We start from the raw sequence: 144,179 nt of genomic DNA on the forward strand, positions 1-144,179 counted from the left end.
AGAGGTCACCAAAAGTAATCATGGGGTCATGAAGCGCTGACAATTTATTACAATTACTGTAAAGAAAAGCTTACCTTTCCACTCCTAATATATCTTTCAACTTCAAGGCCAAGTGTCAATCTATCAAGAGCCTCTCAAAATGTATGCACAGATAACTCACACAGTCTTGTCACTGTTAGTATGCACTGGCATTTTCCTGGTGATTTACAGGAAATGCAATGGTTTCCTGGCATTCTGCTTGCTTGTCTCTTACTTCACAGAAGCTGCCCTGGTATTCAAATAATCCTGATAAGAGAGGAGAGATGCATCTCTGGGAGTTCAAAGGCACAGACGAGGCAGAATCCCACAAGGGAATAAACATGAAATAGTGTGACATGTGGACAGGCTATGGTGAATAGCATAAGGTTATAAGATAACCTATATAAAACATACAACTTCATGAAGTCCCAGTCAAAGTGAATCAGGAAGCAAAATAAATTGCAGCCAAGAGGGGATGGCAAACTGCCTGCTCTGAGTATGCCTGAGGAAATAAAAATGTGCCTTTCCAAGATCATCAGCAAATCCCAATCTCATCTTTGCAATTCTGTTCCTGTCACTATTGCCAAAGACAGGAGGGAGGACTGGAAAGAGAGAAGGCGGCATTTCCCATCAACAGTAGCTCTTCTGAACCTCTTTTCTGGCTGTCCTCTCTGGCCCAGACCTGAGATTCACACTCTTCCCCTCACTAAAACAGGACTTCTTCAGTTATCTGCCAATTCCTGGTAACTCAAGAAAAGTAGGGACACTTGCATGTGAAACATTGGTGTTAAAGGTGGGAGATTGCACAGAAGAGAACAGGGAATAGGGAACAGGAAACAGGGACTGAGATGGGAAAAGATGAAGGGTTTTCAGGAGTGAGAAGCAGGATAGAAAGAGGACAAATGGACTCAGTTACCTTCCGTGAAGCTTCCTGACTTCTTGGCACCTTTTTCCACTCCTCCCCATGCTTCATATTTCTCCCGTCTGCACTCGGCTGCAACTGCATACATTTTTTTTTGAGTTTATTTGTTCTAGCCATGGGTGGAGGAGGCTATTTCCATGTCCAGGTGATTCAGTTCAAGTTCCCATTGACCTACATGGACAAAATAATAAAAAAATAGTTTTGCTTTCACCTGTTGCACTTTCCTGTGCACTATTTTTGTTATTTCTCTAAAGATGGCAAATGTTGTCCCAGTTTTCAAGAAGGGTAAGAAAGAAGACCCTAGCAATTACAGGCCTGTCAGTCTCACGTCAGTGCCTGGTAAAATTATGGAGAAGATAATTCTTGAAGTTATTGAAGTGCACATGGGGGACAATGTAGTCATTGGTCCCAGCCAACATGGGTTCATGAGAGCTAGGTCCTGCCTAACAAATTTGATTTCCTTTTATGATAAGATCACCCATCTAGTTGACCGAGGGAAACCAGCTGATGTGATCTTTTTGGACTTCAGCAAGGCTTTTGACACGATTTTCCATAGGATCCTACTGGACAAAATGTCCAGCATACAACTTAACAAAACTATCATACGATGGGTGAGCAATTGGCTGATGGGCAGGGCTCAAAGGGTTGTGGTTAATGGGGCCACATCTGGCTGGCGGATGGTCACTAGTGGGGTCCCTCAAGGCTCCATTTTAGGGCCAGTCCTCTTCAATGTCTTTATAAATGATTTGGATGTAGGACTAGAAGGTTTTTTGAGCAGATTTGCCGATGACACCAAACTTGGAGGAGTTGTGGACTCTGATGAGGGTGGAAAGGCCTTGCAGAGAGATCTGGACAGATTGGAGAGCTGGGCGATCACCAACCACATGAAGTTTAACAAAGGCAAGTGCCAGGTCCTGCACCTGGGATGGGGCAACCCTGGCTATACGTACAGACTGGGTGATGAGATGCTGGGGAGCAGTCCCGCAGAGAGGGATCTGGGGGTTGTGGTTGACAGCAAGTTGAATATGAGCCAGCAGCATGCCCTGGCAGCTGGGAAGGCCAACCATATCCTGGGATGCATCAAGCACGGCATCGCTAGTCAGTCAAGGGAGGTTATTGTCCCGCTCTACTCTGTGCTGGTCTGGCCTCACCTCAAGTACTGTGTGCAGTTCTGAGCACCACAGTACAAGAAAGACATTAAACTGTTGGAGAGTGTCCAGAGGAGGGCGACGAAGATGGTGAAGGGCCTAGAGGGGAAGACATATGAGGAGCGGCTGAGGGCACTGGGCCTGTTCAGCCTAGAGAAGAGGAGGCTGAGGGGGGACCTCATCGCGGTCTACAACTTCCTCGCGAAGGGGAGTGGAGAGGCAGGTGACCTATTTACTGTAAACACCAGTGATAGGACCTGTGGGAATGGTGTTAAGCTGAGGCGGGGGAAGTTTAGGCTGGACATCAGGAAGAGGTTCTTCACCAAGAGGGTGGTCGCACACTGGAACAGGCTCCCCAGGGACGTAGTCACTGTACCAAGCCTGTCTGAATTTAAAAAGCGATTGGACTGTGCACTTAGTCACATGGTCTAAACTTTTGGGCAGACCTGTGCGGTGCCAGGAATTGGACTAGACGATCCTTATGGGTCCCTTCCAACTTGGGATATTCTATGATTCTATGATTCTATGAAGATTTTTTTGCAGCATGAAAAGTGTATCTTGAGCAGGTACTATCTGCTCTGAGAACAAAATACCTCTTGGCCTTTTAATTTACTTTTGCTGTTCCCTTTCAGTTGTCACTCTCACAAAGTCTGTCACCCTGTTGTTTTGTGGGTACCCAAGACAAGGCACCTTGATGTTTAATCATTTGCTGCAGTGCACAATAGCTAATTGTCTCAGCAGAGCATGTTAGCTACATGTTACCTTGCAAAACAGGGCTCCAGATACCTTATCACTGTTCTTGGGTGTGCTCCAGACAGTCCATGCCAGCAGAATAACAACACATAGGAAACAGACACAGACAGATAATGACAATCTGAAATGTCAGAAAATCAAAGGAAACAATAAGCTGAGAAAACTGCACAAACAAGCCAGTTTTGGTCTAAAATCAAATTGCCTTACCAACCAATCACTGAAGGCAACGATCCAAACTGCAACGTAAAAGAGATTGTAGAGAGTTGGCATTAGACTCTCAGCAGGCTTTGGGACATTGTCAGAGTATTAGGTGGCAAGTGCTTAACTTGGGCAGACAGACAAGATTTGTACTAGGTTGACTTTATATGGTCTGTTGCAAGAGATTTGGATGAAGAGGCATAAAGGAAGATAGAAATTAGGTTGAGTACTTCATTTGTTCCCTTGCAGCCTTAGTAGGGACTAGTGAGTTGTCATACAACACAGTGAAGTCAGGAAGAGGGTGGAAAAAATGCTTACATCAACAAGCATTGGAAGCATTGGTCAAGCATTGGAAGGGGCTACCCAGAGAAGTGGTGGGGTCCCCATCCCTGGAGGTGTTTAAAAGACGTGTGGACATGGCATTAAGGGGCATTGTAGATCAGGCTGATGTTTGGACCGGATGATTTTGAAGGTCTTTTCCAACCTAAATTATTATATGTTTTTATGAAAAAAACAATTTAATAAAGGAGTCAGCGTAGAATCAGTTAAGGCAAAAGTCCCACAGCAAATGATATGCTAGGTATCCTATGTCTAGCAAATAAACAAATGTCTTCACAAATCTTATTGCCTAAAAGATAATAGGAAGTGCTGGAGGTTGGAATCAGGGTGTATCTTGAAAGGTAGTTGCAGCTTTGTCACTCCATAATTTTTTTTTTTTTTAATCAAAATGATGAGATGTAATTTGTGAAAGTAGAAACCTCCTGAGTAGGCAAGACATGAAAATGTGAGTCTTGTACAGATCTCTGTGTCCACATTCAAACTTAAGTTATTCTTATCTGCCCTAGAATTTGAATGAAGTTAACATGAGATGATTTATATCTTTCAATGATAATTAGAGATTGTCAGATTACTTACTTCAGTTACACTTTCCAATGTGAATTTTGTTCCCATTGAATTAAGTGAAAATATGAGTTGGAAACATACAGTATATATGATTGTAATTTGTGTACACTATCACAAAAAGCAAACCATATTTTAAAACACATGCTTACTTTAGTGGATGTATCAGGTAGTTGTAGACAGTAGGAAACATATGTAAGAAACAATGCTGAGATGACTTCAAAGAGATGTGTCCACAATACTTTAATTATAAAAACACTTTTTAACAGGGGTTATAGCTTCTTTAAAAAAAAAGAAACACTGTCTGGCTACAAAAGAACCTACAGTACAAACTTAATAACTCAGTATTTTTCAGATAAACTTTGGAAGCCAATATTTTGTTTCAGTGTAAGTGTGGACTCTGATGCGTTCATTTCAATAAGAGAAATTTTTAAATTTTGGAATCTTAATCTCAAAGTTAAGTGTAAGGATGAACAAAAATACACTAGAGGAGGTTTTCAAAATCTGGATTTTGATACACATCACTGAAATGTATATTCTTGAATTTCTTTTTTTTTTTTTTAATGGAGTAGGTAGTGGTTTATGCATTAGACTGTGGGGAAAGTTTGCGCTATTTATAATCTTCACTGAAAGTGTTATAACTGTATCTCTCATTCCAGACCTTGCCTGCAGGTTAGATGCAATTGCACAAGTCTTTCTGTCATTAAACTAATGAGTTTAAGTTTGCAAAAGCATGTTTTATGGCAGGCAATGAAGCATCGCACCTGATTAGTTGATTTCTTAGAAAGGAAGGGTTTTGTTCGTGGTGGTGGTTTTTCTTTTTTATTTTTTTCTTTTTTATTTTTCTTCTAGTTGTAAATGTCGTTCGGATTTCAATATTAGAGCCAAGCTTAACAGTTTACTGTGTGGTTGTACTGGAAATTGTAAATTGATGAAAAGATGTTTCCTTTCTAAGAAAAACAGTCATGGCCACTTTGACCAGTTGGATCACAGCAATCATATCCTCATAGGTGTGAAATCATAGAATTATAGAATGGCTCGGGTTGGAAGGGACCTTAAAGATCATCTAGTTCTAACCTCCCTGCCATGGTCCAGGGATGCCATCCACTAGATCAGGCTGCCCAGGGCTTCATTCAACCTGACCTTGAGCATCTCCAGGGATGTTCAACCTCAACCACATCACATCATCCAGAACCTCTCTCGGCAACCTGTTCCAGTGCCTCATCACTCTCTGAGTGAAGAGTTTCCTCCTAACCTCTAATCTAAATCTCTCCTCTTTTAGTTTAAAACCATTTCCCCTTGTTCTGTCATTATCTGACTGAGCAAAAAGTAGCTCTCCATCTTTTATATGAGCCTCCTTTAAGTATTGAAAAGCTGCAATAAGATCGCCCTGGAAAAGGAAAGCTACATCTTTACCAATGCAGAGCTTCCAAAATTCTCTTAATCAGAACATCAAAACCTCACAAGACCATCATAAAAATGATGACATTTTAATATACAATACTTGTGTAGTGTATATGGAAGTTGTTATTGAATCATGCTCTAAATATACATTCTTATCTGATCTAGAAAGAAAGAGAAGTTACCATGAGATCTAATTTTTACATTTATACATTCTAGATCTGTTTATACAATTGATTTCTTGTCCAATGGGTGGTGGCTTCTATTAAGATGTTTTTGTACAGTAACAGTCCTCATTACAGTCTCTGTTCAAAGAGGCTCAGTACACTTCTATTTTTGTGCATTATGCAAATGTAAAAAAAGAAATGGTTGTCTGTCAGTCTAGCCATGATTTCACTTGCTTTTCAGGAAATGCTCGGATGTTGGAAATAAATCAAATGCAAAGAAATTAAATCAGTTTTTTTCTACGCTGACACTTCTTTTTCTTACATGGTAACAAAATATTTTTTAAAAGAAATATCCTGTTATTGAAAAATAAAACAGAATCTGAGAAACAAGAACAAAATCTGCAATTCTAGAGCTGAAAAGAAAAAGTATTGTGACTAGTATTGTCTGAGTAACACCATCAATAATGGGGTGCGTGTTTCAACATCTCTTGCTGGAAGGATTTATCAGAAGCCTGCTGCGGCAGGGTAGCTATTCAAACAGCCTGCAGCTCTATAAGGCTGACACTAGCGGTAGTTGACACAAGCGGTAGCTGACACTACTGCTAGCAGTCAGCTTGAGAAGGTCAAGATAGATGATCTTTTCAGATAAGTGTCTATGCATTAGGTGCATGTCAACATGAATGCTATAGATTATACATGCTAAAGTATGATGTTATTTTTATCACCACAAGAAAGCCTGTATGAAGCCAGTTACCATACTGACTTTGTCTTTTAAACTTCTATTCTTTGCAAACCCTTTTCTTTCCTTTTACTTTTATTTCACTGCTTCTGTTTATATGGTCAGAGGACAGAATGTTCCTAATGGTAACTAATTTATTTTCCCTGTTAGCTTTCTTGATTAAGCTTTTCCTACAAGGGCTCTAGATTTCTCTCCTAAGCAAGACTATTTGATAGCCTTAATAAAAACATTAAATACTGCTTTGTGCAGACACCAATTTTAAGGAGCCGTTATCTCTAGTTTCTGTATAAAGAAGAATAACCAGGCCCATTCCTGATCTTATCAGCTCTATTTATTAGATCTCCACTCCTGCAGTAGTTGTGTTTCTCTTCGGAAACTGTAGTAAGAGGTACTAAAGTGCCTATTCTAGCAGTCATGTTCTGACAGCCATGGCATCTGTGGAGGGAGCTCTTCTCAAATGTCTGCTGTATATCAAGATGTCTTTAAAATCCTTCTGTCTTTTGGGCTAAATTGGAAAGCAATGAGAACTTTCAAATATTTGGATCCAGCTGTCACCACTCACGCAGGGCGACCTCACTGTCAGAGTTATATTAAGAGCTACTCTGAGCTAACTCCAAATGAGATGGTATATCTATACGATACAAGCCAGAGTTTATAGAAAGAGAAAAATCCTTCATTAGGGTAACTAGTAAAGATGGAAGGAAAGAGAAAGGAAAGAGAAAGGAAAGAGAAAGAGAAAGGAAAGAGAAAGAGAAAGGAGAGACAAAGGAGAGAGAGGGGGAAGGGAAGGGAAGGGAAGGGAAGGGAAGGGAAGGGAAGGGAAGGGAAGGGAAGGGAAGGGAAGGGAAGGGAAGGGAAGGGAAGGGAAGGGAAGGGAAGGGAAGGGAAGGGAAGGGAAGGGAAGGGAAGGGAAGGGAAGGGAAGGGAAGGGAAGGGAAGGAAGGGAAGGGAAGGGAAGGGAAGGGAAGGGAAGGGAAGGGAAGGGAAGGGAAGGGAAGGGAAGGGAAGGGAAGGGAAGGGAAGGGAAGGGAAGGGAAGGGAAGGGAAGGGAAGGGAAGGGAAGGGAAGGGAAGGGAAGGGAAGGGAAGGGAAGGGAAGGGAAGGGAAGGGAAGGGAAGGGAAGGGAAGGGAAGGGAAGGGAAGGGAAGGGAAGGGAAGGGAAGGGAAGGGAAGGGAAGGGAAGGGAAGGGAAGGGAAGGGAAGGGAAGGGAAGGGAAGGGAAGGGAAGGGAAGGGAAGGGAAGGGAAGGGAAGGGAAGGGAAGGGAAGGGAAGGGAAGGGAAGGGAAGGGAAGGGAAGGGAAGGGAAGGGAAGGGAAGGGAAGGGAAGGGAAGGGAAGGGAAGGGAAGGGAAGGGAAGGGAAGGGAAGGGAAGGGAAGGGAAGGGAAGGGAAGGGAAGGGAAGGGAAGGGAAGGGAAGGGAAGGGAAGGGAAGGGAAGGGAAGGGAAGGGAAGGGAAGGGAAGGGAAGGGAAGGGAAGGGAAGGGAAGGGAAGGGAAGGGAAGGGAAGGGAAGGGAAGGGAAGGGAAGGGAAGGGAAGGGAAGGGAAGGGAAGGGAAGGGAAGGGAAGGGAAGGGAAGGGAAGGGAAGGGAAGGGAAGGGAAGGGAAGGGAAGGGAAGGGAAGGGAAGGGAAAGGGAAGGAAAGGAAAGGAAAGGAAAGGAAAGGAAAGGAAAGGAAAGGAAAGGAAAGGAAAGGAAAGGAAAGGAAAGGAAAGGAAAGGAAAGGAAAGGAAAGGATCTTTCAAGAAAGCAAGAACTTTCCTATAATAGAATCAACATACTTCAAAGCTAAATGCAGGCTGAAAAAAAATTGCACTGAACGTAATAATATATGATAATTGGTTGGACAGTGAGAAAAGGTAGCTGGTACCTTGTAAAGCAGAAGACTGTTTCAAGTGGAGAGAGTCATCAAGTTGTTTATCTTGCTATCAGAAACAAGGAAAGGAAGGATTTATAGCCTGTGAAAGATAAGATTCCAGCACGGAAGTGGGAGATAGAAGATAGCATGTTTGAAAAAAATGCAGCTTCTACCAAACCCATGATAATTATTTTCTTGTTGGCTTGCTGACTACAAAGGTGAAATTGTGCTTTAGTCAGGTTGCAGTATGTTTGATTTATGATTCAGTAATTAATAGCATGGAACATGCAGATATCAATGTGGCTTTAACTTGTATAAATCCTTAGTTTTGACTTAAATTGTATGTTAAGATGTGAGCTGAAATTGGTTAACTGATTACTCCTGTAGATGTTGAACAATACTGACATAAGTGTTGGCAAGTTATTTGTTGTCAACCTGCAAGTTACTTGTTATCACCACCATTAGGGCTTCATCTTTTGATAAGAAGCTTTCAGTGATCTAGTATACAAACGTGCACATGAGGTTTTATTTTTGTGAAGACCTTTACTAATACATTGAACACTATTCAGATTTGAGTGGGGTACATGACTTTCCTGAGTGAACTCAGTTTCTTTGACAAAGGTGTTCTTCAACAAATAGTGATAGACAATGCAAAAAGATGTATTTGTTTAAGTTATGCAGATGACAGAATAAGGCATGTGACTGAAATTCTTCCACTCCAATACATCATAACTTGGTTGCAGGAATTCAAGAGTGCTCAGGGAGTTTTTTTAAGTAACATATATTTAAGGATCATTCCAATGATTTTTCTGTTCAGCTTAGGTTTTGTCAAGAACAATTTTTGCTTTGCCATTTTTAAAGGAATTAGTTTGCAGAGTTAGTTCATCCATTGTACATGACTCTCTGCAATGATGAATCTACCGCTTTTCCTGTCACTTATTGCTTGTTTAATGTTCTATAACTTTCCTGGAACTGATACATAAATTCATCTGCAGTGACAGTGAAGGATTATTCTTTCTATCTTAGATCACTAGGAAGAGTCTGTATGTTTGTACTCTCTTTTCTGACTCATATCTTTATTAAGAAGATTTGACATTATTTCCATCTTTCCTCAATTAATAGAGAAGCCAATCCTTTAACAACTGGTAAGACCATCACAGTTAGAATCTTCAGCAAGAGGATCCACCTGAATTACCTGTTTATTATTTCGTCTTGATGAGCTACTTCTGGCTCCAGACACTTAGTTCATTCTGCAGCTTCCTGAGATGCCCACTGAAAGCAGTCTTACAAAACGATCATACATTTCTAACAGTTGTTTACTAATTCCTTCTAATCTATGGTGTTAGATTATTTAATATAGGTCTTCACAGTTTACCTTTTAAAATTTAAGTGGCAAGAAAAAGTTACTCCTTGTGGTGTTAGAGCTGCTTTTATATTTATGGTGACCAAAACAAAATGGGGCAAAAGACTATGACTAAAGCAGGAATTTTCTGTGCAGTCCAGCAGTATTGCTGCTAAGCCCCATACAAAATATGTCAGTATTCTCATTTCTATTTCCTGCTATTAAAGCATATAGAAAGATTTGGGTTACAGAATAAGCCTAGCTGTCAGACACCTGTCTGCTTTGCAGCTAGTTACTGTATGCATTATTTGCTTTTAGCAATTGATAATGTTACAGCTGTTGAAATTACTAATGCTCAACCTTCCTTTGCTTGTAAGTTGCATTTGGTTTTAAACTTTTCAGACAAGGCTTCTAGATAGTCATGATACAAAATACTGCCACCATCTTTTGACAGGATTTCAGTGTTGCCTGTATGAATTATGAAGAGTGCATTGACAACAAGATCAGATTTGACAAAGGTTATACTGCTATATTGCTTGTGAGTGTTCCAATAACTAGCTTAATCTGTGATGTTACTTTTCAATTTGTGTCCTTATTGACATAGCACCTGTCTCTGTACTTAGTGAAGCCTGAGGATACAATCCTTTAAAGTATTGTTTAATCAGTGTGAGGCTTCATGAAAGGCTTTTTATATAGCACTGCCAACATGATTAACAAGGCATACCTGTTGTGACAGTAGTCACAACATTAAGATTTCCAGATTGTTTAAACTTGTCATAAACTTCAGTGTAAACTCTCCAATAATGACACCTCTGACAGTACTAGTAAAATAGTGCTAGATCATCCTAAGGAACAAACTACTACTGATGTTTATAGTTAATGTTGTAGTTTTCCAGAAAGCTTTGTTAGAGGCATCTGACCATATGCCAGTGACAGCTTGTGTAGATATGTGAGGCATTTTAGCCAACACTGTTTTCATCCCTTTCCTATCTGGACATAAATGTTCTTTCAGTTGATCAACAATGCTGTTAGTTAACTCAATATTCCAATAAAACTGTCAATACAATAGCTGTTCATGATGTGATATTATGGCACCACTGGATAGAATTTTAAATTAAAATCCCTTGGGTGTCTTACCTTCTGGAACCTGTAATACTTTTCTTTTGATGTGTTGATTTAGAATCTGACCTACAACAAGAAGAATTATAGGACTTTCAGAATATGGTAAATGAAGAAGATGAGTGCAAAATTGAACTGACAAGTTTAAAGGTGTCATTGTTCTTGTGTGCAATGGCAGCAGCTGGTTAGAAGAATTGTCCTGAAAAGAAGTGGTTCTCCAACCAAAAAGTGTCTGATAAATGAGAAAAAAAAATCTCTTTTTGGCACCTACCTTTAAAACCAACAACATTCTCCAAGAGAATAAAATGAATTGTTCTTTTCAGTAAGGAATTACCTATGTTATTAAAAATTGTAGGAAATTGTAATAGAAATATTCTGAAAGTGTACTTCATAAAGTATTTGGAAAAAGCTGCCTAGCAAAGGTAGAAGCAAACAGTAAATGAGCAAATTAGTAAATAAGCTAGTGAGCTATTTAAATACTAAGATGTAAATACAAATGATAACAACAGAAAAGTACCTGGAAAAAGAAGAACCTACAAGGACTTCAGATTTTTAAATATGTTCTAAACAAGATTGTTCATATGTTCCCTCACTGATCACATATATATTTAATACATATGGTCTATCTTCTCTGTATAGGTTTTTATTCTATTCAGATCCTTTCAGTATCTAGCTAAGTAATCCAGTTATATACAATGCATACACATAACAAATCACATCTCTTCACATCTACGGCTGTTGCCCCAGAAAATTTGATGTCTGTTTTGATGAATATAAAGAGTTTTAATGAAAATGGAAGGGATCAAAGCTTACTTTTTTCACATTCATGAAGTCTGGAAAGACTAAAATAAGAACAGTTCAATAAAGGGTAAAGTTGTATGTTGTATCCAGGAAAACTTTACTCTACAATACATATGAACTTCTGTATTGCCTGAAAGCAGAATAGACTGTTCAAACATTATGCATAAAAAGCACAGAAGAGAAAATGGAAACAGACATGCTAACCAGATCTGTTATTGAGGACTATTTGTGGATGATATTTTTAACTTTGCATTAACATAACCGGTTATCTTGGGTTACTTATGAGCTGTTGCTCACTTAATTATTTTTTTTTTAATAACCCCTTTGGGACAGACTATATTTTTCAATACATCTGTATAGTGTGAAAACCATAACGTGCAACAAGTATTATAAGAATCTTAATGGATTAATATGATTGGAGTGTATAGAATAAGGTAAAGGAAAGACAGAAAAGTTCCCATGAGCATTCAATTGCACAGTTAAAAAGTAAACATTTAAACATATTCTCTAAGTACATTATATAAGAGCTTGTTAAATTGCTGAGGCAATTTATGTAAGTGTTGTTATGGTTATTATTATCATCATCATCATCATTAAGCACACAGACAAACAGACTGTATCTAAACATCCACCATGTCTACTTTTTACACATTCCATAAGACTGATGCTCACAATTACTGGGCATATTGAATTTCTTCAGGACATGCCTTCTATTATTAGAATTTGCAGTGAGCACAGAGATAAATGTTTTTAGCAATGAAGTTTGTGAGCTAAACTACTGTACATCAGATCAAACATTCCTCCACTGTGATGGATGACTTCCTTTCAGCTCTAAACTTCTGAGGCTTTTCTGTTTATTTCATTTCCAGCTCACTTTAATCCACACTTGAAGGAGCGAAATCTATATTCAGCGTTGTGACTGCACTGTGTTCTTGTCAGATCATTCCCTTTATTTTGTTACTGATGCTATTTAAAGGTTCTCTGCTAGAAAACTTAGAATTTGAAAATGCATACATGTTAATTTTGCATTCTGTATGCATGCTCTGTGATAAAAACCAAATGTTTCTGTAGTTAATAACCACATAACATGTATTATGTTCCTCTGGCTAAAGATCACTTTTGCATTAGGTAAAATGGTACATTAGCTGGTCAGATTAGGTCATCAGATTAGATCAGCAGGCATTTATTATTATTATTATTATTATTTTTAACTGTTGCTGTATTGAAAGTTAGCAAAAAAGAGAGAGGATGTATTTGTACTAATGCCTTCTTTTTTTCCATCTCCAAGTTTGAGCCAATTGGCCTCTATATATTCAGAGATGTCTGAAGAGCCACAGCTTTCATCATCAGCTGTAGCTGAAAGCATCTATTTTTCAGTGGAAATCCTTTAAATCTGCTGCCAAAATGACACTAGGAAAGGAGAAATCCCCATTATCTTCAATTGACCACCCTATATCAGACACAAAGCCTTGAGCACTAGCCAAAACTAAAATGTTTCCCTGTTGTATTTGTGTTTGGTAGTGTTTGTGGTAGATATGATCATAAAACCACAGAATTCAGTTTTCAACATCTCCCCACTCCCATCTGTATGCTCATCAGTAGCAGCTAAGCAAAAGGGTACATTTAGCAGCATGATTCAGATCCTAAGCCACTGGCATGATGTTTTGGTCTCATAAGCACATTAGGCAGCTTTATGGGATTTGCATTTAACAAAACTGTAAGGAGATTAATTACTGCTCTTTAAGCCACTGGAAAGTAAAGTAAAATCAATTACTTTATTATTGGCTAGGCCAGACCACATGGTAGCAGGCAGGACAAAAATCAAATGAACACAGCAATCTAACTCTCCTTTACAGGTTCCCATTACCAAAGACTTTTCAGATATGTGGAGATGATCATGAAACATGAAATAATGATGACTGATTTTTAACAAGGGGACATTTTTGGATTTCAGTGATTATTAGACATAAGGCCTTTGTAGGACTACAGTGGCCTTTTCTATTTCACTGAAGGCTGTTGAAAAATTTTGCAGATAGTGATTAGGGGTCCAGTGTTTTCTCCCTACAGATAAACAGCCATGGGTTTATCATTTGATAATCAATGCATAGCTCAGTGACAACAATTCAATTTGTCTGCATCTATTACAATGTTCACAGTGTTTGCACTGTACTGTGTTTCACAAAGCATTTTAAGCAGTTCATCATAAAGAATCAAATGAGAATTTGCTTCTGGATTTTTGATAATAAGGTTGAAAATATTTTGGGGGGTTTTACTTAGGGGAATGACTGTAAAATCAGTAAAGCTATAAAAAACCTCCCAACTTATGTTCATTTTTCTCATTAGTCTGATGTCCTCCTTCTTCCATGGATTCCTTAGAGCACAGGATATTTTATAGTGACTTAGAAGGGCAAATCACACATAGTGGAGGCATACCATGGTGCAAGCCTGCATGTCTGGGAAAAAGACTTGCACTTCCAGCTGCTGAAAGCAGTACGTCTCGTTAGTTGGGAAGGAGGCAGAGAGCAGCTACAGTGTTGTGAAAGTGGCAATTTTATGTCGATTGCTAGAGGGAAGCTAACAGGGGGTAAATCTAATAAACCTAGGACTGCTATTAGTATAATGTCTATTAAATTCTTTAGAGTTTTTCATGATCAATAATGACTCCAAATCCAAGTATTTGGTGACCCATCAGGGAGTCTAATTCTTGGTATAGAACTTATATGCTAACTGGAAAGGGAGTCCTGCTGTGCTTTATCTTATTATATAGCCCCAAAATATGAATTTGGGAAAGGACGCTTTCAACCAGTATTTTTTACTGAGAAGAGCTATGTAACCACAAACATTGCTTCTACAAGTGTTCAAAGATGGTTGAGCTGTAATTGTACACTGTTCTGACCGATGAAAAATTATTCTCAGATCTTGTCTGATTGTAGATATCCTAAATCATTCCAGCCTGATTCATATCAACTTATTTATTTATTTACAATTACGTGGAAGAGGGGGGACATCATTACAGCGGTTCAAAAATGTTGTTACCCATACTTATTTAATATGATAAACTTTATTTTCTGGATGAATGGATCACACGTTGTTACCTTCTTGAATATAACAAAAGTTGTATTTACTTCTAAAGGGGTTAAATATACTTAGCAAATCCTGAATCTTGCACAGACACATTGAACTGGGATGAATTCTCACTAAATTAAAGGGGGGGGGGGGGGGGAGACACCAAGACACAATATAATCAATGAAACACATTTAACTAATTAATATAATTTTGTAATCTTCAGGTAAAATAGAGCCATAAAATGCAAATTCCTTCAGGAAATTCACACACCTCATTGACTGTTTCAAAATAATTTTGTCTTCCAATGTAACAAACGCTTATAAAACAGAGCTGGTTGATCCTAAATCACGTGAGCATTTGTCTGGAAAAACAATTGAGATAACCACAAAAGTAAGGCTTGAGGAACAAAAATGCTGAAGAACAAATACTTCATGAGAAGTTTGTTATGAAAAAAGAAACTGTGCTCTGCTCTTTTGCAGGAAAATAAATTTTCATGTCTTGAAATGTGAAGGAATGACCAGATTCTGCAGCTACATCCAAACAGGTCAGAGAGCATCCCCCTGCAGACTGTGATTCTGTTGTGCATTAGACATCAATGGAGACTCCATAAGCTCGCTCACATGGACACCTCATACGTTCTCTCATCTGGGCATTGGAAAAAAAATGGGTGCAAGCAATTATGTAAGAACTTTTGGCCAAATAAACAAACAAGCTGTTTTTGCCTCTTCTCCATTTTCTTAACTCAAAATACTCAAATAAAAAAGCAGTGATTAGGGAGAAACTGCTCATGGGTCAGGAATGTGACTGTCTGCTTTTAAGATAAGGGTTGGCAAAATTCTGGCCAGAGTCTTGGCACACTGAATTAGATAGGAATCTAAATGTGTCCTTTTTACAGCTGGTCTTCAAATACTTGTCTGATGAGAGAACTTAGTGAAATTTCCCATTCAAGCCGCTAAGTGTCATAACAGCCTGAATACCTAAGAATGATGTCTTGTAGGTAGCAAATCCCTTCAGGAAAAAAAAAAAAAAAGAAAAAAGAAAAAAAAAAAAAAAGCTTCTCAGATTACTTAGGTTTTGGTCACTTACTGACTAATCATCTCCTGACTAATCCTCCATAAAACTGAAGTCTCAGTGGTTTCCTTTTACCCCCTTCCTGATTGGAAAGTTAAATTCATCCAGAGAGGAAGCAGGAGCAATCTCATGTGACATATACAATCATGAACGAACATAGCCAGCATTTTGAAAAATGAGCAACAACAAAAGCTCACTGTAAGGTTATGTACATTTTTCCTGTAAATTATTCCCTCATTTCCAACATATTTCTACGAAAGATGGTATAGAAAGTGCTGAAAGAGATATATGGTATCTGCTTAAAAGAGAACATGCTGATAAGGTGTGACACGTAATGTCAAAGGCATTTCTTCTTAGCTCACTGCCTCTCATTCTTTCTAGTTTCAGCTCCTCTCTTAGCTGAAATGTGACTAAAAACAATGATTAAAATGTCATAATGCTCTATCATTCACTGTTCACCTTATTTTTGTCATCTGCCCAGACAGATGCACGGAATTGTGGAGGGAAAATGGTAACTTAGTGAGGCTGAAGTTATTACCCATTTAAAAGATGAGCATCATGCTTTGCTGCTTACTCCATGTGAGGATCTGTAAGTATAGAGAGACAGAGATGAGGGAGCACAGCAGTGACTGTGAGTACGTGTGTGCATGTGCAAGTTATGTATGGTATAAGCTTGTAATCATCAGAAGGCTTATTTTTGGTGGGATGGGTGACAACATATATATTTGGCAGCACAGCTTGCCTCCTTAGAAAACTGTTTGTAATGTTATTATTAAGCAGCATTAAACACTGAATGATTCTGCCTATCTGCAATATAAAACATTCATGAAAATTTCATAAGTCCCTTTTTACAGCAGGCATGCTAAGTAGACTCTATGCAACTGCATTATGGTTGCATTTGCAATTTTATAGTTAAAAATATATTAGTGCTTTAATTATTAATCCTAATATGCAGGCTGATAAAATATTCTGCGGAGCAGCCAAGCTCTCAATGAGAAAAGGCAAAATATATCTGGAATAGAAATCATCAGTCTCTTCCCCTTTGAAGAACTTAAGTATTTTTCACTAAAACTGGATTCATATAAATTCTATGAATTCTTTCATAATAGATTGACTAGTTTATACTCAGTCCCTCCCTAAGGCATATTTAACAGAGGAAGGTCACTACCAAATTGGCCCATCTATTGGAGATGCCAAGGAGGAACTGTTCATCTTGTTCCTTCACATAAGAGATCTGCATTCTGCCTTTATGAACAGTGGAGTTGCTCTACTTCTTTGTCATTATGAGCGCTGCTGAAAAATGGCAGGATAGATTTTGCCCCAATTTGCACAACCATATATTCGTGCTGTAAAGAAGCATCTGATCTTTTCTCTGGCAACTAAAAGGCAGGCAAATACCATTTTAAGGACTTCCTTCAACTCACAGAATAATCAAAAAAAAATAAAAATAGAATGTGAGATACATTCAGACAGTGAGTCACTTAGGTGTGAGTAGAGCTATAACCATGAAGTGTGCAGACTTCTACCAGAGACTCTTCCTGCTGTCTAGCTCCTCCTGTATCTCAGAGAAACAGTCACTAGTAAATAATGATTAACCAAATGATTCTACCATGACTGTATATTTTAGCACACAGCTGTTGTCCAGAAGTGAAAACAACTCTAATTATTTAGATTTAAGTGGACCAGAGATGTCCTTGCATTTACAGTACTTTTGAAAACAATGTCTGTAACATATAGACAAACCAAAAATCATTTTTCTTATAATGTTTCAAGTGGATACAGGAGCCAGGACTCAGGAGATCATTGTCTACTACTGTTCCTCTTTCACGGTTTTCTTGCAGCTGTCTCTGTGTCTACCTGATAACTCTTGCCTTAATTTTAGCCTATAACCTTTGTAGGGCAGACTGTCTTTTTAAGCATTTGTAAAGGTGACTTCTGTGCTAACAAATAAAATGGTCTTGGGTCAAAGCCAGTCCTCAGGCTGAAGCACACAGCAATACTCCTACTTAAACTTTCTCCCTTTCCCCCTCAGGGTGGTCTTACTTCAGTGTATTCACTAGGAAACTTCCCAGACTTGTGCCATCTCTTGGAGCAGCCCCAGCCAGCATCTAAATGATTACAACATGGCACAAGCCAAAACTACATGCAAAGGTGTGTGCTGATAACTAAATAGCTGTGGGGGTGTGTTCAAGCTTGAGTCTGTGTAGACACTGCAGGAGCACTGACACACATTTGGCCTTCTTTATGTTACATGGTGACATACAGTGAAAGCATTGATGAGGTTTAGAAGTTCTGTTTACTGGTAAGGAAGTCAAAAATTCCTGCTGCTTCATCAGTAGTATCTGTATCCCTGTTTCAGGGCAGAAAGATGTCCCTACTATTTAAAAGGTAAATCAGATGATCTCAGTTTACTTTCCCAGTGATTCTGGAATCCTACAGTCCCTGAACTGCATGCTGTGTTCTTATAATCATAGAATATCTTGAGGTGGAAGGGCCTCACAAGGATCATCAAGTGTAACTCCTGGATCCACAAAAAACTACCTAAAAATCAGACCATATGTCTGAGAGCATCATCCAAACACTTCTTGAATTCCAGCAGGTTCGGTGCCGTGACCTTGGGAGCCGGTTCCTGGTGTGCTTGTATGACTGCTTCATCTTGATACATATCCTGTCCATCTATCTAGTCTTCTGTACTCATCACAGCTGTTTCTGATCACATTTCTACTAAAGGGAAGATACTAACATCTTTCTTATTTTCTTAATCTCCCATGGAAAGAAATTCCTTGAATCACACTGGGTACTGAATATATTAACTAGCATCTCTTTCCTCTTTCCCATGGACAGACAAAAGAATTCCATCATCAAACTAGTGCTCAGTGTAATTAAGTTCTTTGACCTCTCTAAATCACCAAAGACTAATTATTATGGATAATTCAGATATGAATGCAAACTTTGGGATCTTTATTTTAACTGAATTAGAAATCTCAGATTCCCTATTCTCTTTTCTTGGGTGGAATTTTGCCTGTGACAAGTGAAAAATGAAGCAGTCATTCTAGTCATTATCTACCAGCCATATACTAGATTATAAGAAATTGAAAATATGTCATTTTCAAGAAACAACTTACTGAGCAATTGAAGCAACTTGGCAAAAGTTGAAGTCTCTTTCTCACTGATAATTTGTAAACCGAAATAAAGTTCTTTCCTTTTAAAATTATATTTTTATTCAAGCAACAATACTGTGATCAGTGTTATGGAGGCCTATTCAGAGATTTCAGTGACTACTTCCAGTTTTCTGTTAATATATTTATTTTTTTTTAAACAGTCTAAAAGTTATTGTAAAAAGCTGGTTAATCAATCTAAAAATATTGAAATTTCTATTAATACAAACATTGTATATGTAAAATTGTACAATGTACAAATATACACTGTTCATCAAAACTGAAAGGATGCCCCCCCCCCCCCCCCCCCCAGAAAAATACTCATGCAAATTTGAAGTGAATTTCTCTTTTCTGTTCTGCTGTTCTGGTTATCTTATACCTTCAAGTGATCCTAGTTTAACTGGCACAGAGATGTGAAGAAAAAAAAAAAAGAAAGAAAAAAAAAAGAGGGAGTTATGAAGCTGCATTCAGCAATTTTTTTTGAAGATTATTATAACATGCACTTTTGTACTCAGCAGCACATGTTCTTCAAGTTTTGCACAATCTTTTCATGATGGAGAAGAAGCTTTGTGATTTATCACCCAATCAAAACTAAGTTGCACACCTAGCAAGATGAATATTTATGAACTTTTCACTGTCTAGATTCTTATCCTGTCCTGAATCCAGTAAAAATACATTGGCTTACACCAGCTGAGAATCTATCCTTAGTACAGGAAATCTTATAAATAATATTGTGCCAGCAATAAAGAAACTAAAGCTGAATTTTTCATTCTGAAGTATTGAGTCAGTTCTGTTACTAATATACCTATAAATATCATAGAAGTCTAATCTTATGGAGCTATTATAAGTCTTTTAATAACACAGGTTTTGCCATTCTCTGCTCAAATGTAATACTAAAGCAAGAACTTTGCTTCTGAACGTAAATAAGACTGCACAATATGTTGTGGAAACCTGCTGTGTTTAGCTAATGTGTCCCAAAAGAATGTGAATTAGGGTCAAAAATGAAAAGTAATGTGCTTAGGAAACAAATAAATAAATGTTTCTACATAACTGGTTTTGGGTATACTTGATGTGGTTTAAGTCAGCTGAAACTTAATGGTGGGTTTCTTTGTTTAGTAAATATTCAGACATCAGTAATATTTTAACTGTATTGAATGGTTATAATTATACCTTTTTTTTTTTTGCATTTATCTTTAAATATGGATTCCAGATTTCATTTCTTACTGTTCTGCATACTAGTAAACAGACTAAGGAAGGCTTGAAATACTGTCAAATCTGATAAATAGATTTACTGAGAAGTAGCATATTCTTTTGAAATATACCTTTGAACACAAGAAGGGCAAGCACCAAGCAATCTTACTTACAAAGATGATGCTGAACACAAAACCCCCTTAGTAAAAAGCAAGGAACAATTTACAACAAAATATATACAACAGAATAAATAAAAATGGCCATTGCAGTCAAAGCCCTTTAACCTTTGTCTAAATTGTATAAACACCCATTTCTAAAAACCCAGGGGGTACAGGGAAAATCAAATGAAATTCTGTCTCTTTCAAAAAAAAAAAAAAAAAAAAAAGGAAATTATGCCTGGCATATGTCAAAATTCTGTCCCAAGAAATATAGTGAGATAGATTATAAGAGAAATGATCTCTACACTTTTGCAGCCAATTGGTGTTGGCTCCAGCTCAGGTATGTAACAGTAGGTCACAAATTTGAATTGCCCTCCTGAAGTGCTGACTTGACAGAAAAATCTAAACTTCAGTTATTGCCAAACTATTTCCTCCAGGTAACAGCCATTTATCTATTTGCATGCTCTGCACACCCTCTATTCTGTAAAGCTGCACGCTTGTGTCAATATCTCCACAAACCACAGTTAAGGGACAGCAGTTAATGAATTGATTTATGTTGAAAGTGTTTCCTAGTAAAGAATTGAAATGCAGGATTCATAGTTTTATTTTTTCCAGTACATATTGTGGCATGCTTATCATAATACCTTTGAAAGTAATCAAAGCAATCTTTATTTACAATGAAATTGTTATTTGCTTATAAAAATTTCACAGCATGAGACCTTTCCTTGGTCTTTTCCAAAGTCTTGGGAGAACATTACTTGACCATAAGTCAAATACAGCTTCTTTAAACGGTCCAACTTCTTACAAGACTTTGCTTTCATATCTGATCAAGTAATGAACAGTCTGCATGCTTTGTGGGTAAGAATGTACAATATTTTCTTTTGTTGGAAAGTATATTTTGTAAAGATCAAATGTCTGGACTGAAGGCAGAAAAAGGAAAGTAAGGCAGAATGTCATCAGGAAGGGCCTAACTAAAACATCTGGTTTGCTTTCTTCTCTCTCATTTTTATATATATATATATATATATATATTTAAATATTAAATGAAGTCTAAAGTCTCTGTGTTAAGTGCTAAGTATATTTTTTTTATATTTGTTTTTATTTTTTTATGAAGCTAGGTTTTACAGGCTAAGTGATCACTCATTTCCTCATACATCGGTGATAATGTAAACATGGAGCAACAAACCACAGATTTCTTATACCCAAAATTTTTGAAAAAAAATTGGACACATGCACTACAAAACACAACATTTTTAAAGAGCATTGTCTCTGAGGTTTTTCAAGATAGTCAGTAATCCTCATTACCATTTGAAGATTTTGCTTACACAAAACCATTAGGGAGGATACTTCTTGTCACTGACCTAATCACAGGTTCACAGAATGGCCAAGGTTGGAAGGGACCTCTGAAGATCATTTAGTCCGACCCCTCTGCTGAGCAGGATCACCTAGAGCACTTTGTGCAGGATGGCATCCAGGCGGGTTTTGAGTATCTCCAAGAGAAGACTCCACAACATCTCTGGGTAACCTGTTCCAATGTTCTGTCCTTCTCACAGTAAAGAAGTGGCCCACACATTGAGCCGGAACTTCCTGTGCTTCAGTTTGTGCCCACTGCCTCTTGTCCTGTCACTGGACACATCTGAACAGAGACCGGCTCCATCCTCTCGACACCCTCCCCTCAGATATTTATGTACATTGATGAGGTCTCCCCTCAGTCTTCTCTTTTCCAGGCTTAACAGGACCAGTTCTCTCAGCCTGTCCTCGTACAACAGGTGCTCCAGTCCTCTAATCAACTTAGCCTTCCTCTGCACTTGCTCCAGTAGTCCTAAGTCCCTCTTGTACTGGGGAGCCCAGAACTGGACACAAGACTCCAGCTGTGGCCTCACCAGGGCTGAGTAGAGGGGAAGGATCACCTCCCTTGGTCTGGTGGCAGCACTCTTCTGAATGCAGCCCATGATACCGTTGGCCTTCTTGGCCACAAGGGCACATTGCTGGCTCATGGTCAGCCTGCTGTCCACCAGGACTCCCAGGTCGCTCTCTGCAGAGCTGCTCTCCAGCACATCAGCCCCCAGCCTGTACTGGTGCTTGGGATTATTCCTCCCCAGGTTCAGGAAAATGTTTATTCCCAAGCCAGATATACACAACCCTTTCATCAAACCTTTTGCTGATGTAAAAGATGATGATATTATTACACAATTGAAGATGTGCACAATTTTACACTAACAGCAATGGAATCCTATTTATGGAATCCTGGGGTATGGGTATGCAATGGTTTCTGGCTAGATGTGAGACACTGGTTATCTCCTTGTAAGCAGGGATCCTCCTGCAGACAAAAAGCAAATTGAAAAATTTTAGATGACTTTGGCCTGCTTTTTGTGCTCAAAAAATAAACAAAGCCAAAAAAAAAAAACAAAAAAACAAGTCTTCATGGAAATTCCTCCTTGACAGTTCTATCCATCCAAGGTTCTATGCAATCCCCAAAACCTCTAGCCTCAATTTAAGATTGCTTTCAGTTCAGCCTGACTGACCTGTCCAGGGCCATAAATTACAGATGCATCAACACTAACCCAACATGAGTTTCTGACCGACCTCTGGATTCTGGCTAATCAATTTCAATCTAGCCGATAATATCTTTTGCTACCTTCCTACAGTCTCTCCTAGGTGAGCTATTCATCTACTATCATCTTATTTTCTTTTCAATGAAGAGAAACACCGGCTAAGTGTTTAAATTCACTGATTTGTTAACATTCCAGCTTTGGCCATATTTCTGGTCCTTTCACACAAGCCTCACAACTGAAGAAAGAGAGCACTTCATAGATTGTTTTTCAGCACCTTGCAAGCTGACACAAAGAGCTCCCCTTCAAACCCGTTAAGATGCTTAATTTGGAGCCATCTGATTCAGCTCCCTGGTCCTATCATACCATCTCCAGAAAATTAGGGAAATAATAGGTTGTATAGGGACTAGTGGAGGACTTGTTAGTGTTAGGTCAGAGATTGGACTCGGTGATCTTGGAGGTCTCGTCCAACCTAGATGATTCTGTGATTCTGTGATTCTGTGACTTCCACGTGGCAATCCAAGTAGCATGAAGATGAACAGCTTGACTCTCGACAACAAGAACAAGAAAGCAATGATCATTCTCTGGTGAAGTCCTCTCCCTCCCCCTTCCTCAGCATTCATACATACTGTGCAGGATTCATGTAATGTTTTGTAATATGCAATACAGCAGATCTGCAAAGTGGGGACTATAAGCGCAAGCCAAGTAATGCAGTAAATGCAGGATGTTAACAACCATATTTCCTAGCATGTGTGGTACCTCTTGAGGACAATCCTGAGTTGTACTTCATTTGTACAAAAATAATCAAATGAATTTTCCAATAGCAACTGAAGTCTAGAGAAACAAATTTGCATTTTCTTATAGTTGAAACTAATAATGGAGTGTCTCCATTGAATGACTGTTGGTAATGAATACTAATCATCACAATTCAACTATACGTTGCAATGGGCTGAATGGAAATGCATATTCTGCCAAAACAGAAATATTTATAACTGAATTAACAGTATAACCTATACTATAACCCTAACACAAGGGCCAAGAAAGGACAAACATGTTTCCCGCAGCACAAAACAAAGCAGTTTGCATGGAGTGCAGCTTAGTGCAACACTGAAAGCACAGGAATTGACCTCTTGAACTCCTCAAGCTTCACATCAGAGAGGGGAGCACATGCTTCAACTCAGCAGCTGGCACGTGCCCATTCATACCTAGCAAAGGGCAAGGCAGCTGCTGGGACCTCAGCACTGATACCTAAGGTTACTTCTGCAAGAAAGATAAAAGTAATGCTATTTCCTAAATGATATGAGGCATTTCTGAACTATAATGAATTTAGTAAATAAGACAGCCACCCTTCACTCTGTTGAATAGAAAAGATGGAGAACAATGAGGTGCAAAAAAAAAATGCAGCCATCCTTTCTTTGTTCCATTTTCTATCATGTTATTTAATAACACTGCAAATCAGAAGACAAAGTCCAGTATTAAAAAAAAAAAAAAAAAAGGGTGGGGAGGACAACAGCTGCCTGAAGGAGTCCAGCTGTGCAGCCTGGGTTCTGCTTGCAGGCATGTTTTGTGCAAAGTAAGTGAAACTGAAAGCTTATAATAAAAGACCAGTGATCTGCAAGGTTTCATAACTTGTTTTGTAGTTCATAGGAGGTTCGCTAAGACCATGCTGGCACAGATGAGAAACAGAAGTGAAAGCAGGGAGGAATTTGCATACAGAGTGCAGAATTCATTGTTCGAGGCAAAGCTGCCCTTGATTTGCTTCAATCACTGCAACAATCAGCCCAGCCAACTGTTTACATGCTCTCCATTGTGTGAGTGTTGGCTAGGAAATGGCAGACGCAGGGAGGCTTGCTTTCTGCTCGCACCCTAGGGAACAGGGGGAGTTTGCACACTTGACAGACAGACAAGCAGACTGGGCTCTCTTTCCAAGAAACAAGAGTGTTTCTTGCTTGCTCTTGAGCTGTGGTAATGTGGCAGTGAAGTCAAAAAGATACGTAGCTTGAAACGGCATGCAGCACAACCTAGATTCCAGGGATGAAAAGGTGAAGAGTTAAGTAAAGTGTTGAGAACAAGCTACACAGAAGGCTTTAAATAACATATTCCTCCCCAAAACACTCGCACCTAATTTACTCTTAAGAAACTTTTCCTGGACAAACCAGGTGGGGGGAAAGGCAAAATGTATTCATCCTTACGTAACAGTTACGAGATGTAAGGACAATAAAACTCAAGCTGTACTAGGAATATGTAGTTGTCCCTTTCCTGTAAAAGGACTTCAGTATTGTTGCTGTCATAGCAACATAGTCACAGCTGTAAACATAATAAGCTCTCAAATTTAAATATAATCACAATCAAACAGAAGGCCCATGAAAGGCAGTCCCCTTGTACACCCCCCTGCCTCTTACATTCACAACAATCTTGATGGGTTTATGTTGATAGGTTTTTCCTTGGCCCACCCAGGTTTGATTTGAAATGCACAGATGAAAACATTTCCCTAAGCTATTTGACAAACATGGTAAAAAGGTTAAAACTGAGCGTTCCTTAAGTTTCATGGTCTTACTCTTAGAGATCTCTTTCCTAGAACAAGAAAATGTATCTCTGTGGAATAAAGGAAGGTTTACAGTCCCAAGATAGGAATGTGTTTGTAAACTGATTTGTTTTAAAACTTTCATAGCTTTAAGAATAAGAAGAATATCCTATAAATGATATACTTAGAGATCACGGCTGAAATAGGTTTGGGATTACTTATGTATTTATTTCATTGTTTTATTTTCTTTTAAAGACTTAATCACAACCATTATTATTCTGGCAAAGCCAAAACTTACTGTTGGGAGCATGCACACAGCTGATGTGTTACTGCAGACAATAATCAGCAGTCGGCCACATTCAAGTGCCTATATTTCTCCTTTAAAATATAGGGAAAATTTGCTCCAGATCTTCACAAACTGTTAACGAAGAAATCTCAGTCAACAGTAGTCTAAGTCTTTTTCATCAGCCCGCACGCTAGAATGATGTGATATGAACCTCTGAAAAGCATACTCTATGCTCAAACTAAATGAAATATGATGAACAACCTACAGACTCCAAGCTCAAGAGAAGGGTTCTTCAGCCAAACAAAACACAAAGGAATGTATACTTGAAAACAGAGAAGTTAGACCGGTGCTATCAAAAGACTGAATCCCCCAGTGAAACAAAATATCCAGGAATATACTTTAATAAGGTAGAGAGCAAAGTAAGCGTTTCACACCTCTATTAAATTTTCCCTACAAGTTTTCTCTGCAAATACAGAAAAGACGAGAATACCATTTCTCTTATATGGATTGTTAAAGTTTTGTAAGTTGTGATTTATTTGTACAGGGCTGACTAATGACTTGAAATGAAATGGCTATAGCAGGGAAATGATAAATTATCTAGTGTATAACACTGCTTAAAACCTAAACATGTGTTTATAGTTGCTGTTCTGGGATAGTTGCCAAAGGGACATTTTACTTAGCAAGTTGTGTTAGCATAAGTATTTTTTTTTCCTATAAACAACAAAAAAGTCTCCAAAAATAATAAGATAGTGTGGGGAGATCTCACTTGCCCGCTGCTAGGAAGCACCAGGAATCTGATTTTCAAAGGAATTTCCATGGTGTTTTAATTAAAAATTCATTTCTTAATATCATCTGGGTAGAATTTCCAGAAAAAGTATATGCTACCTAGTATATAATCGAGTTATATGATAAAGAAGCAATTCCTCAGCATGTGAGCCTATTGCTGTCTAAAGTCAGTTGTAGTGCACAGAAGGATCTTGTGCTTCACTCTTCAGAGAATGGGTTGAAGAAGTAACTTATAACAGTTACACCATGGAGGACTACCGACTACAAACTATTTTCTTTGCAGTCCTTTGAAATAAAGGAAATGAACTGAAAGTGACTGAATCTTATTCCTGAAGATTTATTCTGTAACACTGACCATAATATACTTGAATGAGGCAGTCTCAAAAACTGGAAGAAAAAAAAATGGAAAAGTCCACTATGTAACTTTTATCATTAAAAATATTTACTACATGAAGATCTTTATGATATGAGAATATACATTTAATTGAAAGGAAATAATAACAAAAAACAGCATTGAAAAGTAATTGAATTAGATGTCCACAGTAAACATACACCCCATGAAGCTAACGAAATAAAAAAGGTATTCCACAAAATCTGATCATATTCAACTGAAGAAGATGGAAAATAGATTAAAGTTCAGCAGATTAAATGTAAACCATAATAAAGCAGGCCAGAGAATATTTTTCTGAGTAACTTGCTAAAGGCATAGAAACTATTAATGAAAACATTCTGAAAACTTCAAGAATAGGAAGCTTCCTGAGAGCTACTGGGGCCAATACATAATTGAGTTGAAAAGAAGAACTAAAGGAAAATAAGGCAAAAAGCTAAGTGGTCTCTTTATATCAGTGTTCATAGAAGAATTTGTGGGTTTCCCATAATAGAGTCTGGCCATCCAGGGAAGAAGTGTCCCATATATATATTACCACAGAATCACAGAACATCTGGTTCTTTGAATCACAAAGCATCTGGTCCAAGTCTCCCATGAAGCCAATTAGGCCTTTGGAAAAAATCATTAGATCATGACTACTAGACATTATTTATGCAAAAAATAAACCAAAACATATATATAAAATACACACACACACACACACACAAAAAAAAAAAAAAAAAAAAAATATATACCAATAGTTTGAATTGGCAAGATAACAGATTTGATACAAAATTCTTCAGGGCAGTTAAAATTGGAATTAACCATTGAAAATATTGTGTTGATCAGCTGAATTCAGTATTCATAACTTATATAGATATATGATAATTTTCACTAATGAGTGTGGAAAAGATATCCAGGGAGCACTTTATACTATTTGAGGAAAACATCATTGCTAAAAAATACTTTACAGAAAATTCAGATACCTTAAGAAAGCAATAAAGAAAAACAAAGAAGCAAACAAACCCTGAAAACATTTTGCCTCTGTTTTTGAATGCTGCATGCAGTTCCAGTTTCCTTATCTCAGAAATGATATAGTTAAGTGAGAAAGGAAAGAACACTGGAAATGAGGAAGGCCAGAGGAACTGAATAACCTTCATCCAAGAAGAGGTACAAAGTAATAGGCAAAAAGATCAAGGATCCTCATGGTTGAAAGAGAACATCTAAAAGATAATCTACTAAAAGTCAACAAAATCATGATTCATAAGATCATGAATGAAGTTGTGATCTTTCTCACAGTGTCCAAGTATGAAGTCATCCAATGAAATTAACAAGTCGCATCATTATACTCAAAATAAAAGGAAGAACTTCTTTTCACACATTGTGCTAATAGGCCCACAGGATGTTGTGCAGACTAAAAATAGATATAAAAATAGAAAAAGAATAGTTGGAGGAGACGACTTGAGCAGGCTAATAAAGTCAGTGGCCTGGACACAAACTAATACAAAGGAAGTCCTTAAATTGTTAACTGCTACAAACTGGAAGCCATAGAGACGGAAGAACTATTCTGCACTTGCTCTCTTTCTTTAATGTTCCCTACTGATGACTATCGAAATCAGAGTAGTAAGCTAACTAGACATTTGATCAGAATTAGTGCCATCATTTTTACTTATGTTCTCACGAAAACTGAGGGAAAACTGACGAGCAGATGGCCAAGGGATAAAAACAAGAAACGAAAGAAATCTAACGATATCGGGAAGGCTGTGAAAAAAATCTGGCCTAAAAAGATTGAGACTACCACAAAATGAATTATTAAAGAGGGATGCTAGGCCAAGCTGAGCATTTAAAAGAAAAGAAAAGAAAAAAAAAAAAAGACAATAATTTACTAGACCTGTATGAGTCACTATACTAAAGGGATCCAATACTGTCCTGGCTCACATAATCACCAGGGATACATCCTTTTACTATTGTAAATGTTCTGCTGCTGTAAATGGAGCAACTGGATACAGCAGCTTTGTACAGATGCACATCTGATTTGTACTGATCACATCCTAACTTTCTGAAACAATCCTGAAGGAAGAAGGGATAGGAAAAAAAAAAAAAAAAGCAAACGCATTATGCAGACAAGCAAAATACAGTACAATCATTCCTGAGATGCTGGTAGAAGTATATATTCTCCCAGTAATTAGGGATTGTCTCCTAAATCATACAGAAAAACACACTTAACTTTTATTTCTGGAGAGTAACCCCAGTTAGAGATGACCTTCGCTGAAATGACCATCAGGCCATGTGGAAGTTGTTTAGATGATATGACTCCAATAGTTTAAGAGAAATCTCTAGGTGAGCATAAAAGTTAATAGGGACAGACCTTAACATTTGTTTGTGGTCAGATTGTTGTCCTTTATCTCTTAATCAGTGTTTCTGTAATGAGCATTCACAGTCCATTTCTCTCAGCAAGAATTTATTCAGTTATCAGGCACGGGACTGTTAGGCAGTCCCATTCATTCAGTCGTGTCATTTCCTTGTTTCATTAAAGACAGCTTTCATTTCATCAGCCCAGCATGGGGTTGTATTTGGAGGGAGGGAGTGAAGTTCAGCTCACTGTGTTAATAAAGCCATGCATGGTTCCAGCTTGTTATCTTTAAATTTTACCCTGCAAGGACAATTGCTTTCCATTAAAAATAATAATAATACTAAATTCAAACTCTGATGCTTTTGAAAGATAATCCTTCTGATCACTTTCTGCCAACAAAGGGCTACAGTTGAAAATGAATGTTTTACTATGGTTGTGGGTGATACAGTTCTGTCTTTGATTCACTACACATGGGAGAGAGATCTGTGTGTTCAAGTCGGTCTGTACTTGCTTTGACCCTGTGCCTCAAAAGGGCCACTGAGACTGGAGCAGGCAGGCAGAGGGACATTTAATTCCTCCAGTCTCCTTGTGAGGTCATATTTAGTGGCATACTGTTCCTCCTAAAGTGCTTCTCCAATATTAACCTTCATATTGAGGTGATGGTCACCGTTCCTTCAGTGCCTCTTGCAGTAGTATTTGAGATTCACTCACTTAATCTTTTCTGCACTGGTCTGCCAAAATGATATTTATATACACTGATTTCCAAAAGAACAAAAGTGTCAGGAACTAAAAGACATGGGGCACGCTGACACACAGCACAGCAATTCCGAAAAGTGAGCTGGGAAGCTCAGATCATGCCTGACAGTCTGGGGATGACCCAGGGCTGTAAGCTGCATCTCTGTTGCCTGCTCCCTGTCAGAAGGGTGCTTACTGGTGCAGTCCAGGAGGGACTTTTCCTTAGAAGCTGGCACCTGGCAATCCCAGTTTTCATGTTATCTAAGCAGTTTGTTTGAAGGAAAGCCCAGCTCCCAACCCTCTCAAACACATCTTATGTTATGGGTCTCCCATGTGGTTGATTTAATTTATCACTTTAATAAGGTTCACTACTACTGGAGATTTATAGACCCAGGACTGACAGTTACTTCTGAATTCATTTTTAATATCAGACAACTTAAAGTAGAAAAATGTATTAGCTTGCTGTGGAAAAACAAAAAGTGAAGACCTCAATTGAAAAGTATGAGATAAGGTCACAGAGAAACACAAACCAGTAAAATTCAATCTACTCTATGCTTAAAAGCATATTTCATTCTTAGGCACCTAGGGACTTTTCTCCTATAATTCCTCCCCCCTGACCTCTACCCTGAAAACACATGGGTGAGGCAAAGAACTGGGACCCTTGCACCCCTGGAGCTGAGCTCGCTTTCCCTTCTATCCACTCCTACTGCTCAAATCAGAGCCACCTTCTCTTTTCCTACCCATTTACTATTCTTACCTTGCTTTATGCTGCCACTGAAATGCAATCACCTTTTCCTTTCGATTCACAAGGAACAAGTACTGGGACTCCAGGTGAATTGAGTTTACTATTATAGCAATTTCAGAGGTGCCACAGAATTCCATCTGCTATGGCAGTGTCATGGTTCACATTATAGGGAATATCATTGTGCAAATTTTTAAAGCTGTATCCAGATTAGAGTGGTTTAAATGCACAGTGATAGCTTCTAACATGTCTCTATGAATGGAAACAAGACACATCTGCAATACCAGTGGAAATGTTCTCTGAAACCAGCTCAGCTGAAAATCTCATAGCTCCACACTTGCTTTCATCAGTGACAAATATATATATATAATATATATAAATAAATAAATTAAAGGACTAGAGCATGAACTCTTCCTTTTCCAACCAAGTGCCTCACACAGATCATAGGTGAGCACAATAATGGGTGTTTTGTGAGGTCCTGACAGCCTCAAGTATAAACTGTCTGCATACCACCATGTCAATATATGACACCTATGGTCAGCATTCCTTTGGTGTCTTTCTGCCTGAAATAGGATTTTTTCTTTACGCTTTCCTTCTCTGATTGTCCATCTGGCATTTATTCAGTATTTAATGGCAAAGTACTGTTCTAAGGAAGTTTGAGAAGTAGTGAGTGGGAGCCAAATAGATTTAAACTACCTTCACAACTATCACTAGCAGCTGAAGCCAGGATGAAAAAAATAAATAAATAAAAATAAATAAATAAATAAATAAAAATGAATAGATGACAAAATTCAGTAGCAAAGAAGAAAAGTGTGAGAAAGAGGTTGAGATAGATGAAAAAAGAAACTCTAGAAACCACAATTTGAAAAGCAAATATGGAGAATTAATAATATCAGACCTTACAGACAGATTAAGAAATAGGAACCCAGCCAACTCAAGGAATGGAAGAACAATATTATAATTGTTTCTTGAGAGATATGGCAATGGGCCATTTAGCCTGCTTGTTTTTACCTTGGGTCATTGCCCAGACTGGACAATTAAAAGGATATTTTTGTCATAGAAACAGTCATTTTATTTCTCTGCTGTTAAAAAGTGTCACTACCAACTGTGCACATTGATTTAATCCGCAGTTGTAGGATTTTGAGAAACAAAAAGCATTTGCTACAGTCCAGAAAGCACAGCCCTAATGTGGTCTTTCATATCTTGAGGATATTTCAAATTAAAAGAATGACTTTCTAAGAAGTACATGAAATCTCACCACCAATATCTTCCCCATCAGGGAAATTCTAAATATAGACCACCTGCCAAATTCTCCATGATCACCTACACTTTTCCTCTTTCCCATACTGATTGTTGACATTTGCCAGAAACACAATGAATCTTTAAATAGGAACTTCTGAAGACTAGTGTCACTTATTTTGCATCCATAGCTAAAGAATGGATGGTGGTGAGTTTAGTTTAGTGTTTTCCATTCAAGACTATTAGCACATCTGTTTTCCAAGGCTCTCTTTAAGAGTTTCTATGTTTAGTAAATAAGTTGATTGTTTGGATGGGTTTTTTTGTTTGTTTGTTTTTTTTTGTTTTTTTTTTAGTTGCATCAGATCTGAAAGAATTAAAACTTTTATAACATTAACGCTTACTATAGGTAAAGTTTTTTAAAAGCAGAAAATTCTGAATCAAATTGATTCTAGTGTATTTAAACATTAAATTTATTATATATTAAACAGAGGAATTGAAGGGCTAGATTCATAAAGGCGTTAGGCTGTCCTGTCAAAGGAAGAGACTTATTGCCTCTATTCCATGTGTACCTGAAGAAATGTAAGTCTGTAGTTCCCAGTTTCGAAGACAGTTCATTGAGCTATGAGATCATCTCTTAGAGATGTTTTTTGTTTGTTTGTTTGTTTGTTTTCATATGGAATCCTTCAGTTGTCAGCCCAAGAGTGAGACTGGGTCTTCTGCTGAGTGACTAAGTTTTGAACCTTGAGGTGAGACACCTCAATTCCAGGACACTTTTGGAACAGCATAGTGAAAAACACTCTAAAAGTCCCGTGCCACAAACTGACTTAAGTTTGTCATTTAAGTGACTGCATGGGAGACCTGAAAGGTGGTTTCAAACTAACTTGTCATGGGGAGAATAGAACTGGGTATAAAAACATGGCACAGCATTGACTAAAAGTCAGTTATTCCCAGCTGAAAAGATTTGGCAAATTTGGGTTGAATTCATCAAAGAGCTCTAAAACCAGAAAAAGTGAAATTAAAGTTTTAGGTAAATATATTATTTTTTCTAAGAAAGTTTTCCTTGCTGTTTGGTTAGTATTTACAAGTGGCTGAATATGGGAATATGAGAAAAAATATACCTTTGGAAAAAATACGTATATATATATTAATAATTATATTCACAAGGTTCATTTTTAAAAATTTTTGTCTCATACAGTGCTTTGAAATGTTAACAGTTTCTTGTAGATTATATTTTTATTTTAATATTTCAGTTTTGAAACAACTGTCTATGCCTGATTAGCTTAAAAGAAAAAAAAAAGAAAAAAAAAAAAAGAGACAGGAAAAGTTATCTGTAATGTAAAATAAGTAATTAAAAAATCTCATTGTCTCAGTTTGAAGTAAGAAAAATAAACCACAGAGTAGGATGTTACAGCTGATTCTGCTTGAAAATGGGTGGGGAAATTTATTTCCTCATTCCTCCAACATTTAGTTATGAATTGATCAAATCAAAATATACAATATCAGGCTCAGATCCAAGATCAACACATCATATTCTAGCTATCCTACATTTCTTCCCATATATTCAAGACATATATAAGCAGGTCAGTGACTGTATTTCAAGGCTATTCTCAGTCAAGAGAAAATTAAATGGAACTGGTTTATATTTTTTACCTAGTATTCCATTTCATCTAGTCATCCTGTCAAGAAAATCAGACTTAAAAAAAGGAGAGAGAAGAAAAATTAAAAATTAAAATAAAATTTAGTCTTGGAAAAGAACTGGAAGCCCCATGGAGCCCCTGGAAAATACCGAGTTCATTAGAGCTGTCTAACATAATGGGGTGCAGAGGAGTGAGGACGTATGCAGAAATATCTTGATGTACTGTATCTTGGTACTCTCTGATATTTAAAAACTGGTAATCCCAGTAGTTTTCTCAATGCATTAGAAGCTCTGTGGGATCATGGAGTTCACTTTGTCATAAAAACATGTAGGTGGGAAGAGTCCTCTGGATGGACGAGAAACTGAATATGAGCCAGCTGTGTGGGCTTGCAGCCCAGAAAGCCAACTGTATACTGGGCTGCTCAAAAGAAGCATGGCCAGCAGGTCAAGGGAGGTGATTGTCCCCCTTTAATTCCACTCTTGTGAGACCCCAACAGAGTACTGCATTATATTGGGTTTATGCAGCAAGGTCTTGGTAGCAGGGAGGCTGCAGGTGTGGCCTGTGTGAGATGAATCCAGAAGCTGCCCCATGTCAGGTCAGAACATGCTCCAGATGACTCCAAAAGGGAACTGCTGCTGGCCAGAGCTGAGACAATGAGCAACGCTAGTTGGGCCTCAGGGAGAGCAGATTTAAGAAAGGGAAAATAGTGTTGTGCCACAGAAGCTGGGAGAGAAGAGTGAGAAACAGCCCTGAAGACACCAAGGTCAGCACAGAAGGAGGGCAGGAGGAGCTCCAGGCATGGAGCAGAAATTCCCCTATGGCCTGTGGAGAGGCCCCTGGTGGAGCAGGCTGTCCCCCTGCAGCCCATGGGTCCCACACGGAGCAGATCTCCACGCTGCAGCCCGTGGAGGAGCCCCCGGTGGAGCAGGTGGATGTGGCCTGAAGGAGGCTGCGGCCCATGGAGAGCCCCCGCAGGAGCAGGCCCCGGGCCGGAGCTGCAGCCCGTGGAGAGGAGCCCACGCAGGAGCAGGGGGTCTGGGGGGAGCTGCTGCCCGTGGGGGACCCGTGCTGGAGCAGTTTGCTCCTGACGGATGGACCCCATGGTACGGACCCCTGTTAGAGCTGCTACCTGTGGAAAGCCCACACAGGGTCACTTTTGGAAGGATGGCATCAGGTGGGAGGGACCCCATGTGGAGCAGGGGCAGGGAGTGACCATGAAGGAGCGGCGGAGATGAAGCGTTAGGGACTGACCGCAGTCCCCATTCCTGCACCTCTTGTGGGGAGGACATAAAAGAAAGTGGATGGAGGGGAAGGTGGGTTTAGTTTGCTTGTAGTTTCCCCCTGTCCTAGTCTGCTAGTGATAGGCAATAAATTATATTAATCTCCCTACCCTGAGTCTGTTTTGCCCATGACAATAATTGTTGAGTGATCTCCCTGCCCTTATCTCAACTCCTGAGCCCCTTTCATCGTATTTGCTCCCCCTTTTAATTTGAGGAAGGGGAGTAAGAGAGCATCTGCGGTGGGATTTGGCTGCCCAGCAAGGTAAGTGCACCCTCAGTAAGTTTGCTGACCATCCAAAGCTGGGAGGAATGGCTGATACCCCAGAGGGCTGTGCTGCCATTCAGGGGGACCTTGACAGGCTGGAGGGTTGGGCCAAGAGGAACCTCAGGAAGATCAACAAGGGCAAGTGCAGGGTCCTGCACATGGGGAAGAATAACCCCAAGCACCTCTACAAACTGCGGGCTGACATGCTGGAGAGCAGCTCTGCAGAGAGCGACCTGGGAGTTCTGGTGGACAGCAGGCTGACCATGAGCCAGCAATGTGCCCTTGTGGCCAAGAAGGCCAACGGTATCATGGGCTGCATTCAGAAGAGTGCTGCCACCAGACCAAGGGAGGTGATCCTCCCCACTCTACTCAGCCCTGGTGAGGCCACAGCTGGAGTCTTGTGTCCAGTTCTGGGCTCCCCAGTACAAAAGGGACTTAGGACTACTGGAGCAAGTGCAGAGGAAGGCTAAGTTGGTTAGAGGACTGGAGCATCTGTTCTACGAGGACAGGCTGAGAGAACTGGTCCTGTTAAGCCTGGAAAAGAGAAGACTGAGGGGAGACTTCATAAATGTATATAAATATCTGAGGGGAGGGTGTCAAGATGATGGAGCCAGTCTTTTCAGTTGTGCTCGGTGAGAGGATCGGAGGCAATGGGCACAAACTGAAGCACAGGAGGTTCTGGCTGAGTATGAGAGGACACTTCTTTACTGTGAGAGGGACAGAGCACTGGAACAGGTTACCCAGAGATGTTGTGGAGTCTTCTTCTCTTGGAGATACTCAAAACCCGCCTGGATGCCATCCTGCACAAAGTGCTCTAGGTGATCCTGCTCGGCAGAGGGGTTGGGCTAGATGATCTTCAGAGGTCCCTTCCAACCTTGGCCATTCTATGATTCTGTAAAACCACCATATGCATTCACTTCTGGGATCTCCAACTCAAGAATAAAATTGGGTCTGTTAGACCAAGTTCAGAGGAGTGCCACAAAAATGATCACAGGGCTGGATCACCTCTCCTATGAAGACAGGCTGAGAGAGTTGGGTTTGTTCAGCCTGAAGAAGAGAAGGCTCCAGGGAAACTTTATAAAAGGCCTTCCAGTACCTAAAGGGGACCTACAGGAAATCTGGAGAGGGACTCTTTGTCATGGAGTGTAGTGACAGGACAAGGAATAGAAATTTTAAGCTAAAAGAGGGTAGATTTAGATTAGATATCTGGATTATTTTTTTTTTTTTTTTTTTACTCAGAGGGTGCTGAGACACTGGCACAGGTTGCCCAGAGAAGCTGTAGATACCCCATCCCTGGAAGTGCTCAAGGCCAGATTGGATGCAGCTTTGAGCGACCTGGACTAGTGGGAGATGTCCCTGCCCCCTGCCCATAGCAGGGGTATTGGAACTAGATGATCTTTAACAGTCCCTTCCAACCCAAAACATTCAGTGATTCTGTGATTCTGTGATTCTATCTCCGGATCATTCATGTGCTCAGTGCAGGACTGGTTAGAGCAAGTTGCTCAGGGTAGTGTCCACTTGAATTTTTGTATGTTTGCTTGTTTTTTTGTTTGTTTGTTTTGTTTTTGTTTGTTTGTTTGTTTGTTTTCCTCTAAAGCCACTCTGGTCAACATGTACCAGTGCAAATACCCTTACAGTGGTTATTTTCTTACACTACTGCATTCCCCCTACATGCAAAGCATCTCATGTCACCAGCTTGGTCTGGCATGACTTCCCCTGGGTAAATCCATGCTGACTGTTCACAGTCACCTCCTTCATGTGTCCTTCATGTGCCTGGAAGTGGCTTCAGGCAGGATTTGCTCCATAATAATCCCACTGAATGAGTTGCTGATTACCCTGAAGTTCCCTGGATCCTGACTCCTGAAGATAGGTATGATGTCTTTTTTCCACTCCTTTACCATGGGTGTTGTTTCAGTCCCACAGGTGTAGATAATAGGCTTGGGTTTCCCCTTGGAAATGCTATTTTGGCTCTCAAAGCTAAGTCCCTGGAAATGCTGGGAGCAACATAATTTCCATGGCCACTTACTCTGTACCCTGATATGACTGTCTCACAGAGGAACTGCAGGCAGACCGTATTTCACTGAAGAAAACCTTTCCAATAAAATAAATAAAATAAAATAAAATAAAATAAAATAAAATAAAATAAAATAAAATAAAATAATAAAATAAAATAAAAATAAAATATATAAAAATTAAAAATAATAATAAAAAGAAAATCACCCTCAACTTGCTACACTACCAAAAATGCCAGATAAAGGGGTTTATAATGCTTAGACAACTAGTTCAACATTATGAACTGGAAAATCAAAGTTGTACAGGCATATGTCTTTGTTATAGAGCCTTTAGAAACATCACTCATAGGCACTAAAATACTGAGCTGTAAGGATTCATAGACTGTATAGATACTACAGAAAACACACACACAAACAATCAACAACAAGAAAAAAAACACAACAAAACAAACAAAAACAACCATTTCACAAGTCACATTCCTGTACCTCATTGTAGTAATTCTTCCCACAGAAGTTGCAAAAAAATATCTTTGAAAATTATGTAGGAAATCACCATTCTTAACTGGGATGAGCTGAGGTATAGGTGGATAAAATGACAAGAAGAAAGTACTTTAGTACCATGTACACAATTGGCCAATAATGCTAGTGTTCTAGCAGCTGTTTCTTTGCTCAGTCCTATAAGTCCCACATATTGTCATCAAAAATATTGGAAAATGTTATTCATAGGCAGTGCTATGACCACAGAAGAAATCAGAGTGAATCTGAATCCTAGTGTGTCTGAGATAATCACAGACATCACAGGCTTACATTTTATCCTCAGTTGCTTCCAAACCCGCTTCCATTTGGATGAAATAATGGCAGGGAGATTATAATGAATTTATTGTCATGTAATCTGAAGACAGAGAATTATAACATTCTGAATGCAAACAGTGATTTAAGGCACTGAGGAACAATTTCTGCCCTGGCATTTTGCATGAACAATTGCCATTGTTGATTTTGTGCCGAGATCTAAAAATAAAATTTGGTCCAGCTTTTGGCAAATATGTCCATGAGCAGTTGAAAAGGATGAAGCCTAGACTGGATGCCAGATCTCTTTTTGTGTTCTCAGTCCTAAACAGTCCTGGTCTATTTTGTTTTCATGTTGAATGTTGTACTGGCATGTTGTTTTTGAAGAGGGCTAGTTTAATCCAGAAAGCAACAGTGTAAAACTCAGAGCCAGCTGTGAGAATCCAGGTAGAATTCCCATTAAAAATCAGAGGAAATACCTGACTTCTGTCTTTGAGACTGCAAACTCTTTATAACATAGACTGCTCTTTACAGTATATCTTCATTGTTCCCGCTTTGTTAGGAGTACTAAACAGTCCCGGATATGCTGCTATGAATTGTCAGCAGCAAGCTTGGGACCACCAACTCTTGGGACCAGACAACTTCAATCTCACTGTTTTTAGGTACTAAAACTAATTCCAGCTGTCCTACATATACTTGTTATATTCTATTATTGTACTTTTTTTTTTTTCATAAAACATGCTTTTGTTATAAACTGGTCTCTATACAAAAAAAAAAAAAAAAAAAAAAAAAAAGTAAATCCAGGCAACAGAAACTGAGTAAAATCTTTAAAAAATACCGAATTATTTGATTATCTTTCCTTTTTAATGCATCATATCGAAATATGATTTTTTTTCCGTTACCACTGAAACTTTTGTATTATTATTTTTATTTTCTGCTTCTCTAATTCTTTGTAACTTTTCATGTATTTCTAACACAAGGTAATTAGAATAGCATTTTCCTTTTAAAAATGACAAACTGGCCGTAGTAACTCTCCAGAAAAAATATGAGATTATATGGTAAAATCAGCCCTGTTCAAAAATTTATACTTTTGCTTAAAGATCTTGAGTGGCATGTAGCAGATAATAGCATAATCCACTGTCCACCATTTATGTTCCATTACAGTAGTCTCCATTTCAAATCTACTTGTTATTAAATTGCAAAAGAAAGAAGTGATTTTGAGAAGCTTCAACCTCAGGACATCACCAAATGGTTTTCTTATTTAAATATGTGTCTCTGTGCGTGCACATTTATGTATATATGCATGTAAAAAAAAAAACAAACACTCAGATCACAGCACTCTTTAGATCAAAGTATAAAAGAACCAACACAGTAATCTTCACATTTTTTTTTCTTGGACTTGTAAGGTTTTTAGTGCTGCACCCAGAACATGCACAGTAAGAAAGAATACAGGGAAAAAAAAGTAAAATAAATGTAATCAGGGATTATTGTTATTATTGTTTTGGTTGTTACTGTTATTTAACTGAGAGTGTCTTAATTAAACATTTTTATGAAAAAAATTTCAAGTGGGGTAGACTGCACCTGTAGAGATGGAGGTAAATGTAGATCTTAAGAGAGATCCGAGTTTATATTGCTCTGTAAAAACTCTCCATTTTTAAATGGAATTTTTGAATAAAACTTCTGAGGCATGTGAACTCTCCTCAGTCATCCTGTTAACTCCTAACTACTGGCAACTGGGAGGCTTTTCCATTTAGCACAGCCAGAGACAGCTTAAATTAATAAAAGGCAGCAGACCAGTGGTATAATCTGATCTCCAGTAAAGCAGTCTCTGGTCTGGAAACATCTGACTTTAACATGAATTAAAATCTGAAAGTTTTTCTAAACTTTCACTGCCTTCCTATGTTCCTACAGAGATTGCAGTCTCGTGTTTCACAGCACCATTCCCGGAGTATTTTCCTTTTGTGCAAGCTCTTTCTTGCAGATTGTTGAGATGTTAAGAAAATTGATATTATATATACATGCATATGCACACTATATGTGACCTTCCATGTCCAAATAGGAGGTGGGAGGAATGGAGGCGAAAAGCCTGCATGTAATGAGCTGGAATAATATCGGATGGAGGGCTATCTGGAAGAGCACTCTGCTCTCTTAAAAGTAGGCAAAAGAAAGGATGTAATGGCATCCTTTCATTCCAAGTAATTGGATCTGTTAAAATATTTTTAAGTATCAGTGAATGAGTATCACAAATTATGTCATTTGGCAGTCTTTGAAATCTCTTTTCCCTCAGGGTGAGCAGCAGTGGTAGTGAATTTGGAAGACGTTAGCAAGGCTTTTTAAAGCCTAAGTGGTCTCCCTCCACCAAGAAAATCTCTTTATCTACTCGTTGGATTTTACAACACAAACGCTATATCTCTCTATATTTCTTGTTTTATACATACTAAGAAGAAGCAAGAAATTGCTTTTAAAACAACTGCTATGTGCCAGTGTGGACAGTACAGTAAACCATGTGAATAGATTTTCTTTTTCCAAGGGGTTTTAATTAGCAACAGAAAAATCAGTTATGCTTATGCAAATCTATTTGGGATTTTAGTAACAATTTTCCTTCATATTCTTCAGTTCCTCTGTAACTCTACCTCTACTTCTCACATGCATATTCTTCTTCCTCCATTTATTTCTATATCTCTTCAAATATGTACATACTACCCCCTTACCTTTGAGCTTATCGTATAGCTCAGTGATAAGGGCAGATTTTTTAGCTGAGACACATACTGAATTTTGATAACGTGTGATTGGGGAGTGCACATTCCCAAGCGCATTGCAAGACCACAATGTGGCCTTCCTTTGAGCAAGCTCTGCTCAGCGTAGCAAGGCTCTGGCTTGCAAACTGTCTGGAGTGCAGACAATCAGGTCATTTGTAAATGTCACTCTGGAGCCTCTCTTCAGAAAATGCCAGTGGTTTGAGTCCTTCTGGGTCAAGGTTCTCATCCCCTCTGCTACCCTTGGCCCTTCCTGTATCCTTGGCCATCTGAGAGTGCCTTTCAGGTAATCATTTACAGGAGACTCAATGAAGTTACTGCAGTGTAGGCACTGTGGCACTGTGGATGCCATTTGATATGATTACTTAAAGGTCCCTGAGACATCCGCATGGGTCTTTCCAGGTAGGAAAAACTACTTATTGAGTGGCATTTATTCAAGACCTTTATACAATGATTCCAAAATACTTTACACAACTACTCTTCACACAAGAACAATATCCACAATTAGTTTTTAAGGGCCCCTTTACAGATTTACAAATAGAGGGAGAAAAAATGTTATTTTATCCATTGTTCATAAAAATAATCGAGAGCAAATAAAAATTTGCATACTACCTGACAAAGCTCCCTCAGCCATAGTTTCTGAAAATAAAATGATAGAAATAAAGTTGAGACAACCTGAATGTATGTGAAATTTTATTCTGATCACTGGTTACTTTTTTTTCTGTGCTATTTGGATCTCCAGGCATATGCTTTTTTTTTCTTTTTTTTTTTCCCTCTAATATGTTTATGCAAATTTGCTCCAATTGCTTCTTGCAAGTGTTCACAACATGACAAGTATTCTGACATATTTATGTGACGTACCTTTTGAAGAGATGATAGGGACATTATAGCACCACACTGGTTCTATAGATGAGGACTGTCATGCTTTCTATCCTAAAACACTATTTTTAGAGGACTTATAATCCTGGAACAAAAATTCTTTTTGGACCTCAGTTTCACTTGCATGACTGCAATAACATATCTCTGGATACAATGTGAGAAAATACTGGTTCTGTAGAATTTAGAAATAGAGTATCAACGAATATACATGATTTGCAAGATTTTTTTTTTCCTATATAAGTATTCTTTAAAATCTGAGTTTGCAGCTGATGTCAACTCTGCCATAGCTACGTAGATTTTAAGATGCAAACATGTGCACATCTGTGGTGATTTATATAAAAATAAAACAATCCTGTAAGGGTGAAGAATGAATGTCCCTATGTTGCAGGTGTTTTTAGACAAGAGATGGTAACTATTCAAAAGAGCTGCTAAAATACAATTAATTCTATATGGAAAAAAGTAGGAAAAAACAGAACTCAATGGCTAACTGCTGCAAGATCTCATGTTTCCTCTGACACTTAAGCACATGTTAAGGATGTTGCACACACAATCACTATTTTTTAAAATTCTTCGTGTTTATGTTTCTTAAGTGTATGGAAACATTTATCCATGGCAAATGAGCCTTAAATGCTTGGAGAATCAGTATGTGACAGACATTGATGTTTCTGCACTTCACAATACCTTACGTTCTGTCCAATCTCTCACATAGCAAGGCAGCTTCCTTTTACTGGCACTAACAACTGTGGAACCTTATAATTTTTGAGATGCTTAATACCTGAGGAGTGGATGATGTTTAGAAGTTGTTCTCTTTAGGAGACAATAAACCTAGCAAAATATAATTTCCCGACATCCTCTGAAATTTCTTTCAGTGGAAAAACCAAAGTCAGTAAAACATAGAGTGGATTTCTGTTCACCAGGATCCTTTGCAAAACCTAGTTGTGCTAAACTGCAGTGAAAAGTTTCTGCCACTGCAAGAATTTAATCATCCAACAAGCTGGTAATGTCTCATTGCCATGCTTCTGCACAAAATCTCGTGATATTGCCTAGGACATTAGTAGATCAAGGATCAGCAGGGTTTCTGTGGTACTTCTAAGCCTCTAGTTGCTCTGTGTGCTTGTTTGAGAAACCTAAGTGGTAAAGCAATCACCTTGGGCTTGGCAAGTGAAGTCATCCTGTAATGGGTGGGAAATATGAAGCAGACTGTGTTCTCGCACCCATTCTTTTTCATTGCTTAAATACCATACTTTTAAATGACCTATATGTACACATAACACCACATCACAGCTTTATATACTGCATGAGCCTCAAGCACCTTCTTACAAGGAGAAGTCAGGTTGATGGATAGACAGGTGAGGTCACATTTCCTGGGATGAGGAAATATATGTGTTATCCACCCAGTTCAAAACAAACAAAAAGCCATTTTAAGTTGTTTGTTTGTTTTCTTTTTTGTTTTCTGAGATGTGGAGCAGAAGACAAGGTTTCAGTCCATGTACCACCTTACACCTATCAGTCCTGCTCCTCTGTGGACTTCCTATCCCCCTACATGATTTAACTCATTAAGTACTTCCTCTGTTCACCAGAAAGGCCCATGAGCTTTAGGCACTCATTCATTCATGCCATTCATACAGAAACTACCTTCTACCTACTAGAGAGGGAAATCTTTCATGAAACCAAATGCTAGAGGGAGCACTGGGCCAGGAGCTGGGGAATCACACACTAAGTTTTTATTAGCATGCGTGCACTCACTGGGTATCCTAATTTCCCATTGGTATGCTAGGCCTTCAAAAATTAAGTGTACTGGCTCTTCCTTTAGGATCTGCTTTTCTCTTTTCAGTTTAGGAACTTAGTATAAGGGCACTAGATTTACCTCTCTCTTCTCCCCCTTGCAATAAATTTAGGTACTTTGCTCCCTAACTCTGTTTCTACCCTGAACAAACCACTGTAAAAATGACTTTGGTGGATAATATGATTTGCTAACATGTATGATTAATGATCAGCTAACATTTCTCTTTTTAAAATAACACTTTTTTAATGCTAATAATAAAGAAATAATGAGGTAAGAATTTGTTAATTCTTCATATTAAAAATATAATAAGTCATATACATTAAAAAGTAAAGGCTCTGTTATAAATCACAAGATACAGAGAAACAAAACTTATTCTGTGTTTTGGAGAGTTTGATGTCAATTTTTCCAGCTTTAAGCAGAAGTAGGGGGGAATCCTATGTTATCTTATATGCAGATTTTTCACAAAGCACAAATCAATGCTCCTGCATGGGATGACTATCCTCCTTAGTCCCCATAAGCCTACATATCTACTGGTAAATTTGTGCCTTAGGCCACCTGCTACCATGGCATCATGCCCACTCACACTAGGTGAGTAGATCACAGAAGCCAATCAACAAATCTCAATGGCTTGAGGAGGTTAATACACAGAATAGCAAGAGTTAGGCTTTTGAAGAGACTCCTGGCATATCTTGTGTTTTTAATGATTAGGAGCTCATCCTCAGGTCTGTGTGTTATCAGCTCAGTCCGTGTAGCAGGGGACTGGAGCAGATGGCTTGGCAAAACCAAAAGGCTCTTGCCTTTTCAAAAATTAAAGATTAATTTGTTGTTTTCTTCTAATAGGAAATTTCATGCTGACAAACAATATTGAGCCAACAGGCTGGTATTTCTCCATCTATCTTCTGTTCAGAATAAAGCATAACCTTCCTTACATTAACTCCACAGACTGTCTATATCCTCCTATGCAGTGATGAAAGAAAATTTCAGCACTCAGCTATTTTGCTTTTTGCCCCTCCACTGTGGTTTCCAACAAGGATGCTATCACCGTGTGTTTATGGATTTATTTGTTTGTTTTTCATAATGTGGGCAATAGTCTACTACAAGCTGGATCTCCAGTTACATCATATAGACCAGCCATCTGGTTCAGAATTAGTTAGTGGTAACAATTTAGCCGTTACCACCCTGGTCTAAATATATAGCATGAGAGGCAAGACTTTCTTATTGCATAAGGAGTCACCTGGTCACCTGAAACAGCCAAATTTTTCAGTACCTAGTGCTGAGTCCTGGTGGACATTGATGGGCAGCAAAGCACAGAAGTGCAAAGTAACACTTCTCAGAATATTAGACAAGTGCAAAAGGTGTAAGGAAACCAACTCTTTTCTGCACAGGGACAATTGGAATTAACCGTGGCTCATAACTTTTCCGCTGGAAATTCTCACGTTTCTGCCTGATCACAATGTGTAACAACAGAGGGTTTGTGCAATTTGTTCATTTTTGTAACTAATGAGTTTAATCAATTTCAAAAGACACAATTATTGAAATAACTTTTTGCTGAAAATGTCAACAGATATTTGAGTGACACTATTTATCCAACACCCATAGCACTTTTAAAGGCTTTTCTAAAGCCCAATCTTCCAAAATCTTTACCTTTTTGAGCCATGAACCCTCACAGGAGGTCATTAAGCATATAGGCAGTGGAACTGAACAGCTGCTCCTCCAGTCATACTAATCTCTAGACAGATGCTCTTCATGTTCATGTGCTGTGATGAATGCCAAAGAAACTATTAGAGAACAGATTGACTTAGACTGGACAGTGATCCTTGGAGAACTGGTTTCAGACTTCAAGAAGAGCTGACGAGTCACAGAGGGAGCTGCAACTCGTGACAATGTGAACAGAGAGAGTTTTGGCTAGACTTTTCCCTCCAGCATTTCAGAATGCATCCTTGCTTAGAGTGCCAAAATCAGCACTAAAGAGCAGATTACCATTGTTTTCAGTGCCTCCTTGCTTGCTGGATTTGCTGCAGCTAGCCTGGCTGCTCAATTTCATTTGAGTCTGACTCACAAAAAATTCCTAGGCTTTTCTGTATAGATCCCATGGTCATCCCGTGGCTGCTGGGATCTGCTACTGTATCTGTTGGGAATCCTAACAAGCAGCAATGGGAGGGCTCCAAGCAGCATGTCATTCCCCATCACACTCTTCCTGTACAGGAGGCCTGAAGTCAACTTGTTACGAAACTGAGAGATCACACCTGCTCCTCTCCTCTGAGGCTCACAAGAAAGATCACATGCCATCATTGGATTTGAGTCCAGGGGCATGTCTGTCCAAAGAGAGGTGTCATCTGTGGTACGTCCCACTGCGGACTTTACTTTTCTGACCTCCATAACCACAGCAGATGTTCTTGTTATGTTGTTATTCTGAGGAAGGGGTTTTGTTGGCCTCTCTGGGCTCCCGGGCTCTCATCCAGCTGCAGCTGTGGAAAAAGGATACATATAATAATAATGGAATCTTCTTTCTGTCGTTTCAGCTTACATCATCTTGGCACCAGTAGTCAAGGTAGCGTTAGTCAGTCTGTCATAAGGTTTCTGCAAATTCCTCCTCCAAACCACCACCCTTCTGTCTCCACTGCCACGTTGCCTCAGCTTTTAGTTACCCCTTCCCCAGTGGAATGATTTCAGATCTGGGAAACAAGGAGTTGTTTCTCTGCTGACCACTGCGCATTTCCTCAGCTCATACTTCCTGCATGTGCTAACTGTGATAATTTTCAAAACACAGAAATCTGATTCCATTTAGTTATACTGTATCCATGTAAAAGTCTTGCAATGGGTTGCTTGTAAATTAGCAAATAGTTACACCAGTCCTCATTCTATGGGCTTCTTCTTCGGTTTCTACCTTCTATAAAGAGCAAAATCTAAGTTGTTCCTACCAATAACTGAAAGCTGATCTCAAGCAGATTTCTGTATGTATATCCCAAACAGATGCATCTCTGAGGGATCTCAACTGCACTGGGAAACATCCTAAAAGTTATCTGTATTACATATCATCAACTCTTTTTTGAATGATACACAGAAAAATACATCCGTTACAACTTCAAGTTGTCATGCAAACAGTCCCTGGTTACTTTGTAGGGGAAGTTCCTCCAAGAAAGCTCAGGATCTGTCAATGTAAAGAATGATGGGGTGGCAGAGGGCAGGCTTGGGGTAAAAAAGTGTAGTTCAAAGTATACTATTATAAAATAATGGAATAATGTATGTAGTCTTATTTGGAAAAAAAAAAAAAAAAAGGAAATACTGCAACTTTGAGGCCTTTTATATCTTTTGCTTATTTTTTCAGAAGCTTGTTAAAGGCCATTTATTTTGAACATATTACAAAACAGTTAGGATTCAGAGTTTGTATCTATACAGAATACGTGAATAAGCAATGACTTACACATGCAAAATGTCATCAATGTGGAGTATAGCTGTACCTTCACAAGTACCCACAATGTTTTGATGGTGACAGAGTTTCCTAATCTACACCATCCAGACAGGAATGATTGTTGCCTCTTTCATCTGTGAAAATGCTCAAGCAGGAAAAAAAAAATATATATATATGAAATATATATATATATATAATATATATATACAATAAGTAAATAAATATGTATATATAATCACTTGATCCTAACAATTCTTTTGTAAAATTTAATCAATTAAAAAAAAAAAAAAAAGTTGCTCAGGGCAGATCCATCTATACTGATCAAAAGTTCCCTCATCTTCCTATATCTTGCATGAAAACTCTACCCTGAAAATGCAGCTTGGCAGAGGAGAAAAAAAAATAAAGCCACTGTTGTACATTGACATATCGGACAGAATGAAAATAAGATATTTTTAACTGAAGTACAGGAAAAACAGCAGAAAGGAATTGTTTTTAAGCAGGTAGTTCACAGATTTGATGAATGTGGGAACACACGGAGTACAAGAAATCATAATGATTTTTCCTTGTTAGCAACATCTAAATTGTTGTCATCTATGCATTTGTGCTAAGCTTGCTGTTGGGCTAAAACTAAATATAATTCCTGGACCAGAGTGGAAATTTCAGGAAAATTAACACTGTCTTCCTATAAAAATAGGGAATCCAGAATTATTGGCTTTGGCAATGAATGAGATGTAAAAGTAGACTGTGTTGCTGAAGTGGTCTCTACTTGACCTTAAAGATCCAGTATGCTCAAGCATTATTTTACATAAAGAGGAAGCATGGAGGCAGCTCTCCAGACTTCTTTTCTTGTTACCCCCCAATGGTTTCCATCTCTTCCTTTCTCTCCGTTTCTTCTACCTGTCAGATTCCTCAGGGAAACCATTTGCAGCTTAGACAACCCAAGTTGGAGTTCTTTTCCTTCAGCTTTTTTTATGTTTGCTATTTCTTCCAACATGTTTCTTATTTTTCTGCCAAATAGCACTTGACAAAATCCCTCTAAAGAGAATAATAAGAAAAAAGGCTGAACAGAAGGTGTTTAGTCTGAACACTGGCTTTGTTTCAGCAAATCAAAAAGTGAGTATGTTTCGACAACTTTGTAAATTTCAATCTCAACACAAACATTGGAGACTCATCATATTACACTTTGGGATACAAGCACCGGTTTCCTATGGATGAAGAGCTTTTCTTGCAGATAGGATCCTTGTGGAAGAAATTTTAAAATTTTCCAAAGATTAGGAACTAAACAAGAATAAAGGACAAGAAAGAGAAGGCATTTAACATTTACGTGGTTGCATTTTACTGTGACCAGGGTTGAACCTTTCTATTTACAGTTGTGGAGAAAGAAAATATTTTCCTGACCACAGCTGAAGAGAGACCCTGGCAGGGCTTTCCTGCTCGCCATCTCCCATGTCATCAATGTTTTCTGGGAGAAGAATTTGAGGTGGTTTTCCACCTAAGTGGTTACAGCTGTTTCCACAGGATCAGTCAGATGGAGTTTCTGCCTCTGTTTATTTTGGCTCTGATTTTCGGCTGGAGCCCGGCAGGATGACAGTGTTTGCTCAGGGTCTTGGGACTTTAGACAAACATTCCAGAATTTCTGACTTCTTAGCATTAATGTTTGATGAATTCTTCTGCTCTTAATTTCTCCTGGAAAAATGTCAAGCCCACTGGGGATTACCCTTAGTCTTACAGCAGTCTTTTTTTTTTTTTTTTTTTTTTTTTTTTAAGGGAAGAAGAGAATCATTTGCTGGCCTGTGAAAATGAGCATGCTGTAAAAATCTGAGAATGCAGTTTTCTAAAATTGCAGACTGAAATAATTCTGTATTTTTGTTTTCTTGATAATAATACTCTACTTGGAGTACTCTGATGGAAACATCCACTCGGGTATACCTATAGCTGAAATGTCTGTAAAAAAGATGTTCAAGAGACGACATTAGTTGAGAAAGTTATTATCCAATAGTTAAGCAGCTGTTTCTCAAAGTTGCTGTTTTGAAAGCCTCAGAACATACTGCGTCAATACGCTGTTGTCAAAGGTGACCTTTAGAAAACAAAATAAACACCTATGTGAAATTCTGACCCCAGTGGAGAGAATAGTCTTTATCTTTGACTTCAGCAAGGTCAGAACTTCCTCAATACCTTATCTTTTGAACAATAGAGAAACAGAAGTCACAGAAGTATATCTTGAGGAACATTTACAAATTCAGAGATGGAGAGAGAAATGTCTTTACTGAAATATGCAAAAATATGCAAAAATGCACTAAATTAAACCTATATTTAAACTATGTTCAACGAGCATACTATATTGCATGCAGTGGCTGCTAATTTTTATACCTACACATCTTTAGTAACTCACAAGGGACATCTAAATGTATATAACTACATAATCATCAGCTGACTCCAGGTTAGCTAGACAGCTTTACTTCAGAGGATAGTGTCTGATTTACAGTCCGGCCCTTAGCTGCTAAAAACACAATGGGCAGGACAGGTTTCCTCCAGTGAGTCCCAAACATCAGGAGAGGGCAGGCATAGATTAAGTCCAGACATATTTTGGAAGAATTTAGGTCCCAGCTCTCTATTTTTTTTTCTCACCACCTCTTCTCCCTCATGCAGTAAGAAAAGAAGGAAAGACTGCTTCCTCAGGTGACAGTTATAGTTGAATCTTTGTTGATTTACACAAGCTAAGGAATTACCTTCAATAGTTATTATGCTGTTTTCAAAAAAGAAGAAAAAAAAAAAAGGAAAAGGAAGGTGTTTGTGTACATATAAATAGACACAGGAAGGTGTTTTCCTAATTAATATATCAGCTTTTACATTAGTAGACAACATTCGTTGTGCAAAATGTTCCACAACACTGCAAAAGCTGCAAGCAGTGTGGCCCCTGGGCCAAGGTGATAGTGTCCACCCATCTGGAGAAGTTAACATAAGGAATAGATCTGCCTTACTTTTTGGAGCCTGATTGCTGGCACTTCCTCCCCAGACTGTTTGTATTGTCAGTGGTCTAGATAAAGTGTATATTTAATCTGTGCCCTTGCATTTAGCTTTTCCATGCACGACAGCCAAAAGGGACTGGAGAAGAAAAATTTTGTAGATACAAAACCTTGTGCTTTTATTTTCAAGTGCAGAAAGGACAGATAAAACCATATCATTTATTGAAGCTGATACCACAGTACACATTCCTGTGGAAAGTATCCTTTGAAGTTGCCTTCCCTGGGTCTTTTCTATGGACCAAGGATAGCCAGAGGCCCTCAGTTATGAGCTTGTTTTCTTCAGCCAATATAACATGGAAGTCCTAAAGAGAAAGTTGATTCTTTCCCATTTCTATTATCAAATTAAATTTGCATTTCAGTATCTCTGTACAGCACTAACCAATCTTTCATTTCAGAATATGAAATTAGTCATAAATTAGTAGCAATTATTTAATGGGAAGGAGGAACTAGCATACATTCATTGGCTGTACCTTACCCATATAGCTAGGCCAACCCTTGGATTATGGATAGATGGAAGGAGGAAACCCTTGGATAGATGAAAGGAGGAAATTAAATACCTGCAATGCTTGGAAACATGGTTACTCAGTGGAAAATAAGGGTTCCAGTATACACTTCACTTGCCTGTGCATCTCAGGACTGAGTTACTGAGATGTTAGATAACAAGAACAAAAACTATTTCAAGTGTATTGTTAATACTATAGCTGTATAATGAATACTATTTATTTATTTATTTATTTATTTATTCTGATATGATGTTTTCATCTTTGGAACATCTTTCTTTAAGCATATGATCTTGTAATAGCAGCTAAATGGGTTATATTAACCAGGTGCTGAGGTTGTAGTGGAACGCTATATACAACACCAAGTGCATGAGATGACTGAAAAATACATGCCATCTAAGTCTTTTGGTATAATTCTGAGCAGCTCCTGGTTACACAAGTAGGTTTTTTTTGTTTGTTTGTTTGTTTGTTTGTTTTTTACAAGGGAGGTTCTTGGATCTTTAAAAAGGTAAAAGGTAAAAGATCAGTTAATAGAAAAAAAGACTACATTAGTGAAGATCTGTTCATTATACGAATGCTTGCTGGTTGCATGATTACTAGAGGAAAAGAGTTAAGCAGGGTGAGATCAGAAATAATACATTGATGAAGAATGTGGGTGTGACACTTTTTAAAAGAGAAACAGAGGAATCTGTTATAAAGTTGACATTCCTCTGAATGAGGCTTGCTAATGTATTGTTGTGACATACAATATTCCCAGTGCATTGATTATAGAGGCTTACTGTATTTGTCCTCTTTAGTTAGAACATAAAAATACTTTTGAAAAATCTATTAACTTTAGATTGAAGCCATGTGCCATTTGGAACACGCTGAATCCAGTCTTCTAAAAGCATTGAGTGACTTAGTGATCCTTAATTTCAAATTTATCTTTCCAATGTAATTAATTCCTCAGCAGAGTTCAGAAACAAGGGAGCAGCATGAAACAGTTCTATCAAACCAACTCCATAGTACATCATCATACGAAGCAGCACAGGTAAAAAAATATGAAAGACGTGCTCCAAAAAGTAAACTAGGATTCTTAGTTGGGCTATAATTGCATACAGGAATATATACAGAGAGACGGACTGGAATCACTTTCTTCATTAATAATGGCTAATTGCAACTGTTGAAAACTTGCTCAAGTATTTTTCCAACTTAGTATTATTAGTTATATGTTTCCAAATTAGTAGTATTTTTCTGCTTCTTTATAAAAGTATGACAGAAGTTTATCATTCCTATAACATGGCTGAGCAGGTAGACATATGACAAGAAAGTCAGTGAGGATCAGTTTACAAAAAAGCAGAAGATGGTTGTGTAAATAAAAGTGCAGGGAAAATAAATTGAGTAAATCAGGAATAGGTTTCATTCAGAGACAAGCAGCTGCAATATTAAAGTTTGTCACATACTGCAGTGCTACAAGTATCACACTATATCATCAAAGTACAGAAAAGTAAGAAAAATGCTTTCAGATCTGAAACAAAATCTTCATCTGTTGTGCAACCATTTGCAGTAGATAATCTATTAATCTGGAAAGAGTACTGGAGTACTGGAATATTCACGAGTCTGCTGCTGTCTTCATGAGGCTGATTATTGTCATATCAATTCTCGAATAATATATAATATTTTAATAGAAGTGCTGTCAATAATAGCTGGTAATACTTTTTCACAAATATAATGAAAAACGGTATAATAAGCATGAACATACACGTTGCTTTAAAATAGTGTAAAATTGGGGCAGAGGGAGACATCTTCAGTCACATGTTATGAAAATCTCATGTTTGTCACATTCATCAGTCATCCAGGAATCTGATAGCAGCATGTTTTTATCATCTTCAATGATAAAGCAATATGTATATTGTATATGATATGTATAAATACAGAATATATAAACGTACTTGCCATCTGTATGCCTACCTATAAATTCAGGTCCTAGTCAAGCAAAATGCTTTAGAAGGTCAGTGTCTTGGGGAGTTCTACAAAAACTGTCTCTGGAAGTCAGACTGCAAGAGTGCTAGCAGCAAAATATGAAAATGCTGTCACAGTCTCATTGACCAGTGTATCTTAGCTGCCAGAAGAGGCACCTCTAAAAATCAAGAGGTTAATTAAAACTCTCCAAGAAAATCACAGAAAATTATTTAGTGTATTACTTAATAAAATAATTACTGAACTCCTACATTTCTTTGGCTACCGGAGAAGATAATGGGTATCAAACTAAGATTAGAATGTGCAGCTAAAATTTCAGAGCAAAAAGACCTGTTTGTAAGTGGAAAGACAGAACAAAATACTCTCAAGTTGCACTGAAAAGCAACTAATCACTCCAGCAAAGTAATTTGGAAAATGCAGTCATTTTCACAAGAAGGTAGTAAGGGCACCAACACCTCTTTGAATCAGTAATTGCCAGCAATGTCTACAGCTATTTATTTATTGATTTCTGGTAGTTCCCGTGGAGCTTATTTTGCTATGTAGAAAGCATCAAATTGTGCTTACTAGTAACTGTGACTGTAGTGGTAATTTGTTGTTTCAGACTGTTTTTCTTTTGCCTTTTCAGCAGCAGCCTGCAGGAAATACAAGGCTGTCTTGTCATTGTTGCCTGTCATTCAGTGCACTGATTTGCTTGTCTCAGAGAACGAGAGGTAAGGCAAAGGCATGTGCTAAACAAGTGTGTTATACTAGTCAAGACTGTAAATAGAGATAGGGCATTAAAGTACCTCCCACTGAACCACACAAATAGCTTTGTTGAAACACAAGCCTTCTCCAAGGAGCAAAATGCTTCCAGCTGAACTAAAGGTCTTTAAAAAGCATTCGCTTACTGATTTGCACAAGCTATTCTTAAAACAAAATAAGAATGCCCACACATAAAGGAAGAGGTGCATGGATGAACTGTTTCTCTCATTTAGAAGCTTTCATGTTGAACTGATCTTGTTCTGCTTTTAACATTCTCTGCCACAGTTTAACAGCTTCAAATATTTATTTTTAAAGGCAGAAAATTATTGTTAATTTTATGTTGGCAAACAGCCAGCCCATTCTTCATTTGGGAGTTAGTAGAGAGAGACAAGTGTAAGAAACATCCTGCTATCTAGTGGGCTGGCAACTGTATTATAAACAATTTAACAAATTGAGTGTAAAGGAAAAATGTTTCACAAAGGAAATAGCTCAGCCCTTGTCTTGACTCTTAGGCAGTGTTCCCTCACCCATTCTTCTATCACACCTTCTCCTTGTCCAGCCAGGACTCTAACCCCATATCCTCCCCCAGTATGTTTTTTTAACACTCCTCCCCTCCTCACTCCCTCAGCTTCCTCTAGCCTCCTCTCATTCTCTCTCCTTCCAGATTGAATGCTCTTATTTTCCAAGCCATTTTTAATTCTTCCTTCAACATACCATGATTTCTAAGCCCTGTCATCTCCACCATGGGTATCCCTTTTATCTTATGATACATGCTGTGTGATTCACAGGTGCCATCCCTTGCTTAAAAGAGTGCTACACTAGCTCGTGTACATCCAGGGAGAAGATGGAAATAGGGACTCCCATCCATCCCTCAGACTGCATATAACTAAGGGTGATTTGGGTTACACTGTCATACATTAGTGCTACCTTCTTTGAAACAAGGAGAGAATTTTGGCTTCATCATTGGGAAGGGCAAAGTTTAATCCTTTTCAGGGTTCAGGGGTACCCAAACAGAGTATGTTGTGGACTTGCTGATTTGGACTTGTGCATGTCTAGCTCACTGGAGTACTCCAAAGATATCACTCAATACATGCTAGCTCCCACAGCATTCTTGAGTTCATTGGTGATGCCATACCCACTGTTATCAAGGCTAATACAACACCAGCTCAGATAGAGAGCTAGGGAGTACAGATAGACATCAGCTACGTCTGGGTTGCACACACAAGATTTTCTTACATCCCCATTAACTATATTCCTGCCCTCCTCCTGCTACAGTTTCATCAAGTAAAGACAAATTTATTTCTGCTCATTTGTAATTATTTCTGAACCTCTAGCTGTAGCTTTAGATTGACAAATATCTATAGCTTTAAACTGATGTTAATTTTTGCATCTTTTCATAACAACAGTAAACTGACTATTTCTCATGTAATAAAAACATTTCACTTTCATTAGATCTGAATACCAAGTTATTTGGACTAGTAAAAGGACTGAGCTCTCCTTCATAAGCAAATACCTGCTTTCAGTTTGTTTAGCTCTCCAGAATTTTTTTCATTGAGCAGAAGGACTTAGTCAAATATTAAAGTCAGGTTCTGCAGAAGTAACCTGTTTGCCTTCAGCTTTGACTGGATTTATCACAACTCCATTTGCAGCACATTTTGGAAGAACATATTTTAAGACATATTGCTGTACAACAACTAAATCTCAGTGCTGATAAATCACAGATCTCATATCTGGTCTGAAAAGGCAAGAAAAAGAGGAAGGAAAAGGTCTATGAAAACTTTTACAGCTGGCTAAAGGAGAAGCATATGGAATTTTAGAAGGACTGTACTTCTCCTGACAGTTAATAACAGCTTTCACTTATAGAGCAGTGCTTGTCAAGATGGATCCCAAAGCACTTTACAAACTCCAGCTACTATATGCACAACACCACTGAAATGCAGTAAGCTATCCTCAGGGAGAAAAGGTCAGCTGGTATTGTGGAGCAAAGGGCTGTGTGACACTGGATATGTATGAACATTCAGTTCTTATAAACTGGAATACTAATTCACATCAACAAAGAGCTTTCTGGGGTCTGTAAAAGAAAGAGGCATCTTGGCAAACAATTGGCCTGCATCACTCTGAATATGAAAGGAAGAGAGATTTCCTGACAAGAACACAAAGAAAAAGAAGTATATTCTCTCAAAAAACATCAGGGAAATCTTTAATGAGCATGGGAGCATGATCAAGTGGAAGATATTTTACCTTTAATGACTCACAAAAATACCATCTCCTAGTGTACTCGCTGATTTCAGCCAAAAATGACATAGCCATGGCTGAGTTGCGTGTTGCTCCTTATCATGGTTACATGCATTGAAATACTCTAATTAGTACTGCTAAATCATTTTTGTCAAGGTTTTATCACAAGCTGGGATTAAGAACAGGATGAATAAGGTAGTGTCAGGAAAAAATAAATAAATTAACACAGAATCGTAAAAAATTATCACGTCATAAAATGAAAACATGTTGCTTGGTATCCATGGCAACTTCAGAAACCAATGCTCTTTAACAGCCTTGCCTGGATTCATGTAAACTGCTTTGATAAAACATGAATTGTGGCAGATGGATATGTGAAAATAAAAATAACTTCATATCCAATCTATTGCCCACATGGGATACCCTTGAAATACAGCATGAGTTATATAACCCTATCAGGAATCATTTTGCTCTGCTACTGAAACCAAGATAGAGACAGCTTTTTTGCCATATATCTCCACAGAAGTAAGAACAGAATCAACAGCAATGGTGTAATGATTAAAGCCCAGCAAGAAAATGCTTGCTGCCACTATCTGAGAACTAAATCTAACCCTCAGCTCCACCAAGGATGTGTTGTGAGTCTCCTGTGCCAGGAAAAGGTTTGGGTCTTTAACCCAGTGTAATAGACACCTGCTGTGTGGCATAGGCTGGAGCCACAGATTTGCTTTCTGTAAGGAAGAATCATAAAGAAACTGTGGCAGAGTTGAAAACTGGGCCAGGGACACATTCATCCAAAGCATCTTCTCCCAGGTACCTACAATATGGTTCCATGGACCTGTGGTAGAATATTGTTTCACTTATTTATTTGTTTGTTCGTTTGTTTTCATTCAGAAAAGCAAATCCATCCCCAGCTCAGTATAAGCTGAATTACCTGAATAACAGTGAGGTTCAGAAAAAGTTAAAACATACGAATGCAAGCACCAGGTTGCATACTACTGATCTGATTTAGATAAGCTTTCTGTTAAGAGAGTTGTCTTGCTTTATTACATATATATATATTTATAAGTAGAGCTCATATTCATCCAGAGATTGTGTGGTCAGTGCAGATGACATCCTTGGAGCAGGCTAGGGACATCCTCTGTTCAAAGCATGGAAAAGCACCTTCAATGAAGTGTTTTTTTGCAAAGACCCATATTTATGGACTTTTTTTGTATCTCTTGGAAATTAAACTAAATGTATCGCATCCATTTTGTACAATCTGCTAAGAAATCATCAAACAGAGATTGCTTTTCATCTGTGCAAATCAGAACACATGAAGCCAAAGTAACCAGATTTTAGAAAATGTAGTGCTTCATTATAGAGGTTTTGGATTAACATCGCCATCCCTGAAGCCGGTGTGCTTCTCCAGTGCTGGAGACGAGAGGCTTTATTCATGAATGACAAAAATATCCCTTTCCATAGGAACACCCACAACTTTTTTTTTTCTTCATCTGAATGGCCTTATCAGATATTAATATGTAAAATCTGTCCTCAAGCTTATCGTATCACTAACAAAACCAAAGCAAACAACCACCTAAAACGTGTGCTTTTCAAACAGGACCTCTTCCACTGGAAATACCATGTCTCCCTCTCATTTCCCTCTCTTCTGGTAATCTCCTTGGCCCTTTCAAAAGATACAGGTCACATGAACCCCAGGAAAAGCTGTTTCAAGTCAGAATGGAGTCCAGTCCAGAAATGAGGTCAAATGCAATTATGTGAGTGAAACTGACTGACGTCAGGAATAGGCTGTGTAAACACTGAAAGCAACTTCTTATTTCATTGTTGGAGTGCACTAAGGGCTGAGCTCACAAAGTTGTACTGTCAATCACAAATGGAGAATGGCGGTTTATATTACCCCATACCTTGTGCAAGTCACACATGAACTTGATGGGTGTATGAAGGGAACCTCAAGACATATTGGGGTTAAAAGCCTATTTGTTCCCTTTGCTGGGTTCTAACTCATCATATTCTGAGCAAGCAATCTAATTAGTGGTATGTAATTGTATTTGATTTTATTTTCAAGACAATGTCCAAAATATAATGGTTGATGTTCCAGATGCATAAGACCACAGTGCTTTTCAGCTCTTTTTTACTTACTTGAAAGTGTTTTTTGTTTGTTTGTTTGTTTTTTAATCAAATGGTCATATGAACTATAGCTCTACTGGGAGATACCTCTTTGAAGACTGTGGATTTCTTTCCAGTTATCAGATGGGAAAGAATTTTTTCTTCTCCACACTTAGACTTTTCATTCAAGTTCTCCTATCCAGTCTCTTTGGCTCCATCTTGTGATACGCTTGTATTAGAGTCTATACATTGCAATCATCACCTCGTTTTTGCTATCTCTCTCAGAAAGCCCTGCTATTTTATTTATCTATTTATTTATTTATTTATTTGTAATAATCAGAATTTTCCATTTGCAACAGCTCAGGACCCTGAACTGATTTTGTGTATCAGCTCCAACACAGAAAAACAGGGGAAGCAGAGAAAGCTCTAGTAGTGTAGTCCCTTTGGATTTATCTCAACATAAGAAATGAATACAGAGTGTGTTTTTTGTTGTTGTTGTTGTTTTTTAAATCATTACGAACACTAATACAATATGCATATTTTCAATAATAATGACAACAATAAAAATATGAATTCTTTTCAATGTTCTTATGTGAAGGCTCAGAGCAGTTTAATAAGACTAAAATTGTGTAAATAATACTTCTGAGGCACTCGTAATGTTGTGATTTTACTATAATGTGTATTTGCAAACTGTGTGAAAGAAGTGAAGCAAATGATGATGTCATATTCCTAAGGTAGTAAAAGTAGTAGTGTGTATTATTAACTAGCGTGTGCAATTTCCTGAAAACTATAGTGTCGTATAATTCCAAAGCTATATTGGTTTTGTTTGCCTTCCTTATGGGAATAGAATAACTGCATAATTAAAGTTACATACTAGTGGCATTGGAAATAAACTGAAAGGAAGAAAGAGACTCCTGAGCTACTTTAAACTCTAGAAATGCAACGTAGCATATGTCAAAATCCGGTCTACATCATGTCAAAGTTAAAGCATGTCCCAGAAGAACAGACTGAGCCTGATTACAGTCGCACAGTCACTGGTACAATTTGGACTCCATCTTGTTGAAATCACAGGTGTGAGATAGAATCTTTCTTTTTGTGTTCCAATTTTGTCACAGAAGGGCTTTTATGAAGGGAAAGGAAATTTGATATTTCTATCTATTTAAAATGATCCTTTTGAACCACATATACTCTTTGTTATGCTTTGTGTTCATACAGCTGTAATACACACCACATATAAACGAACAGAAGTCTTTTACAACTTACAAGGCATTTTTGAAGGTCACTTCAAGACCCCACACCTTAACTGCAAAGACCTACATCAATGTAGGAAACACACCTCAATTGTTTTGCCAAAGCTTTACTATTAGCCCAAATGAAAGCAAAACACAACAAAAACGCATCGTCTTTTTCCACATCATTTAGTTTTCTTTTCTTTCAACCATTTTCCTGTTTTACTTTAGAAATCCCTTTACTTGGCTTTCATGTTTCCTGCTTGCATCACTTCCTGTGCATCACTCGCATCCTGTCCATCTCTCTCTTGCAGGTGGCATCGCCTTTGCTAGAGAGACTTTGCTTTGTGTATTGCAGCACTTCCTGCTCTGCTCCCTGTCTCCCTGGGGCCCAGAAGCCGTCCATTTCCTTGGGAACATTCCTGTCCTGAAAGGGATTGTCGTCATCCTTCATTGCAAATACTCAGAGGCCTCTGCTATGCATAAGCACAAAGAGAGGAAACAAGGGGAATTTTAAACTTTTGAGGAATATGGTAATTTATGAGGGACCAGCATTTATGAAACAAAAGCCAGCGGTGGCATTAGAGGGTCAAGAATAGTTTCCTCATGAGAGATGGAGATGTTGACACCATCAGCCTTTTACCTTCAGTCAAGCTTATGAAAATAACTTTCACCAGAGGGACTGAATGAAAAAGAAGTATTTCTAGACTTCCTAATCACAATTTGCCTCAAAAGCAAAAAAAAAAAAAAAAAAAACACCACAACAACAACAAAAAAACCTGCCTTTGGCATCATTGTATTTTCCAGTGACTTACTGTAAATGTACATGGCTGTCCTTGTTATTGCATTTCCTATATGCAAGAAAATGAGTGTGATGTAAAAGGAAAAATGATGAAAATAGTGCAAAGAAATATGTCAAAAAGAAGCTGTCTTTTCAATGATCACTGGTTCTGTTATTATACGCCCACCTCTATGTAATTACCAGGTGTTAGCATTTTTAAAAACACCAAACAATTGTTTAGCCTATAATTTTTTCCTCAAAAATGAAAAAAAAAAAAGAAAAAGAAAAAGAAAAAGAAAGAACCTGTCTTTTATTTTAGAGTACAGTAACAGAACTCTGTTATGATACTACTGCTCAGAAAAAGGGAGCTGAGACTACTGACATCAGCAGTTCCTTACAAGCTGCTGCTTCTACCACAACAGTTGTTAAAAACCTTAACTTAAATTCAGTCTTGGTCTGAATTTCTCATCTGTGCCATGTGTTCTAAGGAAAGTGAGCCACTACCAAGAAAAAAAAATAAAAATAAAAATAAAAATAAAAATAAAAATAAAAATAAAAATAAAAATAAAAATAAAAATAAAAATAAAAATAAAAATAAAAATAAAATATAAAAATAAAAATAAAAATAAAAATAAAAATAAAAATAAAAATAAAAATAAAAATAAAAATAAAAATAAAAATAAAAATATTCTGTGATAGGAAATAATGCTCTGTGGGAAGATTCTAGGAGTGTCACAGTTAACAAGCATTCACAAATTCTTATAACAGAATGGTTAATAACAAGTGATATTTGGTATCTGAGCAGTCAAACAAGCTGCTTTTCATCTGATCAGGAAACAAAGAAAAATTATTCCACATATACCATCACTCTGTACATTTTAAATGCTGAGTGTTGAGCAACTACACCAGCTGAACAAGTCCTTTATGGCAACTTCAAGATACGCTCCATTTAGACCCACTGTGATTTGTTTGTATTAAATGTGTTATGTCTTTTCAGAGAAACAGGTGAAAGCATTCGAGTTTAGGAGAAAAATGTATTTGCCCAACTAGCTTTTCTACCCATGCCTTTTCTTTCATCTGAGAGTTTTAGCTGAACTTCAAATGGTGGACAAGTGCAATATGTGCTTTCATATATGAAATACTTTTAATATGACCTCAAACTCGTCGCATTTTTACCTCTTGTATTCATAAGACTACTTTTTGGCTCTTTGCCCAACCTAAAGAGGCAGGAAATGGGAGTATCAAAGACCTGAAATTCTTTCTTGTGAAAGGAAGGGAGAGAATGCTTTCTAACTATTTTTTTTTTTTCTGAGCACAACATTCTCTCACCATTTCTGTACTAGTTTTGTGCAATTCTGTTACATTTCAGCCATTCCCTTCAGACATCTACTTGGCTCCTCAGTACAGTCTTAACTGCAGAATGATGGATGGGTGGGAGCACACCCATAGATAGGGGTGCTCCTTGGTTGGGTGTGCTCCATAGGAAAGGATTCCTTCCTCTGCATCAAGTATGAATGCACCATTCAAGAAAATGAGTGTGATGTAAAAGGAAAAACGATGAAAATAATGATGAAAAAAACATGCTGGTTTGAGCTTACAGCACTGCTTTCATTGTCCTGCATGTGAGATCATGACTGTCTTTCTTTCATGTCTTTCTTTACAAACAGGAAAACATCGTATAAGTGCCTTGCTGAAGCAAAACCCTCTTTTATATCTCTAGCTTTTACTTTACAGAGTCCTTACGATGAAATATCTCTTCCAGAAGAGAGACAGCTCTTGTTCTGACACCTCATGAAGTTGTCCCTGCTTCCTTCAAGGTTTCACAAAAGTTCCTGCTACTGTTAAAAGCCCGACCATTTGAGATCTGCTAGCCTGAAAATCTCATGTATCAGGGTTATTATGCTCCCATAGCTCCAGTCAATCAAATCCTTTGGAGATGGGTCTTTGCTGGGAGCAGAAGGCACATCACAGCTAGGCTCCAGTAATGAGTTGCCCATGCAGATCAGCAGCTAAATAGCCCATAAAAGAGTATAGCTACATCCAGCTGCTACTCTTAAAAATGAAACACAGCATTGAAGACAGAATTTTTTTCCTTCAAGTTCATACCTGAGGTCAATGATAATACTTACAGCACAGAGGTGGGCTAAACCTGATGTTCTCCAAACACAGCTGTTTAAAATATGGCAGGTCCCTATGTATCAGTCAGGTGGATGGCTCCCAGATGACATCAAAGCTAGCAGCAAGTAAGGGATTGGTCATAAAATATGTGATGTGAATTCTTTTGAGGACTGCGCTGTCTACTTTCTTTTCTTCTTTATGGCATGCAAGGAATTGGTCTCAGCCCATGCAAAGCTCTCTTAAAGTGTTACCTTCTGAGTATTACTCCAGCAAGTAGCCTTTCTGAAAGTCAGCAGGTCTGAATTTAGCAGAGTATGAAAAATTTTAGTAGTGTGCCCCTATGACTTTTTATTTATTTATTTATTTTCCTTTTAGGTGGATAGTTTGTGCCCTCACTCACAGATTTAATTATTCAGCATGGCTATTGTATTCTGGAACATAATAAAATATTTATTATGAAAATCAGTTTTGAAAATATGAATATGTGCAGTTTTTCAGTGGGTTCACTGTTGATCTTTAGGCTCATATTCATCTCATGTAACTCCCTGGATTCTATAAGGGTTGATTTGGCATATTTGGCAAATATTTTCTTTATTATTCATTTTTTTTCTTTGTTCTGCTACTAATTGTAGGCTTATATTCTGCAAGGACAGAAAGATCTCTTGCAGAAGTATCAATATTACTTTAACTCTGGCCAGCATTAATTGCACTGGCTTGCATTTTTCAAACCTTTCTCACTGTTTCCCTTGTGACAGATGTAATGCACATACTGGAGCCAAGCATTTACAGTCATCTCCTTTCCCTCCTTTTTGGCTTGTGCACACACCCCTGAGGAGTGTGCACAGAAAGCCCAAGGAAGCCATTAGCTTAAGGTTTAGTGAATACAGAAAGCATGAGATTTACAGAACTTGCCAGCAAAATTCACTGTTCAGTTCCAGAATACATTATGCTGTTCCTGGTTGTGGTCTCGAGGTTAAAACAGGGAAGTGGAATTCCAGAGTCCTGGCTTCTTTCCTGCAAATTGTCCTGTATAAAAATTTCTCTGCCTCAGTTTATTCCTTGTAAAGCAATAACTGCAGTTCACCTCCCTCCACATACCAGAACTTCTGGTACACTTTGGAACCTTAAAAATATGCTAGGAAACTTATTAAACTTATTTCAACAGCATGTAGGCAGTCACCTACAACATGCTGCACAACTGGGCTAGCATAGGAAAGAATAAACAAGTACATCAGAAAAGCAAGGGTAAGAAAGATTAATGTTTATGAAAGGCATTTAAGAGACAGATGCTAAAAAAGTTATTCTTCTCATTTCTATCAGTGACCAGAGCTCAGACTTTCCAGAATCTGGAATTAGTTCTCATCTACTTTGGTGTCTCCTCCCCCCAGCCTGTAAAACAAAGTTGAATTCCCAAGAGACAGGAGCACACTTTCCTTAGAAGATATGTATTTAAATGTATGCATATATATGTATAAATATTCTGTGGGTAGCAGAAGACAAATTCTCTGTGTTCTCATTAGACCCTTCTCCTGAGCTGGGGTGACCTTATTTGAGCAGCTGGGATCTACTCCCCTCAAACTTCAAGCTTCCACACAAGATGAGGATCCTTTTCTTCTCCTCTACCCCTTCCACTGAGGGCCTTCTATTGTAGCACAACAACAGTGCTCAGAGGAGCACCACAGGTGGGAACAGGGGAAAGGGAAATGTGAGACCTGCTTCTAACACTACTCCCCCTGCTACCGGAGCATGGAGTCTACAGAAGGAGCATAATTCCAGCCATTCAGAGAGGAAAAGGAGCAGGACTGAACTTGACTGTTGATAATCAACTACTGTGAATACCATGAAATCACAGCAGTTTGGTTCCTCATTTTATCTTCGTTTAACATGGCATGCTTCTGGAAAACCATACAGTAACCTTAGCATTTTATCTATCCTGATTGTTGCTGTTATGAGAGACAACTCTTACTGCAGGCATATCTTCATGCTGGATTTTTCAAGTATGAAATCCACAGGCACTAAATTATAATGTTTCCATGCTCAGCTTGTGGTTAGCTCAGTTCTCAGATGATCGACATTTGGAACTCTTTGGCCTTAATGGAAAATCCCTTCACCTTTTCAGAGTGCTGCTGCATATTCCCAGGAGCTGCTGCCATCTATGGTTCCTTTAGATGCCTCTTAGACCTTCCAAGTGTTCTGTTCCTTTCACATGAGCTGAGACAGAGTCTCACAGGAAGCCCCTGTCTTCCTTCTTTGGACTCAAAGGGGTCACCAGACTTCCAGAATCATCGTGTGAGCCACATCCAAAAAAGGTTCTGTGCTTTGTATTGTCTCTAAAAGTTCATACCTGGGGAATATTCTCAGACTCACAGATAACACAGGCATTGAAGTCCACGTAATGGCTTCCTGATTAACAGGTAATATGTAGTTCCTGAGCTCCCTGACTCTGTGCTTACCGAATGTTGTTTTATTCTCCTCTATTTTTCTGCCCTCACACCCCTTGCCATTAGGTGGGACAAGAAACAGTGAAGATCTCACAGAGTTTAGTGACCATAAGTCATTCAGCCTTACTTGCACAAATTATTTCTACAGCAGTGGATCTCTCTTTCTATATTTGCACAAAGACTAAAACTACAAATCACATGCACAAATGTTTTGGGAAAATACATGCATTATGTCTGCACCTGTTTTGCCAGACACTGAGTGCGTTAGAGAAAAAGCTGAGTGTTCTGATGTCAAAGGAAAATGTTCTGCAACACAGTGACAGCTGGATGCAGGAAGAGCTACAGTCTGCAGCTCAGGACTGGCAGGAATCTGAGCCAGTGCCATGGCAACAGGCATCAGTACCTGTCAGGAGTTGGGAAGTCACAATATTCATGGCGTGCGTTATTGCTGTGCATTTGTGTCAGTGACATCGAGGCCACATTGCAGTTTACATTACAAAGACTTGCTCCCTGTACAGAATTGCTCTCGGGCAGACTTTGACATTGAAGACTGCAAAAGCAGATTCCCACCCCTAAATACTCAGACTACATTTAAATCATACCTATGAAAGCCCTAAATAAAAATTAAACCTGGCCATGGCTGCAGGGGGGTTTATGGAAGAAAAATCGTAATCACTAATTGCTAATTGTTAAGCAATTAGCCAGTTATGCTACAGGACTTTCAAAGCACGTTAAATTAACTAACAGACAAAGCTGATTTGTAAACAAAATGGCTGGATGTTCAGGAACCAATTAGAGAAGGAAAATTGGCAGCAGCTGGGAAGCTGTCAGGAGTCAGACTGGTATCACAGGAAGGCTGTTTGGAGCAGAGATCAGCTTGTCTTGTTAAGTATGAGCCAACTATCAGGATTTTAAAATATAAAAATATATTTATATTTATTTATTAAATATACTTAATGTATGTGATATCTATTTTATAGAATTATACATAAAAATATAATACCCTGTGTATAATTTTTCCTGGTGTTTTTAACTGATTTTTAATCAAAACTCTTGTTTTTGAAATCATTTGAAAACAGAGTAAAATACAAGGTGCTGTTGGAAAGCATTTCACTTGTTTCATACATTCTTCTCTAGGAGAAGAGCACTCTGTGACTCATACCCGTCTTCTCAGAGCTGTAGTGGTTTAGAGCATCATTTGACTTTATGCAATTAGTTCTCATGCAATTGGATTTGCAATTTATTCCTCTGCAGGTGAGGCTATGAACATACACTGTTTAGTAACAGAGACAATCTGGAGATAAACTCAATGACCAGTTACACAAAGGTAACACTTTTCTCAAGGGAATTTCAGAACACAACCACTGTTGTTTTAGCATTTTGAAATGTCAGAGGGTCACATTCTCCTGTGGCACAAAACAACAATGATGAAAAGTGTTTATTGGTAAACCGTGAGTCATATCTGATCATTTAGTTTACAACAGTGGCCTCAGTATGGGAAACAGCACAGGAAGTCCTGTCACAAAGCCACAGTCAATTGTGAGTCTTTGCTATGATTATTCAAGAGAGGAATTGAATCTCTGAATCTCCTAAACTTCAAGAAGAGTCTCTTGGTTTCTCTGGCCTCTTTGCAGCATATTATTTCATTCCAGTCTTTCCCTCACTGAGAACCAGTATTAAAGGAAGAAATCTCTTTGGAAGCAAACTGGAAAGCAAAAATAGAGACAAAGCCTGAAGGCATTCTTGAGCACTACTCAGGAAAATCTCTCTTCTACATCACTGAAAGTTGGGTGCATACAAGGAGTTAGGTATGCTTTTAAGTGCCCGCCTTCGTGTGTTTCACTCTAGGAAGAGGTGGAGTCATTCGCTTCTAGTGAAGTCAAAGGAAAAGACAGGAGAACAAGGAGGATTTTCAGCATGAATGAAGGGTTCAAAGTCTGCCTTAGTAACAAATGCTATTACGTTTTCAGCTTTACTATCTTTTGTAGGAAGAAAAAAATAATGCAGAAAGGTATATGTAAAAATGTAACTGTTGTAGGTTCATCCTGATACTTTGGATCAAAAAAAAATATGCGGCAGGTAACGACATATTACCTGCATCTGTCTTGTTGTTCTGATTGCTTCTTTTTAACTTTTCAGCCAAAAGTTTCTAGAGAAATCATTGCCTTGGCTGAGCAATCAGCTTCTAATCAAGATTCCCTAACACTAGGGCTTTAAATATATATATTTTCTCCTGTCTTAGATATGGAATATGACCAAACTTATGTCAGTCAAAATCCCCATTGGAGCTGCCTGACAGATTCACATCCTTTTAATGAACTCAGAGCCATGTTAATTCTCATCCACGTAACTCAGAGCACGCTATCTGTTTAGATAGTCTGTTTCCAAGTAAAAATTTTGTTTATTCAATAACCCCCTTTCAATTCATCTATGAACGCACTCCAAATCAGCTGCGAACTCTCATTCAGTTGTAACAGGAAACAAAATGACATCTCTGGATCCAAAGGAGCCCTGAGAAAGTGGAAGGGACCGATGCTGCTAGGAGGAGAGGAGTGCAGCTTGTGGCTGAGCCTGGAGCAGAGCTGTTCTGCACAAGGGGTTGGTGCAGGCTGCCTGGGCTGCCGGCTGGAGCACAGGCACCAGCGCCAGCTGCCCACAGCTTTACATGACATAGTTGGTACTGTTGATTTAAACAGACTGATGAACGTGACCTCCTAAATGAAATGTTAGTAATTACACATTATAGACAGAGAACGCTCACATTAAGAGCATTTCATAGCAGGTTTCTTTTTTATTGTTGTTTATTTGTTTGTTTTGAAAAGGAGAAGTTAAGCTAATGTTCAGATGTGCACTCATTTGTTAATACAAATACTCAGTAGATATTCCCTATTGAGGGACCTTAGCTCTGCATTTCCTGCTCCAGTTCTTTTGGGTGGGGGGAAGAACACAGACAAAAACCAACAAAACAAAACAACAAAACAGAACAGCTTTCAAGTGGGTGTGAAAAGGAAGGATACTAACGTGTGAGATGTCAATAAGCATTTGCCTTGTTAAACTGTAATCTCACATATGTTAAAGTAAGAACAAGACCTAAAACGATACAGTTGTCCTTCATGGAAGATTTATCATAGAAAGGTACACCATCAGCATCTCATTAGTAATCACACTTCTGGTCTTTCTTCAGGTTTTAGTGGAATGAGACATTCTTATGTAGCTGTTACTAGTACTTGAAGAAACTATTTTTGCTTAACATCCAATCTTCAGTAAAAATTAAACAAGAAAAGGAGAATTCAAAGACACAAGTCCCTCTGTCACAGCCATCCAAACAGTGACAAGACAAAAATCCTTGTTCTAAGTGCAAAGGGAAAAGATGTCAAAGGAAATAAAGTACTGTTGTGTTCTTATGAAGGATAACACTGTGAGGGCTACTCAGTACTGAGAGTGCCACAGAGTTTGCTGCAATACTGAGAAGAACTTGAGGAACAAAAGATGGGAAGATCTTCTGAACATGTTATTTGCAGGGATCACATACAGTACATAAATTATCTTTTAGTATTATTTAGATTTAAGTTATGCTAAAAATAGAGATGATAATTAAGTCATTTTTGTACCTCTAACTATCCAGTATAATTTATCATAAAGACCAGCTCCCACAGACCTTTAGAAAATAGGTAGCGTAATAGGTAGTCATAACAATTTATGTATCTAGCTCAGAGCTATTTGGGGCTCTCTTTACCATGATATCTAAGAGCTTTTTAAGGTTAACTGGGTAAAGTATTATCTAGCAGACTTCATGTTGTCTCCTGCTCTCTCCCTCACTTTAGTATAGAAAACTTTGTGTTGGCTATAAAGTAGTTAAATTTGTGGAAAAGTTGTATACAAATGGAATTGTAGTTTATACAGCTCTTTCTCCCTTTCTGAGGAGTTTCAGTTGTGTGTGTATATATATATATATATATATAAAATCATATTTCTCCCTTCTGGTTTGGAATAAATAAATAAATAAATAAAAGTAAAAATTGACTATCAGAAGATGAATTATTAGTTAACATACCAGTAGCAGAACAGTGTCTTCAGAAGAACAAAGTGTTTCAGAAATCACTTGTTGTTCTTCCATAACTGGGATGTGTAAGAAGAAATGAAAGGAGTGGAAATCCCAAAGGGGAGCAATAATTTAATCAACTTGCATTGTGAGAATACTGTAACGAGCCTATAAAGCACCTGGGAGAGATAGAATATTGCTATCTACCCTGATAATGCTGCTTTCATGCATAAGATCAAACACTGAAAAGACAGCAACAGGCGAGTCATGAAAGAATAAAATTAGGAGCAAGCAACACTCACTAATGGAGAAATTATTTATTTTAGCTGGCTGTAAAATCAAGCCAACTCTTTCACTGAACCAAACTGAACAGAAAAATAAAATCTTTAAAAAGGAAAATACCCTAAGGTGGTGTAAAGTTTTTAAAGTAGTATTTGCTATTTTCTTAAAATTTCTTTTTCTTTTTTTTTTTTCTGGTTGTTGATGTGACTGTACACCTGTGTACGTCAGAGTTTCTTTTTTATATATAGATAATACCTGTCTACACTGTACCTAAAAATGTATATTGTTTCCACTGAAGTGCTCTAAACTCTGAATTTTTGTCTGGTATAAAATATCAAAATTTCACTCTATATTTTTGGATCTATAATGATCTAAATCAGGGGAAGAACTGTCATAGCTGAGACTTTCCTTGCTTTCTATACCAGCTAGGATTTTTTTTTTTTTAGTCTCTCCCTTCTGATACATTTAAGACAGAAAGCCCTTATTTAAATGTGCAGAAGTTTTGTTACAGGTGGAAAATGATTACATTCCTGATCCCTGTTCTTTGGGAATTCCTATTGGTCTGAATCTATTTATGATATTTTTTCTTTAAGTTTTCTTTACTTTTCAAAGTGCCTGTCATCTCTTTGGACCAAGAAGATAGACATATTTTTTCTGCACTGTGTGTTCATATACAATCAGTGATGCCATTTGGTTTAAGTCACTGATGGCCTTGAAGATCAGGGATGAGACCTTAAAAGAAATTATTACACAATCTGTTGGAATTGCAACAACAAAATATAAGTTCATGGCTGTCTTATTCACTCGGGTGTGTAATGGAACCACCTTTATTACTGTCTTGGTTACTTGTCTAGAAGTGACCAATTAGATGGAAAGCAGTAGCTGAGCTGGTGATATGTGAAAAATGTAGGAATTTTCAGTACTGTTAAAATAACGTTCTTCGGAGGGACTGGCAGATTCACCTCTCTAAACTGCCACTTCAATTAGCAGCAAACAGAGTAGTTATTTTCTTTGGATTTCATAAGCCTAATGTTGCAGGCATCTTGGCAGAACAAGTCATTGCAATACATCTGAGCTTTCCAGCACTCTGTTGTTTCTCTTCAGCTCCTTTAGGTTTTCTTTGTTCCTTGTCTCTTATTAGAGTGGAGACTCTCTATCTGCCAGCATCTAGACCACCCTACTTCTCTCTTATGTCCATCCATTATTGGGATGTATATACTATTTTCTTTCATAAAGACAAGTATTTCATGACTGCTTCCTCTGGTGGTGGTGCTGGTGGTTTTTTTGATTGTTTTTGTTTTTCAGAATAAATATTTTAATACTGAACAATGTTAAATAAATAATCCAAAATGTTTACACTAAATAAAAAAAAATGCATAAAAAATGAAATTAAGGGAAGCCATTTTCAGAATTTTAAAATGAATGTACTGTCTGTGCAGTGCTTTGCATGGCAGTTAGTCAGCAATACCACAGTCAGCTTAGCATTGTGCAGTCCTGGTCCCCAAGCTGGACAGCCTCTTGCAGGTCTCCTCCTGCGTATAGGTTTGCTTTCCACCAGAACCTGGATGAGACAGGCACTTGGGGACATGTTTTACACTCAGGTCTCATAAAAGTGGTTCTTTTTTTCATGATGAGCTCTTCCCCATCTGCAACAGTGCCGCATGTGACTTGCCATGTCCTTAGTAACAGCCACCAAGAGAACACCCTTTGATTCCTACCATAGGATGTCTTATGGCTGATGGAGAAAAGGGTTCTTCATTCTTTTCTCTTAACTTTTTCCTAGATGACATCTCTTCTTGTGTATTAACAATTATGTAAATGCATAGCTGTGCTTCGTGAGTACATTTCCTCCATGATGCTGGGAAAATAAAATTACTTTTCCAAAATCAGCTCACAAATAAAGCTGAATCTATTGGGATATAAAATTATATTTTTTATCAAAAACTGATGATACAGATTGAATCAAGAGAAAAGCATCTCCACAAGCAAAAGCAAATTTCCACTTGTAGTTTATAGTGACATAAATAAGTTTTCAGTTGACTTATAGGGAAGAAATAGGCTATGTGAATTATCTCTATCTTCTTTTTCTTGGTACCTCTCAGCTGCTTTAACTTTAAATTTGCAGTTTACGATCAGTGTAAAGTGTGCAATTCATCATAGCATGCTTCTACATATTGTCAGGACAAACAGTCTTTGGGGTGTCATTTGTCTTAAACGGAAGGTTATTTGAAAGGTCATTGAAACAGATAAACTTTTTTTTTTTTTTTTAATTAATTGGGGCATACTGAGTGTAGAAGATTGTATTTTATGTGCATACTGCTAAAAGGAAAAAGGGAAACCCACTGTGATTAAAAGGGTTTTATTTGTCTAAAATTATTTTCCCAAGGTGGAAAATATTAATTATATCTCAGTCAATAACTCTGAAGTTAATCTACCAGGTATTAGGGAGGTAAAGAAAAATAAATGTGGCAAATAAACAAAATTTTATAAGTTTGCACACTATTTTACAATACAGTAAATGATGTTATGTAGAAACCTTCAGCCAAGTAAATTTATTGCAAAGCCGGAGGCATGCTCTGCTTCTTTTATCAAATGATTTAGTCCTTTCAATTGTATAAAATGTTAAAGCTAATAAAAAGCAGCAGAACCTGCATTCCACAGATAATGAGGAATACAGTATTTAATACATATTTACAAGCTCAGGTCAGGCACCATTTAAAGAGATGGTGACTCTCTTCTCACTTTCTTCACTAGGTGTAATCTTCAATATAAGATACTCCATTAGCTGGGGAGTGCAAGGGTATATCTTTTCATTAATTATGCAAAATTTTTGTAAATGGATTTTGATGTTAGCTACTCATTGTAGCTATCCTTTTAATATCAGCCACAGAAATACATAAATGAAAATACACATCAGTTGTGATGATCTGATTTTTTTGGTCACACTTGAGTGGAAATTCTTTGACTGGTAATATGTGGATGTTTACAATATGCCTGAGCTGATACTCGGGTATAAGACCTTTCCTTTCAAATGTATGTTTCATCATTCAGGAATTTATATCTCACTGAAAGTCATTAACACTAACTTTTTTAAAGGTTTTTGGAAAAAAAAAATCTTGTTTCTTCTACAGCTTTTCTCCTCTTTTGCTTCAGGAACTTAAAAGACAATGTTCAAAATGGGTTTTACAGGTGGGCACTCGGGTCACAGCTCAGATTGGGAAGAGAGAGGTGACAAAATGCTAAGCTAGGCAGCAGCATAAATCAGGGGGAGGGGAGGGGAGGGGAGGGGACAGGATGTACCACATTTGTACCCTCAAGCCAATGTTACAGTGAGACTAATAGTCTCTCAGTATCACAAAGCAGCACAACAGTATGGCTGCTAGAAACAGAGATGCAGGTCCTCAGCTTTGCTCAGGCTGGAGCGTACAGAATTCTCATCCAACCCAAGCTTTTTCTTAGCATACTTTTTTAGAGACTAAAAGGCATTACATCATGTTTTTGTTTTGTTTTTAATAAATCATGATGAGTTTGGAAGGTTTTCAGCTCTTGCATCCATGCTAATCACTGTATTTGTTATTGATACCCTGGCATGCCTGTGCTATTGACAGTGCACCTGTTCACACACTTCATTCTCCAGCTCTGCTGACAGGAACAAGCCTATATGCAGCAATCTAATTCTTCATGGGTCCTTTTTCTGTTTCTCACGTTACTGTGCTAACATCACCAGTAAAGGACAGCACTGTGTAAGAGAGAGATTTTTGTGGCTTACTTGAATAGTTTAATATAGGTTTCTCTGTGCCTTAAATGACAATAATCACAAAATATAAGTTTTATAGAGATGATATATTAATTATGTATCCCTTAGTATTCTCTTTAAATTCTATATTCAAGGTTCATGTTCCTGAGCATGTATTAATTGCTGTCCTTAATATTAATGAAAAATTTTATCTGGCCTCAATGGGATAAACATCAGGCCCTTTGGTTCAGTAATGTAATAGTTACATGGAATATCTGATTCTATTTATTTTATTGTATTTTGCCATTCAGTCCCTCAGCTACAGTGTAGAATTAATAAAAATGATTTATAAGTAGCAGGAGATCAGGCCAGATTGTGTACCCTTTGCTCACTTTCTATAAGTACTGGTACAACTGCTATGAAAGCTGTAGTGTATTTCAGAGGTGCAAGACTTCTTCAGTTATCCGTAGGAGAAAAGAGAAATAACTTGTGACTATCTTTACTGAGTGCATTATTCATCCTCCATAAAGTTCTACTGACTGAACTGGGGAGAAAATCACAGCTTTGACTAAGACCTCTTCCATGCTACAGCTATACACCTTGAGCAGCTCCCCCACATATTTGTTACATAAGTTATATTAATATGGACCACAAGATAAATAAATAAATAATGATCCTTTCTAACCTTTGTAATAGCCCAGCACTTCAAAGTATGATGCAATCATGCGTACTTGATTCATGTGCCCTGATGATATAGATAACGCGTGAATACCTCAAATTTTTTTATATTTTCTTTAATGTACTCTTTCCTCATGTCAGGGTTAGTATCTCTGGTATATGTGTAAAAGTGAAGGCAAATTCTGAAGATATTTAAAAATGTTATTTTTCAACAGTTTAAAGCAACTGTTTCTCTTACAGTTTTGGAAAAATTCTTATTTTAGATATGACTTTCTGAGTAGTAGTAGCATTTTTAGTAACTTTTAGCTTTGTCAAGAATAAATAAATAAATAAATAAATAAATAAATAAAATCTAACCATTTAATGTGATTCAATCATTCCATATATATAAATTATTACATTCATGGAAATGGAAGTATCCAATTTTTTTGCATACACACACCTTATTGGCTAATATGACAAATTTGAGTTCCTCTGTGAGATTTAAGTAGGGGAAAAAACAAAACAAAACAAAAAAAAAACACCTCTTCAATGCATGCAGAAACTAAAATGGAGACAATCTATAACTGAATAATTGAATTATTTCCAATCCTTTTATTCTTGGCACAGAACTGTTGCAAGCTGATTTTTATTTTATTTTTTTTCCCATCCAATATGATTCCTCTAGATACAGCTATTTCGCCATTCTGCTGAAATCACTGAATATTCAGACAGCTAACATTGCATGGCCTACATTATTTTTCTCCTGGCTTGAAACTCTTAGCAATCTTAGTATCAGAAGAGAGCCACCCACCATGACAAACTTGTGGGTTGATATAGAGGCTCTAGCTGGGATGCAGTGAATTTTCTTTATAGATGGGATATGTGACTAAAACTATGTTTATTACACACCAGCATTTTGGCAGTTGCTGAGCAGTGCTGGCATAGCACTGAGATTTTCTTTTATTTATTCTTTTTCCCACTCAGCCCCCTAGCCTGCCAATGAGAAGCAGTCAATGAATGCTTATTTTGCTTTGCCTGCACACACAGTTTTGCTTCACTAATTCATTTGTTTTTCTCTCAATCCCCCCATTTTCATCTTTTGCTCTTCTGAGCCTCGGCAGTGAGCGAGTGGCTGGGTGGGTGATTGGCTGCTGGCTGGGGTTAACACAGTCCAGCAGGTTAAATGAAGTAACAGCAAGCCATACAGACAGTCAGAAAGAAATTCATATCTGAGAGGTGCTTCTACAACTACAACTCAGTTTTAGTGGCATAAACGAATCTCTTTTACGGTAAAGTTAAAAAAACACAACATGAAACCCTACTGCAAGAAAAATGCTGCAGACCAGCACCATGAGAGTCAGTCACCGGTGGCTTAATCTCACCTGACTGACTTTCCCAGAAAAAGAGGGTAGGCACGCATGTAGACAGGCAGTGAAGAGCCTACACATTTGCTCTGAGATGTTAGATTTCCTCCCTCCTCCGAGATGTATGACTTTCTCCAGATGTGGACACAACACTGAAAGGATGGAAGGCTTGCCAGGCCAAAAACTGAGGAGAGGGTTTGGGACTAGCAATGCAGATATGCTTCTTGTTATGTTGTTAAACTGAATTCAGGGGAAAAAAATAAAATAATATATATATATATATTTTCACAGAAGAAACAGAGCAAATGAAGAATCACTATGTAACTCTTCAAAGGCAGCTACCCTGATCAGAGTATTGTTAGAATAAATACTTCAGCTTTCTTGGATACATAAGAGCAAACTCTCCATATTTAAATGATGGGATTGCAATAAATCACAAACCACAAGAGCATCATGTACACAGGATTTGTCAGGAAAGAAATGTTAAGACAAATCAGAGAAATCCTTGTTCTCCAGTCAAGGCAGGACCTGACAGATGGACCTTTAACTCTGTTCCTCTGCTGTAAAAACTTCTTGGCTCAAGTATACAGTCTCTTACCTCTCACCCTTGTCATCATTTTTTTAAAGGGGAGCAAAAGCAACACTTACTGCTTATTGCAAACAGCTGAAATACAGGCACAGAGTTTTAGGTGTTAAAACAAATCACTTCTCTTGCAGAAAGCCTAGGTGTTCAAGGGCAGAAAGTCTGAGCCAAGGGAATTATATTTAAACTTAACAACTTAATTAGCACTTTCTTAATTATTTTCCTCCCATGCAGATATTCATTTAAGCATTAGAAGAGTGCAGGAACCAATCTGTCAGACAAGACTAGAGGTAATTAATATTGCAGGTGAAGAATGCAGCCAGCAATATCACAATTTCTTATGGTGGCTTCCTTACAGAAAGCAACAACATCATTGCACAAATGATTTTCCTAAAATGTCCCTGCAATGACCCTTTGAGGAGAAATATCAAAATGCTATGTGAAACTTTCTAAGATATTTCTTGCCCTATTTTTCTCTTAAAATTTCTGATAAACCCTGTTCTAGCTTTGAATCTCACGTGCTCAAATTTTTTACCAGTCGAATCTAACATTCTAACATAGACATACCACAGCCAACTTTTTTAACTTTTTTTTTTTTTTTTTTTTAAGGTTCAATACCACAGGCTATAGATGACATGAAAGATTTCTGCATGGAGGCATATTAGATCAGCAGGCCCACATCTGCAAAGCCCAATAGCTCTCATGAAAAACTCATGCAGGACCCAGAGAGATGCAGCAGGCTGAAGAGGAGCTGTCTGCAGCTAAGCAAGGTAATGCTGAAGGGATTCATCCATAAATTATCAATGTTGAGTTCTGACAATCACAAAATAAAAATCCAGACTCATGACTATATCTAGCCCTTCTTGAGCTAAACAGAGACCATGCCATAGAAGAGCTTTCTTCTTCTGTCAGATCTGCAATCAGCTGCTGCCTTCTGGGTGCTAACCTGTCAGAACAAGTGCGGTGGAAGACCAAAACATGGAGTGAAATGCACTGGGCTTATCCCTCCCACAGGTTGAGATGGGCAGAGGACCAGGTGTGAGAAGGGCAGAGTGGAATGAGCCACAAGGAGTGCCACAAGTCAAATCACAGAATCATACAGTGTTTTGTATTGGAAGGCTCCTTAAAGACCACCCAGTTCCAACCCCCCTGACAAGGGCAGGGACATCTCCCACTAGTCCAGGTTGCTCAAAGCTGCATCCGACCTGGCCTTTAACACTTCCAGGGATGGGGCATCCACAGCTTCTCTGGGAAACCTGTGCCAGGACCTCACCACCCTCTGAGCTAAAAATTTATTTCTAATGTCTAATCTAAGTCACCGTCTTATAGTTTAAAGATGTTAACCCCTGACATATCACTACACTCCCTGACAGAGTCCTTCTCCACCTGTCCTGAAGGCCCCCTTTAGGCACTGGAAGGCTGTTTTAAGGTCTCCCTGGAGTCTTCTCTTCTCCAAGCTGAACAACTGCAACTCTGTCAGCCTGTTTTCATAGGAGAGCTGCTCCAGCCTTTTGATCACCTTCATGGCCTCTTACGGACTTGTCCTAATACAATCTCAATCCAGACATCCCATTTGCAGCAACTTAAAGATAATCGGTGCTGCGATCTGCACACAGATCGTCTATGAGAGCTTTTTTGTAGGAAACAGACACCCTTTAGGACTTCTGTGTCTCTCAGATTATCCAAAACTTGAGCTTAATAATGAAACTTTATTTGTGTCTCCTTGAGGATAAAACATGGAATTCCTACTCATCAGAAAAAAAATAGGTATTTTTCCTAGGAGATGTTAGGAAAAAAGACTGTAGTATTTTCCTCATAAATATCTTCAATTTTTGAAAAAATAAAAATAAATTAAGAAAAAAATAAATGAAAAATTACTAGGAACACAACATTTATTTTTTCTGTTTTCCATATTTATTATTTAGGCATTGGATGCTTGTGCCTTTATATAATTGTGTATGTATGTGTGTATGTTTGTATTTAAATAGCCATATAGTGAAAGCATACTTCTAATTGAATATTTCCAGTTTAATAAAAATACTGGTAAAAATCTAATAAAAATTATTCACCCTTAAATACATTCAATTTTTTATTATTATTTTTTTAATATCTTGGATATTTTTAGTGGAAGCATTTCCAAAGTGAAATACATTGTGCTATGTAAAAGCATAAAAATGCAAGGAGAATATATTTATTATATTCTGCTTTAAAAAATATATTATTTTCTGTTTTCTAATTACATGAATATGAAAAGAGAAGAAGGAAATAACTTCTAATTATATAGAACAACTTTTTTTTAATTGAGAATGGAAGATAAATTCATTCATGGTGCTATAAAATATATGTGAAGCAATTATATCATCAGGATTTCTCTTTGTGTGTAACTTATGTGCTACGGAATTGGAGCAATTATGATATCATGACTTTTTGTTTTTAATTAGAAAATTAGTCTGCTGTTTGAGTAATTACAAAGAGATTCTCCATTATTGCATTTTTCTATAATAAGTATTAGAAGCAATTATAAGTAACAGAAGGAAAAAATAGCCTATTCGCAAAAAAAAAAAAAAAAAGGCAATAATGCTGCTTTGCTATTAGAACAGCCTGAGGTTCACACCATATGAGATGTAGAAGATGCTCCTTATTGTAATGGTTTCAAATTCACATTATATTTGAAAAGCACAGGGAAAATAAAAACACAACATTTTATCCTTTAATTATAGAAAGACTAGATGATTTCAATTATATAGAAGGTTCAGTTACACAATCAGCACAAAACTAGAAATCATGAAATGATCTTTTGATAATTATTCAGACCAAGGACCAAAGATCCATTATATGGATGCCCATTAACAGCAGACAAGGCACCAATTCAGAGTGGCCTCAAACAAGTTGCTGTCACCTGGACTTTCTGAGGCACAACAATATTGCTGCAAAATAACTACATGTGATATGACATGAGGAATCTAGAATTTAAAACAAACAGAAATATCTGATTTGTGTTAGCAATCCCCATCACTGTAATTTGGGTACAAATCTGAGCACAAGAAAAGATAGATTCAGAGATATTCATGGTCTTTCACAGCTTCTTCCACATTTAGTATTGACCCAGCTTCTTGCACATTTAGTATTGACCTGTAAGACATGGGCTCCAGGTCTGTGTTATCCAAGAGAGAAAGAGACAAGAGTACAAGACAAATCCTAGATCTGCAATGTGTTCTTGGTCAATGTTTCTAGATGGTTAAACCAGAAAGAAACATAGAGGTCAGCTCTTAGTGATGATTTTTAAGTCTCTTGCTCCTCAAGTCAACACAGTTCTGGTCAAACAGTTTATCAGGGTATAATACAGTACTCTAAGTACTCTAAGTCTTCCTTGCTTCAGTATCATTTACAGATTCAACACTCTTAAAAGTAAGAAAATTCTTTCTTTGGTGTAGTGCTTCTTTATAATATAATGGAAAAAAAAATAAAAAAAAAATCCAACCTCAGTACGTTATGCCTGCATGAAGTTTTGCATTAGTAAAGAGACTGGTCCTTGAATGAAATGAGCAATGCACTTGATTTAAACTGAATAGCTCTCACTTTAGTCATTATCCTTTTTTTTCTTTTTTATGTCATTAATGATTATTTACAGATGTTCAGCCAAGAATACATAATCTGCTGATTAGAGTTTCTATTTTAAAGTCAAATTTTGTAAACATTTCCAACTGGACACCCTACTTGCTAACGGGACTGTTTCAAATTGATTTTTTATGGCTCTGCAAGCTATGGCCATTGCTTACATGTTTGCAATTTAAGTCATCAAATTGAAATAATAATGTCATTATTTGCAACTGTACGTTGTTTTGGTCAAAGTTTTGTTACATTTCTACACCAAAGCAAGAAATGAAACTCTTATATCTACCTGAGCAAAAATATTTCTCATGTAAAATAAGCTGGTTTAAGGCAGTTTTTCCATGTCAAAATATGAAAACTTTGTTAGTGCCACATTCAACAAACATAGGTGTTTAAACAGCTGTGTTAAATAAGAATCAGTTCCAGCTTACTGAGGCTTTGCTCTCATGTTTCTTTAGGTGAAAACCATATCAGCCTTCATTGCATCTCATTTAAATCTGCTGTTTATAAAACTATGTTTTATTTTTGTATATTGATGCTATTCTATGAATGTTCAATCATGTATAGTGTCACTCTTCTTTTCCTTAGCTTGAAATAGAATGTTTTTGCATCATCCAGCCCATAAGACCCACACGACAGGTTTTCATCTGTAAGCCAGCATCTCACACACTAAATGATACTCTCATTTAGTAGTCCAGATATTCCCTTGCAGAAGATAGAGTTGGCTTTTCTGCAATCTGCATGAACTAAAGCCCTGTTCTCGTACAACCCAGGTGAATTATCTGACACTTTATTTGTGTGTACAAAAACATTTTTTTTTTCTGCAGGGTGAACAGAAATTTCATGCTGAACAGAGAGAGCTAGTTTTTATTTGAAAAAGAAATAATAGATATATTATATATGATATCATCTTAAACAACCTTGTCTTCCAAAATGTTGCTGACCTCTGTTATATGTTTTTAGCTACAACTCAGCTAAAGTCTTACATCTGCATGGGATTTGCATACATTTTGTTCTGGATGAAGATGTGTGCCCATTCTTATTACAGAGGCTGTTATTATTTCTGCTGTCTGGTTTTATAAAAGAGCTTAACTGTTGTTGGCCTCTTTCTCACATTTATTGATATTACAGGGTGGCTATTATAACTACTGTTTTCAGTGATTCTCATACCCTAACAATACTAAATCAAAGATATTAGGGTTGGTTAAAACTTTATGAATCTTTGTGGGCTTGGTTCAAATGCAATTGGATATTTGTGTGCAGTTCTGTCAACATGTATTTAAGACGTCTGTATCTTCTAAGAGAAAAAAAAGAAATTTTAAAGCATAATTCCTCTTTGAAATTAAACTCTTTATTAAAAAAATACCATAGGATTCAGTGTTTATTTTCTCTTTGTGATTCCATGGCGTGTATGTTCTCTTTATAAGCAATAAGATTTTCTTTACTTAACTACCACCAATAGACTCAGTGTGTGCTTTAAGCTCTTTTCTTTTCTTGCATCACTAACAATAAAGGGTCTCAAAACAAATTAGGCCACAGCTACATCTGAATAAACCCATGATATTTAAATTACACCCTCAGTGAAAGCCACTTAGTTTCGTTGTTAATAGTTTTGAACAAATTTTCAAGAGAAAAATTTACAAAAGCAAGTAAACAAATAGAAACAGCAAGCTATTGATGACCAAGATTTCCATGCTTTCCTATTGCCCGTTGCTACACTATTGATGTCCAGCCCAGAATCCTAACTGCTGTGTTGTAGCAATATAGATCTGAGCTCACAGTCACAGTCACAGTACTAAACAAGTCTGGAAGTGGTTTGATTTCCACTCTTGACTTTTTCAAAACTGCATTTGCATTTATGGAAAATTAAATAGCTGTTACCTATGGGAAATAGCTGCTACCTACCACAGGTTTTCAGCACCTGCGCCCTCCCAGCTCCTCAGAGAAGTGTCCTGACATGTTGGGGCTGGAGGAAAAAACAAAACAAAACAAAACAAACAAACAAATAAACAAACAAAAATTTATATAAGATTTTATGCTGTGAGAGTGAAGATTTGTGAGTGATAGTTATGAAACTCTATGCTGGAACTGTTTTACCACTCTGCTTTGAGACAAAATCCAGATTCCCCTACAAACACCTACTCTCTGAAAGCAGATAGGACTGAAACAGCTAGCCCAACCAGGAGATGTCAGAGAATGGGCCAATTGACCCTGAGCCTCTAAATCTCCACAAAGGATTAGAAAAACAAGGGAAACAGTGTGTTACATCAGGACTGACTGTTGGCTCTGATGAGGAAGAGCTCTGTAAAACATGGCAAGTTCTACCCAGAGCGAAGAAGGGGAAAGCCAAGGGATTAGACATACTTCCTCAGATGATCCATAGCCAAAGAGTGAACAGGCACGTGTTCATATGCATGTATGTATCTATACACACATCTTTATATGTATATAATGCTCACAGATACAGTTTTTCTAGGTAGCATCAGTGATAAAACCATTATCTCCTATAAAAATGTGTCACAGATCTTTGTGTTTTTGTTATATGCAGACTGGCTACTTTCTATACACACCGTGTTCAGAATAAACTTCATCTCTTTTAAAAAAATCAGTAGGAATAAATTCCCCTCACATCATAGAAATATTGTGTGAAACCCTTGAAATAACTAAACCTCTTATCACCCTGTGAATTTTAGCCAAACCAGTAATTTATTTTTATTGGTCTAAGTCTTAGGCATGAATACACAATTGAATATAACCTAGTTTTAACAGCTAGCATTTGAGCATGTTTCTAGAGCCTGGCAGACATGCTGCTGTTTATAACAAAATGCTGATAGCCCAGCTACCCCATCTGCAGAACAGTCCTGAATGTAAGAGCAAACTAAACAGACCAAATGGTAAGGCTCTGTTTTCAATATCCTTGATCAGATGCATAACCAGTCTGAATTTAAACAATCACTCTATTTCTTCTTTCAGGAATGAAGGGTCAGCAATCCTTCAAAAATATTTAAATTACAGAGTATTAGTTGTTTATTATACTTGTTATAACACAGTATATTATCTCTAGCTATTCCTTTATTTGTAGTTTTAAATTCTGATATCTTCTTTTTTGTCTTCCCAGTAACCTTCCATGAAATGATAATAAATTCCTCATCCATTTTATTGTTGTTGCTGAAGATGAATAGGCCTAGCATTGGCAGTTACATCTGAATGCAAATTAAATGTAAGTTTGGGAGCAATTCCTATGGGTCTGAGTTGAAACACAAGTCTATTTTTTTTTCCCACATGCAGTCTTTATATCACAAAATTAATAGGTAATTTTTCTGTGCAAATGTGAGAAGGAAGTCTTTTCTGAGGTATGCAAAACAACAGGTTAGGTCAAATCCGCCTCTTGGATATATATACATGAAACCTATTTACTAATTAAAGGGCAAGAAAACCACAAGTGTAAATTGCATTTGGATTTATGGGTTCACAGCACATTTGCAGAGATAGAATAAATTGCCCACAATAACATATTTGAAAAGATTCTCCACTATGAAATATCTTTAAGGATTTATGTGATTACTAATGTGTACAAATTGTTATACAATTTGAGTATCATTGTAGACGGCAGAGTTGCTTTTCCCCACACCCTTTAATTATAGCTTGTGAACTGCAACTCAAAAGGGAGCAAGGTTGAATCCAAGTGAATGGGACAAGCTGAACTGAAGATAATTTTATATACTGATCTTCCTTCCTGAGTTGAGATCCGCAACTACTCTATGTCTGTCTGCTGCTCCATACTTATCCTTTCCTGATATTTACAGAATGTTGCAGCTTCCAAGAAGGTAAAGTCCAGCTTTAAGACTATTCAGCTCCAGTTTCAAAGTCAAGATAAAGTGTAAGAAGATGCTATTGACAAGATACCATGAATTATGGTATTTCTACGAAAAATTAACTGATGGTTGAAGATATGGACAGGTACACACACATTTCTGTACCAAGACTAGTCACCTACTCCCAGAAAGAAATAATCAGTGCTAGCAAAAGTTATTGCTAGCAGTGTATCAGGTCTGCTGTCAACTCACTGTCCAATTCTCATCTTTCTGCTAGAAATAAAGGGGCAGCCAATCTCAACTCTGGTGCATAGTTTAGGAAGCCCATACGATGAAAAGGGATGTGTAACATGCAGTACAAGGGAGCCTTCATTTGAACAGCTCTCCATTAGTCCAAGCAACTCCAGCTCATGTGCTCTTGGGTTTTAATACACATTTCCTCTTTATTTTCCCTTCTGTTTGTAGAATGAGGGGATAATTCTCCGTAGGTGAGGTGTCAGTACTGGTATCAGAACATGCTCAGAGACAAGAAAGCTTCACATGCTTCATGATGAGATCTAGAAAGAGAGGGCGGATGTTTGTTCACTTAAGATTTTGTAATCAGCAAATGCAGTCTCTCAGAACTAATTGCTTGTTCATAATGATGGTGTATAAAACAGAAAAACTCCAGCTTTACACAAGCCTCAGCAAAATTTGCCCTCAGATAGTATTTATTTAAGAAGTCTACTCAGAATAGATGCTAAAAGTTCATGTTTACCTAGAAGACACGTGGGGACTGCATTTTCTATTCACAACATGCACATTTAATCCTCATTTCCAGTATACAAAGAAGAGCAAGTGATGTATACAATAGTTAAGATGAAGGAGTAAAGTGTGTGGTTTTGCATGGAAAATACATGCAAGTATTAAAGATTTCAGCAGGTGTGTTTTGTGTAGTCAGAATGTGCATATATTCTGTACTGAGTAAACTTATCTCCTTCCTGGCGCTTGACTTTTAATATTAATATAAACAACCTAAAAGTAACATAATTCTGTTTCTCCTGAGCATGGCCTGAGCTTGGCTTTTCTTCCAGTTTTTCTTTGTAAGACCATATTCTTTCCATGCTAGACCACGTTTTGTCAAGCTCTTTAGTCCTGCTGGATTTGAGATAACAGGAACTGCTTTCAAAGCAAGTCAGACAAAATAGGTCTGCATCTCCCCAAAGGAGACTCCCATTTGACATCACTCTCAGACATTCAGCGAAGAGCTCAAAGCTGAAAACTGGCAAGGGGTGATGAATAAAAAATACTCTAGAGACTGGGGTATTTTAGAAAAATAGAGACTTTGAAAAAATATTCAGACCCACCTCATTTATAAACGAATTCCAAATGAAGCTTCTTTCTGCTTTGCCTTGCACTTAGCAATGCCAAGTGGGACAATTCCCTTTCCTCCAGCAGTCTGAGGGCTGGGGTCTTTGCTTCCAGCACCGAGCTGCCTCCTGCTTCAGAAAAGGCAGAAGGACTCTGCATCTCAATCTACATGTCTCAACATTGCAGCAACGCTGGCTGAACTTGATGACGAGCAGGACAGGAAGTCACGGTCCAGGTCTGCGTTGGAGAGCAGGGGGCCAGGCTGCATGCAGCCTCCCTTATCTGGGGGAGGAAGTCAGCTAGAGCCAGGATGATATGAATTAGCACTACTGTTTTCTGTACAGAGCTCCACATGCCTTTTTACAAACTTTTCATCAGCTAGCATACGCAATGAGGAAAATACGTGACCATTCTCCGTGCTTTTGTATTATTGCTACCTAACTTAAAACTGTCTCACATTATGAAGGTGAAATGCTGAAGGCTGTCAAGCAAAGCTGGAGAAAAAGCCATAGTCATTTATTTCCCTTCTCAAGTTGGCACAGTCTAATGTATACTGTGTTTTACAAATTCAATTTATTTTGAGCTTGAATACAGCCTGCATTACTCAGGCTTGTTGCAGATGCTTCTGTTGTTACCTGACGTGAAGGTTACTCCTGTCCTGCCTGGGTGAAGGTTGTCATCTTGGCATTGGGTGACACTTCCAGATTTGCCATCAGGGCAGCCAGGTGCCAGCCATAGTTGTACCAACAACCCTTCCACAAGGGACAATTTTTAGCACTGTCAGTCTCACCAGGTAGGTTTATCCTAAATACAATGTCTTTTCTACAGTTCTGAATAAGGTAGTTCTGTAAAGTCTTCAATGTTTTTAAGTCTGTTTAAAAACAGGTGTTGTGCTGTGCCAGAATGTTAAGAATGTGCTTCTCTCTAGCATGGGAAATGTCTTCTTGTTAAACGTTGAAAAAAATGTGAATTTGTTGCATCATACCACAAAATGAATTTCGTGTTATTGACAGGGAAACTGAGAAATATATCTGAAGTCAGGTTTTTTTCACAGATTTCCATATAATGAAAATATTTTTTTATTACTCAGCACTAGTAAAAAAAAACAACTTATGACATAACATGGGTGTTACCATGTTTCATTTTTTTTCCTGGTTCATGCATTAATTATCTCTATTCATTTTTATTGTATTAATTATTAATCATATATTAATGCATTTATTAATTCTAAAATAGGCATTTCTAGATATAATTTAAGGTTTTGCTAGCTGTGCATACAACTCAATTTGAGGAATAATTATTTCAACAGCCTTGTATTTAACACTAGCACCTAAGATCAGACAAAATGCAAAGTTGCCAAGCCACAGATTTATGCTAAACTTTTAGAAACCTCCCTCCCTTATTTCTATATGTGTTTATAGGATACATAAGGAATGTAGACCTTATATGTACTCAAGACTTTCATTTTCTCAGTTAAACTCTGTTTTTTTTAGTTTTTTTCTTCTTTTTTTTTTTTTTCTTTCTAGGAGAGTTTTGAAAATTAACTGTCTTTTATTTCTCTTTTGTCTCTTTAAAGGATTGAAATGTCTTTGTGTGGAGGGGTAATTCTGCTCACAATATATAGAGGAAAACAACAGCTCAAATTAGGTGATTTTTTTGATATGCATAAATGCCTAGCAAACTCTTGGTATGTGCATTCTCTTGATTCAGTGAGAATAAATGAATGCCTTTGAAATATTGTTATAAATGAAGGTAACATTTAAAACACGTGATGTTAAATTTCTAAAAACAATTTGCAAACATGACGTTAATTACTAATTAACAGATTTTGCTACAAGCTGTAATCATTAACTCATTAGTTTTCAAAACACCTATGTGATATACAGACCACAAGGAAATCTTAACAGAAAACATAAAATAATCTTCTTGAACTGCTTCTTTAATATTTTTCTTGAAACTCTAAACTGTGTCCATGCAATATTTTGTCACCTGCTCCAGGGAACGTTACCCAGTAAATGTCCTTTAATGGAAAACCTCATCCCAGAGCTGTGCAGAATAATCCTTCCCCATTTGTCTTTTTCTGTATTCTTTATGTTAAAGCTGAGTGGATGGAGTTAGTGTTGTCTGTGGTAGCAATAGCAATAGCCATGGAAATTTATTGATGTTTTAGGCTTTACTTTCAGACTGTTACAAGTATTTCTAAAGAGGGGATTGCAATGAAAAACTAAATGTAATCTTCATAGTGATTTCTACCATGGTATATCAGTACAGTTATTGCATACTCAGTGTGGCATTCTTTTACCCTGAAAAAGTCTTCTCATATCAAATGTTATACACACAACAGTAAGCTTTAAATAAGCGTATGGACTCAAGTATTAGGTGCACTGACTGGAACTGTCACTTGGTATAGATGGTAACGCTATCACAATTGGGGCAGGGTAGTGTTACATTTCATTTCATTTCATAGACAAAACTAGATTATGATCTATGTAATGATTTCCTCACAGTTCAGCAGTGATATACTGGACAAATAACAGTGGTAAGGTAATGTTAGCAGGCTACATGTCCTTTTGTAGACCATAATACCCTGTAAGCTGTTGTAGTCTATGAATAGTGATTTTTTGGTGTTGAAGCAACCCAAAAATGTTTACAGCTGACAGAGCACCTTTTTATAGCTGTGCTGGATAACATGTTCTACTATTTTCTCTATTTAATGTTCATGTTTCTACCATTGAAGAAGAAAAAAAAAAAAAGAAGAAAAACAAATGGGGGGGGGGGGAGGTCAGAAGTCAAAAAATAAGCAGGGGATGGAAGGGGAAATTACCTTCCCCACACCTTGTGAATTTGTGATTAATATGCTCTGCCATTATGTTCACAAGGTTTTGGAGCATCAACCCAGAGGTACATTGCCACAGGGGTTTGATAATGCAGAAGTCAACAGCAGAACAGCTGAGTCAAGGACCAAGGATGGGAGACTCCCACACTGGCAATAGACAAGAGATTTTCAGACACCAGTCTCAGGAGATTTTTTTTTTTTTAACCTGCAGATGCATCAAATATAATGCATTTGTAATGACAGGGACAGCAACAGCCAGGAACAGAGCTTGCTGGAGGTGTAATTTTAATGGCTTTTTATTGAAAGTGACTGAAGCACCACTGCTACAGCTGGAGAGGGAGGCTGGGAAAGCAAACACATGCATACCAGTACTGTTCAAGCACTGGTATCACTGGTATGTCCTGTTCATCCTCCCCTCAGATCACAAAAGGAGCATACTGCTGCAGAGCACAGCATCCCTCAAACTTCTGTCCTTTCAAACCATCTAGCTCCTTAACATTGTCTGACACCACAGTCCTGAATTTCCATATCCCAATTGGTTTTTCACTACCATCACAAGCATAAAACTTTCTTTTTACTAGGAATTGTCTGTCTCTAGGACCCATATCTGCACCCTGGGCAGGGTCTTGATGTAACCTTGGGCAAACGAACACAAATGTTATTGCTTCTTGTTGGAAAGGACACCTCTGGTGTGCACTCTACCAAAACGATTGCCTGGCACCAGTAGAAAGCTGTCTCATGGACCACATGGGTATATCTGAATTTGGAAACAAAACCAGATTATGTTTCAAAAACTCAAGATGGGGTATATAAAGACCCAAGACTCTCTCTACTGCTACTCTAGCTCCCACCAGTCAGGGAAAATACTGAGTGCTAGGAGTGCCCCAGACATCAGTGACCTCAGGTGCTTCAAACCAGAAAGGTGTGAGACTCCTAACAGCTAGACAGAAAGCTCACATTCACTGGTCAGCTCAGTATGAACTTCAAGAGCCTGGAGATTCTGAGCAAATCTCCAGAATTTGCTAGGCTTAGTGTCTCTTTAGTGCAGGTGAGTGTGGTGTGTCACCTTAGACACACAGGGGTAAGAGTCTGATTCCTACAGTGGGTGTCTCTGTTGGTCTAGAGCAGTGGGGAGAAAACATTTCCCAAACGTTCTCCTCCCAGCTCAGGAACAGATCTTCAGTAAACAAATCCATTTTTTTGGTGGGTTGGGCAGAAGAATCTGCAAGCTAATGAACCCAGAACCTACTTAATATATGCAGTAACAAACCTCTGGTCCAGTGGCCATATTTTCAGGTGATTGTATGGATGCCTATAAAATGATGAACACCTAATCTAGCAGCAGACCACAGGTCACTCTGGTGCTGATGAGTTGGTTCACATTTAAGGAGGCCCATCATGGTGGAATAAAAAGTGACACAGGATAGGAAGCCAGACCTAGCTCTCTGATAACAAATTACAGGGTAGATATAGCCATCCCAACTTTCTTACCAATCAAACTTGAAACAAACCAAAGGCTGTATAGCTGGAATCATTGTTAAGAATATTACAGCAAAACTCATAAGTAAAGGAACAATGCCAGAACTTAAATAATTTGAATGTATCATTTCAATTCTATACTGACTGACAATACTTCTTCTGTAATTATAAAACTGAATTCTATATATAACCATTTGAAATTTAACATTTATGTTAAATATTCTTGGAAACCTCTGGGAAACCAGCTATCAAAAGTGGAATGCAATCATAAGGCACTGATTAGTAGCTTTTTTGTGTGTGTGTGTGTGTGTGTGTGTGTGTGTATTTTTGTTTTACTCTGTGGTTCAGAATATTTTCTTCATAATTAAACTTATAATTCAAATTTATAAGTCTTTCAACACATTTCCAGAATGTTAACTCAGATTGACTGCTCTGAATAAGGTATATTTGTGTTATCATGTCAGCCTGGTAAACTGAAGAAGGAGAAAGGAAGCTGAAGCATTACTACAAAGCTCTTTTACCAGTTCCAGTGATACCATACATCAGGAGGGCAAAAACCAAGAATAGTGAACGGTATTGTTTTAAATTCACTATGGCCGTCTGCTTGGTGAATTGAGTTGGAGCCCTTACAACAGAGCAGCTCTATTGATCTGTGCTCTGCCTACATCAGCCCTCTTGCAGGTAGACATCATGATTAGGAAGTGCCAGGAATCCCCATGCAGTACCAGAATGAGTCACTGACTCCAGACTTTAAAAGGTTTCATTAAATAGTATTTTTGAGACTGTTCTTCATTTTCTGGTCTTTGGTGCTGAGAGCTTGATTCTGATTTGTAGATATTTTAAGAAATCACAGCAGTAGTGGGAGCTGAGAGGAATGGGATTTTAACTTGCAAAGTGTTACACAGAGCTAATAATGCAAAGAAAAAATGAAGGTCTTCTCAGTCTTAGGCTGGACATGAATAATACAGTCAGGAGCTTTGATATTAATTCTCCTCTGACTTTTTCTCTAAAATAGAAAAACAAAACAAAGAAAACAAAGTAGAATAGTATTTTTGTGAAAATAAAGTAATGAATGTTCACAAAACACTCAGATATTCAGTGGTAAGTAACATAAAAAAAGGTTCAGAAGAAATCATCAGTTCTATATCCAGAGCAGAATTTCAAAAGGACTCAGAAGCTCAGTCATTTGACTTGACATCTGACAAGGAGGAAGACAGAGAGCACTGTGTAGCTGCTTATTAAGGGGGCTCAGCCACACTGGGCAGCAGCTGAGGCCAGGGTCCTATGGAAAAGATAATACCCCCCCCAAAAAAAAAAAAAATATGCGTAGATGCAGACACACAAAGGAGGCTCTTCAAGCTTGCAGAGGCAACATTTGTTCTGATTTTTCTTAACTTGGGTTGTTTGATTTTGAAACCTCTGCAGTTACTTCTATGTTTGGGTGCTAAAATATTGTCTGAATAAACTGATATCAGAGAAAAATGGCCATTAAGTGCTGTATTCAGCTGTATTGCAGAAACTCCAAGCCATGTTTATAAAGCAAGGCTTAAAGATTTGATCATGATAGCTCACTCAAAAAAAAAAAAAAAAAAAATTCCCAGTGTCACCAAACTGATATTCATTCCAGTGTTACTGGTTACAGCTGAGTACTTGACATTATTTTCCACCCAGTCACGGTTTTCAGGTCACTGCTTACCTGTTCAGGAATATGTGTGGATGGCTAGGTTGATAAATTTTCATTGCCCTGTTGGCACAGTTTGTATTGTTATACATTAATTTAATTTCTAATTGTTTGTGAAATGTGTTGTCTGTAACTGGACTAAAGAGTTTTTCATTTTTGAAGGATTTTTACCATTTTGCCATGTTCAGTGCAACTATTTGGCTGAGTTCACATCTCCGTTTCCAGTGTTTTTAGACCTGAAGGAGACCTTTGCAACAATGGCAAGGTGTGACTCTACTTTAAGAGACAGAGGCAGGATCACCAGGATGTTTTATCCTGGATTAAATATAACAAAGCTAATTAAGTTTTGCAATGACTCTGCTTTCCATAGTTTGCTAACTACCTTATGACACATACTGTGGATCTCCACTCAGTTTTATGATCCATCTGTTTTTTGTATCTCCTGCTTAGGACATGATCAGCTACTTTCTTTTTTTTATTATTATTATTTTTTATTTTTATTATTATTTATATTATAAATATATATATCATTATTTATTTTTATTATTAATAATTTATTTTTATTATTATTTATATTTTATTTTTTTCCATAGTGTGAGTTAATATCCATCTATCTTTATTGCACTTTAAAGTTCATTTCCACCCTATAATTCATTTATAATACATGTCTAAGTTTTCCTGTCCATACTATGTTTGTTAACAATCTTTATATATATATATATATATTTTTTTTTTTATATTTTATTTTCGTGTTAATACTGAGTGTAGCTCTTGTAAAAAGTGGTGGACTGCCAACTCTTGCAGATGAAATCTGGCTTATCTGTACAAAAGAAAAAGCAGATATGGCAAAGTAATATACCTTTAATGTTCCCAGTATCATGTCCTTGAACAGGAAATAAGTTCTTTAGAACTGAAGGCAAATGTCCCTGTAACAGTTCAATTAGTGTAAATGTGTTATACCAGTGATGGTTATATCTAAAAAGACCTTACTGATAACCATTTATTCAATAATTTTCACATACAAAGGAACACTGTCAGGTACTCATGGTAACTTTTGGTCATGAAATCTACATCTGTAATTCCATGACTTCTACTGCTAAATGCTTTCTTTCACTTTTTTTCTTAGAAATCTATATTGCCCCGGGAATTTTCATAACATTTGCAATTTCAGCTTAAATCAAGGGCACTATTCACACTATTTTAAATCTATCTCGAGTTTAAAGTTGAGACTGAGGTCTTCTGTGCTCAGGAGCCAATGTTCCTCATACAGTCAAAAGAGAGAGAGAGACTCTGGAGAAGGTCATGAAGCACTTGAAGATCTACAGCCTGAGCAACTGGCCACAACCTGGAGATGAAACAATGAGTTCAGAGGTAAATTCCTTGTAAATTCTCACCTGGCTAGTGTGTCAAACTAATTGCCACTTTTTCCCCTAGATCATTATGACCCTATTTTTTTCCATAACTTTTTGCTTCCCTTTGCTGTATAAAATACGGTTAGTCTGGGCATACCTCACCTCATTGCTCTTTCAGAGCTTTGGGCAGTGAGGACACTTCAGCTTTTCCCTTTCTATATATATAACAATTATGAGAAAGAAGACTGGTATAATTTAGAAATAAATTAGGTAATATTTTACAGAACTATTATTTTGTTGTAAATAATTAATATATATATATATATATTCTGAGTAATGGAACTAAAACCTGGTTTCTCTCCCACCCAAGTCTGCAAGGTTCCTTGCCCCTTTCAGCGCCAATAGATAAAACTATGTATTACATGTGCTATATGTATACAGGGTGGTGAGCCAGCTAGCCACACTCAAACAAACAATCTGAGTTCCTCTTGCCTTTTCCTTCAGTCAGACACTGATTTGGGTCTCTGTTTTCTGCTCAACCACTTCTTTTTACAGAATTTGATGGAAGTTGTCTTTGAAAGATCTTCTGTTCTTTCAAATTTGGCTTAAATTGTCCAGGAAGGTCCCTAAGAACCAATACCGCGGTATCCTTTTTAATATTATTGTGTATATACTTTCTTTTAAGGAGCAGGATAATATGCCATGCAGTGGCTGAGCTAGTAAAGTGATCCATCAGACTGCCACAACCTCTAAAATCCATAGCTTCTTGATACTAAATTTGAACCTCTTCAGCTGGGTGGCTAATACCAAGCAATTTCAGAATAGGTCATTTTTCAAAGAATAGCTATCAAACAACAAAAAGTAAATAATTTTCTTTCCTACCAAGTATCTATGTAGTGTAGTAAAGACAGCAGTGGCCTGAAAAAGAACCATGAGAGGGCTAGCTAAAATATTTCTGTCTTAAGTGTTGTTGATTAAAAGTCTTCCCCTTTTAAGCCCACATCTTAAAAGTGGCATGTTTTCCATCAGCAGTTGTAAAAGAAACATCGATCCTTCTTAAGTTAGGATGTTGATTACACTAATAAAGAAAGTAGATTTTATTGCACAAGGAGCACACTCAGGAAGAATTAATATCTAAGCAGTAGCTTTGTACCAGTAATTTCAGATGAAAACCTGCTATCCAAAGTAGAGAATGGCTGGCTGTACATGCACACAGCTATCTTTCCCACCCAGCTGTGTGCCAGGAGGTAACAGCAGCCTCTCACACACGCTGCTGTCCTCAGTCTTGAACTTCCCACTGAGGGAAAGGGGGCAGTTATATAGATTTGAGGTCTTGCAGAGTAAGTAGACAGTGGAAAGACAGGCTAGATAAAAAGCAAGAAACAAATCAAAATGATCTTGGTCTGTGGGAAGAGAGAAGTTTTCTTTGGAGAAGAAAAATCTGAAGCCAAAGAGCCCAGACTTGAGTGCTTATGTCGCCAGGCAAATTAAGCATTTTTTTCTCTCTTTTTAAATTATAAGCTGTGAAAGATGCTCTGTCAAAGCTAGTTCTATACCTACAGCGATGCAGTAATAGAAAAAAAATAAAATAAAATCCTAATCTGAAAGCATCTTGTCTTCATACGAAAATACCCATGGGCACACACAAAGCCACTCCTGCAGAGTGCATGCATGTGGGAGGGATAAGGGCTGAATAGAAACAATCTTGATACAAATCAAATTTTCCATATTTTTGAAATCAAAGACATTTAGGAGGATCATAAACCCCAAAGCTGCTCCCTCAAATGATTTCAACAGCTTGAGGCGAGTTCATTAAAACAATGTATCTCCAGTCTTTCAGGGGAGACAAGCTCTCCATAGGACAGTGCTTTTGCTTATCTGGGAAGAGCTTCTCGCTGAGATCCTGCTGGTTTATTCAAGACTAGTGCTGTGCTCCCGTTACCCTTCTGCTGAAAGTTAAACTGGTTTCAGCTAGTCAGTGCTGCCTGACAGATCTAAATAAGGCAACTCTGAGCATACAGACCACACTCTGATACAGAATGTGATTATCATGGGAAGCCTTCCAAATTCAAAACAGCCAGGAATTTTAACCTTGGAGCCAAGGCAGTTCTAATAAGGGGGGAAAATTGCCTTCTGAATTTAATTTGCAAAGTAACGTTAATAGGGAAAGAAGTAACTTGTACATAGTTCTCTTGTCTTCTAATGAGAAGTATGATGAAATGCCAGTAAGATTCAAAACCTCATTTATCAGTCCAAAACCCATGACTTAACCAGAAAACCAAACAATACAGATACATGTGCATAGCAATGAAAATAAATAAATAAATAAATAAATAAATAAAAGCTGGACATATGTGCAGCATTTTAGTTTGGAAATTAAGCTATCTGGGTTCAGATACAATTATGCTCATATGTATGACATATTAAACCAGGAAGAGCTTGTTCCACAAAAATGTGTGCATTTTTCCCAACTCTTCTACTTGGTCCAAGAAAATGTGTTGTTTCTCCCCACAACTACATCTCACATCATTCTTTGTAGCTACGAAATATTATTCTCATGACTTCAGATTATATTGCTGGACTGACAGTGCACAGGACTTGATGTGAGAAATACAGTTGGATGGGAAAGTTTTCCCAGCTTCCATATATATAGTTACAGAGACTCTTATATCCCAGATATGTGCCTCATCCTACAGCTATTGGTTATTTAAAATTAATATTCTCTCCTATTAATAGTTATGTTTCTGTTTTTTAATCTCATACAATCCCACAGAAAGCCTGATAAAGGTTCTCATATCTCAGTCATATCTCATATCGCAGTCATATTCTCATATCACAGTCATATCTGTACATACGTATACGTGCCTATAAAAGCCAGTGTCCATAACTTAAATTTTTCAAAAGAAATCTTGTCTGATATTAAAAAAATCTGGGAAGATTGAGACACAGACCTGAATTATTTTACCATTTGCTATCGTCATTTCATGATAATGGGGAAATAAGAAGTTATCCCCACCTTCAAAATACTCTCAGTTTTCTAAAGTGTTTAATATAAGATTGCTATTAATGATCACAAATTCATGTTATTTCTGTGAGATATTTGAGTGCAATGGTGTAATGTGGAAAATGAATAAATTTTCTTCAAATATTGTTTGTATACATAAATATATATATTAGTACAAGATCAATAGAACAACTGAATGACACAGAGAATTCTAAACTCAGAATATGCATTCCAAATGTTCTGTGCATCAGGGTTTTCACATGAAAAAGTAGGATGCCCCATCCCTGGAAGTGTTCCAGGCCAAGCTGGATGGTGCTTTGAGCAACCTGGTCTATTGGGAGGTGTCCCAGCCCATGGCAGGGAGGTGATCCCTTCCAATCCAAACCATTCTGTGATTCTATGATTCTATGAAAAGTATATAAGCAAGTTAATTAATATAACTTGTCATGCAAGCAAAAAAATTTCATCAGATTCTACTGAGGACTCATTCCTGCATCTCAATATATTAATGAAGAGTACAGGATATGTTTATAGAAGCTACATATATTTGTATATTTTCATCATAGATTTATCATGATAATTAATCACAAATCAGATATCATAAAGCCTACTGATACAGTAATGAAGAGATCTATTCAAGAATCTTTGTACCTAAACTGCATACTTTGAACCTCCTTCTCATTCCCAGTTAAGGTACAGCAATAGGAAGCAAAACAACATAAAAAGACAGGTATCACTGTGTAGGGAGAGTAGCTTATTAAAAGCCAAATGTCTTCAGTCAGAATCATTGTTCACCAATTTGTTAATAGCATTAGGTTCCCAGCAGAGCAACTCCTTTAGGAGTGATTTTCTTTGTAAGTAGAACTGCTGGGGTAAGTAAATCTGAACAGAACCTCTTTCTGTAGCAGAACAATATTTTCTGTCCATTTATCTGTCTTCCTCTTTTTGCATTTTAATTTGCCTCCAATGAAACTTTTCTTTTTCATACCTAAAAGGTAATATTTTAAATCTTAAAAAATATATAATAAAATAATAATAATCACATCTTGGGACTGTGAGATTTCTTTTCCACCTAAAAACAGTTGCAAAGCTTGCTGAATGTTAATGCTTTGTGTAATCTCTTTATAACATTTTATTTGCAAAGAAAAGTCTTCCCAGTGAGAAATCATTCTCAGCTGTCCTACTGAGTCTGTTGAAGGGAAAGAAAAATAACAAGTGGTGAGAGCTGCTGTGTTTTAGGGATACGCTAATTTCAAAGCCTAATAAGAACATCTAAGCTGAATACATTATTATTTCTCATTTAATCAGTTTTGCAGATATCTTCACTTTTTCTCACGGAGTTTAAGCACCATGTCTCCAAACTCGGTTTAACCCCTTTCCAGAGATGAATGCAAAGTTGTTTTCCCTCATGTTAACAGTTCATATGGCAGGATTTCTTTATACATTTCTATTTAGTTTAATCTACTTAGGGTCATGGCTCCTGACCTTTAGTTTGAGTTCTAAGTTAAGATGAAGCCAAAAGACTGAGAGTGATCTCTCTTGCAGCTGCCCTGCTTCACCTGGTGCTACAGTCAGAGAATGAAGCAAGAGGAGACCATTCTAGAAGTTCACGTATTGTCTCACCCTTTATCATTTTCCACTGTCAGATACATATTTAAGCACCTTCTTCTTTTTTTACTGTTTTTTCCTCAAATAATGGCATGGTAAGTGGTAATAGCAGAAGGAGGAAGGGGGATGATGACTCTTTTTTTCAAAAGACTGGGGAAAAAAGTTAGCAAAACAATTAGGTGTTCTTACTTCATAATTCCATATTCAGGTAAAATTGAAATATAGTAGCCTTACCTTGAAAGAGAAACTATAAAAACACGATAGAATCTAAAATAAAATAAAGTACCCAAATAGACCAAGCTATACCAATGTAAGTTAATGTCTACACAAGTACTTAAGTGTTATAGAAAGAAGCAAACTAAAATAACATTATTTATACCCTAAGTCTGCTTGAATCTAGGTTCAGTTTATTGGTATGAGACTGGATTTTAAATGCAGATGAAACAGAGAAATGCTTTTCATTGGTAGACAGCTTTAACTATTTGCCAGTTTCTCAGTCAGCCAAAATCAGCAACCCAGAAAGAGGTATTTTGTACCAGTAAGAGTGGAGCCCTCAGAGACTGGCAGTACATTTGTGTGTGTGTATGTGTGTGCATTGTTTCAAGTTTCTTCACTGTTTCCTATAGGATTGTTTTTCCAGAGGCAAATTTTCATTACACATGCATTTTTCAATTGTTGTTGATATCTTTTTCATTGGGTTACATACAATCTATGGCAAAAATATCCACTTGACATGTTAAAAAAAAATTCAAAGCTATTCAAAGATTTTAGAAACATTTGTGGTATACGGTGATATTTTTAAGAACTACATCCACTTTTCATTAAACTTGCCTACGGCTTGTACAGTTAGCTGGCTAATTCCCAGGCTAAAGTGTTTGTGTATAGACAAAGAAACCTAGGAATTTGCAAAAGGTACGCATGTTTCTTAGGAAGTCACCAGCTACAAACATTTCCCACAAGAAGCCTTTCAGAGTTTGGAGCTATTTGTAGCTCCCCCCTGGGAAACAGATGGGTGCATGCCATTTGTGATCCCAGTGAGCAGGCAGCAGCACTGACACTTGCTGGGGCTTTCAGTGCTAAGGTGCTGAAGCTGCAGTACCCGTTCAGTGTGTACCTGTTATATCAGATGGGGGGGGTAGGGGGGTGGGGGAGGGGGCAGCTGGGGACCTCTCCAGGTTGCCCCTGGATCACATTGGAACAAGGGTGTAAACAGGGTGCTGAACTATAGGGACTCTAAAATGGTGCCAGGGAAGGACATCAACAACAGAAATGTAACCTCAAACGTGAACTTCATGGACCACCAACTGGACTTTGTTTCCTAAATTCCTCCCACAGCCTCTCTGTCAAAACAGGGTTTCAGGGATTCCCTTTACATTTTTTCTTCTACTTTGCTTGACAGAATTTTAACAGAATATATCTTGTGCAAAAGTAAAGCAGCTGATTCTTTTAATTTAATATTTATTCACTGGTTTTAGGGTACGTAAAATAGTGTGAGAATGAGGTTTCACTGCTATGGGAAAATCTCTGCTCCTTTGGCATAATTTAGATGTCTGCATCAGACCCCAGAGTCCTGATCCCTTCTCAAGAATCCACTCTGGTGAAGCACCCACATGCTTTCATTCATGATCCTGATGCCGCACAGTGTATGAAGCTCTTTGTATTCCTTTATTACTGGCTATAAATTTGCCCAGATCCCCTGACACCTTACTTACATTACCTTCTCTATCATGCCAGGCACTTGCTAGTTATACAAGACTTTCCACCCCTGTTTAAGCATTAAACTATAAATGTTACCTGCAATGGAAGAAAACAGACTTCCACTCCTTTTTTTTTCATACTTAAAAGATTAAAAAGCCTTAAAGGTAACTGAAATAAATTATCAAATATTTTTGAAATCCTGAATGTTTAAAGCAGTAAAATTCAAAAGAAAATCAATCTTTTATATCCAGGAATCTGTTTGGAATATATATATATATAATATTAATATAGATAATAATAATAATAATAATAATAATAATATATTCAAAAAACAAATAGGCATAGACAAAAAAAAAGCGCTATTTACTCTTTTTTTTTTTAATATCATTTTTATAGTATTTTTTGTCCTTCAATACATATATATTTATTTAACCAGTGCGGGTAGCTAGGGAGCACCAGCTTGTTTGGCAGAGTTAGATAAAGCAAACATATTTGCCAAGAACTCTGTTGATTTCTTATAGAGATCTAAGGTCCATGAAAGGTCCTGACCTGATTTATAAAGTCCTAATAATGATTTAGATTCGATCTACCTTGAAGTTTATCTTTCCTTAGTCTTTTACTGTGACAATTCCATTTAACTGTTTCTCCCAAAGTTTAAACATCTGGAACGAGTCATGTGTTCCTTGTAAATGATCTTCAGTTCTAGTGTTTTACTTGGCCCTTTGACCAAAAGAAGAGTCCACTGGTATTTCTTAAGGTGTAATGCTGTCTCTTCAGCTACCACACAGTGCAACAATTTCAAAGCGGAAAATTGATTCAGAAGGTTGCTTTAGTTTGGTTATCTTGTCCTGATGCAAATCAATGAGGCCACCTGGGGAGCCAGGTCAGTTTAAATACAGATCCCCGAAGACAACCTTTAGGTTGCAAAGGTCAGTCCTTCAGTAAGGATTAACCATCATCATATTGATCATCCATTACTGTATTTCATATTTAGATATTTAGTAAAGATGTAAATAAAAATTTAAAGATATTTTTACTATAAATATAATATACCTTTCAAAATATTCATGGATTTTCAACCATTAAATTTAATTATATTTTGTGTATTACTTGAAAAAAAATCTATAGCTCTGAAACTAATACACTTTATAAATCTATGAATAGAGATTGTAAATATGAAAGACCAACTACTATTCCTTATACATAGAAGTGTTAATATGAGTAAATTTCACTGACATGAGTGATGCAACACCACTTTTACTTTGAGAGAACTGAGATCAGGCATCAATTATGTGTTAATTAATTAACAATGGCTATTGGTCTTTTTATTTTCAATTTAATTCTTTAATTTATACAAAATATTATGGGATTTTACAGCAGTAATTTGAAATGATTAATTTTCTTGTAGTGGCACTACAGAGTGGATGACTATTGTGGGGTTTAAAATAACGAATCTGTACAAGATGAAATCTTGTAAAAATGTACATATGTAAGGAACAGTTAGGGCTATCTTTTGTCATGTTTTTTCACCAGAGCTGTCCAAGGAGTAAGGAGGAGAAATGTGAGCCAGATAGTAAGGGGTCTAACTCCCCCCAGAAATTCAGGGTGTAAAGAACATTTGTACTACCCTTCTAGATAACTCACATGAACAGCTGTGAAAGTAGGATTCCTGTGACATAATCTTTCTCTGATCCCTTTCATGAAAACCATTATCAAGGCCAGGACAAAGGCTATCGTTAGGTCAGGTTGTAAAACTCTTTGTGCTTCTTTTGAAATCTGTAAGCCATCATTGATTAACTCAGCTCTTTTAGCAGAAAATGAATTTTACATAGATTCATTTCTGTCTTATTCGTTCACCTGAGATGTTGGATTGACAAACACCAGCACGGATGCTGAGAAAGACACAAATATATCAGAGTAATTGACCTCACCCAATAAAAACAATTTAGATTAAATAGGTCTACAAGAGAAATAGGGCTCTTTCAGACTTCTTTCTGTGTTCTGCCAAAGTATACTGACCTTTAACCTACCAAAATTTAAGGTATTTGTTGAACTGTGTAGGCCAATGCATACATCCTTTTGTTCAGTTTTTCTAGTTTTGAGTATGAAAAGTGCATAAACAGATTATATGAGTCTGATTCCAGCCCCTGGGCTTTCCTTTGAGCCCAAACAGCACAGCTGCAGAAGTTTCATTATTCCTTCAGAAAAAGGATAAAACATTCCTTTCACTGAGCTTTTGGAGCAAAAATCTGGTTTCAGATGAAATAATGATGGTTTTTCCCATATGGCTGAGTCCACAGTCAAAGAGGCAATGCAATACTGTTTTCCTTTAGAACCAAATGTGAAATTTGTATTTGGGTTGGGAGCAGTTCTAACCTACCTGATGCTTCCATTCTGTCTAGTGTCTGCTAATGATTGTTAAAGAAGTACAAATAGGTGCAATTTTCTTTTGATGCTGGGAATAGAAAGCACCTGCCTTCCTATTTCTTAAGGAAGAATCTTCAGATTTTTTCTCAATTATTTCTGGAGACAGCAGGAAAGTAAATACAGGCTACAGCATGTAGAGTTAGTGCTCATGTTTTTGATGTTTTTCTTTTCCATTAGGGAAGAAACTGAGGATTGAGATAGATATCTGGTGTATTCTTCCACTACATCCTGGATATAAACAACATATATAAAATTCCTAAAGTTTATAAAGCACTAACACCAGTAGTGTTTTATTTGTCTCTAGTACCATGCATTTAGCCACATATGTACTTTTAACAGTAAATATACTACACCAAAGTGCTATCATTAATTTTCATTTAGATGCATATATATACTCCTTAGTGTGTTTCTGGTGCTTTTTTGGATACTTCTTTAGTGATTTTATTACTTTCTCACACAAACACTTCTGTCCTCTGGCACTTGGTTCCCCAAGAGTGCATTAGGTGCCAGACATCACATATACAGGTGAATCCTACGCAGTTTTTCAGGAAAACCACTCTTTGGTCAGTGACAAAAAAATCCACAAAACAGCTTAACAGATCGTGCAGTTATCTTGAAAGAGTCTGTTTTTCCTGCCACAATAACTGTTGAGCGACTCCCCTTACCTTATCTCAACCCTTGAGCCATTTGCATCGTATTTTCTCCCCCTTCCCCTTTGAGAAGGGGGAGTGAGAGAGTGGCTGAGGTGGAGCTTGGCTGCCCAGCTGAGTAAAAGCACCACAAGTGTTTAAGGAAATGTTGTATGTGGTACTTAGGGGCATGGTTTAGTGGGTCATATCGGTGGTAGAGGGCTGGTTAGACTACATGATCTTGGAGGACTTTTCTAGCTTTAGTGATTCTATGATTCTAAGATTCAGAAACACTGATTAAATATGTTTAAACCCTCCCCCCAGACTACCTGAAAATCATATGTCTTACGAGCACTAAAAAGTTTCACCTAATATATATAATTTCAGCTTCATTTCCAGATAGTCTTTAAATTATCCTTTCATTTTGGTACAATTGGGTCACAGATTGCTATTAACACTTTCTATGCCAGTGTTAAAGTTTCTTGTAAAGATCTGTTGAGAATAACATTACACAGAAATACTTACATTTATAATTTAAATAGCTAAGGCACCTGAAAGGTAAAATGAAAAGAAAACAAACAAACAAACAAACAAACAAACATTATATAGAGACAAGCCAACTTCCAAACCAATATACTTTTCATCATTAATCAAATCAGGGTAAAAGCACAACTTTCATAACTCCATAACTCAAGTACCATAATCATCAGTCTTCACATTATCTTTCATTTGTAACATACTATTGTACATAGTAGGATTTAGGTCTTGCAGAAAATCAAAGTGATTGACAGTTCTGGAATGGAAGAGTTCAAGTTTGTTAGAGGGATGTATTAATATGTATTAGGCCTAATGAAAGCTCAAGAGTTGGTCTAAAGCAATTTCTCTTTGCAGACTGTGTGTCTGAACCATAATTATTCAATAATTTAGTTAAACCAAGCTTCAGGGAGATGAAAAGTTTTGTCCATGATTATAAAGAAGAAATACTGTAAAATTAGTAAATAGAAAGCCTTAGCCTGGATACTTCATGATCTCCTTTTGTTCTGAATTTGCTAATAAACCAATAAGTATATGCTTTTAACAAAGCTGACACCCTTTACTTTTATGTGATGCGGTAATTCAAATATTACGCTACAAACACAATATAATTCAATGAGTAAACAAAGACACGAGAAAAATATTTTCTTATTTTCTGTCTTCTTAAAAAAAAACACTTTTTGGACAGTCTAAAATTCTCTTTTCTCTATGAAAAAATAGTAATATTTTCTCCCAGCTTCTGTGAAAGACCAGACTTTGATGACAAAACTAGTATGTCTCTTTCTTTTTGTCAAACTGCAAAATCCTGATCCAAACCTCAAATTTCATATGCTGATAGGTATGTGGGAAAGCTGCAACTTATATATAGCCTTTCCAATAATCATCTTCTCCAGCTTTCCATATTGTTTCTGACTACAGACTTTCAGATGATATTATAGCTATTCTTTTGTTTGGTCATAAATCAAAAACTTCTATGCTTTTTGAGCACCCAGTAGACTAACACGAGCACCCCAGCAAGAAACTGTGACAGTTGCTATAACAGAATTGTAATGAAACTGCAATTTGGTCCATCTTAGGTCTATTCATCACTAAACATGGCTAAAGAATTTATTCTCTTGTTTTATCAGTCATAATTCCTCAGCACATGCAGTAGAACAAAATCTGAAGCTTGGCAATTGCAAGAGACATAGAAACTGCTATAGTCAATTAAAGTAATAGTATATTAAGTCTAGAATCCTTATCTCCAAAAATGTAATAGTAGAAAAATTAATAGCACAGTTCTGCTACAAATCTTTGCATGATTTGTTGTTGTTGTTGTTGTTAAATGCATTTTGTCGTCAGTATTCACTAAAGTACTCTTGAATACTTAATCATGGTAATGCATTTCCTTAGAACAATTGTCATATCTGCTTGAAACAGTAAGTTGCTTATCACAAACAACATTTGATCACATTCAGTGATCTCCCAAAGAACTGCTGCAGTACTGAAAATGGTATTCCTTTTTCAAGACACAGGCTTTATAATGACAACATATTTTTATTGCATTTAACAAAATTTTTTTGTCATTGACTGAAATGGTATATAACTTCTCTCATACTGATTCCACTGAGAATTAAAAAGGTGAGCCATAGGATAGCAATAAATCTGATAAAAGTCTAAGGATACTTTGTATTTTCAGTTTTTTAGGAGTTCTAATTCTTAAAATGTGGAATATTTACAGAGTATTGTTCTTTTAATCTCTAGCCGTTCACTGATTTAAGTAACTCAGAACACTCAGGACACTAAGATCAATGAATTTAGACACATCCTAGACTAAAGGAAAATAATCTTGAAGACAATGCTGATATTTTCAGTCACTTTAAGATAGACAAGGTCTCATCCCAGACCAGGGATAGATGGGTGTCTGTAGCATAGCGTGGATTCCAGTACACCAATTCTCACTTCAGCACACTGAGGTACAAATTGCCTCATTTGTCTAAAGAGGACTTCACAGAAAATTAAATACTGATTACAGTAAAAGACTAAAAGCTTTCATATTTTACTAACAAATTTCATTACAGAGTACTAATCTTGCTGTTAAAATCATATCCAAAATATTTAGCCATCAATTCTTAATGCATTTTATAAGGGAAAATAATTCCTTGCTTTTTTTTTTCTTTCAACATTTACTTAGGTTTTATTATAAATCCATTACAAATAGCATGAAACCGCATTGTTGAAATGAAATGTTTTGAAGTGAGTTTTTCTGAATTTTGCATCTCATCAATGATACTGAAAATGCTTTCAGTTCAGACTTACTCAAAAAGTATTTATTTCTTTAAATGATTTTGGTCAGTGAATCAAAATGTTGCCTTGCACAACTCTGACAGTAATCAGCATTTTTTTTTTAATTTTTTTTTCCATTTGTACTTAGCAAAGAAATCTATTTATCTTTGCAACACATGAACAAAGATTATATTTTCTGGGTAAGAACTTTCACTTTTAAGAAAACAAGAAAATTTATCCTGTGTTTTGCATTGTATTGTGTCAAGTAAATTTATGGTGGTCTTGAACTAACTCATTTTTACTGTCTACTTCTGGAGCTGGCATGTTCTAGTGGGAGTGGGAGCTAACTTTCCAGGTTTAAAAGGAAAATCATATATGAGAAGACTCTAACAGCTCTTTAGTGTGATCACAACAGTATTGTCATGATTTGAGAGCCACCACACTGCTTGAAGCCGGTCTGTTATAGTAGCTTCAAATGGTTGCAACTGCTGATGAAGGAAAGGCATTACTGATCAATATGTGTGCATTCATGATCGCATTGTCTCCTAATAGTCCCTGTGGCTGACTGTCCGATAGAGTCAGTATCAGAGGTTTCCCATTGTTGCCATCAGCAGCATTTTGTCTAGGAAATCATGCAGGAGAAACAAAGAAGGATGTATATAAAACATGGCCCAGAATTTGTTTCCAAAACAATTTTGAGTTCAGGAAAGTAATCAAGACAAATCAAATACTTTCAGGTGTTTGAATTGATCTGAAACCAAATAAATCTTAGCATTAAAATGCTCACAGAGACAGTCATTACCATGATTCAAAAGGGAAAAATAATGATTAGAGACATTTCTCAAAAATTAGCAATGGTAACTCACTGCAAAAATGTTAATGTTACTAGACTGCAATAGCCACCGCAAAATGACTTGTCCATATGGACCAATTTCCAGTTAAAAAATATAAAAGACAGTAAAACATTTGTTGTTGTTGTTGTTGTTTTTTGTTTTTGTATGTGGAGAAAATCTAGGAACAATTTACACTTTGCGTTGCCAGCTTCTGAGATTTTATTACAAATATACTGAAACTTGGTATCAGTCTGAAATATTTCCCAACATTTAAAGCAATCGCAAGATTCCTGGGGATTAAGCTCATGATTTTTGAGCACCTGTGGAATGCAGTATTAACTTATTAGTTTGTTCTCAACGTCAGAACAATACTGTCACTTCCCATCACAGAAAGCTCTTCATGAATCTTCAGTACACTATTCTAAACTGAAACCCTAGCTTATACTTACCTATACATAATTTACTTTACTCCACATGCTCTTGGAACCAAGGTTTCACCTGTTTTTTTCTCACATAAACAGGAGATTGTCATTTAGCTTTGGTCGAAGCCACTGAAGGCTTTCAAATTTATTGTGGTCCTGCAAAATATGGGTGGTATTTAATTCAGAAGGAATATTTTAAGTTCTCACTTGCCCTTCAAATATGAAATAGTAGGGATGAATAAACTACTTGTATGAATAAGTCATTCGACAAATGTTCTGCTTATTCCTGTCTGAGGATTTTTTTATAAGCAGTTTGCAATTTTCTCATACACATTAGTCATTCAAAATTACTGTCTATTTTGTGCAAATACCCTGTGGTTTGTCAATTGTACTCCAGCAGATCTTTCCAAATATACGAAATCTAAGCCACCCTAGATATTTCTGACCGGAGACAGAATAATGTTCATACAGCGTTACTTTGGCTCCTCATCTTTTGACCACAGCTTTTAGAACCATGATTTCCCTCTACAGAGGAGCTTTAATAAAAGCAAAATTAATTTTCCATTAATATCTCCTGATATTCAATGTTCCTGTAAAAACTATAACCAATAAATTCATTCACTAGAATATTCAGACATTAAGCAGAGACAGAGGAAAAGCAGGAGGAGTAAACTACTGTGAACATACCATTTTCTTTTGCAAATAGGAATAAGCATCCTGATTCAGCACACCTTTTGAAGGAAGCTTAAACTGTTCTTGATGCGTGCCACGGAGTTTCAGCATATTTAAATGATCAAAGTAAAAGTTGTGTAATTATGAAGTTTTAATGCACAGGGAATAATACACACCACAGCAAAACTAAAGCAATCATGGTAGAATTAAACGTAGTTTATGAAGAATTATCATAATTTATTATGCTCTTATGAACTGCAATTATTATTTTGTTTTAATTGTTGCTGAGATATTATCCTATTGCATGGAACAATATATCCCATCTAAAGTACAAGTTGCCATATGGACTAAAGTTGTGATTTTATCTTCTGTGTAGCCTGTGCAGATAATTCAGGCAATACATTCCTGGAGAAGTCTAATTTGACCAGGAAGACAGTTTACATGACTAACTTTGACTGCAGATTCAACAGATGGTGAAAGGAGATTGTGAAAGTTAGGAGATGAAAGTAATCATGGGCAATTTTCTGATGTTCTTACATAATAAACTTCTGTTGGGCAGTAAAATCCACAACTGGACTATGTGCTATGATATTTTGAAGCAGCCTGCATGCAAAATATGTTAATAATTCTACACAGATATAAGTGATTGACAATGCATGAGAACTGTAATAAATATATTTTATAATCTTAAGTTGTTCAAGATTCCTGTATAAAAGGGCTTATGTATCTGACAATGATAATTCTTTGTATTTTTCTTAGAACTCTACCATCTGATATATGTTATTTCCCCACAGATAAACTTAAATAAGGAGAACGTTCATATACTTTGTTATGACATTTATTTACTTAACTTAAAAATAAACAAATAAATTCTTAAATCTGAGGAAAAAAAAAGTGTTTTTTTTGTTTTACTTTTACTGTTTTTTTTCAAAAAATAGGAGTTTCTCTTTTTATTAAAAAACTGATTTTTTTCACAGAGAATTTTTACTTCTCATTAAAAAAAAAAAAAGTAGGATCTTATCAAGCCTACATCAAGCTGCTGTTTCTGTTAGTCCCACCTTTTACATCTATTCTAAAGGATAAGAGAGGAATGCTCTGTGATGATAGCACTTGGCCTGCAGTCAGATCTACCAGTCATAAATGTTCAGAATGTTAAGATATAGGAAATCCCCTGTATTCAATCTGTATTCAATCAGTTGGGAATTTCATGATTTCAAGGCAACCTTTTCCTTCCTTTTTTTTTTTTTCCTCCCCCACAAATTCAAAGCAGTCTTATCTTAAGAGCAACCTTTCCAGCGAGCCCAAAATTCATAATAGGCAGGTTCCATGTCTACTGACACTAGCTGGGCTGGCCAGAATAATGTCTCAAATGTTGGGAACTTATACTTCCTTACACACATATTTTGTTCTAATCCATACAATTTTACAAATAGAATAAATACAGTTTTAATGCCAGACAAATTTTATCTTTTTATTATTATTATTATTATTATTTCTAATGTGAAAGGCTACTCAAACAGCTTTACCAACTGAAGAGTGTACCACCTTGATTCATTTGAATGAACAGTACAAAGAAATGTTGATAAGATGTTACATCTCTTTTTATACAAAAAGAAATCAGATTCCACAAAGAATTTCCAAGAAAAGTGTGCGCTTCAGAAAACAGAGGGAAAGCAAGAGTTAAGAGGATTGAATTTCATTTTTTTCTATCCAGGGCTTGTTGTGCGACTTTGGATATGTCACTGCCTCTCTGGTTTCAGTCTTGATCGTTTGGGCCTTAAGGTCTTTGGGATAGGATTTTACCTAGTTTCTGCATGTTTTTTTTACCTAGTTTTTTACCTAGTGTTTGCATTATGTCTGGCAGAAAGAGACCTATAGAGTAGCATAAAGGTTAATAATAACTAAAGAAAGATCTATTTAGTGTATAAAACAGAAGTAGGCCACTAAGGATGGTTCAGATTCTAATTACAAAAGGAAATATCAACGAAAATTCTTTCAATTGCATGTGTATGACATAGATGAAGAAGCTAAGGTAATTTTTTTCTAACTTCCTCCAGAAATGGAACTGAAATTGCTGACATGAAAGTACAGTGTAACATCTGCACATTACATCCACTGGTGTTTTTTCTCTCTACTAAACTGTCTCCTTTTTTTGCTAAGAATTTTTTGTTGGTTTTATTATTGTTATAACAATTATTATTCTCACATTGAAAGGAGCAGAAGAGATTAAGGTTACCTGTTTCATAACCTAAGGTGAATGTAAAAGCTGGTGGAGGGGACAAATTCACAGCCTGTGTGTCTGCTCAACCACACAATACATCTAGCAATGTAATAAGAAAGTGTAAATGCCTTCTACATCATGCAGTTCAACTGTATGGCAGATCTGGACGGTTCCCTAAAGTATGCTTGCTAATGCATTGTCCAGTTAAGTTTTTTAATGTCCCTCAAATGTGCATGTAGTGCTCACAAACTATTCCTGTATTGTAATATTCCTGCAGGGACTGTCCAAAGATCCAAACATCCTGTCTTAGTGTCTGTACCACCTAGGAAGAAATTTATGAAATTTTCTGGTCCTGCTGCTTTCCAGTTGTTTGGGCATCAGGGAAATATGAAACTAAGTCAGTTGGATGCTGTAGGTCTTCTTTTCCTGTTGACTCTGGCACAAAACTACATACTATGGGTCTGGAAAACTGAGATGTTCTCCCTGCTAACTCAAGTGGGTTAAATTTCATAACAGAATACCAGCCAATAGGGGAAAAATATCCTTATAATGAAAATAGTGGATAATTTTACAGTGAACAGGATGAGACCATGGAATCCATGAAGGAAAATGAGACGAAAGTAAAATTAGCCATGTTTACTTGGGGTTTATGGACAAGGATCTGTGTTTGATCACGTGGGTAATAGTAATATATATCTAATTAATATATAATCTTTTTTTTTCTCTAGTACATTTCATTAACCCATGGTGCTTCTGCAGTTTTTATGTTTTCAAATATAACTGAAGAAGTATTTTTAACTACAGCATGACAGAATAAAATACTATATATACTGCATAACATAATGCAATAGTTCTTAATCTGAGGAACACACACTACCCCAAATTATTAGCCACCAGCACAAGTCCAGAAGGTTGGCATCTGTTGACACCAACAGTACTATCTACCATTGTCAATTACAAAGGTTAAAAATGCTGTTAGGTAATATACAGTATATAAACATTTATATTAACAAAATAACATATATCATTCTTAAATATGATATTAATTCACAGATGTCATTCAGAAGCTATAATAAGTGGGAAATATTCAGTTAGAGGCTGGTGCCCAGACAGCAAAAAGTCCAGATGGGAAGAGCAATAATTGAACATTTTGGTTTCTTTGGTAATCAAAGGAGAAATAGAGGAATGCCTGACAAGTGTTTCTTTCCAAAACAGAGATAGTGAACATAAAACTGCTCAAATGCATGCCAGAACTGTACTGCTAGATTTTTACAACCAGCCAGTCTATCATCAATGACTTTGAGAGGAAACCCCTGCAGGGACTGCAAGCCAAGTATGTGATGACCACTTCTTTATGTGTACCCTGCTCCTGGTTTGCAGCTCTGGAGCAGCTCTCTGTCAGTCAGCAGTGTGTGGTATTACAGTCTGGAGCAATTTTCTACTCAAGAATGAAACGGAAGGAGCTGGAAGGATCTGGATCCAAGAGGAGAGCTTGCCTTTCCTTCTCGGGTCTTTGCCAGTGACCTCACAGCTTTAACACTCATTCATCAACTCAGTGACATTTGTGTATAACAGCACACTTTAGGAAAAAATCATTTTTCAATCATTCATATCTCCTATGCCAATTCCAGGCCATAGTCCATAAAAAGGATTATATGATCCTCATCTACATCACTCTGTTTTTCTTTTCATACCGGTGAATTCTCATCCATCTGCAGCAGCATTCCTCACTTCTGTCTTTCCTTCTTGCCCTTTTCCAAGAGCTCTGCTCCTCACTGAAGAATGCCCTCTCATCTTACATTCATACACTTCAGATTCCCATTTGGAGAATTGTTCATTTGGATGCCTAGACAATTCTTTCTCACCCAGATTCAACACTCCTGTTCAAGAATGCACACACCCTGTACTCACAGGTATGTATGAGGTGGCTTTGGTCTTCATGAGAAAGATCTGTCCCAAAGTCCTGCTCATCTAAAGTGCCCTTTAACCAGACACACAAAGAAAAATATCTAATAAATACCATGGGAAAAAAAATAAAAATCCTCACCTCTATCCTCTCTTTGTATTTCCAGGTAAGAAGGGTTATAAATTCTAAAAAATAAAAAATAAAAAATAAACTCTGAAATACACCTTTAAGTACACATGGAGAATTAAAAGGACAAAATGCTTCTCAGTATTGCAGTTGTAAGCATTGGTGTTTGTTCCATATTTGCATGACAAAAGACTAAGATTTATATAATGCATTGTTTGTCATGGGCTGGAAAAGATGTTGCTTTTCTTCAGGCTTTACTCAGAGATCACGCAGTTCAATTAGCTGTATAAATCATCAACTGCAGATGATCAGTCTGCCATGCAACATATTAAATATTTTAAAACTACATAGATTTAAATATTTATTTCCTATGTAGTTATGTTACTAGGTACAAAATAAATTCTGGAGCATAATTTATTCAAATTTGTACAAATAGTGGTATGGTTCCACTACAATAGTAGTATGGCTCTAGTAAGGTACCATAACTATAAGAATTATATAACACATAGTTTTCTGAAGCAAAATTCAGAACCAGTGGAAGACTCAAAGTCATCTGAAACAATTAAGAGATTAAATATTTTCATGGAAATATATATATATATTAATTGTCTGAATTTATTTTCACTATTCATAGATTTTGTTTTAAAATACAAAGCATTGCGATAAAATAAATAGTGAATTAATATATTAATATATTTTATAATTAATTAACATTAATATTCAATCACTTATTGTATATAAGTTCTCGATTTGGCTCTGAATGTGTGTTTAAAAATATATCTCCACTGGGTAGGAGACAGAATGCTTAATTAATGAAGCAAGAAATAACTTTAAGACAAGCACGCTAGGCAAGCACCTATCACCGTATTGCTAAACACTCTTTGGAACCACTCTGTCTTTTGCTGAAGAATCTTTCACAATATGATATGGGTCAATATTTAAAGAAACTGTCTTGAAGTTGGCCTCTTTTAGCAACTCATATATATATTTACAAGATTAACATAAGGTTAGTATATTATTTAAAAATGGTTGTTTTATATGGAGTGTTTGATTGACTGAAATCTCAGTCTGATCTCAGTCTGTGATCTCAGTCTGAACATTGTGAGGATGCTGAGCTCTCCCCTCCTGTCAATCACCAGCTCACTACAATGACTAACAGGAATGAGTGAAAAGGAAAGTCCTTCTTGTCCTCTGGTAAATCTATGTCTGACTTTCCTTCACTGTTAGGAATATTAATTTGCCAATGAGACAGCCACAGAATATTAGCATTTGCCCATACTCTGTTCTCAGGTATGGGTGCTGAGATCTTGTTTATTTCAAAATCTGCTCAAAATTTGGTCTAGTTCATTACTGCTTGAGAAGTTACATTATTTAGAACATTTATTATTATTATAATTACATATATATATATATTATTTTTTTTGGGGGGGTGGGGGTTAGGGCTAGTCCTCCTACCACTTTTCATTCATTTAATTTTCTTTCATTTTTTATTCATTGCACTTTGATCACATTGCATTTGCAGTTCTGCCTATCTATCTATCTATCTAATCTGTATTGGATTAAACCACTTTCTACTGAAAGAAACAGAACAGAACAGATCTGAACGGTAGAAAGAAAGGTCCTTGAGGAAAGAACTCAGTGTCTCTAAGCCTAGATACTGGGATGCACCTACCACAAAAGCTTATAGGAAGTGGGCAAACAAACAAGGGAAAGATGAAGGGTTTCAGGAGGGTTTGAGCTCTCAGAAAATGGGGAAATTGTCAGAGCTTAGTCAAGGTTACAAAGATGGTAAAAAACTTTCTTGGTGTTTTGACACAAGTGTCTGTGGAGAGTCTAAACCTTTAGACCAGTAGCTACCTTCTTTAAAAGTCAACATTGCTTCCATTTCAGGCCAAGGTTTGTATGAGAAGTATAACACCTTGGTAAAATAAGCTATCAGATTCAGTTGGTCTAACTTTCCAGAAAAAAAAAAAAAAAAAAAAAGTTTGCTTTCCAGTGTCAAATTAAAAATTTAAAAACTTAATTCTCGTGTTAAATTAACTTAAGTAAAGTCATGTTTAGCATTATCTTAGTCTGTGATTAAATGACTTGTAAAGTCAGGTAATTGCACTGAAAGCTCTCCAGAGCAAAAGCCTTTCCTATGGTCATACTCTGCACCTAACAGAGTGGGTAAGAATAGTGACTATTAAAGTTAGTTCATAACAATAACAATCTGAAGACAAAAAAGGACCCACAGATGGAGCTGAAGAGAAACTGCAGATAGTCACAATCAGAAAGTTGGCAAACTGATGAAAAATAGTTTAATATTTATTTAGTTTGGCTTTTATACCTTAAACTGTATCTGAATTTTCCAATAACATTGAGATTCAAATAAACAATCCTCCAGTGTAACATAAAAACACACACATAAGTTCTCTTCACTCACTAGCAACAATAAAATATCAAAAAGAGATAGTCATCCTGTTACACATTAATAATACATTTATATTAATAAAGAAAAGTTCTGATCACAAACAGCTCATTTCTATCTCCCGGAATTATGTGAAATAAAAGCATTCACCAAAAAGTTGAACTTGGGAGACTGTTTCCTCTACTTCTTGAAGGAGCATATAGAAAAGTAGTTGGAAGTTTCCCCAAGCAAGTACAAGTCTTCATTTGCAGAAATGAACAGGGAAAGTCATTTTTACTGGTACACCTCACTTGGTGTCTCACTGTGGTGTTCAGATGAAGTGACCAGAGTCTTCATCCAGTAATTGTGTCTTCTTATCAGGCTCAGAGCCCCTCTCAGAAATATCTAAAGTAAATGTTCAGTACTAAAGAGCAGAGCCATGGGCAAGCTGAGCAGGAGGCCCCAGCCATATGGGCACACTAATGCTTCAGAAACTCCCTAGCAGGCATGGAGTAACACATGGAGCTAGACCGCAACATTCCATAGCTCTCATACAGTCACCACGCTTATGGATTGTCACTTACACTGTAATGCTTTCAATCACATTTACATTTCATAGAATCATAAAATCATTCCACAAGCCTCTTACAGTTTCTCTTATTTGCTCGGTGTGAGGACAGTTACAATCATGGCTTTAGAAATCTTTGCTTCACTGAGATGTCTACCTGCTTCTTTTTTCTGAAAGCTTTGCTAAATAAACCTTTTTGTAACACTGAGTTTTTAACGTTGGTTGTCTGTGGAAAGCTAATACCTTCTGCATGCACAGTAGGAAAGGTCCACTTGGGACTATAATTTAAAGAGCTAATATTAACAGAATAAAACACACACATATTTATCTTCTTTAGTCTTTCCACACCACAGAAAAAGAGTTACCGTAGCTCTGACTGGTCATGCTAAATACCTCAAGGTTGAAAATTAAAATATTCTGCCTCTGTGCTGGTTTTACTGCTGTCTCTATATTGTTCTCTATATTGCTCAGCACAGTCAGGAAACTAATAACTTTGAGAAAATTGTACATTTATTTGCTGTTTGCAAGGACCTCTTTCTGTTAGCTATAAACTGGACAAATCTTAAATGCTTCCCGGAGCTGCTGATAAGCACCCAAAACCTCTGAATGGCTTGCATTTGCAAAGCTAGAAGGGAAATCTTGTAAAAAGTCTTTCCTGTAATTTCAGACAATTCCTGTTTAAGGTCAAGCCAGAAATTCTTCACAAATAGTTTCTCTCAGGGTACAGAGGTATTTCCTTTTCAGGTTCTGGCTAAGACCCAAAGAGCAAAAACATGAGGAAAGAAAATGTAACGATAATCACGAAATTAACCAAATCCTTCCTATACCAAAAATGTTTCCACTAATACTTGCACTACAATTTGGCAGACACTTAGTAAGAAGCGACATCATCCTATCTTAATGGGTTCCCCACCTTGACACCCTCACAGGTAAGGTGCCCTCTGACTTCCAGATGTCTCTTTGCTATGGGGTAGTTTTCTATTTCTTCAGCTAAAGCACATTCTTAATAACTGGAAAATTATTTTCACTTCAGTCCATATTTGCAAACAATTGCACTGGATATGCAGTGGATCTTCTTACCGACTAACATGAGTGGTGTTTTTTTGCATTTTTCTCATGGCTCTAAATACAAGCACAAGCATCACCAGATAAAAAGGGATATTAAAGAACTGTTCTGAAAGCAGACATACTTTTCTTCTAATATTTGTTCTCACTCTCTGGCTACTTTCATTAATTTATTTTATAAACCTCTTGACATTATTTCATCTTTTTCCAATGTGGCAGCGTATCTATGTACCCTCTTCATTTTATTTACCAGAAAATAGTAATCAAAAGCAGATGGACCATCTGGAACAAATGTTGAGTTCTGTAACATGTGAGCCCAAGAAATCTGAGCTCCGAACTATACTTTGACTGCAGTTCTGGTTTGGATTTCAGGTAAATAATTTAAAATCGGAAAACTGTGCCAACATAAATCAATTTCCTGTGTTATTTTTGTGTTTAATGTAACAGCAAGTGCCTCATTCCTGAGTGACATGATGAGACCACATCATAGCAAGGGCAGAAATACCCCTCAATAAGGCTTTGGTTTGGCTTCCTGATTCATTTCAAAATGAACCTTGCCAAAAGGCTCATGTATGGTTAAACCAGAGCCCATCAGAGACCTCATCGTGGGTTAGGTATTGTGACTTGCAAATCTTCTTTTTCCTCCTGTTTCTAGTTACAGCAGGAGAGAAATGGAAAGTATGAATTCAAGGTAACAATCTCCATCCACATTTTTGTCACCAAAATTTACTCTTATGGACCCAAAAGTATGTTAATTTAGGTTCAGTATTCTACTTCATTACAGCATCATTCTTTGCTGTTTAGTATAGTGGAAGACAGTATAAAGGTTAAAACAACACCTCCCCTGTCAAAAGACACTGTGTTGAGCCTCATTCTCTGGTTGTGTAGATACTACTTCTGCTCAGTGGTTATATCAGTATTGTTGAGTTACATGTGACATTCATTGGAACTCCATCCAGAAATTAAAACTCACTTTTGTAAATGCAGACACTTTTGGAAAGTAGCAACAGGCCTGACCTGAGCTCTTTATATCACTTCTTCACTTCATGTTCATTGGTCAGTACTTGGCATCAGCAGCAGTTACACGTGTGCATACATCTGCAACATACTGTGCACAAGAAGTGTTTTTATCAAAGGATTATATACTGAAAATTACATATTGTGCAAAAGAATTCACAGTGCGGATGGATTGTATGGTGATACTTAAAGAAGAAAAATTTTAAAAAAAAAAAGGACTATAGGTTTACAGATTAAAAAAAAAATTACTGGCCTTTATTTTTTTTTTCTTTGTTAGGTACAGATTTCTAGACATAAAGCCCATCATTCACAACTAAAAATACATTTCTAGTTACCTAGATATATTTGGATAAGTGTCCTTCCTGAAAACTACATGAATCTGTTCATCAAGTTGGAATTAAGAAAAACAATTTTCTCATGTACATTTTGGAGATCTCTCTCAGTAAAAAGTCAAAAAAATAACCAAAATAAATCAAATAGCTTTTCTGAACTTCCACTTCTGCTCCTGACTGGGAAATGAAAATGCAGACAAATATTCATTTATGAAAAAATTGGTTAAATAGACTGGGTTCTGTTATAATTCTAACTTGAGTTGATATTAATTTGTGGCTGTTTCAGGTCAGTGTTTACATTACCTGAGTGCTTACTAACCTAGGTAATGTATCTTCTGGTTTATTGCTAGGGGCTGTCATGTCACCTCTACACACACATTCCAAGAGTTAAGGAATGGCAGCAAATATAATGAAGACACAGTCTTTTCCATTATCTGGACTCTATTCTGGAAAGTCTTTCATGACAAAAAGGTTATCATGAAAGAAAAAGATGAAGAAAACACAACAGCCTTATGTTCTGGATATTTCTAAATTACTTTTCTTGTTAGAAAATGTCTTCCAGCTGAGCAATATGGGTTGCAAAGAAAAAAAAATAAGAGCAAAACATTTATACTTAATCAAAAATACATTCAGATTTTTCATTCTTCCTATTACACCATCTATTCAGTTTGAATTTTAGAAATTGTAGAAGGAAACCTTATGCAAAAAGGCTGTAAGTATTAAAGTATATTCTACAAGGTTTATTATGGTTTTGGCCTAACCTACGTCGTGGAAGAGAGCTGTGTCCCTGGACTATTTCTTCTGAATGCTATTGGTATGGCATATCACAGGTCTGGGATTTGCTTTTCCTAAGATAATTGGATTGATGAGGAGACTTTTACAGGTCATTGAAGAGTAAAAGAAATTACAGGATGACGGGGGCTGCAGAGAGGTGGGAAGAATTTATCAGATTTATGTTAGACTTCTGTTTTAGGACGAAACTACTCATCCTATGGGAGCTCCCTGCTTGTCTCTGTCACATATTAAAGCAGTCTACAGAGAATGACTCTGAAACAGGGTCTACATTTTTGTGGTCCGGAATTAGTTGAGTTTAATCCCAGTTTATATTTGAAATGAAGATATGCATACATGTATGGGTTTGTGCAGGTGCATGTACAAGTATATTTGCATATGCATCTTCCTATCGTTTCTTTAGCTCCCTGGTTTTGTTTCTTTCCTTCATGAGTGCCATTATGTAGAGAAACACTATTTCACTATTTCCATTGTTGAAGAAATTGTGTGCTTGTTGCTAAGAGCTCAGTATTTACAGAGAATAATTACAAGCATATGCATAGTTTTCCTTATATGTAGAGCAGGCAAATATGATATATGTTGAACAACATGTATCATTGCAGAAAAAAAGATGCCTGTATTACAGCTTGTTGTTCTGATTTGCCTGCTTGTCAATTACTCTGCATATTATATTTCCCTGGCGTATCTAAACCATGGACAGGAGGAACCTCTCCTGCCACATCCAGAGATGGAAGAGGGCATCAAGTGCTTTGCAGCAATCACACTATGGGTGCCCTTTACTCACTCAGTCCTCCCAGGAAAACTGACCCTTGTATAGTCATCTTTTCTGCTGAAAAACTGCTGAACACTAGTCACAAAGATAAACCAGATGATATGGTGTCTTTAGCAGCCAGACTGCAAGGAGAAATGGAGCAGGAAACACCATTACTATTTTTATGTTTCTGGATTTAATCCACATATCTGGATTAAAATTTTCTGTTTTCAAGTTTCCTGCTTTTTTTTTTTTTTTTTTAATGTAAAGGTCAAAATATTTTGTGTGAAACAGACATTAATCATAAGCACAATATTTATTTACTAAAAAATACACATCTAATTAAATATTTTTGTCAGCTCCCAAAATATACTAAAGTTCATATCTGCTGCTCCAACAGTCTCCCATCACATGGTGGCAGGGAACTTAAAAAAGAAACACTCCTACATGAAATTTCACAGTGGAAAAAAAAAAAAAAAGTTTCCTTTAAAAAGCTTTTTCCACCCTCAGACATATAATTTGGAACCATTTCTGCACATCCAAAGCACAGAATGATGCAAAGTTATCAGTAATAGCTAAATATTACCACAAAGAAATAGAAAACAAAACACTGAAAATACGCCAACTTAATGTGCTAGATTTCAAACGTCAGCTCTGATTTCTTTATCTACTATTGATTATTTTTTTTCTACTACTGCAGAAAATTCTTAAAAGTGTACACTAGACAGTTACAACAAATTTTATCTGCTCTTCATAGGATGTAATATGACTGACTATTCACTTAAGAAAATGTGTTCTAATGATGCACTGCTTTTTCTGCCTTTGGAGGAGAAACTATAAAGGAAATGCAAACTAATGCAAACTCCTGTACATTTGCTGCAACAGAACTGATCTCCAAAAAGGACGGTCACTAAGTAAGGCAAATCTTGGCACTATGCTGCCAGGTTTGGTTTTGGTCTTCTGACTGCTCCTTACACATGAACACCAATGTTCATAATAAGCAGCCTTCCAAATGGTGCGGTTCTTTCTGTCTCCAGTGTGCTCACACTTGCTGGAAATGCAAACAGTCAATTGGACATGCATTTCCAAATATTTCTCTCTAGAAAATGCTGTTTGGCTAAGGCTCTATATCTTCACAGGATTTAGCTCAACAGATTTTAAAACTAACTTATTCTTTTTTTCTTTTAGGTTTTGCAGTTGGTAAAAAAATCTTATGATTTCATAGTCTTCATAAATTAATGTAAAGTCTTCACAGATTGATGTAAAACAGAATAAAGATTTATGAGATACATATTTTAATAAATTAAGTAATTTTCAACTAGTCAAATAAACCAGTCAACATTGTTTTACTCAGGATGATTGAAGTTTAAAAATAAATAAATAAATAAATAAATTGTGAGAGAAAGTATTCATCACAATCTAGAATGGAAATAAATTTTTAACTTTTGAAAATCTATCCGGAAAAGGATAAACCTCCTTCTGCCCAGTAGGAGTTCCAAATGGCAATACAGTCAGCCCTTGAGTCACCTCGTGCCCAGGTATATTGACATAGTATGTCAGTGCATATACAGTTCCCATGTGCCTATGCAGACACATACACATGCTGCTGTCCCCACTTCTCCATCCAGCCTCACTGACCGGTTGTGCTTCTTAGTCGTCTGGGGAGAAGGAGATGAGAAGAGACTTCTAAAAGTCATAGTTCCCTGTTAATGCTTGTCGAAAGGATGAGTGGCCACCATTCCCTGCTTCTCAGCAGTCTTGCGTACAAAAAGTATTTGCAGTGCCATTATCTGTTGTCTTACTCAGGTGTTTCTTTAGGTAAAATATACCCACAAGCACAGGTTAAAGCCTTGCTCCTAACTATTGCATTAAGCAGAAGAAGAAAATTTTCACTTACTCACAAGAATGCTTCTAAACACCACCTTTGCAACTACATTCCTTCTCTATCCTTGCAGTATCGAGAGATGTCCCTTGCCCCCTTTCTTCCTCCCCACCCTTTACCCCAAGAGCTATGTCCCAACATCCTTCATGACTTCTCTTCTCCTTTGTCACCGACCACATGCCTGTCCCGTACTCTCACCCAAAGGAGCAGATCCCAGCCCCAAGTGCTATTTGCAAGCTGAGTAAACACACACAGGAGCAAACACTTTTTGTACTGGCAGATGTGTACAATGCATGGGTCTTTGTGCATTCTTAGCAGCCACAGCAAAACCACCAACCCATGGTTAAGAAAGCAAAAGCTGCCAACATGCACCTGGCAATTACTGTGTACCTGCCACAGTGATGTTCAGGAGTTTGACAAGGGAAGATGAGGGGTTTCCCTGCTGCACAAGGACTGCCTGGAGCTAAGGTTATCATCATTATTATCTGGAAAATCGTCTGGTATTCAATAGAAACTTTCTTCTACTCTGTTTTCACTTTGTCCTCAATATTACTAAGTTTGCCAAGAAAAATGTGAAGCTGAACAAGCTTAAAGATCAGCTCAGTCAGCTAGCTTTTTCCTCTGTCTGTGATCAGTTCAACTTGAAGTGGATGTTTTGAGCACTGATTTTAGGGCCCTCCAATTATGGACAGACACATTCAAAGTTCTCTCAGTCAGCTCTTCTTGGAAATCCAGCAGGGATCCCCAGGGTGCTCTGCCTCTGAATACTCTCCATGTGGCAGATCATGACTTTCCATTTCATAGGGAACAGATGCAAAAACTTTCCAGGTTTGGTAGAGCACTGTGGGAGGAGCGTGACTGAGATTTTTCATTCTCTGTTTCCGTCCAGGTCTTTTACCATAGACACAGCAATGTGGTTATGACCTAAAGCCTCTCAATTCATTCTGTACAAATTTTGCCTACATTAATTCCGCAATGATGTTAAAATATAGAAAGATGATGATGGTTTCAAATGAAGAAGAAAGTTCTGCTTTTTATATAAAAACAAAACTACACCAGGCTTTCTATGAGCAGATGAACAGAAAACTAACATACAAATGGTTTCTCTCTTAGTTGCTTTAGGTTTATGTCAACTGACTACAGAGGCAGGGGAAACTCTTCAATAAATGTAAAAAGGCCGTGGTTCTCTCTTATAATTACTGCATTGTTCTTTCTGACTCACTAGCTATAGTGTTTTCTGTTTAGTTGTGTGTGTGTGTGTTTTTTTTTTCTTATTGTTTTAGGTAGATGTCTGTTATGCCAGTATCAAGTTTCCTGTTTAAAATGGGTACAACCATTAAATGATGAGCTCCAGAAGTATCTTAAATTAGCTTCACCAAGGAGACAGAGTGACCATTTCCCTTTACATCTAATGACACAACAGTTTATTTTCCAGTCACTGAAAGTTTACTCCATAATTCTAGTATATTAAGAAATCCAAAACCAGAGATTTTATTTCAGCAGAACATTATGTTGCTATGAAGCAGTGATAATAATAATAATAATCTTCTGACTGCTTTACAAACAGTATCTAGTTGGCCTTCACAACAGCTCTATGATAAAATGCACATGGCAATGAAAAAAAAAACAACAAAAAACAAAAAACTGTGAGAACTATGGGGAGGAATTTTATGCACTGCAGGAAAATAAATTTACAAGAAAAAAATTTTACCTAACCACAGCCTCAATGCCACTCAAGGAGTCTGAATCCAACACTGGTTTCATCCATACTCCCTTGGCTAGTCAGCCATGAGTCTCCCCTGTTGCCTGTGCAAATAAATGACTTCAATCTCTACAGCACTGAGCAGCTAAGCACAAGGTATCAAATAAATGCCTTTGGTTCTGCAAACCAGCTGTCCTCTAATCTTGTCTATGTGGTCTGACCCATGCAGAGCACTGGGCCTCATCCTAAGGAAGGAACGTAACCATAAAATATGTAGGTCATAAGGGAAGGATCCTCCAGGGAGATCTGCTGCTATCTGTGGAAACCCCCCGAGTGGTAAGTCTGGACCTGTTGTCAGTTCTGTACCCTCAAGGACACTCTGATGTGCTTCAAGAAGGCCATAAATAACATCCATATAGTCCTCAAGCTTACTGTCTCCAAAAATGTTAACTGTTAACCCTTGAAGGTAAAGCTTTCTTCCTAAGAGAAGGAAAGGTGTGCATATGAAGACACTGAATCTTTCTATTCTAATTTATTTTCATTATGAACTTCAGCTGAAAACTAGATCCTTACAAACAAACATCAGAAAATGCCTTCTTGCTCCCTTTTTCTATTTGATTTTTCAAGAAGCCACAGCTGTTTTGTGATAGGGATTGCTTTCTGTGTTTTAAAACCATACCTACAGGTAGGAATTCACTTCATGAAAAAAAAAAAAAATGTTGTGCCAATTGTAATTATATATTAAATACAGAAAATCTTCTTGATCACAATAACAATGCGAGAAAATGAACGCTTATAACACAATATCCTATCGGCTCAACTGGTTGGTGCTAATAGGCTTTCCATTTACAAGCGTCAACCTCTTCTCTAATTATAAAAAACTATTTATTGTTGAACAGCTAATAGCCATGCTAACCCAGACACATTGTATTTCTCTGAGAAATGAGAAAATGAAAAATAAATGCATATTGTACCTGCAATGATTTTCCTTGAAATTGCACTGAAGAGGAGGATATTATTATCTCCAAATCTATGTCTCCCCCTGTTAATTTCCTGGGATATTTCAGGTGCTGTATATAAGGAATGGAAAAAATAAATAAATAAATCAAATGGAAGCATAAGATTCAAGGTTAGCTGAGAGCCATATCTCATACATTTTAATTATTGTTTTTGCATTTTTAATTTAATTGAACCTGTGTCTTATGGAAGTCTTGGTACTACATCATCATTCAACCTTCATTTATTTTCTGATCTGACAGCCCTAGATGCATTTGTGTTGATGGCTTAATCGTTTCTTTCCCTGAGCAACCCTAAGTGGGGAAAGATCACAGGATGCCATGCCAGGTTATTTTAACTACAAGGCAACTTGCAATAGTTTGCGACTAGCAAACAGACACATGTAAAAACATATTCTCATTAAAAAAAAAAAAAAAGAAAAAACAATGTCTTAAGAGTACATTTTTTCAAAAATGAAAAGTGAAAGCAGAAGCAGCAGTAAAGGATATTTGAAGACAAGTTATTTCTTGCTTAACCAGAATAGGTCATTGCTTTGCCATTTTTTCCAAAGCTTTTATTTATTTATTTTTTATGTTTTCCTTTCATTCCTTCTCCAATAACAAATAAATCAATCAATGGAAGAACAGGTATGACAAAAAAAAAAAAGTTTTAAATACAAGAAAATCTTCAGAATGACAATCTTTGTCCCTTTTAAAGACCATTTCAGTGATTAAATTTTTAAATGATAGTATTTTGCTTCATAGGTTAAATTTGTTTCCTATTTGTCCTCATTTTTTTGGGCCATCAAATAGATTTAAAAGCAAAGAAGTGTAACCTAGTTGTGCTTACACAGAGGCAGCCCATTGGTCTACGCTGGCCAAGCCAAGCTGTTTTGTCCAGTCTGGGACACTGGGGCAAAATGTAGATTCCTAAACTATCGAGGTTTTTTCATTGGCAGACTTTTTTTTTCTTTTTTTTCTTTTTTTTTTCTTTTTTTTCTTTTTTTTTTTTGTCTCTTTTTGCTGCTTGAACATTAGTACTTCTGTGGGTTGTAAGATACTGCTAGCCTATCTGATAAATGAAAGCTTAGAGCTATTTTGTCCTCATTCTCATCTGTGATAACTGACTGCACATGTTACTGGGCAATGGAGAATAAGGCCAGAATTTTCTTTAGAATTGGTAGGGGGAGAAGACATTGTTTTCTTAATATATAACTAAATTTCTAGCTGTCTTAAGAAAGTGGAGTTATGTCATTGAAAGACTGAATTAAGTCCAGGTCACCAAGATGCTTTACCTGTATGTCTTTGTTAGAAGCTAGTTAGGATTTGGCTACCTATAATGAGCTTATATCACAGAGAGGTTTACAGTTGTTGTAATGTGAGGGGAAATTATAATGGAGGCATTTTTTTGTGCCTATTCTAATTAAAAATACTTGCAGCATTGTAGCACCACCTGCAGGAGGCCTTTTATTTTACTAGGATATGCACTGTACAGTGCCTAGGGCAAGTTTGTGTGAGAACATTATAACCCAACACATTAGAAACCCAAAGGTCTTATAAAGGGATTAAAAAAAAAAAAAAAAGGAAACCATGTTAGCCCTGCTTCACACATGGCGAAACCATGCAAGATGTATACTGTTCCAGACAGATAATTTTTAGTTCTTGATTTTTAATTGCTTTCTTTTGACTGATTTGATGCAAGAAATTGCTTTTAAAATGAGATTTCCATTTCATTGGTTAAAATGTAGAGTGGAATACCACGAATTTTCAGACTGACATAGATGGAAAGATCAGAGGCACATTTAATAGATGAGGTGCACATACTGCCAAAAAATTGAGATCTTGAAACCTGGGCTCTTCTTATAGTCCAAAGCGAGTGGGGAACTGCCCTAAAATGGCAACAAATGGCTTCCCATGCACAGGGGAGCTGCCTGATGACCATGGTCTGCATGGCTGAGCCTGGGACACCAGCTCAGGTCATGCCATGGGGATACTCCTCCCCACATGTGGATTGCTGGACACCTGGACACATGGACAGGAGCACTTCCCCTGCACAGAAAAGTAAGAGAAATAATTCCTGGAATGGCCTTTTTTTTTTTTTTTTTTTAATTAACAACAGGAATGTAATTCTCAAATATTTAAGAATCTGGAGACCCGAGCACATCAATGGACAACTCTCCACCCATCAATGTTAAGGCTGCTGTTGAAGGTAATTTAGCCACGACAGTCCAGACACAATTAACAGGGGCAGTCCCAAGGTCAGGGCTGAGTGCTGGGGACAAATAATGCATTGACATTGACTTCACTGGCAGTCTTTATGACTGAGCCTCAGTGACAGGGTCTGGGACTTTCACCACCCACATTCACAGGGATCCAACACAAAAGGGACTGAAACCCCAGAGCGAGGCACTGCTCCCTGCCTCGGGTTCAGGTGAGGAAAACCACTGACACACAACTCTGAGATCTGGTTGCTTCTGCAGTTTTCTGCATAGCAGAGATATGAAGCAGTGTCCAAGTCTCCATGAATAGTCAGCCTGTACTTTAGACAAGATATCAGCAAGAGCAACAGACTGTGGAAAATTAGTGGGAAAAGGCAAGAACAAGGACTTGTAATTTGCAATAGCTGGTTATGCTGTGCACATTTCTGGGGTATTTCATGCATGTGTGACTGCAGATACAAAAACACATATATGTATATCAGCTTTGCTCCTCAGCTTGCCAGCTCTCGCGTACTATAAAATCTTCAGTTTGCTGCTGACTTGACAGTTTTTCATTATGTATCTCCCTCGCTCGGGGCAGGGGACGTGTGCAGGAGACGGGAATCAGCAAATGAAGGAGCAAAGACAAAATGATGCAAGCTAAGGCAGAAAGGAAAGGCTCTGTGAGAATGCTGAGGGTGGGGAAGGGCTAAGAGCCTGTCCCTGCTCTGCAGCCCCACATCCCCCCGGGGCCATGCTGCTCCTCCCCAGGTCAGACTGTCTTCCATCGTCCCTGTGCTGAGGACATGAAGAAGCGTTTCAAGGAGACAAAAATGCCTCTGTCTGGACAAAGACTGTGAGAGCAGCACCCCATGAGACCTTGCCTCAGCTCTGAGAATATGTCTCTAACAGCTGATGCTTTTTGTGTGTTTGCTTTCTATTTGAGCCGATTTTTAAACCAGTCACTCATGACAGCCACTTCAGTAATGCTGGGAGATACAAGGGCATGGCTGGTGAAGGAGTTTTGCCTTTCAAATAGGTGCTTAATTTTGTGAGGAAGAGTACTAACGAAGCTATTTCTGTTTCCTGGCAGCAAATCATCTGGGCATTATTATTTCCAAGCAGCTTAAAGGAAGGAAAACAGGGTTTGAAATGTAGATTTATTTTTGAAAGTGTCTTTATGTTTCACATTCCCTCTCTTGCATGTTTCTTCCCCTCTACCCACCTTCACACTCCTGCTCTGCCTCCCTCTTACTCTACATGTGCACACATGTTATGTGTATGTATATATGAATGTGTGTGCATCTTTCTTTTTTTCTTTTTTTCTTTTTTTTCTTTTTTTTCTTTTTTTTTCTTTTTCTTTTTCTTTTTTTTTTTTTCTCCTGGAGAGTCAAGCTTCAGTAAATTACTGTACAGTCCTGTCTCATAGCAGCTCGCCTGTTACCTCCCCTAGGCAATTTGGTGCCAACTGGATTATATCAGAGCAGTTGCTTTCCCCACAAGAACAGGAGAAGGTGCAGGAGATTAAAATAAAGATCAGCCAACCCTGTAGCACAGCAAATTAGCTCAGGCCATTAAGCATAATGGCCTTCCAGAGGCCACAGAGGTCAGCTATTAGTTCAAAATAATGACCTTCAACCCAGGCAGGAGGAAGTACACAGGCAGACGCCTGTCATTCTACTGATGCAGTTTTTTTAAAGATCTACCTCAGTCCACATTTTGTACAGTTAAAGTGTTTAACACATTTAATGGGAGCTGATCTTTTTTTTTCCCCCCTTTGGATTGACACAAGAGTTTGAAGTTAACCATGTGGAGGCTGCTAAAAGATCCCAGGCAGAGTGATTCCAATTAACAACATGGAAACACAGTTTGCTTAATTTCCAACCTACTTCAACATCAAAGGTTCAAAAGTTCACTGCAAATGTTCCTGGATTATATTATTTCAGAGAGGAAGAGAGAGGGGGAAAAAAATAAAAAATTCCAAAGCTATACAGTATGGACTGCATATCATATGAAATATGAACTGGTTAGGGAAGATGTTGAAAAGCGCTGGACTGGGATTCGGGGGATGTAGATTAAATTCCTTGTCTCTGCTGCAGACTTCCTGTGTGGCCTGGAACAAACTGCATTACTGGCTTTCTGTTTTAGTTTCAGACACGCGTGGGGTGCAGCTAATGAGTCCTTTCTCCTGCCATTTGTCTCCTTTCTCTGCTTTGAGATGCTCTTCAGAGAAAAGTCTGCAGAGTTTCCCTTAGGTAGTGTATATACAGAGATGAATACACAATACAGGCTCCATCTCAACTTTGAATGCTGAAGAAGGCCTAAAAAATCAATAATTAAAAACAGTAGGTTGGCTTTCAGGAAATTCTTGGCTCTGTCACAAATTTCCTGTGTGACCTTCACCAAGTCATTTAATCTCTCCAATTCAGCTCCACAGCCATAAAAGTACTTCTCGGTAATGCAGTGTGTAATACATCCATTCATATTTGTAAGGCACGCAGAAGCTACAATAGGAGGCCCAAAACACAGCTAGGTTCATTTCTTTGGTGAGTAAAAGCTACAGAGCTTAATCTCATATCACAGACATCTTCTAAGGAGGCTGTCCTTGAACTCTGAGCAGGCACAGTACACAGCCCGGTGATGGAAGCAAAGGCACAGCAAGCCACGGATACATCACACTGTATGTGGCTTCCATATGTGTCACGTGTCACATGTCTCATATGTGTCAAATTGAATCTGAAGCATCTTCTCCCATTCATAATTCATAGTATAAGTTTTTGCTTAGTTAAGGAAGAAAAAAAAAATGCCCAAGCACAAGCACATTTGTTTGTTTAAATTGGGGTGGAGGAAAAAAAAAAAAAAAAAAGGATTAGAGGGAAAGGAACAGTTTATGAACTCAACATGTGTTTTGAACCCCAATAAGCGGGAGAAAAAGTTCACAAATCCTTGAACCCCATTGCTGTCATGCCTTGCTCCAACATGGAGAAGTTTGCCAGAATTTATGACTGTTTACAGCATGAGAGCTACACAGTGCTTGTGGAAGTATAAAAGCTGTTGTTGAGTATCATAAAAAGAATTAAATCACCAAACTGTTTTCACAGAAGGTTGAAAGGTCTGACATAAATCTTCAAAGGGTAAGCGGAAACTCTGTCCTTAATCTGCCCTGTTATGCTGAGGTACTGCAGGCAACACATATGGTATATAACGTTACCCAGTGCTGAGAGATTTTAATAAAGCCTATAGGCAAAAAAAAAAAAAGCTGATAAGGGTGAAACTGCATCATTAGGCTAACACTAGATTTTTCTGCTTTCATGAGTAGACCTCAAACTATAAAGCTTTTTATTTAAAACTAATATTTAAAAAAAAAAAAAACATGAATGTAATTTGGAGCTCCTCACTTCCTTTGGTGGTTTTGTAAGTGCACATGTTTTAGAGAGGGAAAAGTATGTGTAAGGGGAGGGTTCATATTTGCAATGGTCTCTCCCCTCTCAGCAATACCCATTAAGAAAGCTTTCTAACCGTGAGTTGAATTTCACCCTGTCTGCTTTCACTGTGCTGGTGTGAAGGCAACAGCTGCTGAGCAGGGACATGGGTCCAAACTGCAAAATGCCTGATAGCAGTTCTGAGGGAGCTTCAGTGGGATCTGGTCTTTAAAATTATCTCTCATGGTAATATTTTTTTCTCAAATACTACAATAGGGCATTGTAGAAAATGAGCTCATGTCTTACAAAATTCAAACTAGAGCTTTTGAAATATTTTTAAGCTATGCAAGTGTCAAATTTAAGTTTAACAATGATTAAAGATGAAAGCACTCGTTAATTTACATTAATCAAATGCTGATAAGAATAAATAAATAAATAAATAAAAATAAAAATAAATATTAAAAATATTGTTAAAGAAAAATTCACTCCCAGACCAATACTGATGCCAGTCTTTTCTTGCCTGGATTGAATTTTATATTGGAATTATAATATAAACCTCTGAAAAGAGCATTTACAGTGGAAACACTGACAAACTGAACTGAAGCATGCTACGGGTGCCTTTATAAACATACCAGGCATGATGGTTTTGAGCCAAAAAAAGTGCTTCTTAAAAAATGTATTAAAAATTAATTTATTCCTTATGCATGTCTAAGTTAAAACTTCTCAGCATGAGCTTTATTAATTCCCTCAGGCCTCTTCTCTATCCATTGCAGACAACAAAAATGTACTCTATATAAAACATACTGGAATAGCCCAGCCCTCCATGGGATAAGTGGTATGCTTTGCTGGTAGATACCAGCACCTTCCCCCAATCTCTGTATGAAAAAAACATACCCAGAATACAGCTACGGATCAGCCAGTCTTAAGGAAACAGTGTTGTGCCTCATCTTTTTAGGTTCACAGCACAACCAACCAGGCAGTGCGCGCCAAAGAGCATATGGCACCTGATGGCCCTCTGCCCAGCCCCATGTGCACGTGTGGGCATCCACTGTGGTGCAGCCCCAGGGGTGCAGGGAGGGTCACACAGCACAAAAGGATGGGTGTGCTCTGCTCCAGGCCCTTTTCCCCACTGCAGGGACACTACAAGGTCAGCAAAGTCTTTGCTTCCCAAACACGGTCCCCTCCCACCAGCCAGGGAGCAAGCAGGGTTTGGCCACTTCTTCGAATGAATAAGAAACAATTTGAAAATTGGACATGGTCTGCAAATGAAATTCGACGTGCAAACAGCTAAGAATTTGGGTGATCTGCGATATCCAGTCCCACATCTGGACCCAATTTGCACAAAAGATTCCTGTCATTTTCCAGGGCTGAAACAAAGCCCCAATTCAGCAAGCCCAAAAACACTGGACTCTTGAAATTTGCAGCAGAATTTTGCAGCCTGGTTCTCCCTCAAATAGAAACATTTCTTGCAGTCATTCTCCAGTTCCCATCTTCCAAATGCTGAGCATGTTTTCAGCTTCAGCCTCACAAGACTGAAGATAAGCCTGGGGCAACATCAAGAAGCTGCAACGTTTCTTTAAGAAGCAAGTATTAATATATTTCCTGTTAGATGCAGAAAATAGGATTAGAGGTGATATTATGACAAAGGCCCTTCTGTGAAATGAGGAATAAATGTCATTAATACCTCCTAATGGGCAAACTGGTCTCCCACCTGCATGTGTGCATCAGGCCTGTATTAGATTGTCATACATAATTGATAGTGAAATAAGACCACTTTCCACTGAATGGGAAGAAAAGCTTATGCTGTGGATTGACAGATTCATTTACAAACAGATTGATCAAATCACAGATTGAAAAAATGACTCCAAATTGATTTAATTTCATGAATTGTAGGATCATGTCATAGATAACTTTTATATATAGCAAGAAAAAAAAAAGCCAATAGAAGAAAATGTTTTCTCACTCTGAAAGGAGCATATACCATTTTCTTTTTCCTACCACTTGCATAGCTGATAATGCAATATAAAAATTGTCTTAACAGTAATATCTCTTAAAATAGTTTTCTACATGTGACATTTACTAAAGAGGGACATCTATTGGGGAACAGTACTTCAAGAAATTGGTAAACAGGAGTCCATTCAGACTTGGCCAACCAGAGCATTTGAAATTGCACATTAGAGGAAACAATTCTGAATTAGAAGAGATGGATGAGATGACTTTATGGATCTACTCCTAGACCATGTTATTAGGTGACAAGCTGCAGCAGTTGGTGTGGGGGGTATGGTGGTGTAGGGGAGCGTAATGTCAGTGCAATTTTAAACAAAATGCTGGCTGCAAGTATTTCCCCTGGGCCTCCAGTGGAGTGCATGTAGTGGAAAAAATAATAATAATAATAATAAAAAGGCACAGAGATGCATGTTCTCCGTGGTGAGCAACTTTGAAAGCCAGGGGTCCAGGTTAGGCACTGTGTGTCTTTTGCTGCTCCCTGGGTAGTGCTCTCCCCTTCCCCAGAGGGAGGAGAAATGTCCTGTCCTCCCATCCACGCAAAGCGGCCTGCCCTTTCTAGGACTGCCGAAACCAACAGTGTGCAGGGTTTTGTTTTTGAAATAGCAAAAAATTGTTGTAGAATGGACTGCATAACAGCAAAATTGGAAGATCAGAGACAAATTCAGGCTGGACAGGACCCCAGAGGTCCCTGGCCTAGCCCTACTGCAGCAGGCTCAGCGCTGAGTCCAGGCCTGGCTGCTCAGGGCTACACCCAGTGGGGCTGGAAAACCCCCAGGGCCAGAGCCAGCACAGCCTCCCCTGCTGTTCCAACGGGGAAAAGCCTTCTCCTCGTGCCTGATCCCAAACTCTCCTGTTTCAGCACTGTGTGGAGCCTGGCTCCAGCACTACAGAAAACTCCCTTAGGCTGGGACAGCCCTGGTCCTTCAGCCTCTCTTTGCACAGCCACTGCTCCCGCCTCGACCTGCTCGGGGGGTCCTGCTGAACTTGCACCCATTTGCCCATGTCTTGAGGAGGCTTAGGTGCCCCAGCCCACATTCTTGCAGGGTTGTCCCCACACTTGTCCAGGAGTCCACGTTGGCCCTTATTGAATGTCACAGGATTGCTGTTGGCACATCCCCCCAGCCCAGATGGGTTCTGAGGTGGAGAGCTGTGCTGTCGTTGCTCCTGAAATAATTTTACTAATCTTGTACATGGCTTGGAAGCCCTTCAGTGCACTTCTGAAGGCAGCTCTGGGGTCAGATGATTTTCAGAAGCAAAGCTGGCAAGCAGTGACTAAGAGGCAAGCCAGGCCATTTCCCACAGAAGTTCAGTTACTGTGTTTTTGATTTATATTGTTATTTTGTAAATGACACAATTTAAAATTAAAAAATAAAAATAAATAAACACCAAGTTAAGTAATGTAGCCCAATACATACTAAGAAGAAAAATGAAATGAATGCTGAGAACCTGCGTACTTAATTTCTGTTGCATGGCCCCAGTCTCAGGTTGACCTGGAGTTTTTCAAAAGAAAATACAAATACACAAGAATGATTTATTTTTTTTTTTCCCTAATGAAAATATATGGGTTTTTAGTAATGAGCTCCAGAATGGAATTTCTAGTCTGAACCAGAACAAAAAAGCTGTACCTCTGAATATTCCCTGGCTAGGGCCCACTTTGGGGGAGGAGAGACTCAGGTCCTGCTCTGCTCAGCTCTGAGCAAGGACCTCCTGCCTCCCCTTGGGTCCCTAATGGATTGCTCTGCTCAGTTTCCAAAACAGTTTTTGAAATACTTTGATTTTATTCCAACACAAAATGAAAATAAGTTTCAAAACCTCAACAATTTTTCTTAAACTGAATTTTCCCAGCCAAACCTACATACATTATTACTGTTACAAATCCCCCAAGTACTTCCAGAGTAATCAGCAAAGAGTGCTGCATCCAGAAAAAAATCCCAAATCGAAACCAAAGGGTAGAAAGAACAGATACAGCACATCAGGAGGTCAGTGTTTGTGTGGCCACCCCATGCTGGCATTATCTTACAGGGATGGAGATGATGATTATAGCTTAAGGCTCCACAGGGGTAATCCAACCTGGACTGTCTGGAGGGAGCAGCTCTGAGTTGTGCAACCTCCCACATGCTGTTCCCCACACAGGCGACTGGTGCCTGTGCACACAGCCATCTGTCTCCACATCCCCTTCTCTGCCTTGGCAGCCACCTCCTTCTCTGCATCTCCCCACCATAAATGTAGCAGCCCTCCTCAAACATCAATGTGGCAGGAGCTGCTGCAGCCACAACTACCCATTCTGCTTGATTGCTGGGAGGACTGGGGAGACAGGTAAGTAGGGAGGATGGAGAGGAGATAAATTTACACATGTACAGCCCAGCCCTGCTTGCCTCAGTTGGTCATGAAGCAGAGAGGGGATGGGCTCATTCCCTGCATGACTCTCCATTCTTCATCTCCCAGGGTTGACCAGGCATGTCTCACAGCCTCTTTGACCTGCAGACAGTTAGGACTATGTTACATGTGGCCATAAAAGCATCTTGTAGCCATATTTCACCTGGATTCTTTATCTAGGTGAGGGATTCTCAAGCTGAGTGTGTTTGTGTGTCACTGGTACAGATGATGGTGGGAGCAGAAGTTCTAGGTCCACACACATCTCAGGTTGGCAAATCCTCTTTTGCCTTAATTGTCCATCTGCAATACAGGGAAAATACATACATTTCCCTGTTTTCCAGGATAAACACATTGCAAGATTGTGAAGGTCTGGATGGGGACCAGAAGCATGAAGAATAAATGTTTCTCTTTTATTTTTAAAGTGCATGGAATTTTTACGGGAAGGAAGGTGAAACCTTTACTTTCTGTAACAGAATAATAATTTCAGCCTAGGAAAAAAAAAAAAAAAAAACTAGAAGAGGCCTCTGGTAGGAAGTGTTATCTTTTTGTCAATGGGCTCAGGCACCCTTATAAGACAATGCATACCTCTTATGCATTTTTCCTTAGGACTATCTCAGGAAAAAAAAATAAAAAATAAAAAAATAGTTCTTGGCTGAATCCTTAGCACCAAACACTACACAGTGAAGTGGGGATTCCTTGTGTCCTGATCTCTGTCTGAAAATACCACCTTTGTGAAAAAGAAAGTACAATTTGCTAAAAGAGCAGTTTCATAGCTAGTTGATCTTTCTCCTTCTATGTGGACAAAGGGCATTTCTGTCTCTGCAACCCTTCTCTGCCCACCTCTCCTCACAGACCTCTTCTCTGCTCCATGTCAAAGTTCCTCCTCTAAACAGATGTCCAGGAATGCACAGGTCAGGGACAGGGGATGCATTTCCTCAGCCTCTTGTTCTGTGAGATAAGGGTAAAAAGAACAAAAATGTTAACTAAGCCAGAGTTGTACTGTATTTATAGCAACCATAAGCAACATTCTCTCCTAGGCTGGTCTAGGAGCTCTGGCTTTTTTTTTTTTTTTTTTTTTTAATGCCTTCTGAGAGACTGCTTAGGAAAACAAGCAGCTCTGGGAAGAGATCCCTATAGATTTTTATTTTTATTTTTTTCCTAGAGATCTTGCATGGGTCTGGCTCTAATTCATCTCTACATCCCCAAATATGAAAAAAGGGCCAACCACATAATTTCCAGCACCATCAGCAAAGCATGTATGTGAGGAGGGCATGCACCTCATCTGCTTCCCACAGCCAGTCTGCCTGGCACAAGTTCTGCCCATTGTTTGGGCACCAGGCTTTCTTCAGGATTTTCTCAGCAGGCTTCCACAGACCCCATGTGCTTGGCCCAGCATGTGAAAAGGTTGCCAGCAATGTAAACACATGCTCTGCACAGTGCTTTAATAATTTGAAAAAAAAAAAAAAAAGAGAGAGAAAGAAAAATAAAAAACAAAAAGAAGAAGAAAACAGAAGAAGAAAAAGAAAAAGAAAAAAAAAGAAAAAGAAAACAGAAGAAAAAGAAAAAGAAAAAGAAAAAGAAAAAGAAAAAGAAAAAGAAAAAGAAAAAGAAAAAGAAAAAGAAAAAGAAAAAGAAAAAGAAAAAGAAAAAGAAAAAGAAAAAGAAAAAGAAAAAGAAAAAGAAAAGAAAAAGAAAAAGAAAAAGAAAAAGAAAAAGAAAAAGAAAAAGAAAAGAAAAAGAAAAAGAAAAAGAAAAAGAAAAAGAAAAAGAAAAAGAAAAAGAAAAAGAAAAAGAAAAAGAAAAAGAAAAAGAAAAAGAAAAAGAAAGAAAAGAAAAAGAAAAAGAAAAGAAAAAGAAAAAGAAAAAGAAAAAGAAAAAGAAAAAGAAAAAGAAAAAGAAAAAGAAAAAGAAAAAGAAAAAGAAAAAGAAAAAGAAAAAGAAAAAGAAAAAGAAAAAGAAAAAGAAAGGAGAAAATGAAAAAGAGAAAAAGGAAAAAATGATTAATGCAAAAAATTCTGATCTGACTCCTAGAAGCAGTTTTATTCTGGGGTACAAAATGAGTGTTTCTCCATACAGATATTCTGTGAAGACAACTGTGCTGAGTATCCCAGGCTATGACTACTAGTCTTCAGTCAGCAATTATTTGTGTTCATTTTCTGTCTATAGCAGGAAAGTAAGGGCTGTTTACTACCCTTCTGTTCAGTAAGACTTTTCACTCCCTCCTAGCCTTGTTCCACATCCCCCTCTGAGTTTACTTTCTCCTCCTGCGGATTGGGCATCAAAAAGCATCCCAGTGCTTGGATGTTGAATGTGAAGAACCATACCTCTCTACACAAGTTATCTCAGAGAAGGGTTGAGAATTCTATTTTTCTTCAATTTGAAAAGCATTTAAATAATTCAATCATTAATTATATTTGTATAATATTTGAAATGTCCAATTATTAATGTTGTCCAACACTTCAGTACAATGTTGTCCTCCTATTTGCTTCTTTCCCTTCCAGACTTCCATGTTCTCATGCAAAGTAGCTTTACTCTGGTTGATTATATTTTTAAGCAATTTTTAAAAATCATCCCAAATCACATTTCTTGGAACACAGCTGAGAATAGAGTATGTCATTTCATATATTAAAAGTTATTTTCTGATACCTTTGGTGTATGCAGTATCCTTCTGTCTCAGAGTACAGACTGGAATTTGACTGACATGGTAGCCTTAGTATTAATGCACAGCTTTTGCCTTTTAAAGGAAAATTGACAATTTTTTGGCCTACATTCAGGAGGGAAAAAAAAGAAAAAAAAAAGAAAAGAAAAAAGGATCTATTCTGTATTAAGGATATTCATGCAGAATTAACATTCTAGAGCTTGATTTACCAGACTTAATAATTTTTTTAGTGCAAGGGGTTTTTAGGGTACTACTTATATGTGCTATTTTACTGAAGTATTTTAGAAACTCACTTTCCAAATCACCTTCTGCACTCTACTGAGGAGGTTCTTTAGCATATTAAAGTTCACAGACACATGCACATACACAAAAAAAAAAAATGCTCTAAATACAGCATTGATTAACAGTAAACTTTTAAATGAAAATTCTATAGACTGAAGTAGCACAAATAATTATAAAATCAACATGAAGAGATTTTTAAATGTAGCTTATAAAATAGGAACAGTAGCACTGTGTGTTGTTTCCTGCATTGAAAGCAACTATTATTTGCCACTTCTACAACATTGCTGTTTGAATGAGACAGTAAAAATAGTGTCTCTCATTTACCAGGCTCCGAAGCTGCCCAGCTGGAAGGGCAGAGAAAGGAAGTGTTTAGGGCATTCACAAGGAAAACATGCCAGATTCTGCTGTCAGTCCTACTGGTGTAAATTTACTAGAGTAAATCTACTTGCTGTTGTTATGTTCTGAAACACTATAAAACAATAAGACTTGATCTGTTGTGTAATAAAGAGCCACAGAACAAAATGAGAAAAGAAAAAAAAAAAAGGTAGCCTATATGGGAGTAACCATTGATGTATGGCCTTTTAGGAAAGAAAGAATTATCAGCCTTTTTTGTCTTGTTAACTGTACATGTTTCCCTTTAGCAAAATGAAAAAAAAAAAAAAAAAAACAGTCTTCATCTAATCATGTTTGATCATTTCTAAATTCTGGCAAGCCAACTTCACAGATGACATCTCATAGGCATTTTTTACAGGAGAAGTACAGGGGCAATTGGATACCTGCAGCTTCTGAGTTCCTTGTCACTGGCTGACCAGTACCCCAGTGTCCACAAGGTGCCACATCACTCCCTTGGTCCTGCTAGCCAGTGTGTTGTTTGGAGCAGGTTTTAGAGCTGCTCAAACATATTCCTGTACCCACATAATGGGAAGGCCCAAGCCACACAGCCTTTTTATTCTCTTTCGTCACCTCTGTTCCTGCATGCTAACACTCAGGAAAAGGATCCCCTGCCTACAGCCTGCCCTGTAAAACCTCACCTCTGCTCCACAGCCAGTTTTTTCTTCTCAGCATCCCCAAGGGTTTCCTAGGCTTGTCCCTACACATCAGGCCAAGCAGTAGTTTAGTGCTGGGGGGTGCCAAGTGACAGGTGAGGAGGTAAGTGTGCATTCAAGCATGTGGCAAGACATGCATACATATATGACTGGCCAAATCACTGCTCAGGACACACATAATCAAGTTTCAGGGTGCAACATATAGAGGAAAGGTGCTGGAACAGGAAACAAAACAGCCTCCCAGTAGTTCTGTTCAAGATCATGTATGTTTCCACTTCGTTCACCTCACCTTTTGAGTGTCTCCATGCTACACCTATAAGGTATAGTTCTACCCTACCCTGGCTGCACACACTTTGGTGCTGCCAATGTGGCAGCATGTTGTGGCATAACAATCCAGCTGCATACAGAAATGTGGATTTACATTGCAGCTATTTGCTTTTTGTGCTAAGTCTCAAATCTCTGAGCAAAGGAGCTAATAAAATCATAGGGAAGAGGTTCTGTGACATTCATCATATGCAGTATTATGTTTTGTTTCAGTATGAAACAGCTGTAGAAGGATTATAAAAATGTGATTTGCCAAAAATATTTTAAATATTTGAAAAAGGATTTGGTGGCATTTTCCTTATAAAAATAACTGATTCCTTCTGTGTTGACTAATGTGATGTACATAAAGGGTTTTGGCAGTCATACAGAATGAGGTGTTTCAGCTGTTGTTCATACAGATGGATGATTCTAGAGATGTACATATGTGATGCACATTAAAAATGTAGCTCTACAAGCTTTCGTAGCATTCATCATTCATAGATGTTTTAAGAGGTGAAGAGTAAAACCTTGACATTCATCTGGCATTGTATTGTTTTTACTGGGGGAAGAACCACGTTCATAAAGTCAGGAGCAAAACCTCAGGATCAGTCCTGTACTAAACACCACAGCTAGGAGTCATGGAGAACCTGAGGAAGGTGCAGAGTCCCACACAAATGCTGCCATGCTCTGGAAGTGTGCAGTTCATGAAGCCCCTGAACAGTGACAGCTCTGTGTTGGGCTGCTGCTTTGTACCCTACTTTAGGATGAGCAGGGGGACCAGGCTACTGTGGAGATACTGTCTGAACCTAGATTCCTCCGTGCCTCCCACATCTCAGCTGAGCAGAAGCCTGTGACCTCCATGAGACAGGACTGTTCAGACCTATGAGGAAGGGAAATGCACTTGCCTCTGAGGATGCTGGTTGTAGATGCAGCAGAATGCCTAAACCTGGACCAGATTTACTGTACCAGCTGTGGGGCAAAGCCACTCTCTAATAGCTTTCTGCCTGCATTTATAAAAGATTTCAGAAAGTCTGGCAGAAGTTCTGACCTGACTGTTTGATGTCTGCAAGCACAGGAAAAGGGACTCATACTCAGTGAGCCCCTCACGTAAATGAGTCCTCTAGGACTGCCCATTTTTCTGTCCATACGCTGCAGAGCTGGATTTGTTGGATTCAGTGTATATGAGATGGAAAACTCACTGGCTTATGGGCTGAAAGTCTTATGCATCCAGAATTTAGGCAGGCTTACAGCACACATGCTCTACAATTCACACAACCATTTTCTGTCTAGAAACATTTTTTCAGAGAAAAAAAACATAGGAGTCCTAAGACACTTTGGCATATAACTGGAGAAACCACAGCTGTGTGGTGGAAAAAAAAAATAATAATAATAATAAAAAAATCTCTAAAGAAAAACAAAGAAATAAAAAATTCAAAAACAAAAATCGCAAAGACAAAGAAAGGCTTGGTCTACCACAAACCCAGAAATAATTGATTCATGTTCTTTAATAATTAAAAACTTCCATTTGAATATCCAGGGAGGGGAGGGGTGCCTTTAGGAGCTATCTTACACTAAATCTTAAAACACAGAAAATGAGGATTTGGGGGTGAGGCTGGAAGTAGGGAATCCCAGGGAATATGTATCACAGAGAAGTCAGAGGACTGTTTGAGGAAAGGATCCCTGGTAGATGGCTAGTGTTCTATTTCATGAAATAGAATCCTGAATAATAAAGTTCTACAGATCATTTCCTTTTCATCTTCACTGAAAAGAGACATGAACCTTCAGATTGTCAATACATGGGTGAATCAACACATAGCTGTGGATGTCCTTCTGGTTTGGAGCTTTTTGGTATGCTATTTTGAGTGGAAAGGGAAAGGTTGCATTGTGTAAATGGAAGAGTTTGCATATTAAAGATAGCTTGGTTTGATTTCTTACAGAAAAATGACTGGAAAGAGAGAACTGAGGTAAGCATATGTGCAGCCTGTTGCTGTAACCCATACACTGTTCTTCCTCAGGTTGAGAGAGTAATTGATATGCATAATGCAAAGCTTGCTACTGCAAAATATTGTACATTTTCATCTCTCATAGGTACATGAGCTACAAGTTGAGGCTGCTGAGCATCCTCAAAAATGTACTCAGAACTGTGCAGCACTGAGTCTGGGATCACTAATACTTCAGCTTGCTCCAGGCATCACTTTAGAGATATGAAAGTCATATGTTCCCTTTATTGTCTATTGAATATCCTGATATGGGAGCAATAAAATCCTGCCCCAGACTATTGCAGATCTAGCTTATATGTGGGTTCAGATGTTGACAGAATGTCAGAGAAGATTGACTTGCAGTCTTCTGAGATGCCGATTGAAGCAAAACTTATGCAAAAGGAAACAAACAGATATAGATATCTTGCTTTGTAATGGCACAAACACAAAACTAACATTTTGAGCACTGTATTTATGTGCATTGATGGGAGTGGAGAATTAAAAGAACATCCTCTAAGATGTTCAAACATAAAAAGCTCAGCAATTTTAACATATAAACATACAGGCATTAGTAATGTGTATTTATCAATATTTCGCTAGTAAACATATGCACTAGTTTTTACACCTGACTACAAGCTGCTATTTTTAATTTACAGTTACACTAAATGGGATGAGCTTTTTTAATTCCCTAGCCTCATTTTTCAATGCAGGCAGCTTCCACTGATGGCACGTAAATACTTTGTCTGTATTGCCTCCATATGCAAGTGGAAAGAAACCTGTATTTTAATGAAAATGAGGAAGTTCATAAGGCTGATGCTTGTAGGGCTTAGCAAGCAATTATACTTGCTCTATAAATACTAGCTGCATGCCAGCCTGCAGTTATGCTGACTGACACTAGCACAGCAAGAGCGCTGGGTCAAATGCAATTAGACTGGAAGTAATGCTGGAGTAAAACTCAAATCTGTAACAGGATAAGAGGCTGACAGCAAAAACCCATTTTCTCCCACTCCATTGAGGTCATGGATGGTACAACAGAATGCACTTACTGCATTATGTGTCTCTGTTGCTGTAGCCAAGAGAAAAAAAAAAAAAAGGCAAAAATATATTTCTTATTTAACATCCAGCAACAGCTCAGGTCCCAGCCCCTAGAATCCATTCAAACACTAATGCTCACACAAAGATGTTAGTCAATTACAAGGATGTTTTTCATTTCTGTTCCCTTTTTTTTTCCCAAGAGCAAAATTCCTTATGACATTTTGCGTGAACCCCCAGTAAAATTGTGCCACAAAGCGGAGAAGAGGAAAATAAAATCCTTATTATTTTAACATCTCAGTGTTGGCTGTAAGCAGTTGGTGCATTCTGAAATCAATGGCTGTACTCTTGAATCCTCATCACTGAGAGGAGAGAAATAACATGTACCTTGAAATATCCTTGCTGAAACCCTCTGAATATAAACCGAGCTGTATTTAAACACACACTGTGAAGGAAGGATTTAACAAGGCTTGAAAGGATGAGATTTACTTGCTGTTACTTAAGTAACGAACAAGCAAAAGATTGGAAATGGTCAACTGATATTTAGCTAAAATAACCTTTGAGAATGGATGTTTATTTCAAATAGATATTTCATTTGGTTTTATAACTATCTTAAGCAGAATAACTCTCTCATACTGCATTTGTTCATATTGCATGTCAGCAAAAAGTGCCCTACTGATTACAGAGCCAGAGCTATTTCTGACAGGTACTAATACTTGATTTTTATTCCTAGCATTTATTTAGTTAGCATTTAGTTAAGTATGTCTTCACTTCTTGTCTACATAGCTACAAGGGTGCAGAACCTTATGAAGTGCCGAACAAATGCAGATGGTGTTGAAAGAAATTGCAGTCCTTTAATGAATGTAAAACAAAGGAAAAATGAAGGGTTGGTGAGAATTTGGCAGTGCTCAACAACAGCGGTGGTATTTTACAGGGATGATTAGAGTTGCTATTACTTTTTGGTATTAGTTTTAATATAGTTGAGGAAAATGTTTGCAAACATGAAATCACTGGCACCTGGCACCATGCTGAAAAGAAGGTTGGTGCAAGCATATTCTGTCAGCCATCACACTCAGGTGTGTGAGCCTGGTAGTATCAATGGCATTTTCCAGTGAGGCTATGAGGGCTATAGAAGCAGAAAGTGAGCTCTAACTTGTAAGTGAGGCAGAAATTTGGGTCCAGAATTCATGTTCTAATCTGTCTAATGTTTTTTAATATGTTTTGAATAGAACAGAGTGATGTTGCACAAAAGGGAAAGCAGACAGTTCATCCAGAAAATACTTCCTAGACCGTGACAGTAAGATGGACAGAAAACTGCCTCCACAGCCACCAGGGAGGAATTTGGGAGGCCAGAAACAAGACCACTGACGACTTGCTTCCTTCAAGGAAATTGCAAAGCTTTTGTCCTCCAGAAGGAAAAACCAGGAACTGGTGTCCCAAGCAAACAGACCAAATGCATTCAGCTGGTGGCCTGGTGGTGCCCACAGTGGTAGGATTTCCCCAGTGTTCCCCTTCCCAGAGACAAAAAAAGACAAAACAAACGTTTGTAACAGTTCACAGAAAGGTTCCAGATGATGGGAACCTTATCTTAGCATTTCCCATATAGTAAATCCACGTTGAGGAACTCAGAAAGCTCAGTCCTCAGTGAAATTGGCTTAAAACTGGCCAAGTGATTCCGAAGTTATTGGGAATATAACCCTAAAGGCAAGCAAGAACAGTATGATCATATAAACCTTGTTTGTTACCGAAGCCAGGATAAAAGATAGTCCAATTACTCCAATTAGGATGACAGAAGTTATCAGGAATTGATTATTAAATGGATGCATAACTTATGGTCTCATTTCAAGGTACACTTCAGTTGGATTTGCTTTTTTATTATTATTATTTTTATTATTATTAATTGATTCAAATCCAAATTTCCACACTGCAGACTTTTTTAATTGCTCTGATCCTAACTATAAATTTCCAAGGTTTGTTCATTGATTTGGGAGACACCCACAAAAAGTGGACACTACTTTTTTTGTTTGACAACTAATATCGTTGTAACATCTAATAACTACGGGTCTTAAGCTACCATAATATATATAAATATATATATATATACACATATATAAATAAAAATAAAGTATCTCTTTTAGCTATTTGGTAGTACAAAAAATATTTCTTATTCCTTAGGATTTAGAACAAGCATATTATCCCACACCAAGTACTATTAAATTAACAATTCTCTATGAAAACCAAAAACACAAAGGGATTTTGTATTGGATTTATGTTGAAAAACTCTCAAATTTATTCATACATTGTGAATTCATACATTTCCATTTTATGGAAATAAACACATTATTTGAACATTATTATCAAGCTTCATGAAAAATTGTTTGCACTGGACATGTTTGTAAAGGTTAACGTATATTATTAAATTGCAGTGAAATCACTGGCTCAAGACACCAGCTACATTATCACAACTCAATCCAGGCATTTGCAATACATTTGTATAAAACTGGCTCACAAATTAGGTGAATAATTTGCCATGTTTTCTTCTCTATCACGATGGCTTACTTTACAAGTTGGTTCTTCTTTTGAACATTTAGAGGTATTTTCATTTTGCTGTATTTTCTAGCTTACACTCCTTTCTATTAACCACCTGTAAGTGATTCACTGGGGGATGACCTAAGGTTTCACTCAGATTGAACTATTGCTTTGTTTGCTGTAGAGTTATTAAATTAAATCAGCTTCTAAGATAAAATGAACATTTGGTATAAAACTTGCTCTGAAAGGTTAATGAATCTCAGAAATTCTCCCAAGTGAAGGAAAGGAGGCTACACCTAGCCAATATAAAACTCATGCAGCAAAAACTGCTCCTCTAATGTAATTCTTCTGATTTCAGTGAGGTTACACTAGGAATAAATTTGATCTGAACGAATCAAACCCATCCTTTCTTCAGAAGAGGTTCAATATCCAGCAAGGAAATGATCTTCTCTCACCTGCCCATAGTTTATTGGGAAAATCCAGGTCAATGTATGGTCATAAAACAGTATGGCTTATTTCTCTTATGACACCTGTTTGACTAGCTTTAACAGAAATGTTTATTATGATTTCCCAGGCATTAGAAAAAAATAAAATATAAGCAAATATAACCCAAAATTACTGCAATAAGAAAAAAGTTCATGATGAATGAAACTAATTCTGTATTTAAGAAAAAATACGTACATGCATTATACTTTTTGATATCTTCCAAATGTTTGTTTGATTATGGATACCACTACATTATTAACCAGAGGGTGAGACCAGTTCTCAGAGGAGAGAGCAGCAGTCAGAGGAAAAAAAAATAGGGTAGAAATGTGTCTCTTGCACATTTACCGTTCAATCTTTTAGAAAGGACAGGAAAATAACTTTGAGTTCCATTTTATCTTATTTTTTAGAGATTCAACAGTTGAGATGTTCAGAGGCAGTAAAATTGTGAGGCAATTTGTAGCAAAGCTGATGATTTTCATGTCATCTAAACCATCACTCTTAGAAAACATAATTTGTGTAACTTCAATGACCTTTCCCATAGCATGTTGATCCTTGATATGGGAAAAACATTTATCTTATTGGGAACAGCATCTAGAGGGATTAGGCTCCTATTTTAGATATCTCATTTGAAAGTCTAAAAAGTGAGTGCATCCTGGCCAGTGCATCCTCAAAGCCATTGACTGCACAAAGTAACTTCTCATATTTTCATGAAGTTATATTGGATGTATATCAGAATGCACAGTGCAAAGTGAATGTAATGTAGCAGACAGCTCAATCACTCACTAACCTTTGTGCTATCAGTGGTGTTATCTCAAGCCCAACTACACCTGCTCTGCAGTACAGGTTGTTCATTTCCTAAAACCTTCAAGAGCATGAAACACTGCCTGTTCATGGACCCAAACAGGCATAAAGCCTGAACGCTCTGGAGAGCCAAGCACCAGGAGACCATTACAGCAGAAAACCACTGCACCATTGCCTTGCTCGTGTTCTCCTCACTGGGTATGTGCCATGAAGACAAGATCCTGGGCTGCACCTGTGTTGCTTTTTGGTTTGGTTTTGCATTTGAGTGGTTTTCGTTACTTGTTTTGTTTTGTTTTGTCTGCATTTTAATGAAAGAATAGTTGCAAAATTTCTTGTATTATTTGAAAGACTGGGTAATAGCAAGAGTGATAAGGGGTTAGGGATACCCACAGCTGGATCATTGTCAAGGCCTTGAGGGCATGAGGGGGAGAAGGGCCAGAAACAATGGTAGATACAAGACTACTATTTAAAATATAGTGATTTAGACCTTATGGGTATCTCTTAGATCAAGCCTTATATCCCTGTACCAGGACAAGGTTACATGATTTTCTTCAAAGTTCTTCCGTTAGTATTTGGGGTCAGTGTAATTTTAACTAACCCAGTGTGAAGAGGATTTCCGTGGCTTTCTGGCAGAGTCTGGACCAGTTGGAGGCTCACTTTTCATGCTCTTTCTGCCTCTTGGTCTCGGATTGTTGTGTGGGGAGGAGTAATCAGAAGCCAGTGGAGGTCAGCTTCTTATGGAGAGGTTATGAATGTTATTTAGTCCCTGAAAGATAAAACAGAGAAGCACTTTCTGAATATTTAATAGCAGGAAAATCCTTGTGGGAGCAGGCTCAGTAATACAGAGCTGAGGATAAAGAATATAAAATTAGGCTGGTTTAGAGTTAGCCCATTAAGCTGCAATTTAAACTATCCAAATGGACAAGGTCCCTCCTGCCCCCATCTCTTTACCAACCCTTATTGTCAGCTTAGAAATAGGACACATGAGTTGGCAGCCTGAGTTTTACTATTGTGACTAGAAATATCTAATAAAATAAAATAAAATAAAATAAAATAAAATAAAATAAAATAAAATAAAATAAAATAAAATAAAATAAAATAAATAAAATAAAAATAAAATTATGAGTAAATGTTTCTCATCATGTCACTTGCATTCTGTCTTTTGCAGAGTATATTATAGTGGAAGAGGGAATATTACACCACCAGAGGCAGAAACTCTGTACATGCTTCACTGCAGATTACAGAACCTGAAAAAGAAAAACAAAGATAATAAACATTTTCCTTTTTGCTCATACAACATTGTTATAGTAGGAATGACTGCTGAGAAATTTTCCCACTAAGCCGTCATACATGCAAACATTTTGAAAGCTTCTTGAAAATTACAGTTAACTTGAAGAACACATTATTTCTGCAAGTGTTTTTTACTTGAATAGCAACTACAGCTTCTTTAACAGATTTCTACTAGCACATACTTAATTATCAATGAGTAATATACATTATACAGGCACCAACAGCAACAACAACAAAAACAGAAACAACACGGCCCTCCCACCCAAATCACATAACCTAAAGAGAAATACCACTGCTTCCTCCTCACCAGAATTCAGTTATGTGATGTGTGTACAAGAGTGAGGCAAAACAGCAGTGTTACTTCATACAGCTTTGAATGTCACAGATATGAGCAAGCTGATTCCAGCTGAGCTAGAAACCATATTCCTGTTTCTGCATTTCCACTAGCCTGGGCAATACAAGTATTACTATTTTGAGATGGAATCTTTAATTTCTAATTTTTAAAACTATAATTTTCAATTATAGTAAAAACATTAATTTATTTTCTCTAACTAGCATTCCTTCTGATCATTTTTATTTATTTATTTTTATTTTTTTAATGAAAGCAAAAACCCCATGAGTAAATCTTCTCTAGTAAGGTTAAGGCTTTTTTTTTTTTTCATTTCATTAAAATTTTGTAAAAGTAATCATTATCACTCTTTTCCTACTTCTGTTTTAGAAACTAAGAATACATTCCTGCTTGCAGTGGTGGAGATAAAAGTGTGTTTAAAACCAGGTGGAAAACAGGAGGGACAAAGGAAGATAGGTTTTTTTCTGCAGCTGATGCTATTGTCCTCTCCTAGGAGTTGTCCAGGCCTCCCCACCTCAGTCTGGATTCATGGGGGATTCCCAGAATACCTAAACAGATAACTGTGCTGCTTTTTTTTCACCTCACAAGGAAGGTCACCTGAGAAAGTCTGTAGTTTCCCATTAAGACCAATCCTGCAAATACTAATTTTTTTTTTTTTGTCTTTCACTATTACTTCCCTCCCATCCCCCTTCCAACCCTCCCAGTTTATTGAGCTGCATGTGTTTTGCTTTTCATTTGAGCATTCATTGGAGTTCAGGTTTCACTTAGTAACTAGATAGATAACCACTTTTCTGTGGGAGCAAAGAGCTGGTACAAAGACCCTACAAGAAGAATGGTGAAATTTTCACACTGTGCCGTTTAAAAAAATTCTTCTCTCTCATCTTTTGAATGTCTGTCTAGGGTTAGTCATTGTAAAGCTTCTATTACTAATCAATGCAGAGAGCATGTTCTGGTCATTCATTTTGTCACCACTTAAAAAGGAGAAAAAGATGAACTACTGACATCTTCATAACAAGTTACACCAAACTGCAAATCGGAGAAAAATTATTCATGCTGTCTTCTGTATGTGACAGATTTAACTTCAGCCCAGGTTCTCTCTCATGCTCCACCTGAATTGTAAAGCAGATATCTCAAATCTAAAAATTCTTTGACAGAGATAAAAGAGAAATTCTGTTCATACCATCAGTGTGGACCAGAATATCAAAACATTTTCAGATGTGCAGGATAACCAAGAGAAGTACCTTCCCACCGTT

General features: G+C 37.5%; 1 long non-coding RNA gene across 1 annotated transcript; it reads right to left on the reverse strand.

The window, feature by feature from the left end:
- Positions 1 to 415: 415 nt before the first annotated feature.
- Positions 416 to 83,299, reverse strand: LOC308192873. Its single transcript, XR_013949177.1, has 3 exons — positions 82,978 to 83,299; positions 10,583 to 10,633; positions 416 to 1,111 (listed from the first exon to the last, which is right to left on the reverse strand). It is a non-coding gene; the product is annotated as an uncharacterized lncRNA (long non-coding RNA).
- Positions 83,300 to 144,179: the final 60,880 nt, after the last annotated feature.

The sequence above is a fragment of the Anser brachyrhynchus genome (genome assembly GCF_964034855.1).
Source record: "Anser brachyrhynchus genome assembly, chromosome: 3".
NCBI classification, from domain to species: domain Eukaryota; kingdom Metazoa; phylum Chordata; class Aves; order Anseriformes; family Anatidae; genus Anser; species Anser brachyrhynchus.